Source organism: Lethenteron reissneri, chromosome 54, assembly GCF_015708825.2.
Source record: "Lethenteron reissneri isolate LAM-NWPU_2019-01 chromosome 54, ASM1570882v1, whole genome shotgun sequence".
Taxonomy (NCBI): domain Eukaryota; kingdom Metazoa; phylum Chordata; class Hyperoartia; order Petromyzontiformes; family Petromyzontidae; genus Lethenteron; species Lethenteron reissneri.
Genome location: NC_083832.1, coordinates 10,309,462 through 10,431,357, shown reverse-complemented (window position 1 = coordinate 10,431,357; position 121,896 = coordinate 10,309,462). Strand labels below are relative to the sequence as shown.

At 48.4% G+C, this 121,896-nt stretch overlaps 1 protein-coding gene across 4 annotated transcripts; it reads right to left on the bottom strand.

Annotated features, from left to right (window-relative positions):
• Positions 1-1,220: 1,220 nt before the first annotated feature.
• Positions 1,221-76,359, bottom strand: LOC133356393 (IQ motif and SEC7 domain-containing protein 3-like). 4 transcript variants are annotated; one of them, XM_061573896.1, is made up of 15 exons: positions 75,926-76,359; positions 53,467-53,547; positions 45,057-45,119; positions 31,569-32,046; positions 29,288-30,936; positions 21,868-22,029; positions 20,121-20,243; positions 17,787-17,953; positions 16,047-16,186; positions 13,040-13,165; positions 11,988-12,087; positions 10,490-10,651; positions 4,229-4,426; positions 3,033-3,073; positions 1,221-1,442 (listed from the first exon to the last, which is right to left on the bottom strand). In XM_061573896.1, the coding sequence occupies exons 1-15, from the start codon at positions 76,342-76,344 to the stop codon at positions 1,263-1,265; spliced, it is 4,089 nt and encodes a 1,362-aa protein (XP_061429880.1). In that variant the 5' UTR covers positions 76,345-76,359; the 3' UTR covers positions 1,221-1,262. The 4 variants fall into 4 exon arrangements, with proteins under 4 accessions (XP_061429880.1, XP_061429881.1, XP_061429882.1 ...); XM_061573897.1 differs by lacking the exon at positions 75,926-76,359 and adding an exon at positions 55,671-55,735; XM_061573898.1 differs by lacking the exons at positions 45,057-45,119; positions 53,467-53,547; positions 75,926-76,359 and adding an exon at positions 39,142-39,254.
• Between the last annotated feature and the right edge of the window lie 45,537 nt (positions 76,360-121,896).

Sequence of the window (121,896 nt, the reverse complement as noted above, 5' to 3'; positions counted from 1 at the left end):
CGGCACAAAAATGCAACATTTTTTTTGGTCTTAATTTTTTTACGAACCCCACCCATTCTGCCTACCATGGTCGTTCTGTTAAACATCCTTCAGACAGCATAGCTAGACGCGCACACGGGGAATCTTCCGCGAAACACAATGCCGGGAGAGGGGGCCCTATTCGCCAGCGGTGCCTTCAATCGGCGTCTCAAGCCCGCCTCTCGAGTGTGTGCAGGCTCTTACAGCGGTCACGACTGAATTGCTGTCGTTTGTGTTTGTATATGTCCAAATCGCAAAAGAATCGCGGTTTGGGATGTGACAGACATTCAGAAAAGGTCTGGTGTTTGTTGGGAAGAGGGAGGGGGGGAATTGATGCTTAAATAACGCAGAATCTTAAGCACGAATCCAGGATCTGTGAAGATAACATCGCAATAAGATGAATAAACTCAAACTATGCACGCAACGGTGGATCGACTCACTGATGATAACGCATTGTCGTCTTAAAATATCGCGAGCGAGAATCTCTTATTTTCTGTCCACATGCGTCGCGTCCCATGTGAAAGTGACAGATTGGTGGGCGCCGTCATCCAACAAAGGACAGATCATGGCTGCTGCTGATGATAAATCCTGCAGTCACTACAGGTGCGCTCCATTCACAAAAATATATATCTAATAATTGATTCTTGTATGGAATTTGTATGCGGAATTATGACAATCAATTCAATCGTAACGGTGGCCCATCACTGCCTGCCTTAACAAAGGGCTCTATAAATATATTCTTGCCACGTGAAATGAAGTGCCACGCACACACACACACAAACATTTCAGTGTTGGGAACAAAACGCAACAACAAAAGTGTTTTTTTTCTTCGTGCTGCCATTGGGAGACTGGGCTGAGAGCATTGACAGTCGACGTGCAACGTGAAACTCCCAGTTCGACAGCAGGACGAGGCTGAAACACGGATTTGAACCCAGGTATTGGTGCCAGCTCGGTGTACCTGACATGGCTATTACGAGTCCCCTCCTCATTGCGGCAGCCACACACCCACCAGCCCACTCACCAGCCCACTAACCCACCAGCCCACACACCAGCCCACCCACCAACCCACCCACCAACACACCCACCAACACACCCAACAAGCCTTCCAACAACCCACCCACCAACCAACACACCCACCAACCCACCCACGCACCCAACAAGCCACCCAACAAGCCACCCACCCACCAACCAACACACCCACTGAGTGGCAGCGCACGAAAGGAGGGGGAAGGGGTGGGAAGCAATCACGCGTCGGCCGCACGGAATGCCTGGGGCAGCGGCTGCCGGGCCTGCCTCTGCGTGGGCTTCCCTCGGAGCGAGCCGAAGATGTTGCCGAGGCGGAAGGAGGAAGAATGGGTGAGGCGAGACCGCGAGGTCGTTCCGGCGCTCCGAGGAAGTTTCTTGCTTTGAGAAAACTGCGAGTCCTGCGAGTCAGCCGCGATCCGGGGAGGGAGGGACAGACACAGAGCGCAAGGTGAAGTCGTCACGCGCGTCGGTTCTACCGCGCAGACGCTGTGCAGGAGGTCTCTCGTTGCTCGCACACGAGACTTGGGGCATGCGTGTATGTTGAACCGTGCAGAGCCAACAAAATAACATGACAACGCACAGCTCAAGGGAACCTGACTGGCACCCGTTATCTCTGTCACACGAGTGATCGTGTATATGTGAAGACTTGTTTTCCTGTCGTAGGAACACAAAAACAAGTATTTATCATCAAGTATTTATCATTTAACAAGGTTGAACTGGGCGTGATAATGTATGTACTGTGTGTATGTTGAACTTCTTTTGCTCGTACGTGCTAATAGGAGGTGCGGAGTAAGGGCAACAAACTAAACCAAAAAGTACTTTTTTTTAAAACATGAGTTTCAACCAATATTTAAAGGTGCGTAGCTCCAAGTCACTTCCTAATATCGGTAGAACGTTCCAGACGGCCGCAGAAGCGCATCCGAAAGCGCGTGATGCGGTGACCGTCTTTGTTCAGTGTACAAGATGAGAATGCCATGGCAGCGATCGTGTCCACGAACGGTCAAAGAAGCCGAGATGAAAATTCCACATTCCTGTGGTGGAAGCTGGCCTATTCAAAGGACACTCACTTTTGCCTTGTTGACTAAGTGGTACTTATTTTGTACACCGAATCGGGAAGATGTTGATGGTGGTTGGCTCATGAGTTGACACTGCCAGGCTTTGGAGGTTGTGACCTGCCTGGCAGTCAGGCTCACTTGCTCCCTTGAGCCACTTCACCCGGATTTTAATACTAATAATAACTTACATTTGTAAAGTGGTGCATTTCATCCTTAGATTCCTAACGCAACCAATGTGCATGGAAAGCCAGTAAACAAACAGAACCTGCACAGGGTAAACCGCCAGAACTAGGGGGTAGAGACCAGTTTACAGAGGCGAGTTTTCAAGACAGGACTTTAGCAGCTCTAACGGCTCCGATTGTGCAGCCCTGCAATGTTTTCATTGTGCCACTGTCAAAATGAAAAATACATTTGCCGAAATGAAAAATAAATTGAAAATACGTAGCAAGTGCCACTGCTGGATCTGACGCACACTCGCCCGCTCGCCCACCCACTCGCGCCGCTCCGATTTAGCACGGTTGACTACGTACGGTGCGAAAGAAGTTCAACGTGCACACGGGACACACACACCTGCCCACTTACTGGAAGGGCCCTCCGCGAGCGTACACTTTGGCCTACTCTTCTAGGCTGGCGTGACGTGTCAAGAAAGGGTTGCGAGCGACAACGCAATTGACCCAACCACACGCGGCCTGCCGACCGACGCCGCGTGGAGAGATGCGACGGAGGGGGGAGAACTTTATGAAGTGGGCCCATTATTTTAGTTTTAACCTGCGACCTCTGGATTGCAAGCCTAGCTTTGGTTACCATCACACCATGGGGGCATCATCACATATTTGCAACGTAAGCTTGTATTTTTTTGGATTGAATTATCTTGGATATCCTTGCGGAATAATCGGCAATAATACGGCAGGCATGTGCATTCACGCGGCTCACCTTGTCGGTGCAGTCCATGGTGATGATGCTTTCGCATGAGTCTGCGGCACAAAGCACAGAGCGGGTTTTTTGTCGTTGCATCGCTCGACAAAAAAAAAAACGCACACAGCATTGAGATTGAGGGCGGGAGGTAAAACACCGTCAGCACACCGACACGTCCACCGACCTGGTTAGACGCCTCTCACCAAGCGCTTGGCGTCGTTCGTGAACTCCAGGAACATTGTCCCGATGGGACAAGACGGCAAATATTACAGCGGGTTGTTGTTTTCCTTTTGGGCTAGAAATGATTTCGTATGTTACTAAATTACTCAATCCCTCCTCCCCATTTCCTAATTTCATTTTACCAAGACTCACTGAGCTATGACAGAAGCGACCTGGCCACAAGTGATCACTCAACGAAGTGGCTTATTGCGTGTAAATGTATACCAGACAAATACCCATGAGACCACCGGGAGAGAGACACGCAAACTCCAAATATACAGACGCCAGGGTTGTGATCGAAGCCACGATGTCCTGCATACCAGGTGAGGTCGTCACCTCGTCACCACAGTACCCCTATTGCCTACCTCGCTCACTCACTCAACCATTGATCCATCTGACTCACCTGCTCCACCAATGAGTTGCCCACCTCCTTACATACCAACCCACAGATCCCACTTGCTCGATCGCTCACTCACAACCACTCGTCCACCCATTATTCACCCTGTCCACCCACCAAGTGACCTCATCCACTAAACCGCAAACTCACCCATCTACTCACACAGCCTGCAGATCAACCCACTTAACTCATTTACTCACCCACCGACTCACCTACCTGCCCCCTCACTCACTCACCGACCCACTCACTCACTCAACTACCAATCCACACACCGACACTCACCTCATCCACAATGCGACTAACTTACCCACCTTTTCACACAATCCACAAGATCCACCCACTTACAACCCCACCCACTCACTCATGTGTCCATTCACTAACTCATCATCCACTTGCCAACCCACCCACCCATTCACTCACAAACCCACCCACCCATTATCTCACCCAGTCACTCATCTCCCCACCCATCCACTCACTCACTCACTCACTCACCCACCCACCCACCCAACCATTCACCTCACTAACCTGCCCGTTCACTCACAGACTCGCTCATTCAACCACCGGACGAGGCCCTCTCGTCACGGGATGAAACCCTCACCTCCATCGGCGAGGTCCCGCAGGGAGCCGCTGAGGTTGCCCCTCCTCATGGACGGCCGCTCCTCCGCCGCCGGGATGCAGCTATCGTCGAGGCTGCCCCGCGGGACGCTGCCCAGGCTGCCCTGGTGCTGCCCCCCCTTGCCATCGCGGCCCGGGGAAGGAGGCGGCCGGACCACCATGTTCTGCTTCTCCAGCTCGGCTGGCGGGGAGAGAGGGGCACGCGCCGCTGGGACACAGGCGCGACTCCTCCTGCTGCTTCACGTCGCACGCCGCTCTCACCGCGTCGCGTGGCGCTTTCACACGCGCTCCTGCGGCCGTCTGGAACGCTCTTCCTTCCGATATTAGGAAGCCACTGGAGCTAAGCACTTTTGAATCATCATCTAAATTGCAAACTCATTTCTTTTGAACCTATTTTTGTCTTTAGGTTGTTGTCCTTCTCCCGCACCTCCGATTCGCGCAATTCGCTACATACGGTGCGAAAGAAGTTCAACATATATACATATGTACCTCTTTGTCCAGGTTCTAATGAGCCCTGCTCCATTCCAGCAACACGTTACCTATGTTCACGATTGGGCAATCGGCACGCCCCTCCTACACCTGACACGGCCGAACAAGTCGAGCAGCCGCGCAAACAAAACGTGGCGATTGAGATTGCGTTCATGTGAAACCCCACCAGCACCACCAGTACCTCGCGAGGGTTAAGAAACGTTCAGTGGGATCGTCGGGGCAACGTCGCCGGAGGGAACGATCACTGGCGGGGCGATCGCAACGACAGAACGACAGCCGGAGGATGGAGCGCGCTTGAGAGAGCGTGTCCACCGTGTACTTCACGGAGAGGAGAGGGGGGAGGGGGGAGAGGAGGTGGAGAGGGGGGAGAGAAGGGGGAGAGGGGGGGGGGGAGAGGAGGTGGAAAGGAGGGGGAGAGGGGGGGAGAGGGGGGGGAGAGGGGGGGAGAGGGGGGGGAGAGGAGGTGGAGAGGAGGGGGAAAGGCGGGGGAGAGGGGGGGAGAGGTGGGGGAGAGGTGGGGGAGAGGGGGGGGAGAGGTGGGGGAGAGGGGGGGGAGAGGTGGGGGAGAGGGGGGGTAGAGGGGGGGGAGAGGGGTGGGGAGAGGGGTGGGGAGAGGGGTGGGGAGAGGGGGGGGGGAGAGGGGGGGGGGCGTAGAGGGGGGAAGAGGGGGGGGAAAGGGGGGGGAGAGGAGGTGGAGAGGGGGGGAGAGGTGGGGGAGAGGGGGGGAGGGGGAGAGAGGAGGTGGAGAGGGGGGGGAGAAGAGGAGAGAGGGGGGAGAGGAGGGGGGGAGGAGAGGGGGGGAGGGGGAGAGAGGAGGAAGAGAGGGGAGGGGGGAGAGAGAGGGGGGAGGAGGAGGTGGGAGCGACTGGGCTCATGGATCTGCGCACCGCATTGCGCGACGCGGCCATTCCGTGCCTCCTCCGGAGTGACCACCCAGTCGCCTGTCAGATTCCCATCGCTCTGCAGCAGTTCGGGGGCTGAATTGATAGGGGTTCTTTGAAAGTGCGAAAATCCCATTGCCTTCATCCCTCAAAACTTTTATTTTCCCGAGAAAAAGGGAGGATTGGTGGTGGGGGTTAGGCAGGATGGAAATCGCTATCCAGTTCTACATTCTAATCATGGGACCTCTTTGCCGCGATCAAAGTATGAGAAGTAAGAATAGGTGTTTACTCGTTCTGGCAATAAAACAGGAGGTGTTAAGATGTTCAAACACCAAATAGAAACCTTTGACAATGAATCAAGTAGTGCATTAACCGCACGTACCTGTGCTGAATACGCAAACAAACTCTGTGAGTGCATTGTCTTAGAAACGTAGTGGCCTACACCAGAGAGGGCCTTCTTCATGGCCCAGTCTCACCAGTGTCAGACCAGAGAACGCCGAAAGGCCAATCATTTTCGAAGACAAGACACTACATTATAAGAGTTTGTTTGTACGTTCACCACAGGACCGTGTGGTTATTGCCGAATTGATTGCTTGCAAAAAAAGTACTACATTATACAAGCCCCTGACACACAGCCCCCCCCGCCGCCCCCCATGTGCCCCCTGAATCCAACCAGAGAACAGATTCGCATTTTGCGAATGCGACGGCGGCGGCACTGGTCGGCCTCTCTAATCCACTTGCGTCGCGCGCTGCGTAACAACGTGGGGGACGCAGGCATTTGTGCTCGTGTGCGTGTGTGCGAGTGTGCGCATGCACGCACGCTCTCACGGAACACCGCGAGTGTGTGAGCGAGCGTGGCAGCGGTTCCCATCGTGGTCGGTGTGCTGCGTTCAGTTCCCGCTCACGGCCGACACCCGGTGACGATTATCTGAGCCGATCCTGGGCCTCCTCTAGGTCGACTCAGCCTTAAAAATTACTACCTGGTATAGTGTGTAAACATCACCACTGGGGAGACAAAGGCGGCGTGGTATTAGCCACCTACCCATTCTCCTATGTAGTGCTGGCCTTCATTGATGCTCGCTAACAGCACTTGCCCTAACAGTCTGTTACAGGCTATACGGAGGATCTTTATCTTTGTGTGCACACACGCTATGTAACAGCACGTGTGTGTGAGTACATGGGGAGCAGCAGTGTAGCGGTAAGCGCTACGCTGCGCTACAAACCCAGTGACCCGAGTTTGATTCCCGCTCACGGCCAATAACAATGACGATTATCGTAACTGGTCCCGAGCCTCCCCTAGGTCGACTCGGCCTCAAATGAGTACCTGGTGCGGTGTATAAACATGTCCACGAGGGAGACAGAGGCAGCCCAGAGTGGTGCCGGCTAGACCAACCCTCGCGTGCCATGCCGGCTTTAATATATGCTCGCTAACAGCACTTGTCCCAACAGTCTGTTAAAGGCTATACGGGAGATCTGTCTTTTATTTGCCCCACGGCAATCCGTATAGAACACGACCAGCACAGTTGCCAAAGTTGAATTTGTGACCGCGATGCACAGCGCTTGCGGCAACATGAACCTGAACCTCACCTCCCTTAGGTTCACTCGGCCTAAAGCCGCAGCAGGATCAGAGTGTGATCATTGAACGTCAGTCGTCGTGGAAACAAAGGCAACGTGGCTTACGTGGTGTACATCCAGTGGAATTGGCCTTAACAGGCTCTCACTTAACACACACGCGCGTCAGTGTTCAAGTAAAAAAATCGCACGCGACAGCGCGAGAGCGAAACGCAACTTTGACAGATTCGGGCTTTGAGTGTGGTAGAGCGCGTGGGACGCCTTTTCACGTCGGATTACAACCTCGCAACAAAACACAACAACAACAAAACCATTCAAGCCTCAGGTAAAGTGGTTATTTTAGAACACAATACGTGTCCAAAAGAAATGCCAGACTCCACGTGGAAAGCTCGCGATACCACCTACACAGCAGGCGCCGCTGGAAGGACTCGGCAGAGGCAAGAGATAACCTTCATTTTAAAGGTCGCGGTTTTAGCGGAGTTGGCAGGGTGGCGAAAAACCTCGTCAGGTCACGAGCACGCCACCCGGTGACAGATCCCCCCCCCCCCCCCCCCCCCCCCCCCCCGAAGGGTTTCACATCCATGGTTCAGCCGCCCCGAAATGGTCACGGGGTCTCCTTGTGTCTGGCGAGTTGGTGGTCTCGGCCCGGTCACCCAATGACCACGTTGACTGCCAACTCTCCACCGCCCCCCCACACCGCTCCCGGTGATATGAACAATGCCACCATCGGCAAGATCGGCAGAGAAGCGGAGGAGGAGGTATTCTGTGAAGCTCGCGAAGTGTAAACCACGGCACCTTCGCGGGAGCTGTGGCAGTATGATGATAAAACACGTATGCTTATTATTTGCGGTAAATGTAGCTTGTCACTGCATTCAGTGTATTCCGGCTTTTAAAATGAAGTTAAATTAAATGTCGCCATGCGATACAGCACATCCGATTAGCGTGGTTGGCTACGTGCGGTGCGAAAGAAGTTCAAACATATCCAAACCCTGAAATCACCTAATCTTGGAAGCGGAGGTGAGTTGACCTTGTTTAGTATTTGGTTTGAGATGGAACGGTGATTGATAAGTTTCTTTTTCACACGCATTGTGATGCCACGTTACCAGAAGCGCTCCAGCCTGCCTTTGTCCGTCCCTTAATTTTATAATTGCGATTCCGATCCACCTTCAATAACTTCTCTTGGTACAAATATTCTGTGTTGTTTTCCGGTCGTGCCACTCCCGACAATTATTTTAATTAGCTTAGAAAAATTCCTGCGTTTTATTTTATTTGTTTTTGCTCTCACGTATCTCAAGTGCGGTCTTCACTCTGATAATTTCCTGCAATTCATTTCCATCACTTGACATAATGGACGTGATGATACTCTGATTAACCCAACACACCTTGGGTGGGAATCTAACCCGGTGCCCCTGCGCCGTGGGTTCTGCAATAAACCCGGGCGGCTGCTTTGCTAACATTTAAAAGCCGATTCACGACAAACGTCAATCTGATGGACACAAATGGCAGTTAAGAGGACGTGAAAGCTGATGGAGGGATGTTGTTGATGTCATGACCCATCGCGTTCAGCTGTGTGATAAGGTTAGAACGATTCACCCACCCGGCAATCTTTTTCTGAATCAAACATGTATTTTTTTTGTCTCGTTATTGTCTCATTATTGTTCGTTTTTTTTCTCTCTCCCTGAATCCTCCATTCACGCAACTCGAGCTCAAGTCGCTTCACGAGCTTGAAATGTAACACGAGCATATAATTTGCACGCGGTTTAAACTTGCCGGAATCGTAACTAATCCGTTCTTACACACGTGAGATACGAGCTTTTTTTTCCAATTTCGACTTTGCATCTAAATTTGTTACCGAGACGCCCGTAGCCACTAGAGGCCGCTACATTCACTGCAACGTTGTGAAGCCAAATCGGGTTTCTTGAATCTACAACAATTTCTATTTTATAAGGTAAGGACAACTGAGCTAGATAGCTTTTTTCAGAAGCGAACTGGCCACAAATGACAGCACAACGAAGTGGCTTATCACGTAGAAATTTACAACGAGTGTTTCGAAACGTGGAGGGAAAAACCAAAGGACCCAGAAAAAATCCAGGTGACCAAGGAGAGAACACACAAACGCCAAATATAAAGCAGGCGTCAAGATCGAACCCACGACCTCCTGCATACCAGGCGAGGTAGCTAACATCTCATAGCCACCGCGATCCCCTTGGCACGCAGGGTCACGTGGACGTCCACTCGAGTGCCACTCCTCATTTGGCTGCGGCTCCATCGCTCGTCTCGACCAGTGGGTATCGTACCTTCCAGGGATGCGTCCAGTCCCCCAGCCCACTTACTCTCCTTAATGGTCAACAATGACTGCCGGGTCCCAACCTTACACTTGTTGTATATGTAGTAGAGTTACCCACTCGATATTCACAAACTGGGAGAGCTAATCGTTGACAAGGTTTTCCCGCTCAAACTAACGGTCAGGGTCTCACAAGTTGTGAGACGCTGACCGTAAACAAGGTTTTCCCGCGCGACCTAACGGTCAGGGTCAGATAGGGTGAATTGGGATCGAAAAGCAGATTGGGAACGACCAATCACAGGGTTCCACAAGGTGGCCGGGGATTGGACAACCCGGCCACGAACGAGTATAAAGCCAGAACGCTCAGAGCTCTCGGGGAGTTCGACGACACGAAGACCCAAGACGGCGGAAGAAGCATAGGACCCTGGACCAAGCCCTCCAGTCTAGGGGTTCAGAGTAACCAGTGGTCAGGGAGACATCTCCCTAGGTCCAGTCAGAGGACACTGAAGGAGCGGGGTATGAGTAGCCTGTAGGCTTGTACGTTCGGAGTGTAACGGGTGAGGGGACCGTATACCCCTCAGTGCATAGGGACTGTATTCACAAATAAAGTGTGTGCTACTAAAAGACGTTGAAGAGTCTGTCTGTACAATACTACATTTATATATTTAAAAAAAGGCAAACATTACAAAAATAAAAAAGTGTTTTTTTACTTATTGCATGTCGAACTTATTTCGCACCGTACGTAGCCAACCGTGCTAATTGGAGGCGCTGCCATGTCTGGGAAAGGTCGCACCTTCGCGATGACCCCGCGCTACGAGAATGGCGCAAATACCAAAACACACGGACAATTAGATTACCCTGGAAAAATTGAACGTTGACTTGCGGGCAAAGATCCAGCGCCCCCCCCCGCCCACCTCCCAATTGCTTGCTCGCGGTCACCGCCAGCGGAAGCGAACCCCCCCCCCCCCCTGCTCGGCCCCCCCTCTTCCGACACGCCGCATCGCAGCGGGGGGGTTACCTTCGATGCGCACGCGGTCCATCTCGTGCACCTCGGAGATGCATTCCTGGAGCTCGCGCGAGAAGCGCCAGCGGTCCTCTAGGCTCGGCACGGCGAAGTTGCCCAGCGTACTGACGTCGAGCCCGGGGGCGGCCGACACCAGCGACAGGCCGTACGAGTAGTCTGGCGCGGGAGAGGGCGGAAGGTGTTCAAGCGCAAGCAAATAAATAAACTGAGCATTACGTAGCGCTGTCGGGTAATAGTGTAATCAGAATATTGATTGATATCCGGGGAAATGCGATGAGCTCTTTTGCACACGTGCCCAGGAGGCACGCGGGTCAGAAAGTTACAACAAAGAATACGTAAAACACGATGGGAGTGCAAAGTGTAGGCAATATATGCTAATTCATAATCACCGTTTTTGGGTTCAGATCGCGTTATTTATAAATGTGTCGTAACCCTTCACCACCCGACATGGTCAATCAGCAAAAAAGTGTCACGTTGACAAAAGACAAATAGTTCACTGCTTTAGCCCACCGGTGTGTTGAAGCGTGAAACCACAACATTTACAATTTGAGTGCGACGTTTCGCTGGTAATTACATCCAGCATCATCGGGCAATTCGCCAGAATGCCGAGGCTCCTGCTCTGTCTCCCGTTCTTATATAGAGCAGCAGCAGGGTGACGTCATCATTATATAAGCAAATCACTAAAAAAGAATATGAAAAAATGTTTGACTCAAAATAAACTTTATTTTTATTTTAACAGGCCAAGCCCACAATGGGGGCCTCTGCTGCATTAGTGAGTTGGTGAGTGGGTGAGTGGGTGAGTGGATGAGTGGGTGAGTGACAGGGACAGTGGAGTGGGCAAATGGGTGAGTAGGTGAGTTGGGTGAGTGGGTGGTGAATAGGTGGTTGCAGTGCCCGAGTGAATCGCAGGGTGGATGTATGAATTGCATTCAATTGCATTCAAATGCACCTTTAAAATATGTACGGTAAATATAAATATACAAATACAAAGACAAGGATCACCCGTATAGCCTTAGCAGACTGTAGGAGCAAGTGCTGTTAGCGAGCACCTATGAAGGTTGGCAGGGCACACGAGGAGGTGGGTGGCCAGTACCACGCCCGGCCGCCTTTGTCTCCCTAGTGGCGATGTTTACACATCGCACCAGGTACACATTTGAGGCCGAGTTGATCTAGGGGAGCATTATAACCGGTTTAGATAATCGTCACTGGGTGTTGACCATGAGCGGGAATCGAACTCGGGTCCCCGGGTTTGTAGCGCAGCGCGCTAACCGCTACACCACCGCTCCCCGCACGTGTAGATATACACACACAAATTCGTTTTTGTTCCTGCACATCGTGATATTAGTTCGGCATCTTGAGATGCAGTGACATTTCGACATTATATATATATAAATACAAAGCCTTTTGTGTTGCATCGCACGGAGATAAGCAAAAGCACTCAAACATGGCTCTCTGTCTACGCTGCGCACGATCAGCATTGCCGCTCACTCACATTGATTTTCAAAGTGCAGCACTTGCATCCCATAGAGGCTGAACGCCTGCCGGAAACTGTACGTGCTGCCCTGCTTTCGCCGCTGCAAAATCTTAGTCACCTGATGGGAAGAGGAGGGCGGCCCCCGGAGAGAATTAAACAAAACACGAATCTGTAACGGAGTTGAGCGAAATCTTATTAACCCTTTCCCGTTCCGAGACGTCTGCAAGTTGCAGGGTGGGTGGTGTCCCGTTCGCCGCAGAATCTCGGAACGGACGAGCGGTTTAATTTGATGTAGAGAGGCGTAGTAGCACCGTTGTTTTTAAAGACATTGCACTCACCGCAGAGAACCGTAGCGACACGACCGAAATACTCTATGATTGCTGGCACCAAAATTGTGCCACACGCCCTCCCACATGGCCTTGTGGGAGCCTCAGTACCGACAACGTTTTTTTATTTTACTTGATGATGCTCAAATATGCCATTTGTGCATCATCAAGTATCATAAATGGTGAAAAATAAAACATTCAGGGGGAGGCGAGGACTGGCATCTTTCTCTTTATGAATGAAATATAATTGTATTTTAAATACATTTTCTTGACAATGAACATCCAGGAAAGAGGACAGCATGTTGGAGAGTGACAGTTCCGAGATCACGGGGTCACCGATCGGGCTCCGCTGAACGTTCTGCTGCCAAGTCCTGGCTTCGAGACCTCGCGCTGTTTTAAAAATCGCGTTTGAACGTCAAACCGGCAAAACGATTAATGATAAAAGTTACTTTAATTTCACAGCTTTGTGGCGCGTCGCTTATCGCCGGGACACTCTTTGGTTGTCAGGTCAAACAAACTGCCGCCTCCCATGACGAGCCGTATGCACAGAAAAAGCTAAAACATTCCGTCATCATTATTATGAATAATTTTTTTTTATTCCAACTCGTGGCACGCGACCATCGGGGCCCCGCAGCAGCTGTGTGGCCAGGCGGGGTGGGGGGAGGGTGGGGCGGAGGGTGGGGGGAGTGGGAGGGGAGCGGGGTGGAGGGGGCTGAGTGGGGGGGGGGGCTCCCCTGCAGTTACCACGAGGAGGTCGTTGAAGAGGAAGACCTCACGCTGATGCAGCCCGGCCCTCTGCGCTCGTGTCACGTCGGGCACCTCGAACAGCCGGCACAGGCACACGAGGCGCCGGTGGGGCAGCGACAGCACCTGGCGGGTGGACGGACGGCAACGTCAAGGAAGGACAGGGAGAGGAAAATTACTATAATTCAAGTCGTTGAATGATACACCAAACAATTTTTTTTATCGGTACCAAGCAAGGCCCACTGAGCTAGTAAAGCTGTTTTTCAGAAGCCACCTGGCCACAAATGATAGCTCGACCACGTGGCTTATCATCACGTGGAAATTTATAGCAGGCCAAATACTCTAAGCGCATGTCGATTCTAAATGTGGAGAGAGAAAACCAGGACAAAATTTCATACGTACACGGGGAGAGAGAACACGCAAACTCTAATTATATAGGCGTTCAGGGTCGGGATCGAATCCACAACCTCCTGTATACCAGGCGAGGGAGATAACATCTCGTCACCGCAGCGCCCGTTTACATTAACAACAACAACCACCTACCCATGAAGCGAAACATCACAAATGTCACCTCGTTGCACATTTGAGTCCCGATCCCCCTTCCTGCGCATCGTGCTGTCACCATCCTAGGAACGCTCCCTGCGCCGTAGACATCCTTTCCCTGCGCATTCCCCCATAGCCTCGTCGCCAATCAACTCCACCGTTATCACGCACGACCAAGTTGCGGCACGCGATGACACTATCAAGAATAATAATTAGAATAACGGTTTCACAAATGAACGGCATGAGCACAGCAGCCTCCGCGCCCACCACCGCTGCCGTGAATTGCAACATCGACATGCACACAACGTTGACTCAAGTGGACGCTGGCTGGGCGGTAAGCAGAGGTCGCAAACGGGTTTTGATTCCTTACCCGTACCCGGCCGCACCAGGGTCGCAAACGGGTACCCGTACCCGTACCCGGCCGGGTATGGGTACCTGTACGCTACCCGTACCCTACCCGAAATGAGTGACAAACGGTTACTCACCGGTGACTCACGGCCTACTCGTACCCGTACCCGGCCGCACCAGGGTCGCAAACGGGTACCCGTACCCGTACCTGGCCGGGTACGGGTAGCCGGGTATCGGGTAGCATACGGGTACCCGGTTGTGACCTCTGGCGCTAAGCCAGGGACGGACGACGCATCGTCAATAACAGCGCCAAGTGCACTTACATCAAAAGTGGCGATTTTGAGACTGGGCAGGTGGTGGTCGTGGGGTTAGTGGCGGACGGAAGGAGGATCAGCATTACAATAGAATCTCTCTCAAGCGGAGCAACAATTCACCTGCCGTGCCCTCCACCCCCCCCCCACCTTGGCAAATACACAAATAGAGTTGGGAACAAGGTGGCGAGATGTTAACTATGCCCACCTGGTACACAGCATGTCGTGGGTTCGATCCCGACCCTGGCGCCTGTATATTTGAGAGTCTGCATGGTCTCTCACCCTCTCTCTCGCCCCAGTGGCCGCGCGGCTCTTTCTCCGCGTCCTCCGTTGTTCTTCCCCCCCCCCCCCACTTCCACCATTTAGAAGTCAACGTGGGTTCGGCGTATTTGGCCGCGAGAAATTTCCACGTGATGACAAGCCACTTCTCGTTGGGCGATCATTTGTGGCCAGGGCCCTTCTGAAAAAGCGCCATTTAGCCAAGTTGGGGGGCCTTACCTGGTAAAAATCTAAAATAAAGGTTCAGATTTAATGTTCACGCAGAGTCGGTGCTGCGGGAAGGGAGAGCTGCCGCCGCCGGAAGTGATCTTGGCTTTATTCCGGCTTACTTTCTGTGCTCTGTGAATACGCCGCACTTTCTTTGCAGCCTCTGCCCGCTCGCCCGAGCCTCGGAAGGGCGCCACTTTAGCCATCTGGCAGTGCCGCCTGACAGCGGCAAACGCTCCGCGCCTGTCGCGAGTAATTGGCCGGGAGAGGCCTCGGATAATGGGTTACAAATGCACATAATAGGCCCGTTTCAGAGACCCCGGTAATTTTTTTTTAGCCTCCTACCAAATTGTGGGGGGGAAAGCCACACGTCGTGGTAGGGTGCCGAATCCGTTAATATTCAGCAATCGGATTGGGGGGGGCGGGAGGGAGTAGGGGGGTGGCCAATGCAGATAATGTGACTGGACGTGAGGTGACTGGAGCTGCATGTGTGTGGACTGGGGTGACAATGGCGGCCAGGCATGGTGCCGGCTACCGACCCCCTCGTGTGCCGTGCCGGCCTTCATTGGTGCTCACTAACAGCACTTGCCCCTACAGTCTGTTAAGGCTATGTGGGGGGGGGAACTTTGTTTGTTGTTGTGCGTGGACGTAGCGCCCGAGAGCGTCCGCGGACCTTAAAACACCGCGGCGTGCAGACTCACGAGCGTGGGCCCACGGTGAGCCTCCGTTATCCACATCAACGTGGCCAGTAACCCCAATGCCGACGTGGCCGGTCCCACGTCAATCAGACCGACTCCATGGAGCGACAAGGTGGACCACATTGCCACAGAGACTGAAGCCACGTGAGCCACGAGAACCACACTGCAAGCCGGACGGAGCCAACGTAAGCAGACTCGATCCAATGTAAACCAGAACCGGCAGAATGTAAAGTAAACTGATCAGGTATAAAAACTCACCGTAAGACTAAACACGTGTCCAACTTCAACATGTAATCCCATTTAAACAAGGCTGACCCGAGGTGGTCTAGAATACTCACCTAATGCAAAGTAGACGACTAACTGTACATGTAAACCGGACCAGACTGACTCAATGTGAAGAAAACGGGAAACTAGCCCAACAGTGTAAACTAAGCAGCCCAAATTCATACTTTTATTTTTTTTCGACGGCTGACGTGGATGCAGACCAACGCCAACCCGGCTGAGCGAACGCAAACTTCACCGGAGCGCCGATGGACAAAGGGAGCGAACCGTAACCGTGGGGGGGGGGGGGGGGGGGGGGGGGCGGGCGGGGGGCGGCACAATACGCTCGCCGGATCGTACCGGCCGGCGCCCCACGATGGTGGCCTCCACCGCCACCACCTGGGTCACGTGATCCGGGTCGGTGGCCAGCTCCTGCTTGCGGATCCGTTCGTAGATCCCGACGAGGAAGTCTCGCGGGATGTCCTCCCCGTCGTCCACGCCTGCGCACGGACGGGGCCGCGGGGGGAGAAATGCGGGCGAGCACGCTGTGACCTTCGTGGCGTCCGCGCGCGATCCGCCAACCCCCGCCGCTCCTCCGCAGCGCTGGACTTACAGGCGTTGTTCCAATTCGTCTGTAATGCGCGCGTGTGCACAGCAGCAGCAGCGGCTAGACATTGTTCCACTGCGGGCGCAGCAAGACTGTGGGGGGCTGCCGCAGTGGAGATGGAGAGGTGACATCGGCTCGTGCGCAGGGTGCTCGAGCTGCATGCGTGCGTGTTGAACTTCTTTCGCACAGTACGTAGCCAATTGTGAGAATCGGAAGTGAGGGGAAGCACAACAAACTGGGGGCATCGTTACACTGCAGGGCCGTGAGACATGGCGACGGCTTGGGGAGGACTTCATCAAGATATTGGATTGATCATGGCCGTTGACGATCGGGTAACTCAGTGGTACGGTTCACCCACCACGTCTCCCCTGGGCCAGCGATTGTCTCGAGTGACGGCTCCAGAGCTAGCAGTGGAAACTCCACATTTCCAAATTATAGTAGGTATGCCAATAACATGTAAATTTAGTATTTGAGCCCAAGAGTAACCTGCTTTGTTGCAACCGTTTTGGTGGTGGCGATGACAATGATTGCACCGATCGTAGTGGCGGCGTCAATGCTGCTGCCACTCCTGCTCCTGCCACTGCTATCAGTGCCCCTGCTGCTGCTGCTGTTATTGCCACTGATACTGCTGTCACAACTGATAGTGCTGCTGCTGCCGCTCCTCTCACAGCTGTCGTCAATGCGAGTGCTATTGATACTGTTGCTGGTGCTATTGCCGATAGAGCCGCTGCTATTGCTGCTGTTCCTACTGATGATGTTCCCGCTGCTGCCGCTCATGCTACAATCGCTGCTGATGCTGCTGCCGCTATGGCTATTGCAGCTGTTACTGTTGCTGCTGCTGTTGTTATTGCTACTGCTGTCAGCACCGCTATTGCTGTTACCCAAGTCACATATACTCGCTGCTGCTGCTGCTGTTATTGCTACTGCTGTCACTCAAGTCACATATACTCGCTGCTGCTGCTGCTGTTATTGCTACTGCTGTCACTCAAGTCACATATACTCGCTGCTGCTGCTGCTGCTGTTATTGCTACTGCTGTCACTCAAGTCACATATACTCGCTGCTGCTGCTGCTGCTGTTATTGCTACTGCTGTCACTCAAGTCACATATACTCGCTGCTGCTGCTGCTGCTGTTATTGCTACTGCTGTCACTCAAGTCACATATACTCGCTGCTGCTGCTGTTATTGCTACTGCTGTCACTCAAGTCACATATACTCGCTGCTGCTGCTGCTGTTATTGCTACTGCTGTCACTCAAGTCACATATACTCGCTGCTGCTGCTGCTGTTATTGCTACTGCTGTCACTCAAGTCACATATACTCGCTGCTGCTGCTGCTGTTATTGCTACTGCTGTCACTCAAGTCACATATACTCGCTGCTGCTGCTGCTGTTATTGCTACTGCTGTCACTCAAGTCACATATACTCGCTGCTGCTGCTGCTGTTATTGCTGCGACTTGCTACTTGGTGCCATCACCGCCTACCGCCGCCGCTGACCGCGCAGGTTCTTGATGAAGTCGTCGAGGCGCATCTTGCGGTCGTGCCGCACGCTGGGGCTGTACATGTCGGTGTTGAGCAGCACGATGGCGAAGGCGAGCACGAACACCGTGTCCTCGCTGCACAGCGACGACACCACCGCCGGGTTGCACGCGCAGTAGCGCCGGCTTGGGGCGCGACGCGCGCAGGAGAGACAAGCAACGCAAAAGGTTCAACCACAACGCCCGTACGCCCCGCCCCCCGCCGTGCGGTGGTCTGCACAGACTGTTGGGGCTGTTTAGTGGCGAGCAGCACCTGTGAAGGCCGGCACGCACGGCGCACGAGGAAGGGGTGGGGTGATCAGCACGAAGTGCTTGATGTCCTTCCCCCGCACCTCCGATAAGCACAGTTGGTCACGTACGGTGCTCAAAAAGTTCAACATACGTACTTGTAGTCTCCCACGTGGTCTAAGCTCCCCTGTCTTTACCAGCCCGCACTGACCGCCACATATACATAAGTGGTGGTTATTCGACCAAACCCGACCAAACTGGCCAATGTGGGCTGGTGAAGACAGGGGAGCGTAGATCACGCGAGAGAGTCCAAGTACAGCCAGGGTCATCCACGGGGGGTTGCGGGGCCAGTGGCAAACTATGCACCACGTGGGCCCCCTCACCCCGACGCCTTCAAACTAAACCGAAAGCGTTCCGTCTGACCCCGTGACGTTGGAAGCGCGTGGGCCCCCTCAAAGCGCAGTGCCCGGGGCGGTCGCCCCCCATTCGCCGGTTACCCCTAGTGACGGCTCTCCAGGAAACAGTCACCATCGGTCGCGAGCCCGTGGCTGCAGCCCAGCGGTCTCCACGAGACCCACCCATCTCTGTGCCTCACAGGCATCTTCCATTGCCACTTCCACCGCAACGTCGTCTCGATTTCACCTTTAGCGGCCTCGAGCGTTTCGCAACCTAACATTTCCCTCTCTGCAGAAACAATCCTCAGGTGACCTCTGTTCAAATGGAAACTTTCATTATAGTAACGGTAACGTTTTAGGTCGGAATCAGAATATTTATTTATACTGGAGGAATCCGATGAGCTGTGAAGCTCTTTTTCACAGATGTCCAGTAGGGCATCGTTCATGTCATTTGCATCTCGCAATCGCCGAGGAACAATGGGCGAGCTGGAAGGCAAGCCCGGCGGTACGCGCTGGTGCTAACAATTTTCAAAGCTCTGTGGTCCTCTACATGTTAAGATGTTTGCAGCCAATTACTTGAGCATTTATGCATTGTACAGAATATCGAGGCATGGTCCCATTAACGTGCTTTACAAATTCCAAATTGTAATGCAGTATATGGATTTTTTTTTTACAGATTCCTACATCACGCAGCATTTCCTAAACACAAACATACGGAAACTGTGGCCTTGGTCAGCACTGAAATATGTTTACCCCAAGGCGGGTGCTTATGCCGTTATTTAAGATTTCAGAACAAGGATTGATCGTTGCACATTTTATAATTGCGAGCTAATTGCTGTATAATTTAAGGACAAATGATGGATAGATAAACTATGCGCAAGTCCCCAAGATTAATTCCATAATCGTTGCAAGGTAATTGATGAGTGATTGATGCGTGGCTAATTCTTGCATGCCAATTTATGATAATTAAAAGGAACCCACTTATAGGTCACGCGTTTAATGAACAGTAGATTAAAAATAGGATCTCAATAGGATTTTAAAGACTCATTACACCTTGTACCGTACACCTTACTTAAAAAGTAAACTTTGCAAAAAAAAATACGAGCAATTTATCAGCAGCGTTGTGGAACGTGTGCAAAACTTCGGCTTCAAATTAAGTCAGCTCGATGGGGCTCATTGCCTCGGCGGACTCAATGGCTGAGTCAGAGACACTGGACCAGAAATCTTGACCAATCTGAGTTCCAATCCAGGTTCAGGCCACCATTGATTCAACGAGGCTACCACGTGCGAGAGCTGACCGGTCACAGCCCAGTCACAAATGTCGACGCAATGTGTCCCTCAACAAGCAAGCACTGGCAGCCCCTAGCTTCCGGTGGAAGTTCCACATTCCCATGACAGTGGCCAGTCCCTCCAATGGACGACCGGCGTTTACATCTCAAATAGAGGGACTCATTTTAGGCTGTAACGGAGGATATTTTTTCGTCTCTTTCACGCGTGCGATTTGGTGCGCGTGCACGTCCACGCGTGCACGTACACGCACCACAGTCCCGAAGAATCACGCTTGGATGGCCAGGCAACATTACGAGCACAATGCCGTAGACATTCAGCATTTTGACACCCGCACGGACCCCCCCCCCCTAGGTCGACTCGGCCCGATTTGCGAAATTCACCTGAAGACCTCCACAAGCCGCTCCACCTTCTGTGCCTCTCCCTGCAGTCGCACGTGCGTCTGGAACAGTCGCAGAGCCTCGTCCAGCTCCAGGCCTGAGAAGTCCATCTCGTCCACAAAGCACCTGCTCGCACAGAACCAAAGCCAAAGATACCCCCACCCCGTATAGCCTTAACAGACTGTTTGGGGCAAGTACTGTTCGCGAGTAGCACCTACGAAGGCCGGCACCGCACATGAGGGGGTGGTGGTGGGTGGCCAGCACCACGACTGGCCCACCTTTGTCGCCCCAGTGCTGATGTGTTTCCACACCGCACAAGCTACAGGTTGCTCATCGATTATCAGGCGAGCGATTTATCTGGCTGCTTCCAACATTTTTCCCCTTCCCCCCCTTCCCCCCAAGCCGCCGGATCATCGCTGATCGATTATAACAATCTCAGGTCGAGTGGACGATCCTTATGAGGTCCAGGACGGATGAGGTCGCCGGCGTCATAGCGCGGGGTTGCTTTACCACTGTGCCACCACTTCCCAATGCCACTTCCCACTGCCACTTCCACCCCGTGGACAAGCCTTACAAAAGCGAGATGTTCCGTCTCTTGTGGATTTTTTTCCAAGGTGACGTATTAAAAAAAATATATATATATATAATGCGCGTCTATGTTGACAGTGATGAATATATTGTGCACACAAGACGCACGTCCGCTATTTATAAACGCAGCTCCAGATGCCATCTCGATCCAAGATGCCGTGGGGTACAAAACAGAGGCAGACGCGTCCCCACCCACGGCATTCACACAAGGTGCCGTTCACCACAGTGGCTTGGATCTCCGAGGCCCAGTCGTGTGAGCGCAGGGCTGGCTGAGCACCGGTGCATTCCGGGTGCTATAGGTGCGTGCTGCGATGGTTGTTCAGCAAACCACACCGCGCCAGTCAGTGCAAGGGGCATCGGCGTTGGGCACATGGTACAGTACAACGATGCATTCTGCTGCACTGCCCTCCGCCGACAAAGTATCCCTTCCAAAACGGATTCTAGCGCCTGGTTATGCACGCAGCGTGGTTACCCATACCAGGTACCATCCAGGCTCAATGCTGCTTTAGCTTCTAAGATATAATGAGGTGAGTAGCATTCTGGGTGATTTTGTCAAGGCAGACATATGTAGAAATTTTAGCAATAACATATACAAACACGCACAGACGAAGATCCCCCTTACAGCGACAAAAGACTTTTGGGGCAAGAGCTGTTGGCGAGTGGCATCTATTGAGGCCGTCACGGTGCACGAGGGGGTAGGTGGCCAACACCACGCCAGACGACCTTTGTCTCCCAAGTGACGATGTTTACACACCGCACCAGGTACGACCAAGGAGATGCCCAGGATTAGTTCAGATAATCGTCACCGGTGTTAGCCATTAGCGGGAATCGAACTTGGGTCGTGGGGGGTTCATAGAGCGGAGCACACTAGCCAACCTCAGGTAAGACAGGTTTCAACAGTGCAGTCGGCCATTGCTCCAAGCCTTATCTTATCGTACCCTCGAAATTTGACTTACACCGTCGGCTCCGAGCCTTCGATGGAAAAACGATCGCCAACCCCGCGCCCTTTCAAACAGGAAGACACTTCAGAACTTTTGACTCCAGCTGCTTTGCAGATTTTCCTCCGAGCACCTCCGGCTACGAGGTGGAAGCGGGGGAGGGAGGGGTTGTAACCAACCCGCGGTTACGGCCGGCCTGGTTTTCCGCGTGCGGCGGCACTCACTCGAGGACGTCGCGGTTGAACGGCCGCTGCCGGTTGCCCAGGAACTCGCCGATCATCTGGCGACTGAGGCCCTTGCGCTGCAGCAGGAAGTGAGCGGCCGCCGACGCAGTGGCGCCCACGAAGCCCCGTGACACGAGGAATGCGAGGCCCTTCTCAGGCTTCCTGGTGCACACAAATGGAAAGCGTCACCCATGTGGCCTACGCAGACTGTCCGGGGCAAGTGCGGTGAAGCGAGCAGTTATGAAGGCCCGACATGCACACTTTCGTATTTGTCCACAGCGTGCCGTTATTCGCGCACGCTACAATGTACGTTGAGCCTCTTTCTTTTTGAATGTCTTTCGCATCGTTAGTAGCCAACTGTGCTAATCGGAGGTGCGGGTGAAGGACAACAAGCTAAACACAAAATGAGGTTCGAAAGAAACGAGTATTTAATCTGCGTTTAAAAGTGCATAGCTTCAGTGGCTTCATAATATCGGAAGAGCGTTTGAGCGATCCCGGAGAAATGATGGGAGAGTCAAGCCTCGGACAGGATGTGAACTCGTGAAAACTTCTGATTCTCTGCAAACCTCCTGGCTACCATCAAAGGTTTGTACACGAAGCCATACAAATATACAAACACAGACATAATTTCAACCGTGATGATGGGTACAAACTTAGTAATCATTGGAAAGATGTTATTAACCACGCAAAAAAGACTTAATTACACTTTTTTGACCATCTTATCTGACAGGCACTAGTTTACTTTACTTTACCGAGTGTTAACATCCCCAGTGTTTAACAGTAATCTCTTCATTGTTCAGCCAGCATTGGTATAAACATACGCATTTTCTTTCTTTTCTCATGTGTATCAGACCTCCCCCCTCCCCCCTCTCTGTCCAATGCGTTGGCGTGGGCAGCAGTGTGTCGCTTGCGCACAATAGCTTCCACGCCGTCGCCCACCCCCTTTTGTTGGCCCTTCTCTCCCGATACTTTCCATTCATTGGCTACCACATTCTGATGAGCCCCCCCCCCCTCTCCTCCCCCCTCAACTCGCTTTTAAGGGATTACATCTTGAATCATTGCCTCACTTGATGCAGCTGATCTGGCTGTGACTGTCCCACCTGATGACGGAGACTTGTGTTGCCTCCGAAACGTCGTGATCTTTATTTTTATTTTATTATTTTATTAATTTTGATGTTTTACCTACGTGACTTTACCGAAAACACCGAAGAATTCTGATTGAGAGGCACTCAGTCTATCGCCGAGCCTCCTGGGTGCATAAACCACACAATATGCATGCAAAAACACAATTCAAACAGCAAAAACATAACAGGAATCTAAAGAATGCTTTGCATGTGAAGAGAACATCACAATTGTGGTGCATTTTCTGTACACAGCCTTTTCACAGCCACGAGCTCAAAAGAGGCGAGATTGTGGCATTAATTTAGTCAGCAGAAGGCCAACAAAGGCAACTGCACAGCGGCCTCATCCTTGTTACGAGACAGCAGATTCTTGAACGGTGAATGCGCACAAGAAAGGCGATATCGTCGGTGAACACAGAAGCCACGCTGGGATGACCCCTTGTTCTTGTGCGCCGTATTATCGTTTGTTTCCCAGCCTGGCTGCCGAATTGCCTCTTCGGCCCGAGGGAAGGGCTCGAGAAATGTTTTTGCCACCCCCACCACCCTCCACCTCGCTCGCGACAACGATCGCCGGCCCGGGCGAGCGGCGTGTTTATCACACCAACCCCCCCCGCCCGCCCCCCATGTGGTTTCCGTAGGGGGGGGGTGGGGGGGGAGCCGGTCGCGTACAGTTTTGCAAAAAAGCCCCCACCCGCCCCCCCCTGCAATGGATTGAGTGTGGGGCCCATTCGCTCTAGCCCCCACCCGGTCACCGACTGAGATAGCATCCTACAACGCTGTGCCTTAACCGGACAGCAATGCGGTGCGCAGTGGTAACTCTTCTGCGTCGTGCTAACAAGGGTCTGCGAGGGGGGGGGGGTCCCGACCTTTCCGTGTCGAGTTTGTATGTTCTCCTCCGGTCTTCTGCCGCGGGAAAATGAAACGTGCAATGCAAATTATACAAACCAAACATCCCGCGGGTGAGCGATTACCTTCATATTTTTCTAATTGGAATTACACAGCAGCAGCAGCAAACGCTGCCACCCCCTTACTTTCGAAAACTTGGCAGGACCCTCGTGAAAAACGAGGCTTGAGAATCGGCGAGGCTTTCTGGCAGATACCAAGCATCGCAACAGAAAACTAATAACAAGAATAATGAACGGAAAGCATGGCGTGCAATCCTATTCTGCCCAACAGCCGATGCTTTGTTTTTCACATCAGCTCATTAATTGGTGGCAATGAACTGCAAAAATAAACCAAAGTTGTGTTTTTTTCTGCCTTTAAGTAAACACACAACGCTGTGCCACGAATTAGCATCATTCCTCCGGGGAGGAGGGGGCCAAGAGAATATATTTACATGTATACCCAGAAAGGAACATTTAATGGACCTAGGGTCGTTTAACGATGCTATCTTTTCCGTTTCCTTGAACGAACCAATTTGCCGCGGGGACGATCACGCTTATTCTTGGCTGCTTTGCACTCCCTGATGAGCGCAGTTGTTGTTGTTGTTGCCGTAGTGCAGGTCGCACGTTTCCCCTCCATTCGTGAGTGGCACTTCGAAAACGAAGCAATGCGGTTTTTGTTTTTGCTCACAGAGATGCAACTTTTAAGAGGTGGGTGGGTGGGTAGGTGAATGTGTGGGTGGATGGCTCCACAGGATCGTAATCGACTGTGGCTAGACAATGAGGCAACATTGAGAAACTGGGAAACGGGCCGAGGCCTCGGGCATTGCTAAACCGAGATCTCAAGTAACCACGCAACGCATCTGTTGGCCGTAGTTCGGTCGCCAATAACGATTCGGTTAAGTCACTGAATTTATCCGGAGCTACGGACGTGAGAAGGTGGTGTATTGTCGAGTAATATTGTCTCTGAGCTCATGGCAGGAGGATGACTACTACCTGTTCTGTTTGTTTGTGCCAGTCAATTTGAAGTTGTTCTTTCCATGTTTTTAGCTTTTCTGTACAGCACTTGCTGATAATACACAAATAAAAAGGTCCGGAAAAGTATAGTGGAGCAAATTGCAATGTTAAAAAAATGTGTGTATTTATTGAACCTGCTAAAAAAATGAAGTCCACTTCTGAATGAAAACAACAATACCATGTCAATAATGTAAACCCACGGTTCATTAAGATGTGTTGGGGATGATTTCATGTGTTTAAGGACATTAAAAAATTAGTTACAAGTTGTTAAGCATTCATTGCCTCTCAATTACGTTTTTAATTAACCATCGCAGCCTGTTAATAGAAACGATTAAAAAAATATTTAACTCTCAAAAAGCAAGAATTCAATATCTCCATTTTAATATTTGCATTTCAATAAGAAAGCCAAATGAAATATTTAACGAGTTGTTTAACCCTAATCCTTTCACAGTCAATTATAAAAAATTTAGTAATACAATATTCATTTATAAAACCGTATTAAATGACTTTAAGTCGCTTAATTGTAATTACTTATCATAGTAATAATAATAACATACCTGTCAACCCCTTATCAGTGCCCACCTTATTACAGACCAATTCAGACCTTATGGGTCACCCCGTGCCCCTTATAAGTCTCAACGTTCATCCTACAAAGCCCCATCACAAAGGAGAAACAAAAACAAATAGACAACAAAAATGTTGTTGCCCGTTTTGAAACGGCTGTACGCTGTATGGACCTGGAAACTCAATTTCCCTGTACAACAATATTGCAAACAGTATGGTTGTAAATGATGCGCTTCACCTAGGAAAGGCCTCACCGAGTCACAATAATGTTTGTCAGGAGGTTCTTGCTTTGGGATGTTAGGCCAATTCCATTGTCAGGTGTGTGGGGGCTTGAAGGACAAAAAAAAAGCCACGGCATACAAAGGGGTACACACAACTCCAGGCTCCGCACAGATGGATTCAATAATAATTTTAAGAATGGCAATTGACTCGTCTTGCCATTTGGAAAGTGCTTCACACTTGCCCGCAAAGTGGTACTCGTGTTATTATCCCTGGATAGAGAAGGTAAATTGATTCTGAAGGCCTGAGTTCTTTCCCCAAACAGGATTTGGAACTCGAGCCCAGCGCGAGAAACACGCAGTCTGAGCAACTCGAACGTGCCAGTGTCATTTATGTAGAATGCCGTGGATGTACGTAGCCAAACCGGCATAATTGGAGGTGCGGAAGAAGGATAACAAATAAAACCACGTAAAAAAAGTTATAAACAAATTACTTTTCAAATCTAGATTGTAAAGTATATGTCTTCAGTGGCTTCCTAATATCGGAAGGAAGAGCATTCCAGACGGCCACAGAAGCGCGTTTGAAAGCGCGATGGTTAGCCAAAAGCACATTTTGGCACAGAATTAGACCACACGTTTCTTCATCTGACCGGGTGATGTTGTGGTTATAGGGCTTGACTCACAATCGGAATGTCGCCAGTTTAAATCCCAGTCAGAGGGTGACTCAGCCCATCATCATCATCATAGTCGTCATCATCATAGTCGTCACCGTCATAATCATCATCCCTCTGAGGCCGATTACATTTTTGGGATATCAACGACACAGTCCCAAGGAAAAACTGGCTCCCACCACCATGGAAATGTTTAACTTCCTGCTAGTAGCTTGGCATTGCAAGTGGGGACGTGGACTGAAAGATTTGTGTGCACAGGGCATTTCAATTCCTCGGCAGGTCAAAGAGCATCACATCTTCTAGATTTGAAGTTTTCGTGACTGCAAGGATCTATACTCTTTGGTTCTTTCGGTAAAGTCACGCAGGTGGAAAGAAAAAAAAATAATAAAATGAAAATAACTAAATTAAATCACGACGTTTCGGAGGCAACACAAGCTTCCGTCATCAGGTGGAACAGCCACAGCAAAATTACTGTAGCGAGTAGCATCACATCTCATAATTTCAACCATCCCAATGCCTTGCTGCATTCTAGCCAAGGGACCCCCCCCCTGACACTGGTGAGACGAGCCCATGAAGAAGGATGTCTCTGTTGTGGGCCAATCAGTTTCACAGACAATGCACGTTGGGTTGCATGTTCACCACAAGTAGGTGTGGTTAATGTGAACTTGATTCCTCGCAAAATGTATCTATTTGGTGTTAGAACATCTTAACGCCTGTTTTGTTGCCAGAAAGGGTAAAACATATTGTTATGTTTTGATACTTTGAAATTGGCAAAAAAGAAAGGTTTCCATGATATGAAAAGGTGAATCAGCAAATCTGTTTATCAGTCTGAACTTGACTGTTGCCAAGTTTGATATTATTCCAAGGTTTTATTCAGTCTAACTGAGACTTGCTAAAAAAGAATGGCAACATTGATCGTAGATGTGGGTCCCTTTGAATCGAGGAACCGTCCGACCCAGTGTCGGGCATGAGCCAAATCTGCCCCTTTGGAACACGGAGCCAACCAACTGCCACCAGGCTGGGTGCTGCTATACGGCAAAAGACTGAAGCTTCCGTGTTCAGCTGCTCATGTAAACATTCGTCTTCCGACTGCTCTGACATGACGGGAACTGATTTTGATGGACCCCGCAAGATTTTCGGCTTTCGTTTTTTATACCGCTTCACCGGTGTGCCGCCAAATACGTCCAAACGCCACGACAGCTCCTCAATGCCACTGCCAGTCCGTGCCAAATTGCAAAGGGGAGGATGCCCCTCACCGTCAACTTGTTTTGGAGTTGCATCGTCCATCACTCGACGACTGGACATCAGGAGAAACTACCGGACATCTGTCTGACGAAGAGCTGCGTGAAGCTCATCGGATTCCTCCGGCGTGAATATTATATTCTGATTCGAAGTGGAACTTTTTGGCAAAATTGTTCTTTTCGAGAACAACATCAGACCAGTTACGCATGTGGCAAAAACATCGTCGCGGCATGCTTCCGTGCAAAAACGCACATCGCCCCCGTTCCTCCACTTCTCGTTCTGCGATTGTGAAATGGGTCCGGGGTTGATGATTGAGTGGAGTCAGGGTGGGGTTATAGGGTGGTGCTACGGAACCAGCTAACGATGGTGAACTATTCCCCCCCCCCCCCGCACCCACAAACGAAGAGGAATTTCCGGCCAACGCCTAAATTCTGAAAAGCGTGAAAACAAACTCTAGCGTGAGCCATGGGTCGCGCAACGCCCCAGGGGGGGTATGAAAGATTTTTGGGGGTGGTGTGGATGGGAGGGGGGCAGACTGCAGAATGCATGCTGAACAGGAGAAACTTTGAATATGTGCGGGGAGTGCCAGCACCATGTTTTGGGTGACAAAACACCAAGATGCACCAAGGAACGAATTCCTGACTCACACGCAGATACACAGCACGAAACATACATCTTACACAAAACAAACAGATACACAACACAAAACACATCTTACACAAAACACACAGATACACAGCACGAAACACACATCTTACACAAAACACACAGATACACAGCACGAAACACACATCTTACACAAAACACAGATACACAGCACGAAACACACATCTTACACAAAACACACAGATACACAACATTGCATCTCGTGACATGATTCTCGATCTAGATATTAAACATGACCCATCTTCCCGCCGCCGCTATAAACACACCCGTTGCAATATGCAACATGGTGGAAATTCCACATTCCTATGGTGTAGCGTCCAGTATCGAGCGAGGCCTACGAAGCGGTTCAAGTTTGTTTAGCTGCGTACGCAAAATACCTTCCACGATCGAATCAACTCTGAAGACGCGAAGGGTTTTGTCTGGTTAGTTACTTGGACGAGACACTCCCTGGAAATACCAAGTGAGTTGCAGAATGCCCAGGAGATGACGACTGAACCAATCTGTGTGGAGCTTTGGAGTGTTCAGCCCCTTTGTGTACACGCGTTTTATTCCCAGACAACTCCGATTTCCTCTCGCATGAAGGCAAGCACTCATCTTATTATCGTCGCATTTGGTATATCCTATTACAAGCCCATCGATCGACTTTACCGAAAGAACCTGGGCAACAATTCGATTCAAGAACTTCATTCTTTATTCTATTTTTAGCACGCTCTACATTCTGGGAACGGTGTGACCATTTCTTACTTTATCAGGTGTAAGGCCCACTGAGCCATATAGTTATTTATCAAAGTAACCTGGCCACAATTTAGAGCTCAACGAAGTGGCTGATTCACGTGGGAATTTAGAGCAGCCAAATACTCTTGAACGCGTGTTTCTACATGTGGAGGGGGAAACCGGAGGACACAGAGAAAAATCCAAGCGACCACGGGCAGAACATGCAAACCCCAAATATATCAGGCATCGTCAGTGTCGGGATCGAACCCAGGACACGTCCTGTATACCAGGCGAGGTAGTTAACATCTCGTCACTGCGGCACCCACTTGTTGAAGAGGTTGAGGCCCACGCGGTATTGACGCTTGCGCTGCGCCGCGACGCTGCTTGTGTCCCACCCCTGGAGGCCCCCGTCCCGCGGTATCGTCTCCACCTCGTCCAGGAAATCCAGCGACTCCACTCCCTGGTCCACGACCGCCATACCTCCTCCTCCTCCTCCCGTCGTCGTCGTCGCCGGTGCCGTAGCCACCGACGAACACAGCGAGGAGCCCTCCTCGGTTCGACACGTGCTCCCCTCCTCTTCGTCATCTCGCCGCACGGCCGACGAGCCCGTGTTGCCCTCTGCGCACAGGTCACCGTCATCATCCTCGCCGTCGCCATCGTCTCCGTCATCTCCCTCGTCGTCATTGCCTCCGTCGCTCCCGTTGACGCCGGTGAAGTCTTGGATGTTCCCACGCGGCGACTTGCCATTGTAAAGGCCCTGGTTCACGGCGACACATTGCCGGGCGTTACATTCCTGCGTCGTTCCGCTGCCCGCGTTGTCATCCCTTTCACCCGCTCGATCTGCCGGTTTTTCAGCTTCCGTAACTTTGTCGGCATCGCCCGCGGCGGTCTCGTCAACTTCCTTCACCGCCGCCAACAACTCCTCTCCTTCGCGGCTTAGCAGGCAGTGCATCGGCACTTTGTCCGTGACAACGCCGAAATCCCTGCTGCTCGTTTTCGGAGTGCGGCGCTCGCGGTTCCTCTGATCCACAACGTTCATGGAGGGCTCCGGCTTGTCACTGGGAATCGCACAGCTTCCTCCGATGATGCACTGCTCCTCGCTCGCTTGCAACCCATCGCTGCTCTCCGGTCCATCGTCGGGACGGGTCACGCAAACCTCGTCGCGGCCCGGTGGGACCAGCGTGTCCTCATCGATAAACAGGGTCACCTTGATGAAGGAGTCTGCCACTCCATTGCTCTCTCCTCTGTCACCTTCCGTGTCATCGTCGTCGTCGTCGTCGTCATGATCATTGCCTTCCACGTGATTGCCGCTCCGTTCATCTGTTTTCAAGTTACTGACGACGCTGGCGTGGCAGACATCACCTGGCCTGTTGACGGGAGCCTCGATGATGTCCTTGCCTTTCAAAACTGTTCCATCGAGGTTTTGCAAATCTTTGCTGCTCGCATGTTCATTGGAATGCAGGGAATTTTGATCTAAGCAGAGATCTTCCACAGCTGCAGGCGATGTCCTTGATTCAGCTGGAACAGTCGTAGCGTGATGGTCACCATCACCATCTACACCACCACCACCTTTGTCGTTGTCACCACAATCTCCACTGTTGCAGTCATTGCCACTACCATCAGCACCACCTACATCGCCACTACCGCCACCTCTGCCACTGTCAGCGCCAAAATCAATACCACCGCCACCACCGCCGCCACCTCCAATATCAGCCGCGTCTCCGCCACCACCTTCCGCTGCACCACCGCCACCACCACCGCCACCACCACCGGGAGTGTCGCGGGCACCGCGCTGATTGGCTGTGCGAGCCGTGGGGGATGGGGAGGGGGTGCTTGAGCTGCCGCCCCCCTTCGACGACATGCGGATTCGCTCGAACTGCTTGCGCATCTGGTGCTGCCGGAAGGCGGCCTGGATAGTGCGAGCGGCGCGCCGGCTCTCCGCGTATCCCCCGTAGCGTCTCTCCAGCACCTCGGTCTGTGGCGTTGGAGCCAGACGAAGGCACCGGAACGGAGGCAGCGCAGAGATGGAGAGAGATGGAGAGATGGGGAGAGATGGAGAGAGATGAGAGCATCATGGAGAGAGATGGAGAGATGGGGAGAGATGGAGAGAGAGAGAGCATCATATCAGGCAGGGGAGTTAACATCTTTCACACCGTATGTAGCCAACCGTTCTAATCGAACGTGCAGGGGAAGGCCAACAAACTAAGGTGTTCACAAAGATACATCTGTAACAAACGTCAAAACTCTTTCAACAGTTGGGGGTCAGCTCAAGCCTTCATCAATCCCAGCTCACTAAATATGAGTAACACTTTGTGGGAAATGAACAGGAGTTCTCTCTGCAGGTTATATATTCATCCTTGCCATTAGAATGTGGACTTTCTACGACTGGCTTAGGGGTTGCAAACGGGAGGCACGAGCACTGGCCAAAATCAGAGTGGAGAAAGCACTTTGACTTCTTTTAAGGGGGGAGAGTGGGGTTTTGGCTTCCGTCAAAAAAACTAACGCCTCTCTTTGCCAATGAGATGGTGCAGCCTTGCAATCTTACTCACACCACTCTTGGAGTAACAGCCTCTACTTGAGATAGTTCGAGAGGCAGAGCCGGCTTACCTGCTTGGCCTGGAGGTCCATCGACAGCTCGTAGGGGATGCCCGCGAGCGAGTGTTTGCGTCGCACGGTAACCCCGCTGACCCCCGGCTCGTCGAACCACAGCGGCCTCCTTGGCTGCTGCAGGCTGAGGCGCCGCTGCGTTCCCGCGGGGCGGTGCTCCGGTTCCACCAGGCGGTACGACGTCGCGGGCGACAGCGCAAAAAACGTCGAGGAGGGCGTGGATGAGGACGACGACGATGACGACGATGATGAAGAAGTGTTCGACGAGGTTGATTTGGGGGTCAGGGTGAAGGGGCAGGCGAGGTGTGATGTGACCGTCCGGGGGCAGCGGTCGGACGTCGTCGTCTTAGGGGCGGCAGACTGCAGATCGGTCGACAATGGGTGGAGGCTCGACGGAGCCTCGCCGGGGAACTCGATCGGATCCTCGGGACAGGCGTCCGTGGCATTTCCACTGGCGAATTCCGAGTCCGGGCTAGTGCTGTGGATTCCAAAAAGGAAGGCAAATGATGAATTGTGAAGATTTACGATTTTACACCGATCAGACGACTCACAAATCGGAAGGTCACGATGAAAATATCATTTGAAAATCCACCCAGTCGTCAACTGCTTTGGGTCGATAATATGCACTACATCCTGCTTTGTGGATATCAAACGTCTACCGCCTCAATTGTGTCACTGGACACTGCCATAGAAATGTGGAATGATCACCACTGGCTCCAAACACCAACAACAGCAATGAAAACTTTCCCTTACACCTCACTTATGCAGGATAGACCCTTTGAATTTTTACACTTTGGCTTATTAATTTCAAATCCAGAGTTGATGAGGACCACTGCAGGGTTAGTCAACAGTCGTCGTTGTCTTATGGAGAGACTGAACCACCGCCATAAGAATGTGGAATTGTATCACTGGCTCAGGGCTGTAAACGTAAAACGAGCACCGCTCAATGCTCGCCTGAGCGAGGAAATCACTTTTGGCTTTGACAAGCTGCTAGAATAATTTAAGTTTAATGTTATCAAATGAACTCACTGACGACACCATTAAACATTAAACTTATGAATAATCAATCGTGTATGTACATGCAATAATTATTTATAAGAAATATCTCCATATTTCGTTTGGTTATGGTCAACATTGCCATCGCAAAAAAATAAAAAGTCCAGACTGTACCACAAAGGCTGCCGTTTTCACACCAGGCACTAAGATCTGTTTTGTGTAGATTTCCTAGGCACAAACCGATCATGTGCTGGCAACCTTGCCCAAACACCCACACGACACTCAAGCTAAAGCCATCTAAACCCCAGCCACACCAGGATATTAACAACAGCACGGTTGCTACTCACAGCAGCGATGTTTGCCCGATCACAACGATCTAAGATTGGTTTTAATTTTATAACTGCCACCGAGGCTATTTCAATAAGAACCGGGAAGTGACGGTAGATTAGGAAATGGGGTGAGGCCTAACCTAGGGCCTGTTGTAGGCTTCAGAGCTGAAGCAAGGCGCAGTGCATGCAACAGAGGTTCCCTTTTCAGTGGAAAAAGGAAGTTGGTTTTGGAAACTTTCCTCATAGATTTTTTTTGCAAAACATTGCAATAGTTTTCAGTGTCCATTTGCACCAATTAATACATTTAATGCACTGCACATAGAGTATACGGTATAGTATATGAAACATACGAATAGGTGCAATATATTCCGTAATACAGGTTTTTTGGGTTTTATCGCGTAGATATGTGTCGTTTAACCCGCCACCACCCGACACAGCCAATTAGTAAGGTTTGTCAGGTAAACAGATCATGCCAATTCATTACTAGTACAGCACACCGGTGTGTTGGAAGCAGAGGTCGCAAACGGGTTTTGATTCCTTACCCGTACCCGTACCCGGCCGCACCAGGGTCACAAACGGGTACCCGTATCCGTACCCGTACCCGGCCAGGTACGGGTAGCCGGGTATCGGGTAGGGTACGGGTATCGGGTACCCAATTGTGACCTCTTGTTGGAAAGCGAAGCAGCAACATGCAAATGTTGTGGCTTTGCATGACAAACCTTACATTTATATATTTACGCGATCTAACCCAAAAAAACTTGTATTTATGGATGATATTGGTTGGAAAGCCTATGTGTTAAAAAGGTGCAATATACACAACCATAATTTTGCATTAAACTTCATGATTTAATCACATGCTACGTACACGGTAACGGGTCGCAGTGTTGGCACCTTGGTTAGGGCGCTGCGCTTCGAACCCATGACCATTTTGGCCTTCCTCCATTGGTGTATTCAGAATAGCTCGAATTAATTTGTATATACGGTGCAGTAGAACCCACTCAGATGTCACCGTGGTTAGAACTTCATTACAAATCTTGCAATTTCAAATCCCAGTCGGCGATGCAATCAGTACCTTTATTCCTCCGAGACAAATTGAGTGAGTAACCACCCCATAAGAAAGTCAAAATTGGTCATCCTCTAGTGAATACAAAATTGGAAGCATTGGCTCATCAAGGCCACGTATAGCGCTGTCAACTCTCCAGAATTTTCCGAAGGATCGTCCCCGCTCTTTGAGATAGCTGCTGTACTGGCAAATCTGTAAATCTTCCCAAAACATTAAAAGTCCCGGTTTTTTGTCAGTTGCATAATGATAATAATCATACACCACTCAAAAAAATGTAGTCACAGGTGCATGTTGTGATCCCCTCTTTTGGTATTCTCCCCCCAGAGATGTCCAGCTGGTAGGAATCTCATTATCCCCAACCGCAAGTACTCTTCTGCACAGGTGTACGCACGCGCGTGCACGATTTATATATGCGCCGCGTGTGGGATTTTATTATTACACAGAGGTGTGTGTATCTGTCACCAGAATGTGGGCATTAAGTTCGTCATTTTTCCATTCAATTATTTCCCCTGCCATGAGAGGAGGCAGTCGGTATACCTGCGCCACGGAAATTATTCATCCCCGAGTTTATTACGCATGGCGGGGACCACAGCAAAACATCATCACACGGCAACATTACAACTCCATCAACTAAACGGAGATGCAATTATATATTTTTTCCTCCCCGAATCCCTTCATTACAACCGTGCGGTACTGGTTTGTGTGTCGTGTGTGCATGAAGCGGCGGCGCAGAGATTAGCGCGCCGCGCTACGAACCCGGCGATCCGAGTACGATTCCCCGCTCACGGCCACCAAAACCGGTGGCGATCATCTGAACCGATCCTGGGCCTTGCCGAGGCTGACTCAGCCTCAAATGAGTATCTAGTGCGGTGTGTAAACATCGCCACTTGGGAGACAGGGCTGTCAGGCGTGGTGCTGACCATCCACCCCCTCGTGTGCTATGCCGGCTTTCATAAATGCTCGCTAACAGCACTTGCCCTCACAGTCTGTTAAGGCTATACGGGGGGGGAAGGGGGGGTTGGTGCGGGGGTGGATTCTTTGGATCATCTGTGCGGGTGTGTTGCACCAAGGCTGCATTAAGTCACCTAATTAACGAACGCTGTGTCCACGTTCGGATTTGTGTACGATATCAATTTCCTGAAAATGCAGCCTTGCAATTAGCAAGGTCAGGGGGCAAAGATCCTCGGGCAACTCAGCGGCCGTAGCCAACGAGTGCGCAGGTGGTGCAACTGGTCTGGGGGCTCAGGGCCTGGAGGGACCCAGTTGCTGGGTCACAAAGAAGAGAGGGGAGGGGGAATTGGATTCCTTTCACCCGGGGGTCATCGTAATAATGTTTTATATTCATGGTTCTTTCGGTAAAGTCACGTAGAAGGGAATAATAAAATAATAAAAAAAGTCATGCAGTGGAGAGCTGGCACCAACAATTTCCCAAGCTCCGTAGTCCTCTATATATGCAGATGTTTATCCACGGCCGGAGAAAACCCACGCGTGCAAGGGCGCGCGAACACCACTCTATCCCATAAAGAAGGGGGCATATTGCATTAATCCACCTTCTCCTGGCAAGTCTGGGTACACGGCACATCTACACCCTTCGCTGCTGCCTCCACAGCGCTGGATTACGTGGAGCGTAACCGCCGCCACCGCCACCACCGCGCGGTTTAACGCAGGGGGCTTTCGGTGCTGCAGCAGCACAGGGCCTGGGATTTTGAGAGCCCTCCACCCACCAGCCGCCCCCCTCCACCCCCATAAAATATATCGACTGCTTTATATCAGTTTATACACAATTTAGAAAGCACTATGATAAATCCAATAGGTAATCTGATCATTAAAGCAAGAGCTTCCGTTATGCGCCGGGATTAATGGTGCTTATTTGTCCGTGTTAACTTAGATTTATCTTCGTGACTCGCATGACAAATTTAAATTTAAAAAAAATTTAACAGGGGAATTGCAATGAAGAGTTTGGCATTGAGTACGGGTGGCAGTGAAATAGTCAAGGGAAGGAGGTGAATGCACAGAGGGCCCCCCAAAACTCCGAGCCCCTGGCCCCTCCAATCAAACATAACTCCGCCAACGTTCATGCCACCGAGAGTCCACCGACTTCATTTGTATTGCTGAAACGTTTATATTCATGAATTTAAAAAAACGACTTCTAAATCCAAACTTATCCCACCACCCATGCTAATTAGGCTTCACGGTCGCGGAAATTTCACACGCAATTAGCGAACACAATGCAAGATTCATGGCTTCGGGGTGCACGTTATTTTAAAGGGTTTAAGTCCCAAAGCTCGCGCGGCAATTCCACTATGCTCATTATAACTGTTTGCGGGGGGGGGGGGGGGGGGCTCTGAGCCACCGACGGAAATTCCACATTTACGTGGCAGGTGTCAGCCGACTCACAGCACCATTGAGTGGTGGCACAGCGCGTGTTGCTTGGTATAGCCGTGGCGGAGGAGCTGTGATGACGATGGCGATTACTACCGTGATTGATCGTATAGCCGCTAACAGACTGTTGGGGCAAGTGCTGTTAGCGAGCACCTATGAACACCAGAACGGCACACGACGAGGTGGGTGGCCAGCACCACGCCTGGCCGTCTTTGTCTCACCAGTGGCGATGTTTACACATTGCACAAGATAGTCATTTGAGACTGAGTGGACCTAGGGGAGGCCCAGGACTGGTTCAGATAATCGTCACTGATTTTGGCCCTGAGCGGGAATCGAACTCGGGTGGCCAGGTTCGTAGCACAATGCACTAACCGCTACGCTACAGCTTCCCACAAGCACACATTCAGCCCTGCAATTCCCTTGCTCACACCACCGCTGGCAGAAGGGAACTCTGCGGTTTGGTGGACGTGCGGCTTACAATGCACCAGTTCATTATAAAAAACCAGCCACGATAAAGTGTTGTGTTCATTGGATCTTTCGGTAAAGTCATGTAGGTAGAATAATAAAATAATAAACAATAAAATAAAATATTATACAAATATGACGACGTTTCGATCGCAATACAAGCAATCGTCATTGCTTTTCACCTGATGACAATTGCTTGTGTTGCGATCGAAACGTCGTGATATTTTAATTATTTTTAATTAACTTTATTTTCAATTATTTTATTGGTCTATCTACATGACTTTACCGAAAGACCCAAAGAATATGAATTCCTGTAATCACGAAAGCTATAAGTCAAAAAGTATTGTGGTTTGTAATTTTGAAATTTTACGAATCACACATGCCATCTGGATTTTTATCATAAATTGGAAGGTTGCAAACCACACATGCACCAAACGAGATGCTTTTATAATCGCATTTTTTCCATTTTTTTATTACTTTTAGAGCTGCAATAATACGTCATTAAAAAAAAAACTTCATTCGCACTAGCAGTCCGCACGTCTTTTGGGCGTGACAGTCTGTCCATCGCTCCCTCCACCCAGCCAGCAAAACTTATTTCTAACATAATACAAAAACTGGACGCCTTTGACCAGCAATGCTTGCAACAGAGACGTGCGGTTGCACCCGATTCAAGAGCCGAATGGCTCACAGGGCTCTACCTAATACATGAACTTGAACTTGAACCTCAGCGAGCGTTCTCACATGTGGCGAACTCTGCTGTTGAACAGCAAGCGCATCACGACAGCCTGTGTCTCAAGTAGACAAGAGACAGTAGACTCCCGCTCTTGGGGTGCCGCAGTGGTGAGATGTTAACTTCCTCGCCTGGTATACAGGAAGTTAAAGGTTCGATCTCGACCCCGACGCCTGCTGCTGTATATTTGGAGTGTGCGTGTTCTCCCTGTGGTCGTGTGGATTTTTCTAAATGTGGAGGCGGTTTTTCGCCTCCACATTTAGAAACATGCGTTTAGAGTATTTGGCTGCTATACTTTTGATGTGAGAATCCATTTCGTTGACATATTATAAAACTCAGTGGGGGCCTTACCTGATAAAACACAAAAAGTTTAGTTAGTTAGTGCTTTCGGAGGCATCGCCCGGGATGACGTGAAGTTGCCGGATCACAGCCGAGCTCTGCGTGTTATCATAAATGGCCTTGCTTGGGATTGGAGGCAGCCCAGGGGCAGATCGAGGCTGTACCCTGGACCCCGAGCGATTGAGGCCGATCTCAGGCACCGTAACCATGGCGTCGGACGCAGGACGGGGTTGCCTGGCGACGTCTCATGAGAACCGCTACGCCCAGGCCGAAGCCTGCCACTGATACTATATCAGAAAAAAAATCAGTCCACCACCTTATCCTCCTGCCATTCCTCTCTTGAAGCATGAGCTCGCTTCTCCACTGCCCCTACTCTTCCCTCCCCTCGCCCCTCCACTCCTTCCCATCCCTCCCCCAACCTTTCGCGATCCTCCTCCCTCCCCCAAGTACTCCTTTATCGCTGTCACTCATTCCTCACCCTTGCACGCCCCTGCCATCCAAAACATTGCATTTCGTCACCGTATTTTCAAACTATGTCGAGTGGCTTTGAGCGAATATAAATATATATTATATAATTTGCGATTAAATGAGAGCTTCATACCAAAAAAATCCACGAGTCACACTCCTCATTCACCACCTATTGCGTGACCAATACAAGCACAGCAAAGACTCTTGACTGCTACGCACCGTCTATGTACCAAATAAGCAGACCCCCCCCCCCCCCCCCACATCGCATACACTATAACCACAGACAGAGTTCTGCGATCAAGACGCCTATGACATTGCCAGCACGATACCAGGACTCCATTGCCTCCCGAGGGCTGATGTTTGTACACCACAACGTTTGCTCATCTTAAGGTTGAGTCAACCTACTGGAGGCGGCCCAGATTTGGTTCACATATCACTCGTCGCTCAACTTAGTCGTGGTCCGGAATCGAACCGGCCGACTGCATGGAGTGGATCAGGAACAAGCCCGGCCACCATGGTCTCTAAAGGGGTCGTGTTTACACGCGTACGGCATGCACTTACCTCATTTTAAGGCTTAGTCAAGCGACGAGAGGGCTAAGAGCGGTTCAGATTTGACTCGCCACCGACGCAGACTACAGCCAGGAATTGAACCGAGCCGGCTGGGTTAATAGCCCAGCACGCACACCACCGCACCCACCCACGGCTGCCTCTCCCGCACACACAAAGACACACACGGTGCTGCGAACGGGGCACAGCACAGCGCGTATTCGTTATGATCCAACCATAAAAATTCATACAGACCTTGGATTCATCGCAGAGGGCGAGGGCACGGTTTAGAAGATGTGGTTCTGGAGGGGCCACCGCTCTCTGGACTGAAACCCCACGCACGCACGCACGCTGCGCCCACCACAGGAAACTACATGCTCCCCCCCCCCCCCCCCCCCAATTTTTAACTGCCAGTTGCTACGCTCTCAGTATAAAATAAGCCACCAGTCATTTCCTCCCTCGTGCCCACAGAGCGAGAGAGAAGTTTAAATCGAGTTTTTTTTTTTCGGCACACGCATGATTCCTGTTTAGGCATTGGCCCGGCTATTTTTTTCATGGGAGATCCGCGGTTCGTGAGCAGAGAAGCAGCAACAAAGCCAACACAAAAGGCATCGGATGTTGCAGAGAATAAGTACGTGGCCCTTAAGGGAATATTACGGTGAGAAAATGTGGCCTTGCCCTGTGCTTTTACAGAAAATATTGAATATAATCATCCATTTGCTCCCGGCAATATATTCAAGTAGACGAGTGGTGTTGATTTCCATACATGGGCTACATTAAGAAATCACGGCCGACAATAATTAACGGCAAACAAAAAAAAAATCTCAAGTGCAAAATGAAAAAGATAAACGATTTTAGCCGCGCGTAAAACATCCACGAAAAACGAAATGCGACGCTTCGGCACAAGTATTTTAAGAATGATGGCTACGGATAACGTGGAACGGCTATTGTGTGTCTGTATGAACTACGACGAGCACCTCTGTCTGCCATTTACTACCAAAATGCAATGCTAGAGAGTGCATCCACTGTATATTCCGTGGCTTTTCATGCAGCAAAGATGTAGCCCAATTATCCATCATTAAAAACAAAGTAAACAGCCATTTTCTTTTTTTAGAAGCTCGATGTGCCTACTTATGCTTCCACCCACAGTTGTGTAAAAATCACACGCCCGTGGCCATCCGTGCCATTCTCATTATCTGCCTCTGCTCAAGCCCCGGCTCAAGGCTTCTTCATTAACTTTGCCCCACTGGCGAAAAACCGTCTGGCTCTCTCTCTTTCTCTCTCTTCCAAAGAAAAAACACAACCACGCGCACAGCGTTTCTGTGCAGCGTCTTCAGACGCAACTGCAATCAGGCTCCGTTGTAAATTGCCAATGGGCGCTTGCACTCTTGAGGGGCGCAGTTTACGAGTACTGGCAATCCTCGGTTTACGCGCCTTTGCCGTGCGCCATTTTGGAATAACGCGGCGTGCTTTGTATTTTAGACCCCTTTTTCGGAATGAGGTGACCCGCGACGCGACGCACGCCACCCTAGCCTGGCACCGCGACCCAACGGCGTTGCCGGCAGCCAGTGCGGTACGATAACTAGCGCGTGCTTTACCGTACAGCGGCGCTCTTCCCTTTGTCTCGCGTCTCTTGTTGTGATCGTACGCTGTCAAGTTTCCTTGTATATTTACTTACTAGTAATAATGTATTTCTTGAGTTTCGTTTTTATTTCAAAGAAAGTATATTCGTTTTCACGTTATTTTATTTTTCATTTAAAGTATTATATTGTGTGTACACGTATTGTGTTGATTTAGGCGAGGATAATATAGGCGATTATGTCTGCGAGTGCAGCGAAATCCCCTAACCCCCTCCCCTTTACCATTATTTATTATGGGAACATTGCTTTTGACGTAACGCAATGTTGAGACACGCGTGTTTTTCCACGAATGCATCAATCGCGTACGTCAAGGAGAGCCTGTATGACGCAATCTAGTCATCGCCACCTAATGAGTTCAAAAACTCAGATCTGGCAGACCCATGCCGACACGCCAGCCACGATTCGCTTGTACGTAAGTGGCTGTGTGGTCCTGTGCTTAGATCGCTCAATACGCAATCTAGTCCGAGTTCAAATCCCAGTGGGTTGGCAACTCAGCCCAATCAGCATCTGCTACCATCCGAGGTCTATAAAATCAGAACCGCTTTGCGAACAAAAATAAAATGTTCGTGCCACGGATTAACTGGACCCCTGTCATGGGGACGTGGAATTTCTAGCCGGGCTGATGCGAGTGGTGCTGGAGATATGCACTTTGAAATCTAGAGTGAAACCCCATTTATCTCGGACTTCTTTTTCCGAGTTTAGTTTGTTGTCCTTCCCCCGCACCTCCGATTAGCAGCGCTTGGCTACGTACGGTGCGAAAGAGGCTCAACACGTGCGCACACACACACGCGCACTGTGATAAAGCAGCGCAATTCTTGACGGCCGCGTGTTTGAGGAGGAGGTCGGACGCAAGCACGTGCTCAGGTGAGACCACGACCTCCGGAGTCGTGGCTGCGCACAATCGCAACGTGAGGGCCCCGCTGGATAAAGCGTGGCACAGACCAGGCCCACACCGCACCGTGTGGTTTGTCGGCGGCCGGGAGGAAATCTCCAGCCCAAGATCTGAGGACAGGCATGGTGCAGTGGATAACGGGAGGTCGGGCGGGGCGAGGGGGGTGGAGGGGGGGGGGCAAGACAGGATGAGGGGTGGAAAGTGGGGTCTATTTTAATTCTTTCTGGCCGATAGTTGAGATCCATGCGAGCGTTTCTCTGTACGATGCGGGTTGGTAGACACCGCATGCCACCGTCTAAAGCAGCAAAAAAATTCAACTTCGTGGGATTTGTAACGGCAGTGCGGTGCAATAGAGGACTAATGTGTGGCGTTATTTATTTCATACGACTGTCATCAAAATAACATTTACTTACCCAGGAAGGCCTCACTGAACCCCAAGGATTTTCCAGGGAGGGTCCTATTAAGTGTAATAGTTTGCTTTGTGATTTTTACCCAAAATAATTTAACGTTCCTAATTTGGCAAATTTGCCCAGCGATGGCAGCAGACATTGGCCCACTCCTTCCTTTTTTGAATAACGCAACAGGATCTCTTTAACGTGCACTCTGACGCAGAAGGTGCGCACTTACGATTAATATGCCCCGCAGGAGAAAGCTCAGAATTAATTTGCACAAATCATAGGTGCTTGGTGCTAATTGCATGTTTTCCTATCGGTTATGGAAACTAAATCTTCACCCCTCCCTTCAAAAACATATCTACAGCAGTCTCTCGGTGAACAGTGAGCTCGATTAACGGGTTTTCAGTGAGCGTTTCGCCTCCCATAGGACCCCATGGCTTCGACTGACGTTACAATGTTGATTAACGGTAATGTTTACGTGATGCATGTAATTCCGATATTCGATTGACAGTTATTTCGTTTCACAGTTGTTTTCGTGGAACGGATTAAAGAAGTTTACAGAGGGACTGCTGTACAGTACACACTGCATTATAAATTATTAAAACGCAACACTGCAGCACTATAATTATAATCAATCGTAAAGTTGATTTGGAAATTTAAGCCAATGTTCTGGAAATTCTGTTCCCCATCATAGGAATGTGGAATTGCTGCCATTACAGACTCGAAGCCCATAACAGAGATGAGGAATGTCCAACACTTGCTGGATAATTAAGATACATTGACTTAATTTATTAAATCAATGCACAAATGATAGGTGCTTGGTGCTAATTGCACGTTTAATATTTTAACAATAATATATTTTTTCAATCAATCCACGAGTTTTTATGCATGTGGGAGAAACCTGGAGAAAACTCACGTGCGCGCGTGAGGGGGCAACACTCAATCCCCCGTGCGAATGGAAACAGATGGAGATGAATCCACTTGTTTTACTCCCATACCCTAGCAATCCACGGTATGATCGGAACGTCTACACCCATGGGACGAGTTTCACGACAATTCTGCAATCCACCAACCGGCGTGGTCATAGCCACTATCGCTCAATTCTTATACGCACAATTATATTGCATGTTAATTTAAATTATGTTATACCCACGTGACTTTACCGAAAGAACCAAAGAGTATAGATTGCACGTACAGGGAGCTTAGGAATAAATAAAAAATCTATTCAGGAATTGCTTCACCGACTCCACGCTGGGAAGACGCCACAGACAATCTCAATGCCGATTTCCACACTACATGGCACTTAGATTATCAACCTCAGACGGATGATGATTGATGATGGACGGAGTGATGATCATCACCAATGATGATGATGGGCAGAGTCTACCCCCACAACCCCAGCCAATGTTTTAAACTGCAACATTCCGCTTATTGAGGCGAGACGCTCCAACCGCACGCTTCGAGCTGAAAAAACAGTCGAGTCCCGAGAGCCATTTCGGGGATTCGTGCAGACAAGGAGAGACACAATGCACTATGTACAGTACGCTCAACTTCTTTCGCACCGTACATGGCCAACCGCGCTAAATCGGAGTTCAAGTTCAGGTATTAGGTATAGCCCTGTGAGCCATTCGGCTCTTGAATCGGATGCAACCGCAACAAACAAAAAACTAAAACATGAAAAAAAAACATCTTAAAGTGAATATGTGACTAAGTGCAAACAGAAAATCCAAGAAAAGACAGCAAAATATTGCAGAAAAAAACACCGTACACCAACGCTGTGTGCAAAAATCCCAGTGGGATGCAAGTGGTGGGTGGGGAAGGACAACCGAGAAGTGCAGAGCGAAACAAGGATCCAGCGGTAAATGGAGTTCCCTGAACGTCCCATCGGCTCACAAAGGCCCCCCCTCCACCCCGCTTGCGCACGTGGCAGCAGCAGCGGCGTCGCCGAGTGAGTTTACCACGGGGGGGGGGGGGGGTGGACGCGGTGGCAGCGGCAACACCGAGGGGTGCAGTTTCCGCCGCGAAGGAACAGGGAAGTGAATGTGCGATGGCGTTGATGGTTTTACCCCGAGAGGAAGTAAGTGCAGGGTAGGGGGGGGGGGTAAGCGGGCAGCTGGGGGAGGGGGGGGCATTGGTATTTGCGCCGATACTGAGCCCGGCCACCTGCTCGTGTGGTTTTCTACGCCGTTCCGTTCGTGATAACGCTCACGAACGCTGCGAATTGCAGGAGGCGGAAATTAAATTTTTCGTTCAAATGACATCATCCAAAAACCGTGTCGTCGTCCCCCTCCCGCCTCCCCCCCCCCCCACACACCCACCCAAAGTCGAGCGGCACTCCGTCTCTGTGCGTGGGCGATGGCTAGCCGGTCACTTTGTAGACCTTGTAGTTGGTATGATGATGATGATGAGTGTAGGGGTAAAGTGGAAGTAGTTAATCCCTCTCAAGATGGTGTGTGAATAGGCCGTTTCCTTGACATGAATTGGATGTATTCTGTGTGATCACAAATGAAAGGGGGAGGGGGCACTGCACAAACTGAGGCCCTGGACAATTCTGTGGAAGATAATGAGGCGAGCTTTTGGAAAGGAGCGGCGAATGGAGGTGTCTCTCGTCAGATGAGCACGAAAGGATTTTTTATTCCACCCCTCCACCCCCCAAAACGCCAGATCAAAGGCGTGCGCGTGCAACCGCGCACAGGTCCGGCTCCGGCACGCGGAACGTTACCAGCAGCGCTCCGGCAGCGCTGCGGCAACGCAGAGGCAGGCAGAGCTGGCCCGGCTGCTCCCCCACACCTGGGGGCACCCCCCCCCCCCCCCCCCCCCACACACCGATGAACGTGCGGCCGAAACATCGCCAGAAATTAAGGGAGCGATTGGCGGCCAGTGGCTCTCCGTGTTTGCCGGCGGTGGCAACGGCGGTTTCACAGGCGCTTGGCGGCTACAACGCAGCGAGTTTTGTCACAGTAGTGGGGGGGGAGGGCACGGGTGGTGCATCTGCCAGTCATCACGGTCGGTCAACCCGTGACACCTGCCGGGGTCGGTCTCTCCCACCGTGACCCTCCCCGGTCAGCGGAGCCTTCGGCACTAGACGTGGCCTCAAAGTGCACCTGGCCTGGCATGGGCGACGTGGTGGCATCCCTGCCACTTGGCGGCAGATAGGGGGTGTTCGTACAGGTCACAGGAGCAGGGGAGGCAGATGGCGGAGGATTCGGGGGGCAAAGTGGGGGGGGGGGGGGGTGTGTTCACCTGTTTAAGGCGTCCGAAGCGCTTGGCTTTGCGCAGCAGAACTGATGCATGGAGTCGGAGTCTCTGTGGGTGTTTGGGTGGGCGGGAAGAGAAGGCGTAATTAGTGTTTACAAGAGCACTGTACAATTCAATCCAGCCTCTCATTAGGCGCACGTTGTAAACCGCTTGCTCCTTATCCTTCCTGCCCATCTCCCCCGGCATGTAGCCTAATTTACTTACCCCTGATTTGCAGTGCCAGATTAAGGCTCCAATGTAGCAGAGATTTCCAACATTTTGTGCGCGTGTGTGTGTGTGATCACAGAGCAAATGAATGCATGAATGAACCTGGCGACACAGGGTTCGATTCCCAGCCATGGCCAATGTAGGTGGCAAGCGATGTCGGGACGGCTCCTGGCTGGGCCTCCTCGAGGTTGACATTAGCACCAGTGGGACAAAGCCAGCAGGGCACGGTGTTAGCCACACCTCTCGCGCCGTGCCGGCCTTGATAGGTGCTCGCTAACGGCACGCACCCCTGCACTTTGTTAATGGCTACACAGCAAGTATTTCGGGAAGATTTGAAGCTTTCGTGACTGCAAGGATTCATATTCTTAGGTTTTTGTGGTAAAGTCACGTAGGTAAAAAATTTAATTAATAAAAGTAAAATTAAATAAAAAACCTGAGAATATTTGGGGAAGGGTGGTACGGTGGATAGCGCACAGTGCTACAAAGCGTGGTCCCCAGAGTTTGATTCCTGGCTGATGCCAATATCAGTTTGAGTGATATCTGAACCAGTCCGAGGCAGCCCCGAGGTTGACTCGGCCTTAAATGGGTACCTGGTGCAGTGTGCTAACATCAGCAGCCAGGAGATAAAAGTGGCCAGGCGTGGTGCTGGCCACACCACTCTAATGTGGACTTTTGTCTTGATGAGGTGCCTGCTAAGGCACTTGCTCCCACTGGTCTATATGGCTACATAGGCAACCTGCATATGTATGTGTTTTATATAAATAGTGTATCTTCCAAGATTAATACATTTTCTAATTCAGTATCTGTTCAAGAGACATCCGTGTCTTATGCAAACAGAATCATTTTCATGTGTACTGAACATCGCAGGAAGTAAAACTGATCATCATTTTGAACACGACATTAAATCATGCAACACATGGAAAACCAATCCTTCGCCTCTAATAAAGAGATGCTGTCTCAACGGATCTTAATCCTTACCTGGCTAAAGTAAGAACTGTGATGCTTAGCTCTCGCAGGTGGAACCAACACAGCGTTGCCCTGCTCTGGGGAAAATGTAATCTTTTTAAATGTTTATTGTTACTATCATCCGTTCTTATTTGAAAAACAATTCCAAGGTTTAAAATAGCATTGAGGCGAAACTCATCTCCATGTGCAGAGTGGTGGCAATTGACACATTTCTAAGGCTGGGCCGCCAGTTAATCCCAGAAATTGACACTTTTGACTTCCCACATGTGCACGTCCAGCCCTTCATTAACCCAGCACCGAGCGAGGGGGCCTCCCTTCCCCACACACCGTGCGACTCACGGGGGAGTTGTTTAGACCATACTTCACCACGCTGCTCGGCACAGGTTGGCGAAGGAGCGGGAAGGAGCATATCTGGGTGCAGCGTAGGAGTAGAGTACAGCACTTGATGTATTTATTTGCACGAAGTTCCACAGCACATAGCTCAACAGCGTTGTGCTGGCGGTTCCCTGACCAGGCTCACAACCTGCTGAGCTTCCGATGTCGGTTGCAATCCGGAGGACTGTTTCACATGCATGCATGTTGGACTTCTTTCGCACCGCACGTAGCCAACTGTGCTAATTGTAAGTGTGGGGGGGTGGGTGGGTGGGGGACAACAACGAACTAACACAAAAGCAGTCCTAAAAAAATAATGCGTTTTCATCGGCTTCCTACGAAGAAGAGGTACCGATTTCACCAACACATGTGAGAGACAATGGCAGGCTGAGTCGACCCCCAGCCGAGTGCAAGTCAATCTCTACAAGCACTGAGATCCACGCCGGCTGGAATACGCGAATGCAAATACACACACACACAGATATATTTACAAATGGTTCGGAGACTTTTTATTTTTTTCAAATGACGGGGCTGGCGGAGCTGAATTGAACAGGATGATGATGATGATGAAGAAAACAGAGGGACTGAATTCAGAATGTGTGCAGAGACAGGGAAATTCCCGAGACGATCACCTTCATTGTTTGCTTATTACATTTTCCCATCGTTATCAGAGCGCGAGGCAATCTGTAGTCTGTTGCATAACCATCAACCACACGCCTCCCCGAGGACCTGTGGGGAGCGGTGCAGTAGAGCGGACGGAAATCTTCTCGGCCAATCGGAGTGCTCCGTTCGGCTTGCTGCGTGCCCACGGCTCGTCCCATTGGTCCGTGCAACACGCGCGTGGACCAGACATTGCTCTCCACCCGTGATTGGACGCCCGATTCTCTGAGAGCGTAGACAACTAATTTTAGTACTCGCGGACCACACGCCCTTTGGACACGAGGTCCATCAATCCCATGCAGCGAGCCAGCCAAAGTTTTTCGAATATAATACGACAATAATTGAGAGCAAAGTGTCAATCCACTGCGGGATGAAGGGCCTTCTCCAACTATGCCACGGGAGACGCGGTTCAACACTGTGGGACGCGGGCGATGCCCCCTCATGCACGCGCACCTGGGGGCACGGCACGCAGCCCAGACAGGAATCCACCCAGGTCATCCAGCCAGAAAACTTTTTTTCTAATATAGTACGAGTGTGACGCACAGCAACAGACCACAAAAAAAATTTCCATTCTTGCCATCGATGAGGAACAAATGTCACGTGGGTTAGCCCGTGTCACAGTGGCGAGATATCAACTACCTCGCCTGGTACGTAGAAGGTCGTGAGTTCAGTCCCGACCCCGACGCCTGTAGTGTGATTTTGGAGTTTTTGCATGTCTTTCTCCCTGTGGTCACATAGATTTTTCTCCGGATTCTCCAGTTTTTCCCTCCGCGTTTAGAATCGACACACGTTTAGAGTATTTGGCTGCTATAAACTTCCACATGACAAGCCACTTTGTTGAGCTATCATTGGCTAGGTTGCTTCTGAAATAGAGCTCTATAGTTCAGGAGAGCCTCACCTGGTTAAATGAAAATAGTTTATACTATTTCTTTTGTTATATGAGCGTGCGGTCGTGGGTTAACTGTTCACATGAGAGTCGGGAGAAGAAATTTGACATCTCTCCAAATGACAGCCACTGGTGGGCTTGTCACGTATTTCACAATCACCAGGCGCATGCAGCTCGTAACCACGTGATTATATATATATATATACACATCACGAGTAGAGAAGCCGTCTGTCTGCAACGGAAATAAGGGACAGCTGTCATCATGTTCATGCTCTTCTCACAATCCTCCTCCTGTACGTCGAGCCCTAAAATGTATCTTAATTTATGTAATAATGAAACGGCAAGAAAATCTTTACTGTGAGTTTTTTAAAATATTCTTTAGGAATTAAAAAACATTCTAGCGAAATACTTACATGACTAGGAGCACAAATTAAAAAGCGAGAGCAATTATAACTGCACCGTGAAGTCTTCTGTATTCGTCATTCCCACCTCTTTGCTGTCTATTCGTATCAAGTCTTCCATATTTCTCCCACCGTTTCAAGTTCAATCAACGTTTATTTGCTACACATTCCCAGCTAGTTTTGGTGGGAACTTGCTCGCAAACACTAACTACAGAATCACTGTTGGGGCAGCTAGCCAGGAAGCTCGAGGCATGTGTGAATTATTTTTTAATAGCAGTATGATTGAGAAGATTTGGTGAACGATGGAAAAGTGGACCATGATGGGCTGCAAGGATGGGAGCCTGTGAAACCCTGCACACCAAGCCACCTGGGATAATTTCAATTGCATATTTGCTCTTTGTTTGAATTCGTGATGCTGTTGTTATAGTGATAAGTCAAGAAATATCTGGTCTGTGTTCTCTGGTTGCCCGGGTGTAACGTGGATTATGTCCTTGCCCAGCCTGGCTCAACAATTAAATCAACCGGTTCACTTTCATCCTGTAATTCCTGCAACAATTTTACCCCCCTTCCACTGTCGGCATCGTGTTCGGAGACGGAGTAACCATTCTGATTTCCCGCAGAACAGTTGCAACGCTTTCTGTTCGAGATCGGCCCACGGAAGTTGATATCACAGAGCTGCCTCCAGGTATCCCTTCAAGTGGCCTCCGGTTGACACAATAGAGGGCAGCACTTTCTCATTTTGTACGCACACAAAAATACTATTTGCGGGACCAAAATGCAATGCGTCATTGATGACCGAGCTGAGGACAATCAACTCCCTCCACTTCCGAGAACCCGTTTCAATCACAACCGGCTGAAACCTGGATTTGAACCCAGCCTCTCACCAATTGCCAAAGCTCAACGTCTCTGACCTCTCAGCCACTTTGGCCACCACCACCTGGCAGGCGCGAGACTTAACAAAATCTCGCTCGGAACTCTCGCGTCGGCTGCAATTATGAGGCAATCTATCTTTTTATCTGGCATCGCCGTGCATAAAATGCTCCACTCCTCAAAAACGCGCGACCGCCTTCGGCAGATGCACGGTTAACGCCGCGTCGGATACCTTTATTGGTGGGCACATTCTATTAATGTCTCATACGTTTGGTTACAAGGATGCCGCTCTTTGCTTGACTGCGTGGGTGTCTGCATCTCGTAGAGGGAGAGGAGATGTGCCTCCACCCCCACCTCCACCCCCTACCAGCTCCCCGCATGGTTTTACGGGAAATTTCGTATGAGCAACGGAGCTATAAATAACGTTTCACGGTGTCATTAGCATTGTCCCACAGTTACATTCCACCTCTATAAATCCATGAATGTACTCCCCATGCATTTGGGAGAGAGAGAAAAAAAGATGTAAGCTCACAGGCACATTTTAGGCCATCATCCTGGAGAGGGCGAGTGAAAAATTAGTGCCATTCCACAGGCAAGTCAACAGTCATGCGGTGAAAGTCAATTTGTCCATTAAAATGTATTTTTGTTATGCCTCCCATTACACGAATCGGATCGCGAGTTGTAAGAACCGTTTACAACGACATATGCAAATTGCTCGCAAATAAGCGCCTTCCATTAGCGCTGTTCACCACGTACGGTGTGAAAGAAGTTCAATGTACATCCGTGTTAATGTTACGCGATTGCTAACGGAACAAAGCGTTGTCAAATGAAAATAAACGATGCACACGAGATGGCAAAAAAAAACTGTGATGATTCACGACTGCTCTCTCCCAGTGGATCGACGAATTTTTACCACCGAGGGCCGCGATTTCTGTTCAAAGAAGCATTTTCTTCTTCACAATGTGGCAAACGTAGCAGCCGCCAGTGACCACGGGGTCAAGGGTCGAGCGACGCCCTCATGAATCGGAGTGTATCGATTCCTAAAACGTGCTGTTCGATGTGCGCTTTGTGAGATTGCTAATTGGCAATTGCAGGACCCACCTGGTGAAATAGCAATACAAATATACTAAAGCAAAACACGCAGACTATCGGTGATACAAACGACGGGCTTGGGAATGTTAGGCCAAGTTCTCGTTCGGTAGGTTTTTTATTGCGTGTGGGGGCGCCCGGAGGGAAAATCGCCCGTCGCAATCAAGAAGGATAACGCTCAAAGAATCCTAACCTAGTTGCTGTACTGCCTAACTCAGTTTACCAACCGAGCACGATCCACCGACCGCACCACGATTTAAGACCGGAAGCAGGTGGATTGCTTCACTATTCTGGCAAATTGCCCGATGATGCTGGTTGTTGTAATTACCAGCGAAACGTCGTACTACTCAAATTGTAAATGTTGTGGATTTACTCTCCAACACACCTGTGGGCTGAAGTAGTAACTATTTGGCGTTTTGTTCACGTGACAAATCCCTTACCGATTGTCCGTGTCGGGTGGTGGAGGGTTTGGACACATTCGTATTCACGCGATCTAACCCAAAAACCTCTAATATGAATAATATTGGTCGCGAAAGCCTACGGGTTAAAAAGTATGAATGCATTTTGAACTTCTTTTGCACCGTACGTAGCCAACCATGAGTTACAGGGGAAGGACGAACTGAACGCAAACAAGCAGTTCCAAAGAAATGAGTTGTCAACCGAGATTTTGAAAGCACATAGCTCCAGTGGCTTCCTAACATTGGAAGGAAGAACGTTCCAGACGGCTGCAGAAGCGCAACCAGTGTGGCTGTCTTTGTTCGATGGTGAGCCCCAAAAGCCACTGCTACTGCTGCTGCTGCTGCTACTGCTGCTACTGCTGCTACTGCTGCTACTGCTGCTACTGCTGCTGCTGCTACTGCTGCTACTGCTGCTACTGCTGCTGCTACTGCTGCTACTGCTGCTGCTACTGCTGCTGCTACTGCTGCTACTGCTGCGAGAAGGAGCGGCGTTTGCGCGATGATGGCCCATGCGAGGTGTCATGGGTTCATCATTTGTGCTCCACAATGTGCTGGACTCCAGGGGAGCATTGCCACCACGTGGCAGGAAAGCGCTGTCGATGCAAATCGGGCAGAGGAGTTCGCGGCGGGTTGGACACGTGTGTGCAGGCTGGAGAGGGAGGAGTGAGGAGGAGGAGGAGTGAGGGAAGGTTACGGAGACAGGCACTGGAGTGGCACCCAGAGTTCAGTGGCCAAGGAGAAGGGAAGACCTGAAGCCAGAAACGGCGGTGACGAGACCGCAAGAGCGAGCGGAGCGTGAACGGGAAAGCCAGCCGTGCCACGGATAGTGCGGTGGCATCACGAGGAAGGTCACGGATTCTCAGTAACGAGCAGAATTCACAACGCGTGGAGAAATATTGCTGGGCCTCACAATCAACCTTTTATTGCACAAAAAACAAGAATCTCCCGTATAGCCTGAACAGGCTGTTTGGGTAAGAGCTATTAGCGAGCAAGCGCCTATGAAGGCCCGAACGGCAAACAAGGGGGTGGGGGGGTGGCCAGTTGCACGCCCGGCCGCCTTTGTCTCCCCAGTGGCGATGTTTTTACACACCGCACCAGGTACTCATGTGAGGCTGAGTCGACCTAGGGGAGGCCCAGAACTGGTTCAGATAATCATCACTGGTGTTGGCGGCGAGCGGGAATCGTGCTCGGTTCACGGGGTTCCTAGCGCGGCGCGCTCACCACTACCGCTCCGATAACACAATGTCCCACCCTCGTGACACGACCAACACGGAATCGGTGCGCGCCAACACACGTTTGCCCTTCGGGGTTTGAAAAAAATACGGGGGGAAAGTTTCGAGGCGTTGGGGGAAATAAAAAAATAAAATCTTTATACGCAAGAAGCCCTTTTATTCCGCAAGCCCTCTGGCCAGCCATCCATGCGACAAGGTCTTAAATCGCAGGCGCCGTCCGTGAAAGAAACCCCAGGTATCACGGCGCCCAAATCCACACAGTTGACGAAATCTATTTCTTCCCCTCCAATGCGACGTGAGCGATCTCGGCGGCTGCGCACGCCAACACGCCACCATCATCAAGGCAACTTTTGAAACCCATCTGTCAATCAACCCACGCACTGCAGAAGGCCTTGGCAGTGCGTGCTAGTCACGGGGGCGTTGATGTTTGGGGACGTCGAAGAGGTGGTGGTGGTGGGGGGAGGTGGTGGGGCGTGGATGGAGAGGGATGTGGAAGTTGGGAGTCGGAGTGGAGGTGGTTGTGTGCTTCACAACGCGGGATGGTAACAGGTTCGGGTTCATCACGTGCCACCGATGTTAGCTGTGACAGGGAAATTGAACTCCAGTTGCTGGTTAGGTGGTGTCACAGCACCATGACATTAACCACAATTGCGCCACTGCTCCGGGCTTGCGTGTAATATAAAGAGGTATGCAAAGACTAAGGCATTGCTGCCTGCTGTGCGAGTGCTCAGCTCACAATCAAGAAGTTGTGAGTTTAGATGTAGGGCTCGACTCAACCCATCAGCGTAATCACTCAAGGGCGGCTAAAATTAGCACCGACTTTGTCGAAAATCAACAACGATTCACACAGATGGACTGACTGCCCCCCCCCCTCCCACCACGGCAATGTGGAATTGCCACGACCGGCACCGGCTGTTGACCCTGTGCTCCGCAATGCGACAAACTCGTTGCGTCCTCTCGGGGGCGAGTGGCCCACGACGGCCGGGGTCTGTCCCGGGACGTGGTGCTATCGTGCCTTCGACACGTCCAGTGGCCTCAAGGTGCAGCTAGCCTGGCACGATCGTGGTCGTGATATCACCGCAACTTATCAGCGAATGGCAGCTATTGTTACCCTGGTTGTCTCCGTGCGTCTAGGGTGCGTTTGTGTGCTTATGTGTATTTTATGCGCGCGTGTCGTTGTGTCTGTGTGCATGCTATGCGTATGTACGTATGCGCATGCATGTGAGTGTGTGCGTGCGCGCGTGTTTTTTTTACCTGCAACGCATGGGAGAGTTTGTGAGGACGGCAGCTTTGGGTGGCACCGGGCAGCAAAACTGGTGCAAGGTGCCCAGAGATCTGTGGATGCGCACACACACACACCAAGATCAATGTGTCCCCATTAACGGCAGTAGTAGTAGCAGTAATAATAATGTAATCTTGTAAGTCAACCATGGCACAGCATTCACTCGCTCTCGTAGAGAGAAAGAACGAGTCAGTGGTGACCAGCCATGATCTGGTTCCAACAAAATCGGAGCACCCAGAGAAATGCTGATGTTTTACACACCGCACCAGGTGCTCATTTCAGGCCGAATCGACCTAGGGGAGGCCCAGCACCCGATCAAATATTCGCCACCGTTATTGGTCGTGAGAAGGAATCGAAGTTGGATCGCCGGGTTTGTAGCGTAGTATGCCAACCACTCCACTACCACTCTCATGAACACACACGCACACACGCACAGTTGCGCAGAAAAAAATCGTACGGACATATCAGCCCCCCGTCTGTGACTCCGCGCGTATATTCAGAGAAGCAAATGCAATTATTCGGATTTTAAATTTCGCGTTAACGCGAGTACACGTTGCCGCAGCACAGCACACAGTGTCCACATCATGTGCGTGTGCCCCTTATTAATTCAAAGCCTCTCTAAGCCACGCATTCTGCACACCAGATTGCCACGCACTGTACACGCATTTTTTTTTTGCCAGCTGACCATTTGGCAGGGCACGGAGCGACGCACGATGTCGCACCGCACACAAACTGACAACGGCTTGGCCCACAGCTGACGCCCTTCTCCGTGCACACATTTCGGCTAAAGCCCTCGCCGACCCAGACACCTGTATATTTGGGGTTTGCGTATTCTCCCCCGTGGTCGTGGGGATTTTTCTCTGGAGTCCTCCGATTTTGCCCTCCACATTAAGAATCAACGTCACGCGTTCAAGAGTATTTGGCCGCTGTGCATGTACACCTGATAATCTGCTTCATTGTGCTATCATTTCTGTCCAGGTCCACTTCTGAAAAAAAGAGTTATAAAGCTCAGTGGGCCTTACCTGGTATATTGTCAGGCTCTGAAATTTTCATATCAGGGCTCTGTGACACATTTAACCACTATCGAGTCATGGCATAGCCAAGACGGTTGGGCGTGCAGCACAGTATTGACAGGGCTTGGTTATTGCAACTCGCTACCCTACGGGACTCCTGGCAAAAACATTTCCAAGCCACAGCATGGACAACATTCCCTGGCACGCGTCGCGATGGGTACTGCAGGATCAGACTATGTCCGTCCAGTGCTCGCAGAGCTGCATTGGCTTCCAGTTGCCGAACGAATGCGTTATAAGGTTGCACTCATTACACACAAAGTGCCCGCCACAAGTAAACCTCAATACCTCGCTGATCACGTCAAGGAGCGTGAACAATCATGCAAACTCCAGTCATCCTCGCAGAGGCTTTTGGCTAACCATCGAACAAAGACGGTCATCGCACGCTTTCAAATGCACTTCTGCGGCCGTCTGCAACGCTCTTCCTTCCGATATTAAGAAGCCACTTGAACAATGCACTTTCAAAATCTAGATGAATACTCATTTCTTTCGAACTGATTTTTGAGTTAAGTTTGTTGGCCTTCCCTCGCACCTCCGATCAGCATGGTTGGCTCCACATTGTGCGATAGAAGTTAAATGTACGTACGTACAGCGTGCGGCACTTTGAGCGGACGACTCGCGGTCAGACGGTCGCAGGGCTTAAAACCCCACTCACGGGTCGACTCACTACGTCGTCGTCACCAATACACGGATCAAAAGATTGTCCCCCAGGCTTTTCTCCTTGCTCTATGCGAGTACCGTACACAGCCAGCCGTGCTTAGTCAGAGGTGCGGGGGAAGGACAACAAACGAAACACGTAAAGCCGTTCTCAAGAAATGAGTGTTCAATCGAGATTTAAAAATTGTACACCACCTCCTCGCACAGCCGTGCTGTAAAGACTTCAACTGCTTTTGAGAACGGCAATAAATGTCACGCCCAGATGCCTGGGTTCTTCCGCAATGCAATGGCACTGTTTTCGCATGTCAGGCCTTCAGTTTCTCCACAGGCTGACCCACTGTTGTTGACTGCCCCACACCCAATGGTACCAGTCCCCCCCTTTTATCGACCCAGCCAAAGGGGTGAAGATAATGGGGCGAGTCGACCCCCGAACCGGGAAACTCGCTCACCGTCGTCGTCACGAACAACACGGACGCAAAACAAAATTGTCCCCAAGGCTTTTTCGCCATTGACCGGCTCCTCCTCTTGACAGCCGTGCTGCCACAGAGACTCCAACTGGGTTTTCGGAACGGCAACAAATGTTTAGAAAACTGACGCCTGGGTCGTTCTTCCAGCCAGTCCCGTGACGGCACCGGTGTTTCTAAGCCGGTGGATTGCTTTGGTGCCGCCAACAAAGCGATGGTCTTAAACGAGACCAGGATGGTGGAGGGTGGGCGGGGGGAGGTCCCATCACGAATTGGTGGGAGGGGCACCTTACCAAACAGAAGTAGAAATATTTGGTGGTGATGGTGTGTTGGCAGTGGTGCACAAAGCATGGCGAACAAAATAACTCACACTCGTCAATAGCGCCGTGGGTGGCATGTAAAGGAAATCAAATATATAAACAGTAAATAGGCAACGTTTCGGGCAATGACCCTTCTTCAGCGCACACAGTGAGGCCAGAGAATGGAAATGAGTTGGAGAGAGCACTTTACATACCATGGGCCATGCAAATAATTTATTTGCTTAACAAATATTTTCTGATTTACAGTTAACATACATTCAAGAAGCACTGGTTCTTAGAGCCTCTAAATGGGATATGATTGAAGGTGTTCGTGAGTTATGTTTTGAATATCTACAACTGGGGGATTTCTTCTTGTTAGCATGCTAATACCTCATTCCCATGTCCATGCAAGGGAGTATTTTTTTTACGTTTTCAGCACACTGATCATGCCATTGAATGCGTTTTTTTAATTAAATTTAGTTTTTCTCCACAACTCCTATCGGACTTGTGTTTAACACTTTTCACGTTTTTGAACTTCACCGTACTACGCTTGGAATACGGATATCATTTAGCAGGACGTGCCAACTATGCCGATTTTTTAAATGGACCCTTACCACTCACAATACGTGCGTAGAGATTGTATATGAGAATCGATTTACTTAGAACGAGTGCAAATTATATGCTCATGTTACACTTAGGGTACTGAAATAGCAAAACTGTGCAAACGATTAGGTAAAAAACGAGATAAAAATGTATTTAATTCTTAATCATTATATCGATATTGTGAACTGCGCTATGCACCGAAGTGGGTAAAGGTGCAGCCCTGCAATTCCTTGCTCCTTTCACTGCTGGCAGAAAGGCCTCCCGCTATAAAGGTGGGGAGGGTTTAGAACCGCGCTCGATTGTTGCAAACGGTCACGTATCAAAAAAACAATAATAAAATACAACTATTCAAAGTGCAAAAGCATCTTCCTGTTCAAACAAATATTGGCACGGTGATTATTTTCTCCATCAGTATCTCGGAACCAGTGGTAGAAATTCCACATTTCAATGGTGGTGAGATGTTAACTGCCTCGCCTGGTATACAGGAGGCCGTGGGTTCGATCCCGACTCTGACGCCTGCTGCTGTATATTTGGAGCTTGCATTTCTCTTTCTCTCTCTCTCTCGCTCTCCCCACGGTCGCGTGGATTTTACTCCGCCTCCACCGGGTTTTTCCATCCACATTAAGAGCGTTTGGCTGCTGTAACTTCCCACGTGATGATAAGCCACTTCGTTCAGATGTCATTTGTGGCTCGGTGACTTCTGAAAAAAAAACAGCTGTATATAAACTAATAAGACAGACACAAATGTTGAGTCGTTCGTTTCTTTTCAGACAGACCACTGTTGACTGCCCCACACGAATGGTCCGGAACCCCCCTTATATCGACCTCACAGGGGGTGGAGATAATGGGGCGAGAGTCGGTCCCTCGGAGGACCTGGATTTGAACTCGTGGACCTTCCGCTCGCGAGTCGAGCACTCTCATAGCGTCGCCATCTCTGAGCTATCAAAAAAATAACAAACAAGACCTATCATGGGAAGAGGACCATCTCGCAATGTCAGACAAGGGGAGAACTACACACAAAACGCAATGACTTGAGTGCCGTATTAATATTAATAAACCATTGACAAATACTAACCGGGCAGCCATTTACCCTGGCCAGTGTGTTTGATTGTATAGCAGAATACTCGCGGTGCTGTCTAAAAAGCACTGTAGAATATGCAGCAAACCAAATCTTTCCTGTTGCTTTCACCCACGAAGCAAAGACAAAGATCCCCCCGTGTAGCCTTAACAGACTGTTGGAGCAAGTGCTGTCAGCGAGAACCTATAAAGACCGGCACGGCACACGAGGGGGAGGGTGGCCTGCACTATGACCGGCCGCCTTTGTCTCCCTGCTGGCGATGTATACACACCACGCCAAGTACTCATTTGAGGCTGAGTCTACCTCGGGGAGCCCCAGCACCTGTTCAGGTAATCGTCACTGGCGTTGGCCATGAGCAGGAATCGAATTCGGGGTCGCCTGGTTCGTAGCGCAGCGTAGCGCTAACCGCCACACACCCGCTCCCCACGACTTTCACACACACACACACAACCACACGCGCGCACACACACGCGGACGTACCCACGCACGTACCCACGCACACACCTAATCGGCAGGCACCACCTCGATCCTTCACACGCGCACACCGAAGTCACTCTTATTACGCAGCGCGCACGCGAAGGTCAGCGTCATGTGGAGAAAACGTCAACTCCTTCTGCCAAAACAAACGCACGGCTGTCCGGACCACTGCTTGCTCTTCCCCCAGATGCCTTAGGGTTATGCCCCCCCCCCCCCCCCCAGATACTGGCTCTTCTCCAAGGAGGGCTTTGCGGAAAGATTACAGGCCCCCCCCCCCCAACACGCTTCCCATCTGTGGCTTTTGGCGCATTTGCCACGGACCTTTCGCAAATTACTTTCGTCGGGATTCAGAGACACGGAGGGAAGGAGGAATTAGAATTTCAGAGGAGGCTTGGCGGTGGGGGGGGGTATGGTGGTGGGGGGGTTGGGAGTGTTGGGGGGGGGGGTTGGGAGTGGGGGGAGGGGTCCAAGCACCGGGCCAGCATCGCTGTGAACCTGTGTTCGAGTCGGAGTTCAGCCGCCCGTGAACGAAACTGGGTTCTCGAGTGAAACGTGCCAAAGGTTTCGGGGTGCCGTCACGCCGATGACAGAACAGCAACAACAAAAATAAGTAAACACTCGATCGTGAAAAAAAATGTGACTTTTCACCCAAAAGACGCTACATTGCAGCTCGAAGAATTTCAAACGTTCGGTGCCGACAGACATCTTTCAAGCAGGGCACGTGGGAATGAGGTCACTTGAAGGGACTTCGGTGGTTCTGCCATGTCGCTTTGCTTTTCCACCAACACACGGGGTGATGCACTCTCTTGCAACATGACACACCAAATGGCACGATTGGAATTGAAATGAGGCCGTGCATGTTTTATGGTTTCAATTTTTTTGCCCAAACTACCGGTCAATGTGGCCAGTTTTATCTTCGGTAAGTCCCTATGCGCAGTGCAACTCTGTCCGAGATTTCAGTAAACACTTCATTATCGCTACAAGAGTTATGCTACAGACGGACGGATGTAAACAACAACAAAGTAGATCCCTGCCCAAACAAGCACAGCTGAAACCCTCTTCTCTGTTGGTCGAACCCGAGCCATGAATGCCAACTCCGCATTCCTATGACGGGAACCACTTTCACCATAGAACACAAAAACCCGCGGCTGACTTGTTGACTTGTGTTCAATGCCTAACGGGCCCTGAGGGTGTGGGGGGTGTGGGGGGGTGTGGGGGGGTGGGAACACTCAGGAATCGATGAAGGTGAACAACACAGAGGACCACAACGCCAGCGTCATCAGTTCGCGATGAGGACGCGGCTTCACTGCGTCAACGAGCGAGCTCTGGCGCTTATCGATGACCGCTGCATAAGCGTAACGGTGCCATGCACGCACACACGCGCACACGCCCGCACACCCGGGACTGGCGTGTCGCGTGCTGAGATCGGAGTGGCTTCTCTGCGGTTTTCTCCGGCAGCTTCCAATGACGATCGTCACGCAGCACCGCAGACGATCAAGGCCCCCGCACTCCCTCCCCCTCGCCCACCGCCCCCCTTCCCCATCCTCCCGCCCCCCATCTACTCCTGCCAGGACAACGCAACATGAGCGAGTGCACTTGTTGTCCCCCCGAAGGCATTATTATTATTATTGCTACTATGCTATACGCGCGTCGGCGTGCAAACGATCGGCAGCGATGCGGCCCGTTCCCGCGATTCGTTTTTCGTTTCAAAGTAAAATCGAGACGCGCGCGAGATGTACGGGGCAGCGGCAATCGCCACGTCGCGGGGAAGAGAAAAACGCTTTAATTATTCACAGCGAGTGTTCGCTGCGGTGATGAACGCGGCTGGAATGGTCGGGGAGGGGAGGGGTTCATGACCACGGTGGCTGTGGAGGCGGGGGATTGTGGGGCATTTCATGCTTTGGGGTACCGACCCCCAGGTTAACACCACCGAGATTTAGTTCGTCGCGCGAATGTTAAACGCCCCGCGAGGCGTTGCCTGCGAGGGTGAGAAACCCCGTTTCCCATGTCACAGCCCTAAACGTAATGAGTTTGCTAATTACATAACGCTAAAACTCTCACGTAAATGCCATTAATATCGCCTAGAGTTCCTTAGTTCGTGGGCCTTTCCCGCACTTCGGATTAGCAAGGTTGCCTACGTACGGTGCGAAAGAAATTCGACGTAGAGACAAAGGATGCACCGAGTAGGCTTGGGGCTCTTATTAAGGAGGGACGTGATTTGGCGAGCACCACGCCCTAGCCGTCTCTGTCTACCAGGTGTGAATACTTTCAGGCTGTGCCAGGTGCTCATTTCAATCCGAGTCGAATAAGGAGAGGCCCAGGAGAAGGTCAGATATTGCACAACATTTGGTATTTTTCTTGGCTTGGAATCGAACTCGGGTTGCTCGCTTCACAACACTTCACCATTACATCGCAGCCCCCCCCCCCCCCCCCCCCAGACAAACAAAGAAAAAGATCCCCACTACATATAGCCTTGAAAGAATGTCGAGGCAAGTGCTGTCAGCGAGCTCCCCACACGCACAAAAAGATACATGCCACACATACACACGGGTGCACTGGCATATTACAGATTTAATTTATATGACCAAGGTTCCCTTCAAAGTTTTATCGTGCGAGAAGCCACACAGGAATTGCTATGGAAGGTGTTGTCAGCAAGCACTTAAGGCCGATGTGGCACGTGGTAGGATGGCAAGGCCAACCTCATGCCTGACTACCGTCGTCTCCTCAGTGTTGGGGGTTGTCACATACTGCATCAAGGTAGTAATTTAAGGCCGGATTCAAGCTAGATCAAATACTTCTTCAGCCACGGTCAGGAATTGAACCTAGCTGCAGTGATTGTGATGCAAATATGCCAACAAAACATGGACACACAAACACAGATTTACATAAACATCCAGGAAGATAACACAAACACATGCATATACAAAGATACACAATACAATAACAATATCCGCCTTTCCCCACTAAGTGGCGGTGACGTCACCTGTGCCAGGGCAGGTGCACTTTGAGGCCACATGAAGGGTCAAAGGCTCGCTGACAGGAGGTCTCGGGACAGATCCGTGTGCCATGGGTTGGCCGACTGAGATGACCTGTCGATACACCAGCTGAACCCCGCATCTTAGCCGCCCGCCGCTCGACTCGTTGTTGTGAGCGTTGCTCTTCCGCCCTCCATTGTTTTTGGAGGGTGACTGCATCCAACTGCCCAATAGCGTCTTACACGAGCCTTCCCCACAGAGGCCCATCTTGACACCGCTGGTACAGATACACTGACACACAGACACAAAAACATGAAGATCCCCGGTACAGCTTTAAAGAGACTATTGGGGAAAGTGCTGTTAGCGAGTAGCACCGATGAAGGCCGGTATGGCACATGAGGGGGTGGGTAGCCAACACCACGCCCGGCCGCCTTTGTGCCGTTGTTTACACACTGCACCAGGTACTCAGTTAAGGCTGAGTCGACCTAGGGGAAGCCCAGGACCGATTCAGATAATCGTCACCAGCGTTGGCCGTGAGCGGGAATCGAACTCGGGTGGCCGGGTTCGCAGCGCGCTACCCACTACGCCACCGCTCCCCACACGTGCACAGGAACGCAAATTCACACCTCAGGATGGATGCAATGGTTAATCTACAAGCCACCTCTCTCTCCCATTGCCCATGTAGTCTGCTCTCCATCCCATGCCACATATATCCTGCTTTATCATGCATCTGTGCACGCAATTAAATCCAAAGGACGTATAAAGGGATGATCCATCAGCAGTAACAGATGTGTCAGTTGCGAGCAGAGGGCATGGGAATGAAAAGCAAAATGAGAACGATATAATTATTACTCTTTTAGTCGTAAACAGCATCCCACACTCATCTGTAACAATCATCGTCATCATAATAATAACAATAAAACACAACTCATGGTGTGTATATATTGCACGAAACCAGACGCATTATTCGATTAAGAACCACATAACCGTGTCAGAGCCACATTGAACAAATCCCTGGCAGATCGGAGGCATTCCTGATTTGTTCTAGTGATACTTGCCACGATAACCGTGACACCATACGGCCGCCTATCAGCACCGCTCAGATACTGCCCGATGCAGGGTATCCATTCGAGCAACAGAGACGGCGTCGTCTCGCGACGGACTGAACCGAACAAGTGAAATGAACAGTGGGATATAATAAACAAATGGCCGGGCATCGGTGACGCATCTTAATTAAATGCAATGCGACAATAAATGAATACGGATGTTTTGGAGAATGTATTGTGAAGCAGGTGACGGTAATGCATTGGTTATATTGAGCAATGCACTCAGATGCAGACCGTGGCAAGACGTTGCTATATCGAGCAACAGATTTATCAGCCAGACAACTGTAATGCATGGGTTATATTAAGCACTGCTTTGTCATAGAAGCAGCACCAGGCTTTTGGCTATGTTGAAAAATACCGTGTGCTGTGATATTAGACAAATAGGCAGCATGCCTATATAGTACGATAGAGCAATATGTTACGTGGGTATTAATAATGTACGGAATGTGTGTTGAACCGATGCCTTTGAACCAAACTTCCACACATGAGCAAAACTACACACGACACACCGCAGTGTTGGGGCGAGATTTCGGCAGCCGGGTAGGCAAAGACAAACAGAGAAGCGAGGATGGCTACCAAGTTCAACATCGGCAAGCGAAAGTGCGAAAGTGCGGACGATGGCGGTACGGTAGATTGGTGGGGGGGGGGGGGTTACTTATTTCATGCCGGGCAGATCTAGGGGCATTTATTTCGACAGATGTGGACGGAGTTAGGCCACGCAAACGGCTCATCAGCCGACGTCTTCTAAGCATTTCCAATTCGACATTAAATCTCAATCGCGTCGGATTTGCTCCCACAAATCCAGTGTTTCTCCTCGTGTAATCCAGATGTTTCTGGCTCCAAGCAAAACTTCACGTTTAATGTAATGCCCACACTGCCTGCGTTCTACATTCGTTTACGTCGCATACAGTACACACACACGCCCGCGCGCACACCACTTTTCGGGGAATCAACAATGATTTTTTTTATTTTATGGAAAGACTGTACCCCCCCCCCCGCCACAGAAATGTGGAATTTCCACCGCTGGCTCGGGGCTGTAGAGAGGAAGATGAGCTCTTTCCCATGGTTGTTGGAGCGAGGAGGACACATTGACAGCGAACAAAGCTAACGGTGCTCTTATTTCTCACGTATATAAAACGAGACATTACATTTGGGGTCATTCTACCGTATTGAGTATGTGCCAAAAATGAAATCAAAGCATCTCACTGCTCAAAAGGAACACGGGGGGACTGCTGTTCACGTCCGTTGGAAGTGTTGAGCCAGTGGTGCAATTTCCACATTTACATGACAGGGACGAGTCCATCCAGCAAACACGCGCCGTTGACTGCCCGCGGCACCGGCATGCATTGATATGGGCCTCATTTGGACGAAGTTAGTACGAGCGATGTCTGAGCCAGTACTGAGCATGCCCCTCACCACCTCCTCACCACCTCCTCACCATCTATTACGCCACCCCCATCGCCACCTCCTCACCACCCCCACCCAAACCTCCGTTCACCAAGCCACGAAACATTTACATGATATTAAGCAATTGCTCGCAAGTCATCCCTCCACACAGCATAACACACGTGACGATGTTCTTGGTTCTTTCGGTAAAGTCACGTAGAAGGGAAATAATAAAAATAAAACAATAACATTATTTAATTATTTCCCTTCTACGTGACTTTACAGAAAGAACCAAGAATATGAATCCCTGCAGTCACAAAAGCTTTAAATCGAAATTTTACACGTGAAAATGTTAAAAGCGCACGCTAATGAGACATTTTTTTAAAATATTAATTTTGGATCCTGTTGCCACAAACAAACGGCCCTAATTTTCCACGCAGAATTGCCGACATACTTCCCGCGTCCTATGACGGATGTCCAAGACGGTACGAAATATCGAACGTGGGATAGGGTAGAACCTTTGTGTGGGTGGCGTCATAGCACAATATCCCAAATCTGTAATATGGTCCCGTGGCAAAGGTGGCAAAACATAACGGGTCTTACAAAAAAATCTAACGACGAGTTTGCAAAGAACTGGGATTCACTGCACCGTGACGTTTTTCAATGTTCTTTGGCTCTGTTGCCACATAGCATTAAAGTACGGTAAGAAAACAAACTTTCAGGACTAACACGACGTGGATAAGAAGGTAGGACAGCAACTTAGCGAGCAATCACACGAAACAGAACGGTAGCAATGCAAACAAATTGATATGTCTACCCATGACTGCAGAAATAATTAAATGTCTAGGAATTTGCCCCGGACAAAGATCTCATTATGGAGCCAGAATGAGGGATATATTTTTTTCCTGCCAGATGAATAAAGCATATAAGCCCTTGCAGCTTTTATCAAAGACCGTCACAGGATCATTAATGTCTGCAGTGCAGATAGGACCTTGGTTTAACATTTAACAAAAGTGACAGGATCTTAGGACCCCCCCCCCCCCCCATAGCCTCCAGCACTGTGCCCGGCCACAGCCATCAGGAGCCATCACTACGAACCCATCACCGCCGAGATCCTGGGGAGTGTGAATCCTGCGCGGAATAAGCCCCGATAATCACTGTCCTTAGCTCGCTGCACTACGAAGCCGGTCACCCAAGTTTTATTCCTGGCCACGGCTAACATCACCACTAACAAATGTGGTGAAGTATGGTCAAGCAACTCCGACAGATTAAACATTTTCGGATAAATTCTATTCACCGGTCTTATATTTTTGTTTGCAGACGAGAGTCGCCGCGCCACTCAAAAGTGGTGGCATGAATCAAAATCATTGATCGTGGGAAATGCTGGCAGTGCCCCCTCCCCCACCCCACCACCGCCCACATCTCTCACAGCAACGTGAATTCAGTTTCTGTGCATTCTACCAAATTGATCGATCAAGAGCTGGGCCAGACTAAATCGGGTTAAAAACAACCCCACGAATTATAAATTATATGGAACATTTTTACGAGGGTTATTGGACACCGGAGCTGAGGACCTTCAAACCCGGCCGTGCTGAAGAGAACCCGGTTTTTAAGTCACGGGCGGTTGGAGCCGGAGATTTCAACCAAGCAGCAGTCACCCCCCGTTGGCGGTGGCTCGGTCGCTCCGGCTCGGTCATTGCGGTCACTGGGCCACTCGGCAAATGAGCGAGTTCCTTCATTCGCTCTTGTGCCCCGAGACCAATCGCATAATTGGGTGAAAAAAGGGCAGCAAAATCCCTTAAATAGTAAAGTGTATCCGGGCACTTAGCTGAGAATGCGAAATTAAAGCCTCAAGTCACAGTGTCGCAGCCACCGAAACCTCAAACATTTTCTAGACAGCTTGCAAACAGCATCTCCGAACACAGGCCATGCATACTAACCACAGGCTCACCTCAACCTTTCATTGACTGCAACGCCGCCGGTGCTGTATATAGCTCCAGACAGGGTGTCGGAGGGGTTATACGGACACATGCACACAGCATGCTACCGGGGAAAAGAAAAAAAATCAGCCGTTGTCAATGCCGTCATTGTTGTTGTTGTTGTTGCTCCGAGTGTCAATTAGGAACGCGGCGGAAGGGGTGTACGGCGAGCGATGAGATGGAGCGATGAGATGGAGCGATGAGATGGAGCGATGAGATGGAGCGATGAGATGGGTTCGTGTGCAGGTGTCCTGCGATGGATTTGTTGCATCGCCGGATGGAGAGAGCTCACGCCCGCGCTTGGCTGAGGCCTTCAGCAGTGGATCCGATCCTGGCCGATGATGAGAATCGCCACGTGAATTTCTGAAAGTGGTTTGGAAATGATCATGCACCGGACTTTTGGAATGGTGTTAGATTTATTTATGATTTTTTTTAAATATATAGATACTGTATTGTATACGAATTTATATCATGATTACCATGCTTTTAAAAAGGGACCTAATTCGTTTTTGTTTACCAATAAGCTCATGGCATTAAACGACTCGAGAAAAGATTTTACAATTTGGAATTGGTCAAAAATCCCAGGCAGTCTTAAGACTCGGTGAGCATTCTGTGCATAAATGCCATTACCGCACTGTGTCTTTATAATTAAATAAGCTGGGGTCTGCCGTGCTACTTACAATCGAGCGAGTTCCTTGCGAAACGAGCCTTTCACACACGCATGCTTATGAAGCAGGCAACCCTTGGGCCGGTTTCAACCTTCTGGGTCTCCATCAGCAGAGTGTGGTCTGTTAAAACAATTGGCTGTCGTGATGCCAGATGACACAGGCGGAATCTACCCATGTAAGATGTGAGTTTGCCAAAGTTCGCTACTATATTGAGCTCCTGGCTGGGTTCAACCCCCGTTTGTGTTATATTAAGCAACTGCTCAAGTTCTCCGCACAGCGTAAGACATGTGGAAATGTAAAGAGGGCGCGCTAATGACCCAGTTTTTTTTATATTAATTTCGGGAATCAATTGCCACAGCTGCCCGCTAATTTCTCCACAGAATTACCGACATTTCCCGCACTGTACAACGGATGTCCAAGACCGTACAAAACATCAAAATAGGGGACAGGTTAGACCTCTGTGTGTGGTGGCATCATAGCACACATCCCAAATTTGCAATATGACAAAACTGGCGACAAAGGAGGAGTCGTGTTGCAATCATTTAAGGACGAGTCTGCATAGAACTCGAGATCACTGCTGTGTGACGTTGTTCAATGTTCTTCGGCTCTGGTTCCACAAGAGGGATTTCCGAGGGATTATTTGTGATTAAGTGTGCAATGAATACCAAGTCGGAGTGTACCCAGCAAAGAACTAAGACAGATTCTCGCAATATTAAGAGCCTTTCTCCATGAGCTGCGTACGTCAACAGCACCTCGCCTCACTGCCTCGCCCAGATGGGGCTCGACTCACAATCAGAAGGTCACGAGTTCAAACCCGGGTCGGAACTCGGAGATGATAAAATTATAGACGGCCGTTTGCATTAAAAGATAGCGATTTTTTTTTATTTACTTCCGCGCAATTGCAAATTGACTTACAAACAAAGGCATTGTTATCCTTTTATATTTCGGTATTTAAAGGGAAAATGGGCACATTTTTTAAAAATATATTCATTCGCATGCGCCTATAGACAATGCACGCGACAGCATTGTCTTCTAAAAGCACACGAGTCAATATGGAAAATATGATCTCAAGGCAATAATGCCTGTGCTGTGATAATGTCATGCAGCCAACAGGAAAAAGTCAATAACAAGTGGCTATTTCCCGTGAAATTGCATTCCTTATAATAGTGCTCTTGGGGGGGGGGTGTACGGGGTAGGAAGACATATGTCTTGGTTGTGTTGACATCTTTCAGAAGGCATGGCACACACCTCCCTATACCAACAACAAGTTTGGACTGGCCAAGAACCAATTACACCTGACGAATCAATACGTGGTTATCCTGCTATGCAAACACCTCCACTGCTTCAAACCGCCTGCAGAACATTAGGCTGGCATTTGCATCCGGAAGAGAGTTTTCATCGTGCAGGAGCTGCAAATGCAGTGACTGAGAGCTAAAGTCTGCAAGAGCTCAACATCAACATCATCCTAATCTAAGTGGCCACAACCGATCTGGCCACGAGACTCGCGTGATGGTTTACGTCGTCCCCTGGACGAGATCAGAAAGGTATTGTCGTGGTTCATTTGCGGCAAGCAGTTTGTGAGTAATGACTGCGATGTTGTACTGGACAATGAGTGCGGCTCGACGAGCACTGGACGGACATGGTCGGATCTTGTAGGCGTGGGGCTCTAAGGTGATGCCAGGAGGTGGAAATTTGGAGTATCACCACCCCGTCGTATGTGCGGTGGGTTCTCAAGTTTCACCGGTTTCCTGCCACACAATAAACTCTCACCAACAATGGAATTGGTCAAACATCCCCAGTACAGCAGGACCCCCCCCCCCATCCAAACCAGAAAAAAACAGTGTCTTGAGTGCCATTGAGCCAGCTTTCCTGGATGAAGCATGGATATTATTATAATCGAGTACCGCTATATTAACGGGCAACACGGTCTGGACATATTGAAGCAATCCCACCCGCCATAGGAATGTGGAATTTTGATGGCCGACTCAGAGCCACCTCATGGACGACGCAGGGTTCCGCCTCGTGTTGGCTTTACGGAGGTAATTTTTCTACAGAAAAATAATGTGGCAAATCAGCAAGATGACCGACAGGATGAGATCGCTGGTGCAAGGGGCCGAAACGAGGTTTCTCCGCAGGTTTGCCGGGCTCACTCTCCGTGATCGGGTGAGGAGCTCCATAATCTGGGAAAATCTCAGAGTCGAGCCGAGGCTCCTTCAGATTAAGAGGAGCCAGTTGAGGTGGTTCGGGCACCTGGGTAAGGATGCCCCCTGGTAACCTCCCCCTGGAACTCTACCGGGCAGCAGCAGCAGCAGGAGCAGCTCGTCCCACTGGGCCAAGACCCCGGGGCCGGCCCAGGACCACGCTGCTGCTGGCGGGACGGTGTCGCTCGGCTGGCCTCGGAACGCCTGGGAATTACCCCAGGGAGAGCTCGAGTCTGTGTACAGTAGTGGTGTATAGTAGTGTATAGTATAGTAGTGTAGTGTATAGTGTAGTAGTGTATAGTAGTGTATAGTAGTGTATAGTGTAGTAGTGTATAGTGTAGTGTAAAGTGTAGTGTAAAGTGTAGTGTATAGTGTAGTGTATAGTGTAGTGTATAGTGTAGTGTATAGTGTAGTAGTGTATAGTAGTGTATAGTGTAGTAGTGTATAGTGTATAGTAGTGTATAGTGTAAAGTAGTCTATAGTAGTGTATAGTGGTGTATAGTGGTGTATAGTGTAGTAGTGTATAGTAGTGTATAGTGTAGTAGTGTATAGTAGTGTATAGTGGTGTATAGTATTGTATAGTGGTGTATAGTAGTGTATAGTGTAGTAGTGTATAGTAGTGTATAGTGTAGTAGTGCTGGAGTCTGTCGCCAGGGAAAGGTAGGTCCGGATCACCCTACACAACACGCTGCTATAGTGTAGTAGTGTATAGTGTAGTAGTGTATAGTAGTGTATAGCAGAGGTGGGACAAAGTCATTGTTATGCAAGTCCAAGTCGAGTCTGAAGTCATCAAATTCATGACTCGAGTCTGACTCGAGTCCAAGTCACATGACTCGAGTCCACACCTCAGAGGTGGGACACAGTCATTGTTATGCAAGTCCAAGTCGAGTCTGAAGTCATCAAATTTATGACTCGAGTCTGACTCGAGTCCAAGTCACATGACTCGAGTCCACACCTCTGGTGTATAGTGTAGGAGTGTATAGTGTAGTGTATAATGTAGTAGTCTATGGTGTAGTGTATAGTGTCGTCGTGCTGGAGTCTGTCACCAGGGACCGCCCTACTCGGCACGCTGCTGCTGCTACCGCCGCGTCCCTCGCCAGCGCAAGCGGACTGAGAAACGAACGCACGAATCAGCAAGACAGTAATTGATAAATTGCTACCATGCCGTCAAATATTATCATGCATTGTCATATTTTGAAAGCACCACTTTAATCTGGCCCCTTTGGTTAAAGAAATAAAACTAAAGTGGCTTCAAGGACGTAAAATGCAAACTCGATACAACAACAACAAAAACCAACATCAGCACAACATGGAAACGCAAACAGAGCCAATGTGACATCTTGGGCAGTGTTTCTTCGTCAGCTGTAAATGTCCCTTCGGTGTGTGGGCAGTGTGCGTGCTTGCTGCTGCCACCCCAGTCCTCATTCTGTCAGTGAAGCAGAGTTGAGCGTGGTGAGTACTCAGGATGGGTGACTGCTTTGGAATTACCAGGTGCTGTGGGACTGAGGTGCGCGGGAGATCGTAGCACAGCACATGGGTTCTTGAATCCATCTGTACTGCGATTTCAGTGTTACACCCTTCATGTGTGTGTTCTCTGCCAGGTGCGACTCTCGCACTAAATAATTGCACCTAAGGAATACGGGCACCGAGAGCATATTGAAAATTAAAGAGGCAAAATGCACGCACCACATTTTTTTTCTGTGAATCTCACCCAAATATCATCCTGATTGGCACAGCATCGGGTCAGGAGACGCAATCGTTTTATGACCCACGGAAGTGGATATCAAAGAGCTACACCTCCTAGATCCCATTCATGTAACCTGTGGTCCAAATTATACGTACAGGATTTTTTTAAATTCCTTTTCAAAACTCGCGTGTTTAAACAGTTTTGTTGTAATGCATCATGCAAACATATTTGAACCAATACAATACGATAATATGAAACAGTCTAGCGATTAAAAAATAACTTGCAAACGCAAAAAACCTTGGCCACATTCTTTCAACAATTGCTAACTAATCCAGCCAGACATTTACGAGTTTCTGTCCATTCAGCATACCCTAGCAGGAGAATGCAAGATCAAAATGAATCAACGCTTTACTTACCTCGAAAAGCCTAACATACTCTACTCTGCAATACTCTACAGGATTTCATTTGGCCATTTCCATCATTGAGTATAAGGTAAGTAAGGTAAGAGGCAAAGGTGCAGCCCTGCAATTGCTTACTTGTGGCACGACTGGCAGAAGGACCTCCACCAGCGGGAGATCTTAGAGAGCCCCTCTAGATGCCATTTGGTCTACTCTTCCACGTTGGTCAAATGTCTCGGAAGAGTTTGGAGTACCCACACTTTACCCCACCACACACAAGCTGCTGATCGACAAACTGCGTCGAACCCGTTTTTTAAATCCTTTATATTAAGTTCGCTTGCTTGCTTGCTTGCGTGCTTGCGTGCTTGCTTGCTTGCTTACGACCGTGCAAATCTTTCGGTCGTTTTTTAACACACTTCCCGTGATCCAATCGAGCTGACATTTTCCACACAGACTCGTTGTGCGTGACAATTTTCGTGAAATATTTTTTTCCAAAATTTTACACTGTTTAGGAAAAAAAATGTTAAATTACCAATTGCTTAATGCTGGCAGACAATCATCTAACCCATAGGTGGCAGCCATCTCAAGCCAGAGGACGAGAGGACTCTAGCCGCCACGCATATAAAGGATTTAAAGTGAAAAACTTTGTTTTTACGGGTTAATTTTTTTTTAATATCGCTGCTGGGTGGGGCAGATGCGTGGGAATTTTAAGAGACCTGCACCGCCCTTTCAAACTGCTGCGCCGGGAGATCGAACCAAACCGGCGACCCCTGGATGGCAAGACTGATGCGCAAACCGTGACGCCGTGTCCGAGTGCCATTGCACGTGGGAGGAAACCAGGGTGCCTGGTGAACACCCGCGACGTGTGGCGAGGCTAACACAATCAACGTCCACACTCAGTGGGAAGCAGGCAACCTGCTGTGCTGCCATCTGCAAGGCACTCCATAGCCTTAATTAACGAACAGAAATGCCTTTCGTTTTCATCATTCGACGCTTGCTATGACATTTGTACGATGTTTTACCTGTGCTTTCGATTGTGAGAATTTTTTTGTTTAAGTTGTTAGTTTGTTTTTATTAATGCGTGTTCCAAACGAGACGGGACCGTGCATCCATTCACTGCAGTGGGCGAGAATGGATTAAACAAATGCCACTAATGTACAGCCCATTGTGAACCGTTTAAGTAAAGTCATCGCTCATTCTCCTACCGGCATATAAGAGTAATATGGGTTCGTCCTCGCGATGATCGCAATGATAATTTCTCGTTACGCGAGCGGCCTTCCCGAAAGGGATGAGTGGCTACTTGGAGTTCTTGAGCTCGAGTTTGTGTTTTAGCAATGTATTTGTTCTACGTAATTCATCTGAACGACCCTTCAGTTGCGCTCCCCATTCACGTGCACTCCGAATAGTCAAGTGGGAGTTGGGTGATCTCGTGCGTGGCGGAGCACCGAAAGCGCACCTCCGAGATCCTGCTTTCAAATCCGGCCATCCTCCCCCATTATTTATCCGGGTTCTTAACTGCAGTGAGTCGATGTTCTCAGATGGAGCGGTTTTAATGAGCACTCCACAATAAAGTACGTATGTATGCTGAACTTCTTTCGCACCGTACGTAGCCAACCGTGCTAAATCACAGGTGTGGCGAAAGGACAACAAACTAAATAAAAAACGATTAATACATTACTTTTAAATCTGGGTTTAAAAGTGCATAGCTCCAGTGGCTTCCTAATATCGTGAGAGAGCATTCCAGACGGCCGCAGAAGCGCATCCGAAAGCGGGTGAAGCAGTGGCTGTCTTTGTTCGATGGCCAGCCAAAAGCCGCTGCAAGGATGGTGGGAGTTCGCGTGATGGTTTATGCCAGCGGTCGGGAACCTATGGCTCGCGAGCCATATATGGCTCCCAGACAATTTTGAGTTGAAACAATAATAATAAAAAATCTGTTTGGAACTGATTTTAAAATACTTGTGATATTACTTAATAATACTGTGTCATTTTAAAGTGAACAGAAATTAGTTTTGAAGATAAATTTCACGGGTCACGCCTGCATGAAGCTCAACCTCACCACGTATGAACCAGACGACAAGGCCATCAGCAAAACCATGCAGCACCAGAAGTCGCATTAAAAGTAAGACATATTTAATTTATTATACGTTAAAAATACTATATGGCTCTCAATGAAATATATTTAGAAATATTTGGCTTTTATGGCTCTCCCAGTCAAAAAGGTTCCCGACCCCTGGTTTATGCTCTTTGACGAGATCAGCTATGTATTGTGGTTCTTTTGTGGCAAGCTCGTCGTGTGCTGACGAGTGCAACCTCATCAATGTGTCCGTTCGGCGAAACGGAAGCCAATGCAGCTCGGCGAACACTGGACGGACGTGGTCCGATCTTGCAGTACCCGTCACCACACGTGGCAAAGAATATCGCAAGAATGAGAAGATGCACTATTAGATTCAATTTGGGTTTAAAAATTTCTGCGTATGCCATTTCTGGGAAGTGAAATACTCACTGTGATTGATTTGACATGCAAAGAAACACTGTGTGCAGGCAATGTAAACGAGTGCGATCCCAAACAGCGGAAGTGACGACTGAGTCTTTGACGTCTCTTCTCTAAAACTCATCCGTCTTCACTTTGCATACTGCTCCGTGCACAGCTTATGTCTTTTAAATCGTTTTTATTCCGTCCAGTACTGTTTGTTTAGGGATTTTTGTTGTTGTTAAAGGTGTTATTCAATGTTATTTGTTAAGGGTTGGGTACATGTACGCAAAGCGAAGCGAGGTCTAATAAGATTGGTGCTGTATAAAACCAAGTGTTGGTTCGTAATCCTCTGCCGGGGGCCGCTCTGTGACACAAGGTGTGAACAACGCCGAAACCGAGACTCAGAATGCTTTCTTTGTCCCCTCCCACGACAAACGATGGCAACATTGGAATGTTACGTGTAGCAAAGATTAAATACTAAACTGATTTGTCAATCTTAAAAAAAAAATTATATCGGCTCTGCTGCACAAACTTTCCTTTCTAGATTTGAAGCTTTCGTGACTGCAAGGATTCATATTCTTAGGTTTTATCGGTAAAGTCACGTGTATCAAGTGAGACTCACTTGATACAGCTATCGTGCTGTGACGGTTCCACCTGAAGACGGAAGCTTGTGTTGCCTCCGAAACGTCGTGATTTTTGTTTTACTTGTATTAATTTAAATTTTTTACCTACGTGACTTTACCGAAAAAAACCTAAGAATATGAAACTTTCCTTTGTCAATGTTCACCATCCCACCCCGCATAACGCAGGAGCGCCGTTGGTGAATTGTGTAGAAATTGTGGAGCGTGGCACTTTCTCAGGATATTGATTCATTTGAAAACGTTTGTCGATCATTCAACGAATAATTATAAAACCAAAAGTAGTGCAACGTACCAAAAAAAATCATCAAAACAATTCCGAGGCTTTCGTGACCAATATTATCCATAAGAGGTGTTTTTGTGTTAGATCCCATAAATGTGTCGAGGCTGGTTGCAATTGCCGGCTAAACGTCGTACTCGAATAATAAATGTTGTAGGTTTACTCACCAACGCGCCGGAGTGTTCTAAACGTGTAACGAATTGGTATGCTTTGTTGACGTGCCAAACCTTATTAGTTGGCTGTGTCGGTTGGTGGCGGGTTTAGCGACACTTTTATATTCACGTGACCTAAACCAAAACACCTCTATTATGGAAAACAATTCCTACGTACATATGTTAATGTTTTTTTGTAATGTGATCTGGCCTGGAGAGTGGGGGGGGGGGCTTAAAGGAGATACCTAACAACAAACACCACCTCACTGCCATCTGCGAGTCACAAAGCAAGCCGTTTTAGAGAATTACTGCGAGTGCACAAAAACACATTTTTGGACAAGGCGAACAGAGAGAGAAAGTGTGGGGATTGCGATGCCATTCGCAATCCGTAAACTGCAGTAATCGAAGGACAACTGCAGACAAAGCCGCGGATAGCAAAGTGTACCACAGGTTCCTTAGTATGACCCAAATTGTTCAGGTAATTTCCCGCGAACTTCCAATTTTCTTCCGCATGCAGAGTAAATGCTCAAGGATAAATTGGTCAAACATTACAATGCCAAGACCCTCATGAAACAACTTCCCAGTGAGGCAGTCTTGGGTAAAGAACAATAAAGCATTATTGCTGAATGAGCATCATCTCTGTTCTTTTGTAAGATTTTGGGGCGTGAAAAAGTGAGGCCTAATAGCCATGCACGCTAAAATAAACGCTCAGCTTAATTTCAAATTTTAATATTTTGCAGAGATAATGGCTGGGCAGCTCCAGCTGACTTTAAGCCCTGACTAAATTCACTTTACGAGAATGAAGGCCATCATTGGTTTAAAAGTTTAATTTAATAAGTTTTCAATTTTATTGCTGCATTTTTATTTACAGAGAAATTATCTTATGGTATTAAAAAAAAGTTTTCTATCATTTTATAATAACTGTAGTTAATTCGACTTATATTATTCGTATTCATTGTCTATCCAGCGAAGCCCTCTGACGGTGTTCAAGAAACTCTCCAAGGAGGGTTTCTGTAATTTGCAAGTTTAGCCAATTCCATTCGCCAACGTTTGAGAGGACACTGCAGCACCCAGAGAAACCGCACTCACGAAACGAGAACGTGTCCATTTACAGATCTGAGCCAGCGGTGGAAATTCCACATTCCTATGGGCAGGTGTGGAGTCTACTGCTCGATTGCTCAAGTGGTACTCGCTTTATAGACATCAATTGCTAGTACAAAGCAAAGATAGATAAATACAAAGATCCCCTGTGACGGCTGCGCGAACCGCTACAGCGCGCTAACCGCTACACTACCGCTCCCCGCTTACGCACACACACACACACACGCACAAAGACACGCACACATACAAAGCAGAATCAGAATCCTTATTTATCCTGGAGAAATGCTCACGACTGTGCTCTATATAAAAACAAAAGATGTCGTGTTTACGCAGCACCGCAAACAGGTGTCATACAACACCGCTTTGCTTGAGGTCACGATAAGGAACGTTTAAGATTCCTACGATTGTACTTCACCGCTGCTCCTGGGAACTGAATGGTCCATGGTTAGACGCTCACAAAGCCGCTGCCGATGTGTTGATATTAAAGTGATATCGCAACAACCTCGCCGTTTCAAACGCCCCCCGTATACCATGGCAGTGGTGGACATTACACATTACCGTGGCCGGAGTCAGACCATCCATACTTCTACGACCGACTCTATTGTATCGACCACTCAAGACTGATGCAGCGAGTGGTAACAATGGGATCCCTTCAATTTGCACTTTTCGCACCGACAATAACGACACAATAAATGGCAACGATGAACCCGGTGCTGGAATCAAACTTGTGCGTGCCTACCTTTCGGGTTTAAGTCGCTGGAAGGAGGGCAGCGTGGCGTTTTCTGTGGTTGCACTGTTCCGGGCGACTCCGTCGTGAACCAAGGCACAGCTTGAATCTTCACCGCCATCATCATCATCATTGCCATCATCATTGTTATTATCACCACGACCACCACCACCACCTCCTCCTTCATCAGTAGCAGCAGCACCACCATGAGCCTCATCATGATCAGCAGCGGCACAATCATCACCACCGTCACCATCATTATCATCGTCATCAGCAGGGTTGCTGCTGTTGTCTCCAGCCGAACAAGCTATGCGAAATTCAGACACGATTCGTTCCAGATGTTGCAGGCGATGCTGCTGTTGCTCAATAACGTTCGCCTGGGCTTCCACCATCCTGCTGATCTCTTCCAACGATCCACGCGGTGCCTGCATTACAGATGTCTCTCTCTCTATAGATGCCTTATATCTGTCTATCTACAACGGCGTGCAGAACACACGCGCGCGCGCACACACGTGTAACATATATGTACAGCTATATACAAAGACGATTGTCCCCCCACCCCACCCCCACCACTTCAGGCGCCCCCGTGTTGACTGTTGGCAAAAGTGCTGTTGGCGAGCACCTCTTATCAACAACAACAAGAAGAAAGAAGCTCTCGCCCACCCAACTAACCCCACACCACGTCCACCCCTGCACCGTCACACCAAAAGCGCACGGTGGCTTCTCTCCCTCCTCTCTCTCCTCTCTCGCGCGCGTCTACGGGGGGCTGTCCATGCACAAGGCGGTGTTCGCGAGCGCCTATGTCAGACGGCCCTGGCGACCCATTCAGTCCAAGCGACAGCGAAGCAAAAAGGAAACACCCACGGCGATGCCCCGCGTAAAAAGCCCCTCGCTATGCCGGCGGTGAGTCGATGTCAGCGAGCGCCTATTAAACCTCACTCCTCCGTGGCTACACGAACGCACATGCATCGGCGCACGCCTAGATCCAGCTATAAAGACATGATCCTAGACCAGCCACGCCAGCCGTTCCACACCGTATCGAGGCGGTGGCAAGCGATGTTAGCGAACGCCTATTAACGCCACCGACGTCAGCTTATGACCAACGCGCCGGAACGCTGCGATCCCAACAGTAGCGGCAGTAGTAGCAGTAATATTAATCACAGCATCGCTTACACGAGACACAGGCACCGAACACGACCGGTAAGAGCCTCAGCAGCGCGCCCCCCCCCCCCCGAAACGATGGCTAACGACCGCAGCGATTAACAACAGGAATCACGTCTCTCTTCTCCCCGTCTCGCGGACGGATGCTCTCATAATCATCATCGTCGTACGGCACACGCTGCTGCAGAAGACGATTTGTATCGCATCGCTCCACAAATACCAGGCGGTAGCAGGGGATTGCTGATGGGGCGGGAGGAGGAGGGGGGTTTGGCTATATCGCACGCAATGCAATCGTAAAGTATCTCGAATAATTGCTACGCGACGTCGCTTGGCTCTAGACAGAATGGTCGCTCAGCTGATCGTGTTGTCCGCTTGTGCCCCGAGAGGAGGAGGAGGAGGAGAGATGCATGGATGATGATGAGGTTGGTAGGGGTGGGGGGGATTCCTTCCTTCAGGTGCTTCTTGCTTGCTCTGCCCTGCGCGGTGGCTCTCCGTGTGTGGCTGCCTGTGGCTGCGTGTGTGTGTCTGTGTATGTGTGTGTGTGTGTATGTGTCTGTGTGTGTATGTGTCTGTGTATGTGTGTGTCTGTGTGTATGTGTGTATGTGTCTGTGTGTATGTGTGTGTATGTGTCTGTGTGTGTGTGTGTCTGTGTGTGTCTGTGTGTGTATGTGTGTGTCTGTGTGTGTGTATGTGTGTGTATGTGTATGTGTGTCTGTGTGTGTATGTGTGTCTGTGTGTGTGTATATGTGTCTGTCTGTATGTGTCTGTATGTGTCTGTATGTGTCTGTATGTGTGTGTATGTGTCTGTCTGTATGTGTCTGTATGTGTGTGTATGTGTGTCTGTGTCTGTATGTGTGTGTCTGTGTGTATGTGTGTGTATGTGTCTGTGTGTGTATGTGTCTGTGTGTGTGTCATAGGTGCTCGCTAACAGCACTTGCCCCTACAGTCTGTTCAGGCTATATGGGGGATCTTTGTCTTTGTATGTGTGTCTGTGTGTGTGTGCGAGACACACGAATTTCCACAGCAGGCAGCAGCCGCCTGTGTTGTGTGGTCTGGTTTAGGTGCGCTCCAACAGCACTTGCCCCAGCACGATGTTAAGGCTATACGGGACATCTTTGGCTGTGTGTGTGCCTCTTGGGAGGGGTAGTGAAGTGGTTGGCGCTCTGCGCTACGAACCCCGACAACCCGAGTTTGATTTTCGCTTGCAATCAACATCGCTCACGAACGAATACCTTGGCCGCACCTAGGTCGACTCAGCCTTAAATGAGTATACCCGAGCTCAGAGAGACAAAGGAGGTCGGGCGTGGTGTTGGCTCCACCGCGTTGGACTTAATAGGTGCTCGCTAACAGCACTTGCCCCAACAGTCCGTTAAGGCTATACGGGGGGTCGTTGTCTTTGTACGTGAGCTTTATGAATGCGCGTGTGTGCATGCGCGTCAGTATTTGAGTGTGTTTGTGTGTGTGTATGCAATGCGTACAGTACGTGTGAATAATGTCTGGGGTTCGTTTGCTAATGCGCCTGGCGACCAATATGCACTCCACCGCTATGGATTATCCCTATCGACGATATAAAAAAATAGTGACGGAAAATGAATGAACACATACTCCTTAGATTCCACACACTGCAAGTGCCCATCAATAATGCTGCAATGACACTCGCAAAACGCATTCAGTGCTCACATTGATACTGCGGATAATGTGAATTAAAGGGAGAAAAACGTGGATTCATTACCATCATACTAATAATCATCATCATCAACGGCATGGGCATTCCACTGCGAAATGAAGGCTTCTGCATGCCACTGCCAATCTCTCACGATGCTGTGATGTAATTATCTACCTAGCACCTGCACACAACACGATGTTAATCGCTCCATCTCATCAGGGAGGTGCAGTGCCGGAATGCTTTCAAGCTTTCAATTCCGGTTCAATGATTCTGCACTTGCTCTTACTATAGTACTATACTGCCTTCAAATTTTATGAACGACTGGGTGTTTAAGGTTAGCGATTTGTCGTAATATCTGGCTGTATAGCAAATGGAAAACATACAATTACTTTACTGTGCAAGTAAAAACAGTGATTTAATATTTGTGTTTTTTTACATTTAGGGCCCCTTTATAACATCATGCTACAGGCCTCCGCACGAGCTTAATCCGGGACTGGGGAGGCGTCCTCTCAAAAAACGTAAGGTGAACTTCTTTCGCACCCTACGTAGCCAACCGTGCTAACCGGAGGCGCTTCGTGGCCATTGAGTCGTCACCACTTCGAGTGATGTGTTCTGGCTCACTCGACTCATTATTACAGTGATTCATCATTTTTTAACGGCAATGTTAATTTCATTCATGCTTTGGCTATTAGTAATTACATTCAGCCTAAATTAAACATTTAGACATGATTAAAACACAATTTACAAGGATGGAAACAGCTGCACCAAGATTGCACTGAGAAAGTAACAAGATAGATATGACGAGGAGTCAGAAAATGCAGAATGGATCGATCCAAAGTTTTATTTATTTAGGAAGTTGGATCGGACGAGGAAAAAGCATGAACAGCAATGGTGCAAAGATTAATTAACCCAGATTTTGCCGGAGACAGTTACAAGATTAATTACAAGAGATTAAGTAAATAAGGATGCAAATGTGGACACTGACAGGGTCGCGTAAGGATAGCACGGGACCTAAGTGGTCGTGAATAACAACTGAGACAGGGACAGACAGACCCAGATGAGGTGAGACAGTGTTCGGGGATAATGGGAGTGACCGGGTCGAGGAGTGGATAAAAGCCGGCGTGGAACGGGGCTCTGGGCTGCTGTGGAGGAACCAGGAAACTGTCATCACCGCCGTCGTCATCTTGGAGCGGGTCATCTTCATCGTTCTAGATTTGAAGCTTTCGTGACTGCAAGGATTCATACTCTCAGTTCTTTCGGTAAAGTCACGTAGGTAAAAAAAATGAAATAAAAAATTAATAAAAATAATAAAATCACGACGTTTCGGAGGCAACACAAGTCTCCGTCATCAGGTGGGACCATCACAGCCAGATTGCTGCATCAAGTGATTTGCTGCATCAAGTGATGCAGCAAATCTGGCTGTGACGGTCCCACCTGATGACGGAGACTTGTGTTGCCTCTGAAACGTCATGATTTTATTATTTTATTTTTTATTATTTTAAATTTCATTTTTTTTACCTACGTGACTTTACCGAAAGAACTGAGAGTTTGACATCTTCATCGTCTTGGATCGGGCACCTTGTAGCCTTGCAAGGCGAGAGTTAATATTGTCTCCGTGACTACTACGCATCCGCTCCTGTGTAGCCAGCCAACGACGTGGGGAGCGTCGCGTAGAGTCACAGAAGTTACCCAGCTGTGTATATAGTCAACACGCGGTTACTCATTTAATTAGCAGTGAGTCGGCGGACTTTATTCACAATATATATACATATAACTGAACAAGACGGTGTCTCTGAGAGCTCCATTACATATTAAATCAGCACCGAGGAGCCAAAGCATTCTCGCCACGCAAACCCCTTCATTGGCTGTGTCGGACGAAATAGATGCTCACTATCACGGCATTTGCCCCAACAGCCAATACGGTTACAAATACTGCATGCATGGAGATTATTTGTGTGTCAATACCTAATTACGTGTGTCCGTGTAATGGGCATGTCCCGATGTGAATGTGTGTGTCCCAGTTTGTTTATATCCCCGTGTGTAAATGCGTGTCTATTTCCAGCGATATGTGTGGGTTAATGAATTCACGTCTCTATGTATGTACGCGCATCGGTGCATTTGTGGGAAACTGTGTTTCGCACGTTGCGCTAACATCAGTGGCGAGCGTTAGCAGAACTGGTCCTGAGCCTCGCCTAGGTCGGCTCAGCCTTAAACGAGCACCTGCTATGGCGTGTAAGAATATATCTGCGGTGGGCAGACGAGAGCAGATGGATGCTGTGCCGGCCATACCACCCTCTGTGTGCGTTGTGCCGGCTTTAATAGGCGCTAGCTAATAGCATTTCCCCGAGAGCCTATGCAGGCGATACGGATTATCTCAGTCATACTTCAGCGTGCGTGCGTGTAGACGTGATTGTGTGTTGACACTGCGTGCAATGCGGATTTTTAGCTCGACCTGATTTCGTACTCAGGAGCAACACCATTTAACCCCTTTGTTAGCCCTCCACAACAGGGAATTATTCATGCACAATACTTCAATGAGACAAGGGCTCTTGAATACTGCACTATCTGATAGGTAAATCATGTAAACTATATGTAAACCCTAATCTCATTAATGGAATGCCAACAGTGTGCAGGACACACATGATTTCATCCAAACAATTACAATCAATTGGTATATTAATTTTAAGCACCATGCATTTGCATACAAAGCAACTAATACGTACTTATTACTGTTGTCATGAGTTAGCTGACCGATGCACATTCTCATGATACTGTGGAATGAATAGAACGCTTACAACTAGAACATTCCAATTGTATCATCAATTTCCACCCTTTTTTTTAAAGGCTATCATGCTGAAGTCGTGGGCATAGCTCGCTACAAGTTATCAAATCTCTATCCATGAGCCTATAAGACCCTCTAGCCCTCAACTCCCAATGTCTGCAGGAGGGGAAAACTCTTCTCTATACGCAGCCCTAGTCTTCCTAATATCTGAATTTCTTTAATGTAGGTAAAAATTTGAGTAAATCCACCGATAATCACACGGATAACAGGATCCAAAATATTAATCTTCCACATGTTCATTGATATGCGTTCTCCTATATTAGTGTAATGACAAGTCAGCCTGCAGTGCGAATGGACTAGTGGCCACGAGATTTAATGACAGGGGAGTCGGCTTTCAGTGCGAATGGACTGGTGGCTACGGGAGGTAATGACAGGGGAGTCAGCTTGCAGTACGAACGGACTAGTGGCTACGGGAATGATTGATAATAGGAGCGTGGCCAGGTGACAGAAGAGGACAGTGGAGTCTGCTGGTAGAGCGAGCGGTCTAGAACCAGCTCGAAGGTTCGGGAATGGGGGCGTGGCCTCGGACCGTATATAAGGGAGTGTTGCAGTGGGGGTCTCCGCGTGTTCGGTGTGAGCACGCGGCTCCTTAATAAAATAAACCATCTCAAGACAAGTGCGTCCGAGTCGTCATTACACGAGTACTGTCTGTGTATTCCCAGCATGTCAATAGCATTCTACAGTACAGGGTTTCCTAAAACTCAGGCCCTCAAGACCCGTCAGACTCACCACTTTCCACGTTCACCAATTTACCTCATGTTCAACTTAACTCGATCCACCCGATTACCATTAAACACGTACCACGTGACGTGTTAAGCAATTAGAGCTGTCTGCATTAATAGGGAGCCGATTTTAATTAAGACTGACATCTCAGTGTGTCTGTGGACACGTGACACGGACAGCGTCGATTGCTGAGTGCGTCGCGTGGGACGTGTTTGACAATCATCCGGCGCGTGCAGCGTGGAACGAGTTAATTTGTATTTGAACGGGGTGTGAATAGGTGCGTCTGGAGGAATGGAGTTTGGGATTCCCTGCCGCACTGCGCAGGGTGGTACAGATGTCTCGTGACTCCAAATTAATTGACCCCGAGCATGTTTAGCTCCTTTTCACATTAATTTCTGTCTTAAATAAACCTTACTTAAACATTATTAAGTTTTAGCGAATTAAATGGTGGCTACACGACATCTGGACCACCCTGTATAACCTGCATGAATTCACCGTCACTAAAGTCCAAAGTGCCTCCTTTCCATTGAGCAATGGTACATTTGCTGAAGGGTGTCCTATGTCCAATAGCGGTCACTCCGTGAGACAACAACTCTTGACTTCCTTGTACCACGTGGCACAAGCCTTACCAGGCATTTGTTAGCTTGCCTGCAAAGAGATGATGATGAGTCAACTCCGGCCAGGATTTGAACTAAGACATCACAAGAGCGCTGTTGCTCAAACAACTGAAATATTAAATCCGGTCTCCCTCTCTCCATACATATATCACATGGGGTCACACACACAGATGCTGGTTGTAATAGGGGTATCACATCACTATAGGCGTTGCCCAATCTAATATTAGACGCGGCGGTGCCAGTAACTGTTCACGACCTCATTGTAATAAAGGAACAAAAAGAAATACAGCACCTGCATATCCCCACTTCAATAGAACCAGTTGGTTGTGTCCTTGCCTTTTGTTCTGGCTTGTGGAAATTACACGCGCGCAGTTAAAACAGCACGCCGAATCATAGCGACGCCTGTTGGCATTCCCCCCCCCCCCCTCCGAGACTTCATTTGTATTAAGATGATGTTCGCTTCCGTGGCTGTGGGTGGCTGAAGGCAGCGTCGGAGCTCTGAGCCGAAACGTCTGTGATGCTCGGTTCTACTCTGGTCTCGGTTTTCCCCTCTCGTCAATCAACTCGCAGAGTCCTTGATGCGCTGCGTTAAAAGTGTTGTGACGCTCGCAGATTCGCCATGCGTATGTCCAGTGCCAGTGTTGAGCCGGTGGTGGGAATTCTACATTCCTGCGGCAGGGAGCAGTCAGTCCAACAAACAATCACCAAGTGGTATTGCTTGCCACGTGTTTTTGTATTATTATATTCACCCCATTCTAGATTTGAAGCTTTTGTGACTGCAAGGATTCATACTGTTAGTTCTTTCGGTAAAGTCACGTAGGTAAAAAATGAAATTAAAATTATTATTTTATTATTTTATTTTTCATTAATTTTTATTCCATTTTTTACCTACGTGACTTTACCGAAAAAACTAAGAGTATATATTCACCCCAAACATTATTATGGTGATACTGATGATGATACTGATGCTGTTGATGATAATGATCATGCTACTGATGATTATGATCATGCTACTGATGATGATGCCACTGCTGCTACTGGTACTTCTGATGATACCATTGCTACTATGCGTAATGAGGATGATTATGTTGTTGCTAGTGATGCCAACATTTATGCTGCTGCTGTTGCTAAGGTTAATGTGATGGTGACAAGAATATTATTCAGGTCACCAACCTACTTACTGTAATGCATGGTCATCTTGATCAGCGATTAATAACTACCCATTCAACCAGAGCATATATTTAACGTTAACTAATCATGGTTTACATTTGTAAAAAAAAACACTTTTGAAAAATTCGAGGCAAAACAAATGCATATGCTCCAAGTATTAAAAGATTTTTATATTCGCACGACAGTAAATATGTAATACATTTCCTATTAAGTAACAACAAATCTCATCTTTTTTTGTAGTTTAATACTTTTGACTCTGCATGCTCTCACCATAAGACATGAATCACGTATTCCCACATTAGCGCTCTTATATATTTATGTATTTGCAAGGCTCTTAAATAAAGGCAACTTGGCAGGCTCAGGGGAGTTTATTCTGTCGGAGACTTGAGCCGGCACAGCTGAGATCTTGGGTCCCAGGTCTGGGCTTCAGCGACACGCGATGGAACCGCGGTTCTCAAATGTAGCGAGCTTCATGATGGTCTCAGCACAGTCGCCTCTGACTTTGCAATAAAGCCCACATCATATTAAATTCGGGGTTGTCACTTAATTAGTATAGGGTTAGACTGATGGCCTTAATCTAAGTTGTCTTGTGGTTGTTGTTGGTTGTTTGACTTGCATCCCACTGGGATTTTTGCACACAGCGTTGGTGTACGGTGTTTTTTTCTGCAATATTTTGCCGTCTTTTCTTGGATTTTCTGTTTGCACTCAGTCACATATTCACTTTAAGATGTTTTTTTTGTTCATGTTTTTTTTTTGTTTGTTGCGGTTGCACCCGATTCAAGAGCCGAATGGCTCACAGGGCTACACCTAATGAATGAACTTGAAGGGTTGACGACTAAACAATTTAGATGGCTTTCTGTGTGATCCACACTCTTATCGGAATACATGCACAGTTGATCATTCGTTGTCCGGATCCAACATTTTCCGGCCGTCCCGGGCCCGATCCGGTGAAACCGGCAAAACTGCTTCAAAGGCTGTAACCAGTGCGGCGATCGAAACCACGTGCGTAACAAAACAATTGTAGCTACGCTTGATTTCAGTGTTAAATATTATATATACACTACATTATACACGACATACAACTTTAAAAAAATACTGCACGGATATATATCTCCCCACGCAGCGTATTCGAGATTTGAGCGGTAAGAACGGTAGAGGAAATATAGCAACGTTTTAAAGTAGGATATTTATGTTGTGTCTATTTGTATGATTATTTATGCCAATTTCCAATAATAAACTAATTTAAAACACTCGTTTAACCCGCCACCACCCGACACAGCCAATTAGTAAGGGCCGTCACGTAAACAGAACGTGGCCAATTCGTCACTAGTACAGCACACCGGTGTGTTGGAGAGTAAACTCACAACATTTATAATTTCTGTACGGCGTTTCGCCAGTAATTACAACCAGCATCATCAGGCGACAGTCTGCGTTGCGGAAAAACCCTCCTCTTTCGGTCTTAAATAAGGGAATAAATGTAGTGATTGATTATCAGGCGTTTGTGAAAATCCGGCGTCCCCGAAGCCGCCGGATAATCGACGATCTACTGTACATTGATACACAAATCTCTCTCTCTCTCTCATTCGATACAATTGTTGCACCCTCTATTCGAGAGCGCTACTTCAGTGATTGTCTCGCTTGGGTTTGATCGACGCCCTTTATTGTTGAGATGCAACGCGCGCTGCTGGGCACGAGCGAACGAAGCCAAAACAAAAGCCCCTTTGCAACCCCTCCACCCTCCCAGGCAGATCAGAATTCACGAGCTACAACAAAATAAAGAGTAAGGGGGTGTGCGCCATACACTCTATCACCTCCATATCAGCTCACAAAATCTAGTTCCGCTACAATTATTGAAATACGGTCTCTTCACTCGGGCTGCAGGATGGTGCAGTGGCATGAGGGGGGCACGGGGTGGGGCAATGCTCCTCCCAAACAGAACACCTTTTTGAAAAAAAAATATTTTATTCCACATCCTCACAGATTGCAACATCCTGACATTCTGGACGGCATTTACCAGGGACATCGACAGTACCAGGCACAGTGGCCTCTTATCAGAGCAGGGGGAGGAAGGGATTTTCTTTGGGTAGGGGATTGGCCAAGAAGTCATCGCCGTTCTGGGCTCGGGTATTTTAAGATTGTTCTAAGGTTTAGAAATGGAACCCATGCACGTGCTGTGTTCTTCTTCCTTGTCTCTGAGCTCATAGCTCAGATGCTCCAGTGACTTTACCGAAAAAACCCAAGAATATGAATCATTTCAGTAACGAAAGCTTCAAATCTAGAATGTATATTTGGAGTTTGCATCTTCTCCCCGTGCTCGTGTGGATTATTCTCCGGGTCCTCCTGTTTTTCTCTCCACATTTAGAAGCAACGTGCATCTAGAGTATGTTTGCCGCTACAAACGTCCACGTGATAAGCCACTTCGTTGAGCTATCATTTGTGGCCCGGTTGCTTCTGAAAAATATACACATAGCGCAGTGGGCCTTACCTGGCAAGAAATAAATAATTAATAACTTAGTTATAGTAGTAGGTTTTTACCCTTTAAACTGGTACAAAAACTGACACCTTTATACAAGGCATCATGTTTGTAATAACTACAACACAAGCAGTCAAAATGCAAACAAAAAGAAACAACTCTGATAATGATAATTATATGCACTGTCCTTGAAGTTGATTGGTCCACACCCGAGACAGCTTTTCTTAGAGCCTAGTCCCCATTGGTGTTGGACCAGATGACGCCAAAAGGCGTACAACTCAAAAACAGCGCACTGTCAGAGTAATGAGAGCTCGGGGTAAGCATTTGCACTATGAGACCTCCTTTACCAGTGGCAAAATATAGTAGTAGGTTTTTACCCTTTAAACTGGTACAAAAACTGACACCTTTATACAAGAATAATTTGGTTGTAGCATCGTTTTGTTTTACTTCTGCTTCGTGCCATCAACGGGCTGGCACCACCACCTCTCTTGCAGGCCTTTTGGCTGTCGGTGATTCTGTTGCAGGGCACACTTACAAAGACACTTGTTACCCCTCAGAGGGTTCTCACCTGGGGAAATGAAGTCCATCACTCGATCCGTACGCACATGCAAAACACTCGTCCCTTCTAAATGCCAGCCGGCACGTGCGCTTTCATGGCACACGCAGAGCAAATGTTTACCAACATTAAACTAAACAAACATCAAAGTGGCTCCGCCGCTCAAATACGCACGGAACAGTTGTCATCTCTACTGGCGACTCTGACTCCGTGGTGGAAATTCCACATTCCTATGACAGGAGTTAATGAGATCTGCGGATCGCGTGCCAAGGGGTAAAGTATTCGTACTCCCCTCCTCTTCCAAGAAGTCCGGCCAGCGTGGAAGAGTAGACCAAGACACTTTCTAGAGGGGCCGCCGAGAGCTTTTGTGCCATCAGTGGTGCGAATAAACAATTGCAGGACTCATCTTCTTGGTTCTTTCGGTAAAGTCACGTAGAAGGGAAGTAATACAATAATAAAAATAAAACATAATAAAACAATTTTATTTTTATTATTTTATTACTTCCCTTCTACGTGACTTTACCGAAAAAACCAAGAAGATGAATCCCTGCAGTCACGAAAGCTTTAAATCGAAATTGCAGGACTGCACCTTTACTTGTTCCATCATAGGAACCCGTTCATTTGCCATCTCTTCTTAATAAACGTTACGTGTTTTTTTATAGCCTATAAGTGGGCTGATGATGGATCCTCATTTGGTTCAATTAAACCAGTCGGACGATATGAAGGCGTGCAGCTCAATGTGGATCAGAGACCTTTGAGCGTGAATGGACTCCGACGGTAGGTATGTGACACCATCTATTGGGGCTGTTCTCTGATTAAAACAAATATAATGTGCCGTTACAGTGTAATCAATGCAAGAGTTCCACACTGACAACATCTCTGTGGCATCACGAGAGACCCATAACCACAGATGGAATATGAGCGGGCAGCAGCATCAACAACAACAACAAAACATTCAAAACAACAAGGAAAAATTACTCTACTCTCGAAAATAAATGCCTTAAAACGCTTACTCTTCACAGAACACAAAATAGGGCTCCTTGGTTCTTTAATGAGCAATTACAAGCATTCAAACGCACGCTTGGCAATTAAGGGGGAGGTGTGTAATTGCCGATGTTGGTGTTTAGTGTGGGCATGTATGTAGCTCTTCATTACGCGTTGCGTGATGCTCGCTGTAATGGGCATCATCATCGTCGTCGCAATCACCGCCATTACCTGTACTTACAAGCGTGTAAGAGACCATTGAAATAGCATGCGTGGTTTTGTTGTTGTTGGGAGATTGAATGAGGATATAAATTACACAGGGTGCGTGGCCGATGCTGTGTTTTTGTGTACGTCTGTAAAAGCGCGTCCCTGTGAGACGTGACACTGTGCGTCCATGTCGTTAGGGGGGAGCGGTGGAGCAGCGGTTAGCGCGCGGTGCCACGCTACCAACTCGGCAGAGACGCAAATTCTCGACACTCCTACTCTTTGGTTTTTTCGGTAAAGTCACGTAGGTGAAAAACTAAATAAAATAAAAATAAAACAACTAAATTAAATCAAGACGTTTCGGAAGCAACGTCGTAATTTAATTTAGTTGTTTTATTTTTATTTTGTTTTCCACCTACGTGATTTTACCAAAGAGTATGGATCCTTGCAGTCACCAAAACTTCAAATCTATAATCCTCAACACTCGCTCAGTAGAGGATGTGTTGTCCTTCCCCGCACATTCGATTAGCACGGTCGGATATGTACGGTCGAATAATTATCGGAAACGGTCCCGGGCCTGCCCTAGGTTGACTCAGCCTCGAAATGAGTATCCGGTGTGGCGTCCAAAACACTGCCGATCGGGAGACAAGAGGCGGCCGGGCGTAGTGCGGTTAAGCCTCGCGTTTTAAAAATCGACGCGAATACGAAATGTACTCATGATTTAATTTGAGCACGGGAGTGGTGAGATATTGTTTGTAGGTGCTCGTGAGAAAGTAGGGCCGTGGCTTCGACGATTCCCCCGACAAAGCTACGTCTCCTTTGGCACCGTACGTAGCCAGCCGTGCTCAGCGGAGGTGCGGGGGAAGGACGGCAAACCAACACACAAAAAGCAGTTCTAAATGCATTCGTTTTCGATCTGGATGTAAAAGTGCACAGTTCCAGTGGCTTCGTAACCTATCTGAAGGAAGAGCGAGCGTTCCAGACGGCCGCAGAAGCAGCATCTGAAAGCGCCGCGCGGCGATGCCGGTAACCGTCTTTGTTCCGACGTCGAGCCCAAAATCCGCCACTGCTGCTGCTGCTGCGATGATGATGACCGGAGCGCGCTTTGGTGCTTTCTGCTCCTCGACGACATCAGCAGCACGAGGTCACTCAGCACCACGTGGTCAAGCAGCACCACGTGGTCAAGCAGCACCACGTGGTCAAGCAGCACCACGTGGTCAAGCAGCACCACGTGGTCACTCAGCACCACGTGGTCAAGCAGCAGCACGAGGTCACGTGCTACGTTCTTGGTGCAGCGCGAACGCGTCGATCGCGCCCGTGGCGGCGACTGCTGCGGCGCTCATCGGCGTAACGGGCCATCCATTGAGTCGGCACGCAACAATCTGTCAACACGTGACCCCTACCCCCCTCCCTGTACGCACGCGGACTTTTTACACCCCCCCCCCTACCTGCGTACGTAAGCCTGACGCACCCCCCCCCCCTCCAATTCGATAGGACGGCCGATATTTAATCCACGCAGAAACGACCAAGGATTAATATTATTAACGTGTTTAAGCAAACAGATAGTCCACCGCCGGACTATTTAACTAATTTAAAGGCCAATGTAGACAAATGATACAGTATGTAACACCGTTTTTGTTGCTGGGTATTAAGTGTTGTTTTTTAATGGCTTATGCCTAAAAAGTATAAAACATTTATATTATTCCCCACAAACTTGACTTTTGTGGCCAGGACTTTATGTGAACGAAATACACATGCACACGTGTTCTCATTGAAAATAGGTAAATTTCTAAATATCACTGTCGTGGTCTCAAAAGCAAAGTTTGTGGGGAATAACAGCCATTTTATTTACTTTTGAGGCATAAGCAATTAGAAAATAACATTACCCAGGAACAATTTGTTTTCTTACACAGTGTAATTATTATCGAGGCTTTACCACCCCCCCCCCGTTTCCTATGCCTACATTGTCGGTAGACCCCCCCATACGCAAGCGTACGCGTTTGGGTTACCCCCTCCCCCCTCTCCATGCGAACGCACTCAGTGGCTGGCCCCTAAGAAGGCCTGCGTGATGCGAACGAATTAATGGCACGTGAATGAATGACAAAGCCTGCGAGTTTGGGGAGGGGGGGGGAGACATGTCGGAGCAAGCGGCGGAGGCAATTTGCACCATCACGGCTGGAAATTTAGTGGCCTCGTATAACAACAACAATAATAGTACTAATACAAGTACTCCTACTACAAGGCATTGCACTGCACTCAACGGCTATGAAATAGCACGCGCGTGCAATCGTGCAACTTAATGAAATTATCTTCACGTTCCGTGTTTTCGCACGGGGCTTCTTCCATACGCACTGCGCACGCGAGCGTGTTCTGTGAACCTGCGCTCGCCTGAGTTTTCTCTTTCTTTCTTTTTTAATCAACGCGTTGTTACGTTCACGGCGACGAACATGAAATCACAGTTCACGGATTTCAATGGAACTTGAATTGCGCGGGCTGTTAAAGTTTTTCATCCTGTTTTAGTCACCACCATCGGCATCATCGGCATCATCATTCAGCAGCCATGGTCTATCCACTGCTGGGTGAAGGCCTAGAACCTTCACATGAGCTTATTTCATCGTTCCATCTCCGCGGGGGACGTTCTCTCGGACGTGTTCCATTCCTTGGCTACCGCTCCGTAATTATTCTTAACCACTAATTCGTTACTCTTTGGTCATTTCGGTAAAGTCACGAGACTTTACCGAAAGAACCAAAGAGTATGGATTCCTGCAGTCACGAAAACTTCCGATCAAGATTCACTAATTAGTTTACATTATGTCGTTAATCCACCTGTTCTTCTTTGTCTCGGTGCCATCCCAAGCACGTCCTGTTTTAATAAGGTGAAAGTTTTCTTAGAATACATGCGAATAGTGCGTGCATGGTTGCCTACATGTTCACTCTCCTTTAAACCCTTTGTCTACGTTATATATGTGTACCAGCTTAACTACCCGGCTTCGCCCGGGACTTGGATTGTTGTCTTGGATGAATAGACGGCCTACGCAGAGGGTTTGACATCACAGATGTGACACCACTCACTTGCCTTGCAAAATATATCCATTATTGCGCCTCCCCCCCCCAAAAAAAATACAAAAGTATATTTTTGTACGTTTTGCATTGTGTACAGTCTGGAAGCTAATCACATGCCAAATTTCAAGTGTGTTGCATGTCGGGAAGTATGCTAAACATTTCGAACAGACACATTCACAAATTTCCCTTTTATATATGTGCATGTATGCACAAAGATGAACATTGTGCAAAGAAGCGTGGAGTGATGCGTGCTTTGGAATTATACCGAGAGACAGATGGCTGAGCACATGGAATCAGAGAACAGATGAAAATTGTCAACCTCATATCGGTCCCTTGAGAAACGTAAGTGAGCCCCCCGATAGGCGGGGCCCAGGGCAAACCACACACCACGTGCCCCCCCCCCCCCCGCGACACCTTCACACTAAATCGGAAGCGTCACATCTGACACCGTGATGTCGAAGTGCGCCCACGAATCGCGGGGCCCGGGACGGTCGCCCGATTCGCTGTTAACCCGAGCGACAGGCTCTGCCGGCAGGACACATCGCTAGGAGGGAATGACCGGTGATCCCGACTACCGGTGGGGTGTACAGCCAAGGGGGGCTGTACATTACACGCCTGCAAGGACAACCGCTGGGGAGATGGAGCATGAAGAGCAGCTCGAGTGCAAGAGCTACAACCTTTGTAGGCCTGGGTTAAAATACAAACAAAAATAAAATCGACATCTTGGCCACCACAGTTTTAGGAAGGAACCCAGATTTTAAAGAAATGGTGTTGAATCTCAAATGTGATGAAATATTTGAATCCACATCATTATCTGCAGATACAAAAGTTCGTAAAAGCCGTGATTCAAGAACTAAAAAGAGATGAATATTATTGTCGATCCTCCTCCCACCACAATTTTGGGAGAGCCAAAAGTATAACATGTTGTGTGTCTCTGTGTTGTCTCTCTCTGCTTGTGTGTCTGTCTGTGTGTCTCCGTGTCTGTGTTTCGTCTCTCTCTCAGATTTAGTTCGACCTGATGACGGCTGCTTGTGTTGCAATCGAAACGTCGTATTCTATTATTATTTAACTTATTTTCTTTCTACGTGACTTTACTGAAAGAACCAAATAGTAATTCCTGCAGTCACATTTTGGTTTTCATATGTCTAGTTTTAAGTACAGGGTCATCTATAGTAGTGCCAAATGTCAGCTTTTGAGCTCTTCCAAAAATAATTAGACTTCACATGAGCCGCTCACTCACTGACGACCAACTTCAGTACATTATACGCATACAGTATATCCTATTTGCACATACATGCGAACAACATTAACTGTCCAGTACAAGTCATGGGAAATCGATAAACTTTGATAAATCTTAAGAAACTGTCTATTTACATATGATAATGTTACACGCTTATCTTCCAAAGACATGATCAACCTGAATTCTTCTAGAATTGAAGCTTTCGTGACTCCATAAATTATACTCCGTGGTTTTTTCGGTAAAGTCACGTATGTAGAAACAAAATAAAATTTAAATAAATAAAATAAAATTTAAATAAATCACGACGTTTCGAACGTTGTAGTTGCCTCCATGCAGTTTGCCTTTCTCTATGTGCTATGTTCGTGGTGTCCCTCTGTGTGTTCCATCGCGATGTGTTTTACCCCATTTACACCTGATGATGAGCGCTTGTGTTGCATTCGAAATGTCGTGATTTATTTTAATTTAATTTAATTTTATAAAAATTTTATTGTATTTCTGCATACGTGACTTTACCGAAAAAAACCTGAATTCAGAGCACTGTAATAACCAAATTGAGCACTAACGGTTCCTATTTTTTTTAATGCATTCTCTTCTTTGCATGCACGCAATGCAAATAGTTCATCCTGCTGCTGAGCTGCAACGATGCACAACACACACATGCACACACGCACACACAAGCGCACACACGCACACAGACACACACGCACACACAAGCGCACACACGCACACAGACACACACGCACACACACGCACAACATTATCTCTTTCTAAACGGAGGCCAGAGACAGACGGAGAACGACACACATTCGCACCTCCGATTAGCACGGTTGGCTTACGTAACGGTGCGAAAATAAGCTCAACGTACAATACAATACATACATTTACAACGAACCCACGAATGAGACACTGTGCTTCTCTAAAAACTGATGTGCACGATTGTTATCATTTGGAGTGACCTAGATAAGAATGTCCTTGCTTCAGATTTTAATGGCAGAATATGGTAAGCAACTTCGTAGGTTCATAAGAGGTTTTTGGGGGGTTAGATCGCGTAAATATATAAATGTGACGTTAAACCCCGCCACCACCTGACACAGCCAACTAGTAAGGGTTGTCACGTGAACAGAACGTTGCCAATTCGTCACTAGTACAGAACTAACCGGTGTGTTGGAGAGCCAAGCAACAACATTTACAATCTGAGTACGACGTTTCGCCAGTAATTACAACTAGCTTCATCAGGCAACAGCCAGATTTGTGGAGAAATCCTCCCGTTTTGTTCCTTAAGTAGAGGCGTAGATGTGATGACATTTGGTAGGTTAACAGGAAAACATCTTAACACCTAATCTAGATTTGAAGTTTTCGTGACTGCAGGGATCCATACTCTTTGGTTCTTTCGGTAACAATTATTGTTTCTTGCTGTGGTTGTCCCACCTGATGACGGACGCTTGTGTTGCGCCCGAAACGTCGTGATTTAATTTATTTTATACCTACGTGACTTTACGGAAAGAACCACAGAGTATCTTAACACCTGTTTATTGCCAGAAATGGTCAAGCCTATTCTTCTTCATCGTTTTGAGACTGGCAAAAGGGACCCAAATATATAACTGCTCGAGCAGAGCTGTTAATACGTTGCTGCTTGCATTCCCTTTGTCCTGTTCGCCTTTGGGCGTTCCCTGGTCTGACACTGCTGGAGAGACAGGACCACGAAGAAGGCTGTCTTTGGTGTAGGTCAAACCGTTTCTAAGACAATCCATATGTTGGCATGTTTTGCCACAAGTGTGTCTTATTAATGATGATTTCATGGCTTGCAATAGGTATCTATTTGGTGTTTGAGCATCTTCACAAAAGTTCAAGTTCTGTGAGCCATTCGGCTCTTGAATCGGGTGCAACCGCAACAAACAAAAAACAAAAACATGAAAAAAAACATTTTAAAGTGAATATGTGACTGAGTGCAAACAGAAAATACATTAAAAGGCAGCTAAATATTGCAGAAAAAAACACCGTACACCAACGCTGTGTGCAAAATTCCCAATGGGATGCAAGACAAACAACCAACAACAACCACAAGACAACTTAGATTAAGGCCATCAGTCTAACTATGTACTACAACAAACAAACATGGCTAAACCAATACACTTTCGAAATCACCAAAATAAGGCCATGAAAGCAATGAAACAGTGATCACACCGGTTTTTATCGTCGGAAAGATGAAAGCCCATTCTTATTTTAACAGTAAAACGCGGCAAAGAGTCATTACAGTGGTAATCAGAAAGAGAAGGATGATGTGGCAGGTGGCTCGCGTGTGCAGGATGGGGAAAGAGCGACACGTAACCAGGGCAGAAGGTGGTGATCACGAGCCCGTTTCGACGACGGCGCTTGCGAGAGGCGTCAACTGCGCAACCACGGGGGGGATATGCCTCAATCTGGCTGGTTATAATTACGCGACTCGAAGAGCAGATCTTGGGGGGTCAGCCGCTGACCTAACAGAGCAGCCTCCCGCAGCATTCGGCGGAATGAACGGAGCGGTGGCAACGCGTGGCAGCATCAGCGGCATCAGCGGCAAAATGACCTGTTGACATTGGTAATCCGATGGAAAACTCTGCGCACGATTTGCACAATTTGATTTGATTTGCAAAAAACGGTTTGTGGCTTGGGAGGACATTTAACACCGTCAAATTTAGAATTGGGGTTCCGACAGAAGTGGACATCACTGACACTCATCGTAACAACGAAATGCACTTTTTATATACCCTTTTAAAGGAGGGTTTTAATACTGCACGAGTCGCTTATTAATACCATCTCCTTTCCCAGCTCGTAAGAGCCACGTGTCTCACTGAGAAGCACATTATTGCCTTAAATTATTACTCTTTGTTGCTGTTATTGATGGATTTTTTTTTTACCAAGAATGCTTTTTGTGAACAGGTGTCTTTTATACAGGTAACAAGCTGAGATTAGGAGCACTCCCTTTAAGAGTGTGCTCCTAATCTCAGCTCGTTACCTGTATAAATGACACCTGGGAGCCAGACATCTTTCTGATTGAGAGGGGGTCAAATACTTATTTCCCTCATTAAAATGCAAATCAATTTATAACATTTTTCACATGCGTTTTTCTGGATTTTTTGTTGTTGTTATTCTGTCTCTCACTGTTCAAATCAGCCTACCATTAAAATTATAGACTGATCATTTCTTTGTCAGTGGGCAAACGTACAAAATCAGCAGGGGATCAAATACTTTTTTCCCTCACTGTATGCCGTTTGCACAATTTCGCGTCTGCCTGCTGGTGTCTGGTGTAAAGATTTTTTTTTTAAATGCAATTGAAAACCCTCACGAAGAAAACCAAAAAAGTGCCTTTTGGTGGCCTTAAGCCGGTGCTGGAAATTCCACATTACCATGGCAGGATCGAAGTGTGCGCATAGCACAACCAAGTGGTGACTTTCTACGAAGCGGTACTCGTGTAGCCGACCATGGCGATACGATGGTGCCGGCTTGGTGGTGAGGTTGGTGGCGTTGTATGTATGTAGCGGGGAGCGGTGGCGTGGCGGTTAGCGCACTGGGCTACAAAAGCGGCAACCAGGGTTCGACTGCCGCTCACGGGCGAAACCAGTGACGATTATGTGAACCGGTTCTGGGACTCCCATAGGTCGACTCAGCCCTCAAATAAGCACCTGGTGCGGTGTGTAAACATCGCCACGAGGAAGACAAAGACGGCCGGGCGTGGTGTTCGCCACCCACCTCCTCTAGTGCCGATCCGGCCCTTGCTAACAGTACTTGCCCCAACAGTCTGCTACAGGCTATACGGGCTGGGTGGAGGTCTTCGTGCATGTACGTTGAACTTCTTTCGCACCTTACGTAGCCAACCGTGCTAATCGGAGGTGCCGGGATGCTGTTGTCAGCACCACGCCCGGGGCTTCTTTCACGCTGCACCGGGCTTCCCGAATGAGGCCACGATGGGAGTCGCACCGAGTGGCTTCCGTTGTCACGCGCCCACTGACGTTGAGCTCACGTTTAGCTGACGTTTGCCATCTTCGGGAGTCAAACTCACTGGTTCCGTACGCAGGCTGCCGTGACGAAACCAACCGCTATGCCGCCATGGCCCGCCTTTCCTCGCACGCATCCACCCACGCATCCACACACACACGCATCCAACCACGCACCCACCCACGGACCAACCCACACACGCTCCCACGCACCCACCCACACGCACCAACCCACACACGCACCCACGAACCCACCACGCACCCACCCACCACGCACCCACCCACGCACCAACCCACACACGCATCCACACACGTACCCACCCACGCCACCCACCCACACACTCACACTCGCATCCACCCTCACCAACCCACAGACGCACCCACACATGCCCCACACACGCACCCATGCACCAACCCACACACGCACCCACCCACGCACCCACGCCCCTACCCACGCACGCTCCCACACACCCACGCACCCGCGCACGGATTGTCTATCCTTACGACCTCGTTAAGTCCATTCCTTCTTAAGTCCTTCGAGCAAACAGCAAAATAAGAGCGAACGCCTTGTACAGAGGAGCCATAAATCTCGCGGGACCTCGGCCTATGCACCGATGGAAAGTAATATAGCGAATGCGTAAAAACGTTTTCCCGTCGACAATTTAAGGAACTCCTTTTTCCATTTGCCCGACAAACGTAGGGCATTAATGACACACTTACGCAAAAAATATGACTCATTTATCATAAGCCACCACCACCACCACCCCCTCCCAACTCTCCTTCCCACTGCCACTGCATCGAGTGCACCCACGTGTGCATGATAGGCGTGCAGAGGAATCCGCTTTAAATTGCAAAGGGTGGGGGTAGGGGAAAATATCAAGCAAGAGTTAATGTTCCAAGGCTAAATGTGTGGTAGTGTGCGTGAAATGTGTGTAACTTATCGCAATCTGATAGGGCATTAAGCCTGGCGTGTTCGTGTGTGTGTGTGTTCGTATTGTGTGGGGGAGCGGCGGTGCAGCGGTTTCGCGCGCTGCGCTACAAACCCGGCGATCCGAGTTTGAATCTCGCTCATGGCCAACACCAATGACAATTTTTTGAACCGGTCCTGGGCCTCCCCTAGGTCGACTGAGCCTCAGATGAGTATCTTGGTACCGTGTGCAAACATCGTCGTTAGAGAGACAAAGGCGGCCGGGTGTGGTGACGGCCACCCACCATCTCGTGTGCTGTGCCGGCCTTCATAGGGGCTCGCTAACATCACTTGCCCCAACAGTCTGCAACAGGCTATATGGGTGATCTTTATTTTTCCTATGTGCGGGGAGCGGTGGTGCAGTGGTTAGCGCGCTGCGAAACAAACCGTGCAACCCGAGTTGATTTCCGTACACGACCAACAACAGTGGCGAATATCTGAACTGGTCCTGGGCCTCGCCTAGATCAACTCAGCATTAAATGAGTACCTGCTTCGGTGTGTAAACACCAGCCCTGGGGAGACAAAGACGGCCGGGTGTGGGGTTGTCCACCAACCCCATCGTGGGCCGTGCCGGTCTTCATAGCTGCTGCACTGGGTATCTTTGTGTGTATGGTGTCTGCGTGCACGCTTGCGTGTGCGCTGTTTTATGATCGAGTGCTTATTTATATGTATCTTTTGAATTTATGGACCTGTTAAAGCCCATGATACCATCAAGTGCCAGGGCATTGGGTTGTTCTTCATGCTTTCGAGGTCCCTGACCCTCTGCTCACAGTCATTAAGGACCTTCACGATGGTGGGCAGTTCCAGATAAAGCTGCGTGGCCAGAAAATCAGAGCCATTCACTGTTCACCTTGGTGTGAGATAGGGATGTCCTCTGACTCCTACACTATTTAACATTAATTTCGACCATGTAAATGGAAAAGCCTTCAATGGCTGTACAAGTGGAATTTCCTTTTCATACATATGTAGTGTATGACGGGAGGCTGATCACTAGCCTTGTATGTGTATAGCATCTGTGCAATCGTGTACGTGTCAGTGTGTGTTCATGTGGGGAGCGGTGGGTGTAGCGGTTAGCGCGCTGCGCTATGAACCCGGCGATCCGGTGTTCGATTCCCGCTCATGGCCAAAACCAGTGACGATTATCTGAACCGGTCCTGGGCCCTCCCCTAGGTCGACTCAGCCTCAAATGAGTACCTGGTGCGGTGTGTAAACATCGCTACTGGGGAGACAAAGGCGGTCGGGCGTGGTGCTGGCCAACCAGCAAACCCCTTCTGTGCCGTACAGGCCTTTCACAAGAGCTCGCTACCAGCACTTGGCCCATGAGTCTGTTAAAGGCTATACGGGGGATCGTTGTCTTTGTGTTCATACCCATGTCAGTCAGCCAAAGGAATTTGAATGCGCACATATCTCATTTCCTGGATTTTTGTGTAATTCAATACGGTTGAAAATGCTTGTTCTACGAATACAATGCAGCCGAACATGTTTTAAAACATTTGAATAGATGGGAAAATTAGGTTCTATTCATATTGACCCTTTCTCTGTATCCATCACCTCTCGGCAAATGAACTGAACACGTAATTTGCAATACAATGTAACAGATACATGACTGTGATAGAAAGGTTTATTCACAACATTGCTGAATAAAAAATTACAGACACAAGGTGACTGCATTTTGGTCATCATTTCATCATAAATAATGAAGTTATTTGATGTTATTTACCACTGCCAAGGCGGTCACCCAGGGACTGTAAAAGCCAACTATAATTAATTGACAAGGATGTTGCGAATGGCTTTGTAGCAACCGTTGAGAGGTTAACTCAATACATTCTCAATCATTTTTATTTGCCTGATGTTATTCAACCCAATGCCACTATCCTTTAACCTTCTGATGTCATTCTAGTTCCGCATGAAACTATTAAATAATTCAAGGCCTTCCTTCCCCACCTCCCTCACACCCACATTCAGCAGACTCACAACTGACTCATACATTTACCATTCAACAAATACACTCACACTGGACCCATCGACTTAAATTGCACGCGCACACTTGCATTTTATCCTATATCCTTACACTGGATCTATGAGAATGACATTGGATACATGGGCTTACATCGGGGCCCATAGACTCACAATCGACACGGAGACGTATTACACCGGATCCAAAGACTTACGTTTGAGCCAAAAACATCCATTGTCAACAATCGACTTACACTCTTACCAATAAGACTTGCATTAGATGCATAGACCTACAGGGCTGTGACGTCTCAGGCATTGTGTGTGTGTGTGTGTGTCACAGGCAATTGCATTGCTGTCACACCAACAGAAGGCTGCCACGCATTAAGGCGCAGGGCACAAGCCAGGATGCATGCAATTGCACCTCACTGACTCATTAAATACAAATATGTACCCAAAACCGCCCAACAGCATCACCCTCCCCCATCCCTGGCCCCACTCGGCCGGGTCCAGTGACTCACGATGGGCCCAAAGGTTGACACTGGGAACGTAGATTCTCACACGGACTCCGTTATCGCATTGAATCCAAAGATTTACATTGGACTTACCTATACAGAACCTCACAGGTCCCGTACACGTACACACCTGCTTACGTAGAACCGTAAATTAACAAGGCATAAGCATGCTTTCATTGACCCGTTGTCTTAAATAGGGCAAATACAGATAGGCTCTCCTGACTTGCATAGGACAAATACGCGTGACTTTCATAGAACCTACAGACTTTCATCGGATCTATAGACTTACATACAACTCACTCAAAGACTAACCTCAGATATATAGACTTACATACAACCCAAATACGTACATTGAAACTGTACATTTACACTGGATCCAAAGAGCTGTGTAAAACTTAGACTCACGGCGTAGAGTACTGCGCCACCATTCCAAATGTACATGCACACACATTAATTGCACACACACACACAACTATTGCCTGGACAATGTGTAGTAGTATCCCACATCTTTAGCAAATTCACTGAATGCCCGCGGAATTATCGTCATAGTCATGGAAATGCATTTAGCGGGCCTTGCAGATTATTTATTTATTATTTGTTATCCATTTCCATCCATCGCAGATACACATTTATAATCTCGCCCTTGTTAACGGTCTTATCTTGGCAATTATCTTCATAATACAAATTTTATTAGAGGTCTGAAAGCCACATTCGAGACACAATTTACTAAGCGTCACAGAAATGCCACAGCGTGTGTCCACGTGTGTCTGTCCGTGTGTCCCTGTGTGTCCACGTGTGTGTGTCCGTGTGTCCCTGTGTGTCCACGTGTGTCCTTGTGTGTCCACGTGTGTGTGTCCGTGTGTCCTTGTGTGTCAACGTGTGTGTCCACGCATGTGTCCGTGTGTGGAGAGCGGTGGTGAACGCGCTGCGCTACGAACTCGGCGACCCGATTTAGATTCCTGCTCACAGCCAACCCCGGTGACGACTATCTTAACCTGTCCTGGGCCTCCCCTAGGTCGACTCAGCCTCACATGAGTACCTGGTGCGGTGTGTAAAATCATATCCACTGGGGAGACAAAGGCGGTCGAGAGTGTGCTGGCCACCTACCCCCTCGTGTATTATTCCGATCATGAAAGGTGCTCGTTAAAAACAGCACTTACCCCAACAGTCCGTTCAAGGCTATATATCCACGTGTGTGTGTCTGTGTGTGTGTGTCCGTGTGTGTGTGTCTGTGTGTGTGTGACCGTGTGTGGGAAGCAGTGGTACAGCGGTTCACGCACCACGCCACGAACTCCGTGACCTGAGATGAGATTAAATCCCGGTCACGGTGACACAACACCTGCGGTAATTGGTATCTGAAGCTGATCGTGGCCTCCCCTAGGTCGCCTCAGCATTAAATGAGTACCTTTATTTTGTTTCTTGCTGTGGTTGTCCCACCTGATGACGGACGCTTGTGTTGCGCTCGATACGTCGTGATTAAAATTATTTTATTTTTCATACCTACGTGACTTTACCGAAAGAACCAACGAGTACATTTATTCTTTGACGTGTGTCTGCATTGGAATAAACAAAAAATGATACATGGGAGTCTTTATGCAGTGGTGTACGTGCACCAACCAAAATTAAAATCAACGTCCTTAAAATGTTTAATTTGTCGTTCGCGGCACCTCCGACTACCAGGCTTGACTACGTACGGTGAGGAATACATTCACCAGACGAACATATGTAACGTACCACCTCTGCTGCCTTTACACTGAAGTCCTAAGGAATGGCCATAGCCTGAACGTCAGAGTTTAATGATTGCCGGGGTGATTTATTTGAAGATATGTATGCATGCAAATACGTGTGCCTGCTGCAATCTATAATCCCAATATTATGTATGTTAAATTTCTTTCGCACCGTACGTAGCAAACCGTGCGAATCGGAGATGCGGGGGAAGGACAACAAACTAAACACAAAAAGCAGTTCTAATAAAAAGAGTTTTCAATCTCGATTTCAGAGTGCATCGCTCCAGTGGCTTCCTAACATCGGAAGAAAGATTATATATAGACGACTATCAAAACTACGACTGGATGAAAGCTTCGCTGCGCCTTGTGGTTATAGTTTGACCATGCCTCACCACGCCGGTCTGTGCGGGTTGGCGGAGCGAAGGGAGGGCCCATGATCATTTTAGATTCTAGCCATGGCCGAGAATTGAACTCATGTTGGCATGTCCCTTGAGCAGCACCAGCACAATCCTCGCATTGTAAAACTTTCAGCAAACGGACATTATTCATTTACGATGGTGCTGATGAATTGTGATGATCATTTAGTTGTCGAGTGGTGATTTGGTAATAAAATATAATCATGCAGTCTTGGAAATTCGCAGGTGATGATAATTGAATCATATATATTAATGCATGGATTATATTTGTTTTACAAATGCACTTGTACTGTACGTATGATTTATTTACTAAAAACGTATCACCGTATTCTCTACCACAAAGTCAAAGTGATTATGTTTGACCGAACGAGTACTGAGGAGCTGCGCATCCCCTGTTGTATTTCCCGAGGCAGTGACAACAAAATCAACATTCCTACGGTGAGGTCGAAATGATCCATTGAACGAACCACTATTTACTTCTCTATCAAGTGATACAGATGTTCTTATCGACAAGCGAAGGGATGATGGGCTGAGTTAACCCCCCCCCCCCCCCAAGCAGGATTCGAACTCACAACCTCCAGATCGCGAGGCACGTTGAGCCAACCTGACATTTTGTTTGTGGGGACAGGCGTCAGACGAAATGTTGATGAGATGTTTAAACAGATGCACTCATTACCGTGTGCGTGTGTAGCGGTTAGCGTGCTGCGCTATGAACCCGGCGATCAGGATTCGATTTCCGTTCACGGCCACCAACACCAGTGACGATTATCTGAACCGGTCCTGGGCCTACCCTAGGTCGACTCAGCCTCAAATTAGTATCTGGTGCGGTGTGTAAACATCGCCACTGGGGAGACAAAGGTGGTCGGGCGTGGTGCTGGTCACCCATCCCCTCGTGTACCGTTCCGGCCTTTATAGGTGCTCGCTAACATAACTTGCCCCTACAGTGTGTTAAGACTTTATGGGGGATATTTGTCTTTGCCTGTGTACATGACCACTCTCATCCTTCACTTGTCTCATTCTGTGGTACGTCATCACTGATCATCTTGCTTTAAAGACTGACCACAATTTGCAATTTTGTGAAGATGCCTTGTGTAAAAGAACATTATCATCATTATACTGTATATGGTATATATATGTACAATTTTAAAACATGAATTATGAGGGTCACCCCCAAAAAAGAATACCTATCATTTTTTTCTCCCAATAACTTTTTATCCCTTCCCCTAAAATGTTACACTGATAAAAAAAAGAATCGAGACTCTAATGAAATTGCGATTCCGCGTGCGGCGAACGCGTCCAGAAATTCTGATGGCAGCAGAAGCCCCCCCGCCCAACCCCACCCCCGGAACCCACCGTGGCCTGACCGCACGCAGACACACGGAGTCTGAGAAGGCGGAAAGCGATCGCGCGACCTGGCTCGACTGTACACGCAAGTTTGTAAGAAAGGGAATGGATGTTCAAATGTCATGGGCGGACAAGACGAGTGACATGCATGTATTCGCGGCAGGTACAAATATCACAATTAAACATCGTAATTAGCGAAATGCATGTTGGATGTCTTGGACACGTGATGCGAATAGAAGAGACTGAATACAAATATGTTGTACCGGGACAATTAGCGCTCCAATAAGCCAGGGAAGACAGAAAAGTAGGTTACGTAACCAATTTGAAAAAAAAAACATGCATCCAACTGGAGGAGCATCTGATGCAAAGTTCTTTGCGTAGCGAGGCACGGAGCGATGTTTTCTGGGCACGCCCGCTGCTAGTGACCAAATCAACAATATCTGCCATCGACTGCTGCTCGTGGCGGTAGTGATCACGGTAGTGGTGATCGTGATGGTAGGTGGTAGTGACCGTGGTGGTAGTTGTCCCGGCAATGATCGTGATGCTGATCATGGTGGTGGAAGTGATCGTAATGGTGGTGGTAGTGATCATGGTTGGTGGTGATCCTGGTGGTAATGATGGTGGTAGTGATCGTGGTGATTTGATCGTGATGGTAGTAATCGCGGTGGTTGTGATTTTGGTGGCGATGGTGGTGATCGTAGTGGTGGTGATCGTGGTGGTAGTGATCATGGTGATAATATCGTGATCGTGGTGGTAGTGATCGTGGTGGTTGTGTTGGTGGTGGTGATTCCTGTAAATCGTGGTGGTAGTGATCCTGGTGGTTGTGATGATACTGATCATGGTGATGGTGGTGATGGCTGTGATTGTGGTGGCAGTGATCTTGTTGCTACACCGAGTCGGACTAAAAAAAAGCGACAGGTGACCGCGCTTTGCTAAACGCGGATCAACCCCCGACCGGACAAACTCAAGGAACAACAAAACACCTCGAGTGCATCCACTGCAAGCGAGACCTCGACAACTCTGAAAACGCCTTGACGAGACGGCAATTCTGCGCTTGACAGATGCACGTTGCATTCATGTGCGTTCTTTTCTTCTAAAATGACTGCATTACATTATGGATTGTGCCGACCCATCCACTGTACAGCACAGGCCTGGCACCCTCGCATTTTTCATCTGACGATGCCTGCGATTCGCAAACATTCGCTACGTACGGCGCGATAGAAGTTCAACATACATGCATGCATAAAGACCGCTCACGAATAGGAGAACCTCAGGGTCTATTGCACGGTTTGCGTGGATTCAGCTGCCCCCATTCACTCACACAGCCCAGACCTGGCACCCTCACAGTTGTATCTGCCGAGCCCTTTGACGGATGGTCTTCTTGGATACCACGTCGGCGATGACAGCCAACTATGCGTGAAACTGTTGGGGACCACGTGCTCTCCGGGATGATACTTTTAATCTTCTTGGTTCTTTCGGTAAAGTCACGTAGAAGGGAAGTAATAAAATAATGAAAATAATACATAATAAAATAATTCTCACGACGTTTCGGCCACAACGCAAGCAGCCGTCCTCAGGTGAAACCAGGTCTGTCGAGGCGACGCTGTCACGAAAGCTTTAAATCGAAATGATACTTTTAACTTTAAAGCGCAGGGCACAACGAAACGCGCGTCATTATTCGGAGAAAGCAATGGATGATGGCAGAGGCATCCTCAAATCGTGATGGAAGGCTTGGCCTGCATCCGCGTAGAAATGCGTGCATAATGAAGACGACATCACAACAATTTGCATTGGCAAGTATAAGAAATAACCCAGCTTATTCAAGTCAAAGTTATTTGTATTAAGGTTTTCCGAAACAAAATTGTTTCTCGATCGGACACTACTGGCATCGTGCAACGTGATTTACGAGCTAATTTTACAATGGCTTTTACGGACTAAGCATTTCCCTACATTTCCCTACATGATGAATGAATTTATTCATCAGCATACGAAGATCTTGCGTATTTTCATCCTGCGTGTGAGTGGGATAGGTTATTTTGAACGATGTATATAATCACTCGTACGTGCTCTAGAACATTTACGAACTGTAGATTTTTTTTATATAAAATAAACTGCAAGCGTGAAATGAAATTCCGGACTTTGATGAACCAAACAATTGCCCCTGGAATTTTGAGAAATGAATGCAATATCTAAAACGTTGCATCGGTATTGTATCGAGAAATATGTAATTCTTGACGTAAAGCTTTCGTGACTGCAGGAATTCATATTCTTGGGTCTTTCGGTAAAGTCACGTAGATAGGTTCAAATAAAATAATCAAAAATAACAGAAGACTACGACGTTTCGATCGTAACGCAAGCAGTCGTCTTCAGGAAAAGGAGGGTTAGCTTCAAGGCAAACTGTTTATAAAGGGGTTTGAAATGGGCAAAGCCCAAATGTCAGCAGCCAATAATGATGGAAGTGTTCGCCAGCGAGCTCGGCGGTGGTTCGTTTTCCACAAATCAAAGGGCTGCCAGGTAAAAATTAGCATGTTGAAGAGAGATTAGCATGTTATAGAGAGATTAGCAAGTTAATGGCAGATCGCAGAGCCGCAACCAAAGAGTCTGCGCGCGAAGTGACTGTGAAAGCGCTTGTTTGAAATGGGCGTAAAGCACAACTAACATCGGAAGGTGGTAGGATGGGAACTTCATAGCCAATTTTGACTTAAACTGGTTGATACTTCCAAGGATTGCTCAGTGTGTACCCATCTTCTCGGTTGAAATTGTGTCCGTGTATATATAAATGGATGGCTTCATGAACAAATCTTAATTGTTAATGTTGGATAGAGTAGCCCCTTTTGTCAGCCACCCCATTGCTGGCCATGGGGGTGATTCGACCATACTTCACCACGCTGGTCATTACGGATTGGTGAAGGCGAAGAGTAAGGACGCTCGTTTACGCGGGGCAATATACGAGCGCATAGTACAGTACAACAGTGGATTTTGCTGAACGGTCCTTAGCGCCTTAGCAACCTATAAACACCTGTTCTATGCACCGTGTTATAACACCTGCTTAGCTTCCTATATGTGATGAGATCTGGAGCATTCTGTGCTTTAAGCATGGGCCATGAGATTTGTATAGTATTTTGTCTCTTCGGTATAATATATTTAAACAATGACTGAACACTGAACACATTGGGGGAGGGGAGGGGCATTTTGAAGCATGCGTGGCAGTGATCTCACCATGCTCGGTGAACAGGTGGACTAACAAAAATACACTCGTATTTATTAACATTTTTGATGGTCCACCGTGGATATAATATCGCATACTCTGAATGCGAAAAAAAAGACAGCACTGGAGCAGTAATTAATCTTTCAAATTACTCTTGTGCTTTACATGGGTCTCATTTATATATTTATATGCTCAAACCCCCCCCCCCCCGCTCTCCATTCTCATTTACAAATTTATGCGTCGGGCCTGTATGGGCACTGCTGCTGCTGCTGAAGGATAATGGATGCTGATTGAAGTGAGCGGCAACTGGCCCCGTCCTGTCCCGGGGATGTTAAGAATGCTGCCCTCTTCCCATCAACGCAAAGAACATGTCAGTGTCTCGCCAGGTACTCAACCCCCGGTCGATTTAAATTGCGCACGTTGCTAATCGGTGTCACTTCATAGCGTGCAGCCCCTGCGAATTGCTCGCCCCTGCTGCCGGAAGGGCCTCGCTGGAGGGTGCTTTGGCCTACTCTTTACACGCTGGGAAGACTATTATTTTTTTACGGAAGACCTGGGACGAAACACCCACACTTTTACGACATCGTGCGCAGGTTTGACGATCGACACGCTGCTGGGTGGGCAGAGGTGGGCGCTGGTGGGCAGCGCTGGGGGAAATTCACGACAAACTTTCAGCGTCGCTTCAAGTGGCACGCCGTGAGAATGAACTGGACCACCTCTGGATTGCGAGTCCAACGCGATGGCCGTCGCACCACCCAGTGGCAGCTTTCCGGGTGTCTCATGAGGTGAAAGGACATTTCATTTAGTAATTTTTGAAGAAGAAAAAAAAAGGTGTTGTATATCAGTCCGTATTCAAGGGCAGTCGCTCATGATGGTGGCAATGAGAGGTAGAATCCTGAAGAAGCCTCACTGAGTCTCCACACGTTTTTCATGAGGATCTTGTATTGGGATTGTTGTTCAATTCCTGTGTTGACATTCATTCGCATCGGACTTAGCCGACTGCGCTAATCGGAGGTGCGGGGGAAGCACAACAAACGCAACACAAAAATCAGTTCTAAAGCAATGAGCTTGCAATCTAGATTATTTAAAGGTGCATAGCTCCATTGACTTCCTAGTATCGGAAGGAAGAGCGTTCCAGACGGCCGCAGAAGCGCGCATCTGAAAGTGCACGATTGCGGTGATCATCTTTGTTCGATGGCCAGCCAAAAGCCGCCGCTGCTGTGAGGATGACCGGAAAATGAGTGTTTTGCATCATCCAGGAGAGAGTTCACTCGTAGGAGAGAATAATGATCGAAGATCAGCACAGATGGATTAAAGAATCCATTGCTGTGTGTTCACCTCCCTGGCAGCTCACAGTACGAACCTACAACACCTGGTCTTCCACGGCAGTCCTCCGTCCAAGCACTAACCAGGCTCATTTCTGCATCGGCTTTCGATATCTGATATCGAGCACATGTAGGATTATTTGGTGCAAGGGGCCTCGCAAAACTACTTATAAGGGCCCTTCAATAGCCTCGTATTCAGCCTATGCAGTGCACCTTTTGATGTGCTCTGTTCTCAACATACTTCTCGCATTGCAATCCAATTGTATTTGTTTAGTTCTCAGAGATGGAATAGGCTGCATGACATGAAAACCTCCCATTTCTATATATATAAAACAAAAACAAAAAATGCGCGCGGAGTCATTTGACAACCGGGGCGAGACCGCCAACTCACTGCACTTGAAAACCTGGTTAATCATGGATGTCTGCCAAGATTAGAGCCGAGGATCTCAGCGGTGCTGGCTCAGCTCTCTGACAGAATATAAGCCTCCCCCGGGCCAACCCTGCCACCTCTTGTATCTCTCGAATCTGAAGTCGTCAAAAAAAATGGCAGTGCTTGCGGCTCGTAAAAAAAAACAATCGATCATCAACAGCAGCTCTCCGATGCGGGTTTTTTTCTTTTCTTCCCGCGGTCGTACCGCGCGTCATTCGGCGTGATGTCCGACGTTTCGCCCAACGCGCCGGAGACTGTGCCCGAATGGCACGCTGTGTCAAGCCGGAAGCACATCGGAGAGCCATGCGGCACAATCGCGAGAATCTACACCGAGACATTGGTGAAGGATACAGCACGTAAAGCCATGCGCCTCATCATAGGAATGTGGAATTTTCACTGCTGGCTCAGGGCTGCAAATCAGGAGATGAGCACCGTCACACTGTGATATGAGCAAAAAAAGCCATTTGACGTGCGGTGAAATTTCGGTGCGGTAATCAATCAACGTCACTTCACTATTTGGACTTTTGAGATGGGAGGTGGCCAGATAGCTCAGAAGTCAGAGTACTGAACCAGCCAGCGTAGGTAGGTGAGATCCTGGGGCAAGAGTCTGCGTTTCACCCTCACGTGATGAAGCCATATTCACCTCGTGTGCTGAGTTGACGACTGGATGGAATAAATCTCGTCTTAAACTGGTAACATTTGAGCCCTGAGAATTAAACGCTTCAATTTGATTGACGTCCAATGAGTGCCTTGTGCAAGGGCGTGCGGGAGAGAGCTGTCTTGCACACAGTGTAGCTAAAGAGGTTTTTTCTTCTTCATAATTACTTCAGAATTAGTTCTGTGACGTCCTCTTCTGGAGCACTTCTTTGACGCAGTGAGATGCACTGCGAGTTGCAGAATACCAATTGACATGACACCGATTGTATAATTCAAATATAATTGGAAAACAAACAAACATGTATATTGAATAGCCGTAGAACTGCTTTTCACCTCTCTGTAGAAAAAGCACCGTGCAATATTGACAGTAGTAATGATAATAATGGTAATAACCAACCCTCTGTCTGTCTACTGTCGGATGAAGGCCTCTCCACGAAATGTCAGTCACTTCACGTCACTGGTCAATTGTCCGACAGGAGATAATGAACAGACAGTTGAACTTTTTTTTTAAGACAGGAAAAAAAATGATGGGACGAGAGCGATATTAGTGCAACACAATAATCCCGAGAAATGGAGGAAAACCCCCTAACAAGATGTCCAAAAAAGTCCAATTAAGACGCCAATTGGAATGTCCTCAGGAAGATGCCAACGAGGAATGGCGCACGCGAAAATTCAGGGACGCTCTTTGGGCTTCAAGGTAGCCGGGATTTGCGCCCGATCATTTGCGTGTGACAGTCTGCAAATGCACTGAGCAAGTTGTCTATATGCTAATGAGCAGCGGATCAATGCGTTGAGCGCAGAGTCGGCGGAATCGGTCGCAGACGTGGGCACGCATACCCACGCGTCGTCAAACTGTTTTGTCACACTCGAATACTGTATGTATTTATTTATTTCGCCACCACCGCCACCACCACCACCACCATTTCCTCCCCCCCCCCCTGACTGCGAGCAGTAGTTCCACTGCTGGGATAATCGATCTCGAGCCAAGACGTTCATGGTAACTTGGAGAATATGGCTCCAGTGTTCGGCAGCAGTGTAAAAACACAAAACGATTCACTCGCCTGATGAAGTAGGGAGCGGTTCGCTGCTCCAGCACTGACATCGAGAGTAGCACCTCGAGTAGCTGCAGGCGAACACGTGAACCTAGTACATACATTCAACGTATCCGAATAACGAAACATTACTTTTTAAAGAAAACTAGATTCTAACTCTTCCCATTTTTTAGATAGCTTGCTTCACGAGTAAAACATTTCTGAAAATCAAACGAAAACGTAACGCACGCCTCGGATTCTTACTGTATTGGCTTGCTACATTTAAATTAAGTTCCAATGGTGCTGCAGGTGTTGCGTTAATGAGAAGTGGAAACATGCGTTTGGAGACTTTCTCAAGTGAGTGGTTGCAGCACGCTGTGCTCGCAGGACCGGCGCCGGAGGGTGACATCACAGTCCCGTGCCTCAAGTCCTCCCAATTTACTCCCGTCCACGATGGGCGTACGACCTGTTTAATTACCCCACGCTGAGTGATGACAAAGTAAGAATGGAGGAGGCTTTACCCATTTTGGCAACAAAACAGGAGGCGTTACGATGTTCAAACATCCCGATAGACAACGCATTTATTGCAAGGCATCAATTATGCATTAACCACACAAAGCTGTCGCAAAACATGCAGACAAACGGGCTCTGATTACACTGGTCAACAAAAAAAGCATGTTTTTCTCACCTGGACTTTTGCAGCTGTTCTAGACTAATTTCAGGGTGCTGATTTCAAATCTGATCTCAGATTTGCTCTATCACATCTCATTTTTATGCTATCGGCATACCCCATTTCATTGATTTTACCCGAAACTAACTCAGTCACTTATGATTGCAAGTTGTTGCGAGCCAGTGACTGCTTTAGTGTTAAAATATGGTGCTGTATTTTTAGGATAGTGTGTTTATAATATCATTTTATGTAGATATCCACATTTATTTAATATTTTTCTTCTGCAGTTTTTATTGAAAATGCAATATTTGATATCTCAAAAACCTGATGTGATAGACAAAAACTGATGCCAGATTTGGAATCAGCACCCCAAAATTACTTTAAAACCGTTGGAATACCTTATGCCAGAAAAAGTGTGTTGACCAGTGTAATTATTAATGTGCGCATCGCCTTTGAAACTGATTGGCCTACACCAGAGAAAACCCTCCTTATGGCACCAATGACAGATCAGAGAACGCCGAAAGGCGGACAGTACAAAGGCAATGCAAGCATCAAGGTATGAAGAATTCCGGTTGAGCAGTTATATCTGTAGGCCATCAGTTCGTAGAAAATGCGTATGTGACTGCAGACATGCATATTCTTGGGTCTTTCGGTAAAATCATATAGATAGGTTCAAAGAAAATAACAAAAAAATAACTACGACGTTTCGATCGCAACACAAGCGGCCGTCTTCAGGAAATAAAAAAGTCTATGTTTTTTCTGAATTTTTGTTATTTTCTTTGAACCTATCTACGTGACTTTACCGAAAGACCCAAGATTATCAGAGCATGTTTGTTTGCATGTTTTGCCACAATTACGTGCGGTTAATGCAGACGTGTTGCCTTGCAATAGGTATCAATATAATGCGTTTGGACCATCTTAACACTTCCTGTTTTATTGCCAGGAAGTGCACACCCTATTCCTATTCTTTCAGCATTTTGATCCTGGCAAATATGTCCCATCGCTATCAGAACAAAGTTTTTTTGTAATTCTCTGAGTTGGCATAAGCCGATTTATGGGATAAACTCAATAGAATTTGACGGGTTTTTGTCCAACAGTCTCGGGTGGCCAACACCATCGACTCGCTGCAGTAAAGCTTGCATCCGGTTTAATCGCGGGATCTGTACAACATCCACGCATAGCAGCATATGTTTTTGTTCAGTTAAATGACTGCTCGCTGCGTGTGCACCGCAAGGGATGTTAAAGCCGCCGGGATTTAGCGCAGAATATTGGCGGCAGTCACACCACTAAGTTAGCAGCCCCCTGGCGACCAACGCATCTCAAACACATTTGACGTGTCGTAACTTTGTGGCTAATAGACACATTGACAAGTGTAATACGTCAATTGCTAGCCTCAAGCATTTAAATAATAATGGACGGCATATACATGCCATACGATTTACTGTACTTACCTTTAATTCCATTTTTTTGGAGTTTGCATGGCTCTCTCTCTCTCTCTCCGTGGTCGCATGGATTTTCCCTCCACATTTAGAATCAACGCGCGCTTCGAGTATTTGGCTGCTTTACATTTACACACGATAAGCCAATACATCGAGTTATCATTTGTGACCAGGTGGCTTCTGAAGAAAGAGCTGTATATCTCAGCGGGCCTTACCTGGTAAAATTAAAACATGAGTAGAATGTATCCCTGAGCCAGGGATTGTCCTTTGGCAGCGATGTGGCCGTAATTGCCGAGGTTCAATCTGCTTCCCAACTGAGGTGTTGATCAAGTGGAGTAAAATGGGTAACCGTAATGAGGCACCTGCGGTTTGTTTATTATTCTGATTAAGACGTCATGTTTATTCTCTCGCCCGAAAAACAAACAAAATGCCTTTAAATAGATAGGTCAAAAGGGTCATCGAAGGCCAAATGCCCCTGGTGCCAAAGCGCCTAGCCATCGCTTCCTTCCTTTTGTCAGATGACAACAAATATTTTACTCTCGACACATGACCTGGAGTTGACACCTTTTTTCCACTGCAAACCAAACGCGGATACCTTTCTCAATCAGCCCAGGTCGATCAAAACCATGCTGCATAATGTAATGCAGTTCAACGTAATGCGCGTGTTATGTTGAACTTCTTTCGCACCGTACATGGCCAACCACGCTAATCGTAGGTGCAATATTGGTTCCAGATCTCAGTGCAAATAAAATATCCCCGGTGAAACCCGGACAGGTGGAAACCCCAACCCGACTCCGAGCATCGCTCCTCGTCTTATCATCAGCACCAGCAGTAGGCCTGAGGTCTTTCTGTTCGGGAACAACCTCCCCCTCCCCAGCCAGACAGCCCTCTTCCCCAGCCCTCCTGTGTTTATTAAAATAAATGAACGCCCAACCCTGTGACATTCCGACTGTAGGCTCTGCAATTAACGACGCGTGTCACATGTAACGTCGAAAAAAAACCGTGAGAAAGGAAAATGTTCCAAAGTAACAAAACGATTAATTTTGATTTAAAGCTTTCGTGACTGCAGAGATTCATATTCTTATATTGTTTTATATTTGTATTATTTTATAATTTCCCTTCTACGTGACTTTACCGAAAGAACCAAGAATATAAAAACGATTAATGATGATAGGACTCATCACCACGAAACAGGCCGAAGACCACACGAGGATGAAAGTGGTCTGCAGTTGTGTCTTAAGTGTCACCTGCTGCCTGTCGCTATGGCCACATAGTTTCCAACCTTTGTGTTTGTGGTATAATAACGGCAAAGTGGCACACACAGTGCAGTTCTTTTGAGTTGGTGGTCTGCATAAGGCTGAGTGCTTTTTTGGCGTGTTGTTAAATCTGTTTCTTCAGCGGTGCTTTCATGCCATGTTCTATTATGAATTCACACGTCTTTTTTTTACTCCATTCGATATTCAGAGGCCACAAGCTGTCTGTCTGTTTGCTTTGTGAAATCAATCTTTTTGACCCGTACATTAGCACCGACATATATCTGCCTCAAGCGCTCACATTTATTTATATAATGTCCACCTCCCGACTCTTCCCGTCTTGGCGACACGGACTTGAACGCTGTTCATCATTATTCATGAACATCACAGGACACAATATATTCATTGTCTGCATACAATGCAAAGTCCATTGTCATTGTGGGGGGGGGGGGGGGAGTCGCTAGCAGAGTGCATTGTGGGGGGGTGGGGGAGTCGTTGGGGGTGCTGGAAGAGAGCCACAAATACTCACACCTCCTAAATCTCTACAGACGCAACGTCGTCGATGCGACGGTGGCGGCGGTGGCAGTCAACGGGCCCCTGCGGTGGGTGGGGTGGGCTGATCTGTGGGAGCGCTGTGCACGTGGCTATTAAGGGAGTGAGATGGTCAATGGTCCCCTTTGGTGCTCCCACGATCGATCGTTCGCCTCCATCTCATTAACCCAAATATCAGCGTGTTGCCCTCGCAGGGCCGAATGGCTGCGGCTCGCCCTCTGTCTCCCGAGAGAGAGAGAGAGACAGAGAGATAGAGAACGAGGCACCCGCCCGGGATGATTTCAAGTGCCCGTGTGTGAGAGTGAATTGAGAACGCGTGTTCGCACGGACGTACACGGTTGGCATTTGCATCCGGAAGCAAGTTTTCCCATAGCGCGCAGCAGCAGCAGCAGCTGCAAACTGCAGTGACGGGATGCGGAACCCGGGCAAGAGCTCAACAACACCGTGATCACGATTTATCGTCGTCGTCCGAATCTAATCGACGAAAACCTTTCTGACCAGGTGACTCACGACCGCCGAGGTTGAGGTTTTGAGTCACCGTCGGGAGTTGAGACAGTCCACCCGTTGCCATCATCACTCATGTTGATACTATCTCAACTTTAAGAGTGTTTAACACGTTGGCTTTTGCGACCAATATCATCCATAATAGAGGGGTTTTTTTTGGGTTAAATCGCGTAAATATATAAATGTGTCGTTAAACTCGCCACCACCCGACACAGCCAACTAGTAAGGAGTGTCACGTAAACAGAACGTGCCAATTCGTTACTAGTACAGCACTCGATTTAAAGCTTTCGTGACTGCAGGGATTCATCTTCTTGGTTCTTTCGATAAAGTCACGTAGAATTGAAATAATACAATAATAAATATAAAACTAATAAAATAATTCTCACGACGTTTCGGCCACAACGCAAGTAGCCGTCCTCAGGTGGAGAACAGGTCTGTCGAGGAGACAGAGTCTGAATGACACATTCTTTTGTCAAGGCGCTCTTCGCCCCTCCATCCCAGCTTAAATAGTCGCTCCAAGCCTGGGGCTTGTCATTCGGTTGCCGAACGAACACGTGACAAGGCGTCGCACTGATTACACGCAAAGTGCTTTCCACAAATGTCAATTCTCGTCGACGAGCATCAAGCATCATCACAGAAAATCCGGTCATCCTCGCAGCGGCGGATTTTGTCTGGAACATCAAACAAAGACGGTGGTCGCCGCATCGCGTGGCGCTTTCAGATGCGCTTCTGCGGCCGTCTGGAACGCTCTTCCTTCCGATATTAGGAGGCCACAGGAGCTGTGCACATTTACATCTAGATTGAAAACTCATTTCTTTTGAACAGTTTTTTGTGTTTAGATTGTTATTGTCCTTTCCCCGTACCTCCAATGAGCACGGTTGGCTACGTACGGCGTGAAAGAAGTTCAACGTAGATACAACATGGCAGAAGCATGTCATCATTAGCAACGATAGCAGTCACAGCCTGTGAAGGTTGCCTGGACTTGGCAGCATAGCAAGTGGGTTTTGTGAACCTATTCTGTGCGGAGCCATGAGTAGTTGTCCTCTCGTATGCATGGTGTGTTCTCTCTGCACACTCTCACGAAGAAACCCCAGCCGGGTGGTGGCTCAGCGGCAGAGCGAACGGCTCGCAATCGAAAGGTTGCAAGTTCAACTCAGCCCATCAATCCTCTAGAGTCGATAAAATAAGCACCAGGTTGTGAGAACGCCAACAGTAATTGTCGTACGGAGGGACTCTCACTTTCGCCATAGGAATGTTGAATCTAAACATTTTCCGAGGTCATATAATAGGTTAAAAAAGCACCAACTTAATGCTTATCTGAGCAAGAAATCACTATGACTTTTTTTTGTTTACTTTTAAAGAAAGAAAATCATTAAAAAGCAATTGGGCACTCGTTCCAATGCAGGTTTCCTCCTGCAATAAAATACAAAAGCTAAAACATACTTAGCGAGGCTTTTCTGGGATAAGTAAAGCCCAACTATACGTTCGTTATTTCTTTTAAGCGCCTGCCATGGGTTTTCCGAGGCATTCAATGAGAGCAATGCGTGAGAACACCTGTGTTCCATGACCTCTAAGCCGTGATGCATTGGCATTTCACGTTACCAGGAGAGGCACCATTAATACACGGGAGACATTTGCAAAGGCTACATCACCAGTTCTTAATGTGCAACGGTAAATGACTCGGGACATAAAAACATCAGTGTAGCAAAAAAAAAAAAAACTGATTATTTTACAACTTCACGCTACATGTAGAAGACATTGCTGCTGCTCTGTTTCGCATTGACCATAAACAACAATATTCTCGTGGTATTACTTTTTTTTTGTAAGATGGAAACATCATTTTTGTTATTGCTGTTATTTATTGTACGTGAAGAGCTTGACAAAAAAGGTTGCGAAGTTGGCCTCAAGTTTAATGCGAGCTAAACAAACACATGGCACGTACAAACCATTTGCCTAATAGAATCAATTGTTGTAGGGCACTACTGAAAAATAACACGACAGAATATAGTCGGGACATTCTGAGGGCAATTGTTGAAGGTGGATCACAACAATGATTAATTGAAGAGGTGAACCACAGTGTGATGGAATGCTTTTCTGGAAAATCTCAATTTGATAACGAAAAACAGCAAACCAAGGTGGCCGGAGACGACGTCCGTGTTTCTAAACAATAATAAGAAATGTAAAATGTTTTCATCTTCCAAAAAGAAGATTATCGGTTATGGTCATTGCTAAACAGAGCACCAACAGTGCTTCTAAACACGGACACCGGCAAAGGAAATGCAAGAAATACACTGAAGAGTGCACAAAGGGAAGCGAGCAAAGATTCGTACTTGGAATTGCTCAATCGCAAGACCACGTGGGGTTTGCAACGGCCTTCATCCAGCAGTAGATCGACAATGGCTGATTACACTGTAACACATTATTGGATTTTGATCCTGAGTAGTAAGTGTTATTTCCTAATTGCTTATGCCCTAAAACTGCAGAAAATGCCTATTATTCCCCACAAACTTTGCTTTTGTGAGCAGGACCTTGATATTTTGAAATTTACCTATTTTCCAGAACATATACATTCCAGATAGATTCAGTGCTGAGTGAACTTGGCGTAACTTCTAGAACATTCTAGAACTTTCCAGTAATATAAATAGTAGTATAAATACATGGGCCTTAAGCCCACCTGTTCAGTGTAGTTCCAGCTGCCTAAGTGGATACATATCTGCATTGTTCTCATATGGCATCCAGAGGCTGCAAGCATCCGGCACGTCGTATTGATCGGAGATCTTGGTCTCACCAAGTCCAATGCCGAGCTTTTGACGTCTAGGCTCAAGCAGTGGAACTTGTTGGATGAAAGTGTGCAAGTCGCAGATCAGAGGAGACACGTCACCAACCTTTTTGCAGCTTCTTCACCCGTCAAGATGGGCTCTGCTTCTGCCACAATGTGACCAGTCTGTTCGAGGCAATCGGAATCGCCTGTAACCAGAATGAGTGGCGCCTCTTCATTGACAGCTCATCCAGGAGCCTCAAAGCCGTGCTGCTCCATAATGGTAACAAGTACCCGTCTCTTCCCCTGGCTCACTCAGTGCACCTCAAAGAGGATTACAACAGCATCAAGACCTTGCTGGACACATTGAAGTATGATGAGTACGGCTGTGAGGTCATTGGAGAATTCTGAATGGTGGCATTCCTTATGGGTCTCCAAGGCGGTTTTACCAGGTTTCCCTGCTATCTTTGACTTTGGGACAGCAGGGACACCAAGGTGCACTACCACAGGCGGGACTGGCCACAGCGGACCGAGTTCTCTGTGGGGAGGAACACCGTCAAGTGGGAGCCACTGGTAGAACCCCGAAAGGTGCTGATGCCACCACTGCACATCAACTTGAGCCTTGTGAAACAATTTGTCAGAGCTGCAGATAAGGAGTTGGCAGCCTTCAAGTACCTTCAAGACTTCTTCCCTAAGCTGTCTGAGGCAAAGGTCATAGCCGGTGTCTTCGTCGGACCACAGATAAAGAAGATCCTGGAGTTCAATTAATTCCCCAAGAAGCTCACTAGTCAGGAGAAAGTGGCTTGGAATAGCTTTGTTGCAGTGGTTCGTGGTTTCTTGGGCAATCACAAGGTCGAAAATTATGTGGAGCTGGTTGAGACTCTGGTGAAGAACTATGGCACAATGGGCTGTAGGATGTCCCTCAAAGTCCATATCCTTGATGCTCATCTTGATAAATTCAAAGAGAACATGGGAGAGTACTCGCAGGAGCAAGGCAAGCGCTTCCACCAGGATATACTGAACTTTGAATGCCGCTACCAAGGACAGTATAACGAGAACATGATGGGAGACTACATTTGGGGGCTGAGTCGTGAAAGTGTATTTACAATATAATCGTGAATCTCGATAAAATTACTCACTTCTAAATATTTTGTATTCATTTGTGTATTACTTCAGTATAAAAACATGTACATTTTGATTCATATGTTGTTTTTATGACTTTATGTGAACGACAAGACACAAATTCACCCGATTTATCATTTGAAATAGGTAAATTTCACTGTCCTGGTCACAAACGCAAAGTTTGTGGGGAAAAATAGCCATTTTCTATACATTTTAGGCATAAGCAATTAGGAAATGGAACAAACATTGTGTTGCATAGTGTTATGAATTATAACAATAATATCGTGACAAACTTTAATGAGGAAGGATTTTTACGGTGGGCAATTTTTTAGAGAGAACGATTTGGTTTTCTCTGGTGAAAAAGTATGCCCGAAAGAGTCACTGGATTTATCACCAAAATATCGAGGCAACGTGGCAATGCACAAGTGCTTAACTATGGGGCCCTTTCTTTGACCTAACACGGGTGAGACGAGGCCACCAAAGGAGGCTGTATCTTGTGTGGGCCATTCAGTTTAGAAGGGCAACGCATACATAGTCAAAGCATGTTTGTTTGCATGTTTGACCACGAGCATGTGTGGTTCATGCAGACGTGATGCCTTGCAATTGGGTGTGTCTATTGGATATTTGAACACCTGTATTTTTTGCCGGAACAGCTACAGCCTATTCTTATCGATATATTTTTTTCACAATTGCTTATTAATGAGATAAACCTACATGTGTTGGGCGACCTCGTTGTTGTTGTTGCTGCTGCTCAACGTCATAAAAACGAGAGAATCCTCGCAAAGGTAAGAAAAAAGCTCGGTTGTAATGGGAGCCGAAGCACTACGTGTTGATACACACAGATTGACTCGACGCTTAGATAGCGAAAGGATCACAGCTGGCTGTATCGTGACTTTGGGAATTGGTTCACTCCGAGCTTGTCAAATTCAACGTGAGATTTGCTGCTCAAATGAGCATTAAACGCAGTGCTCATCTCCTGCTTACAGCCTCCAAGCCTGCGGTGAAAATTCCACGTTCATATGGCAGGAGTGAGTCCCCCTGCATCACGACCACTCATTTATTTGGAGCTGCTTTTTGTGCTTAGTTTGTTGACCATCCCCCCGCACCACCGATGAGCACTGTTGTCTACGTACGGTGCGAAAGAAGTTCTACATCAAATACATACAAGACATTCAATAGTCACTCAATACAGCTGTCATTCCACTGCTCTGTGTGAGAGCCTCCCCATCCCGTTGTGGTTGATCAGACGTGTGGGGCTATTTCGCCATACTTCCCCACGCCGGTCAGCGAGAGCCAGGTGGCTGGTGGAGGTAGGTGGATGCTCAGCAGAGGGAGGGCAGTGGTCACCCCCCCCCCCACGCCTTCACCATCTTGCACTGACCAGCGCGGTGAAGTATGGTCAAATCAACCACCACTATCCCCTATGGCGTGGGGGAGGGGGGAGAGGGCCTCGTCCAGCAGTGGATTGGTATTAGATCAGAATCATGGACATATTGTTGACATCTGCACGAGTTGGTCATCCTTACATCGCACCCCCCCCGCCTCCTCCCACCCCGGGAGGGATGTTGGGTGGAGTCAACCCCCCAAACAGGATTTGTACTAAAAAAACATTCCCAATTTGGAGAATGTCGATTCTCTGAAGGTAATCCAACCAATGGCGTTGCCCTATAACCTCCAGAGTCATTGCGGGTTCGAGTCTACTGTCTATTAATGAATGGCAGCTTGCGGGTGGGCGAGCAGGCGCGCATTCCCGCAAACTCACGCGAACATCAATATTTCACTTTCGTAGCTGAGCGGCTGTACATCTGCCCCACGAGCGGCGCATTCAATCTGACGGCAGCTGCCCGCCAAACGGAGCACCTTGCAACCGCTCGTTGGGAAAAGAATAAAAAAATAAAAACCTTACGATTTTGGGCCATAAAAAAATCACGATGCGCTTGCATCTGTTTAAAGAATGTAAGCATCTATATTCTAACTAACCATCTAACGATGCGTTTATTTTACCAGGTAAGGCCCACCGAGCTATATAGCTGTTTTTCACAAGCGACCTGGTCACAATTGATAGCTCAACGAAGTGGCGTATCACGTGGAAATGTATCGCAGCCAGATACTCTAAATGCACGTTTTGAAATGTGCAGGGGAAAAAAACCGGTGGACCCGGAGAAAAATCCACGCAACCACGGGGTGGGAGAGAGAGAGAAAACGTGCAAACTACAAATATGCAACAATTGTCAGGGTCAGGATCGAACCTACGACCTCTTGTATACCGAGCGAAGTAGTTAACATCTCCTAGCCACCGTGGTGATGATGAGAGACGCAGACTCCAAATAAACAGCAGGCGTCAGGGTCAGGATCGAACCCACGATCTCCTGCGTACCAGACGAGGGAGATAACATCTCATAGCCACCGTGGTGATGATGAGAGGCGCAGACTCCAAATAAACAGCAGGCGTCAGGGTTAGGATCGAACCCACGACCTTGTGTATACCGGGCGAGGTAGTTAACATCTCCTAGCCACCGTGTCTGGCTGTAAGGCTGTGAACGTGGCGCCTTCACCCCTTCCGCTGCTCTTGCAAGCTGCGCTCGTCGGCTGTCACATCGGATGTGCCCGCTCGCGTTGGCTCAGGACCCGGGCTGCTGACAGCGTTACAAGTAGCAGCCTTATTCAGCACAACAAAGACAAAGACCCCCGTATAACCTGGACAGACTCTTGGGGCAAGTGCTGTTAGCGAGCACCTATGAAGGCCGGCACAGCACGGCATACGAGATGGTGTGTGGCCAACTCCACGTCCGGCCGCCTTTGTCTCCCCAGTGGTGATGTTTTACACACCGTACCAGGGATTCATTTGAGGCTGAGTTGACCTAGGCGAGGCCCGAGACCGGTTCAGATATTCGTCACCGATGTAGGCCGTGCGCTGGTGGCCGGGTTCGTTTAGTTGCAGTGCGCGAACCGCTCCAGCTACCGCTCCCCCCACCACTCAGCAACACCGCTGAAACTTCTCTCCTCAACGCTTCCTCTGCCCTGCTCAGTCCCTCCGATCCCCGTCGAACAGCCAAGGCTCCTTGAGATCCACCTGTGGCATTTACAGCACCCCGTGCGCAGGGATGAATTCAGAAAGTCGACAGCCATGCTCCAAATTCGCACCTTTGGGTCGCCACCAGTCCTGATTTTCCCAGGATTGGCATCATAATCGTAGCGTTCCCGAGAAATGTGTCTTCCCGAGACATGTAAAAACAAATCTAGGTTGTCTGTCAGTTGCGTTTCATCCTATTCTGATTCATGGGATTGACGCTATTATAAGACGCTCCAGAAAGTAAGACGCACCCTTAACTTGTGGCCAGTGTCAATGAAGGTTTCCTGATCTGGTCACACGCAAGAGACACAACACACGCGTTCCACATTGTAAGACGCACCTCCAACGTTTGCTTTGAATTCCAG

Excerpts from the sequence above, each read along its gene's own strand:
- LOC133356393 (XM_061573896.1), bottom strand. The coding sequence starts at position 76,344 with ATGCAGGCACCGCGTGGATCGTTGGAAGAGATCAGCAGGATGGTGGAA. Across the intron at positions 16,187-17,786 it reads CTTCATCAAGAACCTGCGCG|GCGTGGACGACGGGGAGGAC; the intron begins GTCAGCGGCGGC and ends GTCCGTGCGCAG. Across the intron at positions 10,652-11,987 it reads GCTGCACTTTGAAAATCAAT|ACTACTCGTACGGCCTGTCG; the intron begins GTGAGTGAGCGG and ends CTCCCGCGCCAG.